The sequence below is a fragment of the Desmodus rotundus genome, chromosome 8, assembly GCF_022682495.2.
Source record: "Desmodus rotundus isolate HL8 chromosome 8, HLdesRot8A.1, whole genome shotgun sequence".
Classification (NCBI taxonomy): Eukaryota; Metazoa; Chordata; class Mammalia; order Chiroptera; family Phyllostomidae; genus Desmodus; species Desmodus rotundus.
In genome coordinates, this window is record NC_071394.1 from 31614080 (window position 1) to 31758258 (window position 144179).

General features: G+C 42.1%; 1 protein-coding gene and 1 pseudogene across 3 annotated transcripts; one reads left to right on the forward strand and one right to left on the reverse strand.

Annotated features, from left to right (window-relative positions):
• The first annotated feature begins 13698 nt into the window (after window positions 1-13698).
• Window positions 13699-86920, forward strand: CDH17 (cadherin 17). Of its 3 annotated transcripts, none has more exons than XM_024572313.4 (18): window positions 13699-13739; window positions 40601-40672; window positions 47847-47945; window positions 52226-52360; window positions 53219-53357; window positions 55533-55691; window positions 55797-55996; window positions 58282-58413; window positions 58731-58881; window positions 61279-61494; window positions 64964-65040; window positions 66919-67110; window positions 76189-76433; window positions 78902-79032; window positions 81203-81442; window positions 83240-83356; window positions 83476-83589; window positions 86002-86920. In XM_024572313.4, exons 2-18 carry the CDS (start codon window positions 40625-40627, stop codon window positions 86100-86102), a joined length of 2496 nt encoding a protein of 831 aa, XP_024428081.2. In that variant the 5' UTR covers window positions 13699-13739; window positions 40601-40624; the 3' UTR covers window positions 86103-86920. The 3 variants fall into 3 exon arrangements, with proteins under 3 accessions (XP_024428081.2, XP_045037668.2, XP_045037667.2); XM_045181733.2 differs by lacking the exon at window positions 13699-13739 and adding an exon at window positions 13997-14015; XM_045181732.2 differs by lacking the exon at window positions 13699-13739 and adding an exon at window positions 18669-18824.
• A 34638-nt stretch (window positions 86921-121558) lies between these two features.
• Window positions 121559-122537, reverse strand: LOC112315748 (5'-AMP-activated protein kinase subunit gamma-1 pseudogene; annotated as a pseudogene).
• Between the last annotated feature and the right edge of the window lie 21642 nt (window positions 122538-144179).

The following is a 144179-nucleotide window of genomic DNA, read 5'->3' on the forward strand; positions in this document are numbered from 1 at the left end:
TTACAGCACGGACCAGACAACAACCTAGAACTGAGTGCTAGGAGTTACCCTTCTAATGTTTCTCAGTTACTCCATAGGCCACCTCACTAATCTGCATCAGTTAGCTATTGCTACATAACAAATCATCCCAAATTTAGTGGTCACAATTCTGTTCATTAACAATTAAGGATCAACTATGAAGTTCTTCCGGTTTCAGCTGGACTCTCACATGGATCTCCAGTTAGCTGTGGGTCAGTTTGCTGATCTTGGCTGAACTCTCACACGTCTGGGGGCTTGCTGGGAAGCATAAGCTCTATTTCGTGTGTTCTTTCATCTCACAGCAGATTAGCCCAGGCTTGTTCACATGGCAAGTGAGTGGAAGTATGCAGAGCCTCTGAGACCTAGGCTCAGAACTGGCACTCTGTCACTTCTACTATGTTCTATTGGCAAAGCAAGTCACAGGGTTAGCCCAAGTTCAAGAGGAGGGGAAAAGGGTCCTCCTGTGGAAGAGAGGAACTGCAAAGTCATTTGGCAAAGGGTGTGCATACAGAAGGGAGGGGAGTACTGTGTTCGTGTTTTGTAATCTGCCATAACCATCTTTTCCCCTCAGGGTCTTGCCTGGTGTCCTACTGTTGGATCTTCGGTCTCTTCTCCTGGACTCTCTATAGCTCTTTCCAGATATTTTCTCCCTATTCTAGCTGACCCCGCCCACCCCAGCTCTTCTTCCTATTTGAAGAAGTTTCCAAATTATGCCAGCTTTATTATGCAGAATGTTTATTTTTCTTTTTTGATATTTTTTTCCTTTCAAATCATGTTCACACCAAGAATGGTACTAACTGTGTTGATCAAAGTAAACCAGTGGTTCTTAGCCTGCTGGTCATCAGAGTCACCTGCAAAGCTTACTGATGTCTCAGACATAACCCCAGGTCTGGGGTAGGTTTTGGATATTAATATTTAAAAAAAAACCCTCCTTAGGTGGTTTTAATATGTAGCTAGAGTTGAAAAGCCACCAAAATAAATAAAAGTACCATGTCTCTCTAGATGAATTTCACCCCTTCCTTAAAATATAGCTATCTTAGAAACTAGTTTTTTAACTTCATGAGCAAATTCCTTCTTCATATTACATTTGTAATATGTCCAGTGCATTGTAGGTACATGTAACTGTCATCCTATTGCTGTCATGGGCCAGAGAGCAATAAGGAACGTGGTGAGGAATGTGGACTCCAAAGTAAGACCAACTCATCTCTCTCTGTCTTAATTTTCTCATCTGTAACATGAAGATAAATAAAATTTTTATATCATCAGTATCTGCCTATGTCATAGGATTATTGTGAAGATTAAATGTCTTAATTGTACTTAGACACAAAGTAACTGCAATCAATGGTGAGTAGTATGTAATTACCATTTTATTCATTCAGCACCTCCTAGTGTACTAAGCTCACCCTCAGTTTGCTTCAGAAAATGTGATGACAATGGAGAGGGAAAGGTGGGAGTGCAGTTACACAGGAGCACACTAAGGCAGGAAGAATGCCGAAGAGACATTCCCAGCGTTCGGGAGAGGCCGCAGCTCTGCCAACTCTAGACTATTGAAAGCATTAAGAAAATTCTCTGGCAAACTTGGGTATCTGTTTTCTTTTCCAAGTTGAGTTTTCTTCAGCCCAAACATCATTTTAATGGAGGCAGCCTCAGACTTGTGCAATTACTTGAGTAGTGCATAACTGGCACAGAGCTCCGTTCAGATGTCCTGGAGATAACAGATGTGAGAAGGATGCAAGAATCTGGCAAGTCCCGAGTTGGGTCCAAGTGCCAGCCTGGGGTGGGGGCAGACAGCACACTGAGTCGGGGTGGACGGGAGAGAGGACATCTTGGAATCATAGAGTCAAAGTCAAGAGGACCCTTTGATATCTAGACTCACATACGAGGAGACATAATCCTCGAGAATTAAACATCTCCAAAGTGATATAACTGGTGACTGGTAGGGCTCAGATTAGGGGGAACCCTGGGGATTTTAGCTGTTATTGGGCGCTTCCTTGTCCTGGGCTTGTGGTAGGTCTTTATCTTTACTGCCTTAGTTGTATGTCCCAACTCCAAGAGGCAGGAATTATTGGCTCCATTTTGCTGTTGAGAGACCTGGATCCTTTAAGAGGTTATGATGTCACACAGTGAAGTGAAGAGTTAGGCCACAGCACAGCCACGACACCACAAGGACTGTTGAAGGCATTGGAATGACATTTTTAAAAACTCTATAACATTTCTATTCCCCTTGAAACACATTGCTCACCTCTCAGCAGATGCTTAGTGAAATTATCTCCATGGTATATGAGTTTAGGAAGACCCTGAGTGAAAAAATAGATATCCTTTACAAAAAGTAAAAAACAGAAAGTCCAAATTTGACATGTGAAAATAAACTAGAGCTCAATTTAAGGTTTTAATTTCTGAAAAAACTAGAATCATTTTTGAAAGAAGTGAAAACTTAATGTGGCCTGAAAGAAGAAACAACATAGTATAGATGGGAATGAGCAATGTGATCTCATATTTTAAATAGCCAATTTGGGTTAAAACTCGGCCATCTCAGCACAAGTCATGTATATGGAGAATGCTGGAGCTAAGACATGGACCAGATCTTATTTGGTAAATACAGTATTGAAATGATAAAATACAGCAGTTCCCCTTTGTCCACAGTTTTGCTTTCCATAGTTTTGGTTACTCATGGCCAACCGCAGTCTGAAAATATCAGATGGAAAATTCCAGAAATAAACAATTCATAAATTTCAAATTGTGCACTCTTCTGAGTAGTGTGATGAAATCCCGTGGCATCCCACTCCATTCTGCCTGGGGTGTGAATCATCCCTCGGGCCAGTGTATCCATGCCCTGTGGGGCTCCCTGCATGTTAGTCACATAGTAGCCCTCGCAGTTGTCGACGGACTGTGGCAGTAGTGCGTGCGTGTGCTCAGGGGATCCGTGTTTTACTTACTGATGATTCCAAAGCGTGAAAGCAGTGATGCTGGCAATTTGGACATGCCAAAGAGAAGCTACAAAGGGCTTCCTTTAAGTGAAAAGGTGAGTATAGTACAGTAAGATATTTTGAGAGGGAACATTTACATAACTTTTACTACAGTATATTATCATTGTTCTATTTTATTATTAGTTACTGTTAATCTCCTAATGTGTCTATAATTTATAAATTACACTTTATTTTAGGAATGTATGTATAGAAAAAGAACATGGAATCTATAGGGTTCAGTACTACCTGCGGTTTTAGGCATCCGCTGGAGGTCTTGGAACCCCCCTATGGCTAAAGGGGAAGACTACTTTTTTAGAAAATACACAATTTTACTATTGTCTCTAGTATAAACCAATGTATGTGATATTATGCAAAATATGATGGGAGAATGAAAAATGACAAATTTCAACAGCCCAGATAAGTCTCATAAGCATTAAGACATTATAAAGTTAGAATGCAGTCTAGTAGAGTGGCTAAGTTTTTAGACTTGGGAGTCAATCTTCCTAGTTTCAAGTCCTGACAGAACCACTTCACTAGTTGTGTTGCTTTGTGCAAGTTTACTTATTTCCTTATCTAGAAAGCAGCAATAATGGTATTATGTATATATCTCATAGTGTCATTTTAAGATCTGAATGAGTCAATGCACTGGGTTGGCCAAAAAGTTCATTTGGTTTTTTCTATAAGATGGCTCTACTAGTGCTTAGTTGTCTTTAACTTCATTCAAAACAATTTTGTTAGATTGTATTGTGACAGCTGTCCTATCAGCGTGAATTTAAAAAAACATCAAAATTGGTGAATTTTCCTATAGCCATTTTAATACTGAAGATGGAAGATATACATGACATTTTTGGCACATTATGCTTTATTATTTCAAGAAAGGTAAAAATGTAACTGAAACACACACACAAAAATTGTGCAGTGTATGGAGAAGGTGCTGTGACTGATCGAATGTGTCAAAGTGGTTTGCAAAGTTTCATGCAGGAGATTTCTCTCTGGACGATGCTCCACGTAAACTAGTCCGGTAAACTAGTTGAAGTTAACAGTGATCAAATTGAGACATTGATTAGGAACAATCAATGTTCTACCATGAGGGAGATAGCCAACATACTCAAAATATCCAAATCAATAAAGTAATTGGTAAAAATGAAAAAATGTGTCTTTTATTTTATGGAAAAAACTAAATGGCCTTTTTGGCCACCCCAGTAGTATTATCTTCTTTCCAGTGCAGGACTATCTTATTAGGAATCCTCTTCTGGTCACTGCCTATTGCTGGCAGTGTGCTTTTTGAGTGGAGGCGACCACTTTTCTGGTGTCTGGTCATTACCTTTGCATTGGACTACCTAGACTACCTCTTGTCAGCAATAATTTACCACCAGCACACAGCTGCCTTGGCTTAGCACTGACTGCCTTTGCATTGTTTTTCAGATTAGCCTTGATTTTCAGAGGTTTGGCAAATGTGCAAACAGTGGGCCACTGTTTGCAGCAAGAGGCACTGCAGAGGGGAAGACAGATCCTCCTGTGGGAAGACAGAAGACGGCCGTGTCAGATCTGGCTTGCTCTGGATGTGCCTCTTGGGCTGTATCCCATGGGCTGGTTTGTGATTTTCATGTCTGCATCTGGCACGCCTGTGGCTCTGCCAAGCACGCAGCCTCTTCGTCCCACTTGGAGATTAGAAACTGGACAAAAGCAGGTCTAAGGCTGTCTGGGGGCACAGGGAGAAGAAAGAGATAGGCTGCTATTGCAGCCCAAATACCAATGCAAACTTGAAAAGTGAACAGCACAAGTGATTCTATTATAATCCCTGTCTTATGTTTTTCCAATTCAGTGTTTCCTCCCCAGGACACTGAGCTGTAAATAAGGGTGGTTCTGAGCATGAGCCAAAGACATGGTTTCCCAAGGGGAGTGCTGGTGTGGGTCCCAGGGTGCTAGAAGGGGCCAGTTACAGGTCAAAAAGCAGCCTGGCTGTTGGCTCCTTGCCTCTTAGTGGCTCTTTGGAACAGCTCTGCCACAAGCTACAAGCAACCGTTAGTCACAGTTGGGGCTGGCAGAGATAAGAGACCAGGTCATCTGCCTGGGTGAGAGCCCTTCCAGGGCCTCAGTAAAAATCCCTGACAGTGAGATTGTTAAGAGGGTGTGACAGATTGGGAAATATGTCAAAGTACTGCTGAATCTCTTTAGAAGAAGAGGTATGGTTTGCAGTCCACAGACTTGGGTATATATTTGCATGAGTACTCTTCCCCATGATTCCCCTAACTGGAGATTATATCATGCAACACCATGTAATACTACACACTTACTATCACAGGTTTCTTCTGGTATAGGCATTTTCCTGATCTTTTTCCCCTTACCTCCGGGGCAGCATGAAGAGAAATCACAAGTGATATGGACTTGGAGGAATCGTGATCAAATTTAGATTCTTCTATCTACTAGCTGATGGATGCTAGGGCAAGTCACTTAACTGAAAAGAGTTTCTTCATCTGTGAAGTAGGGATATGGCAATATATACCTCAGAGGTTTTTAATATGGCATCTTAGATAAATAATGACTGTTTCCTGAATCAATGAATTGTTTTCCTCATTGAAGAAGAAGAAATATAATCATACCTTGGAATTGATTCAGTGATACTCTCATCAGGCATGTGGCCCCTTTGGAGGGTTGCACAATAACACTCGTGTTTGGCATTACCTAGAGGCTTTTCCCCCTCATTTTGTGATGAATGTTGCTCCAGTGTGTGTGTGTGTGTGTGTGTGTGTGTGTGTGTGTAAGACAGAAAGAAAGAGAGAGAGAGAGAGAGACAGAGAGAGAGAGAGGGAGAGAGAGGGAGAGGGAGAAAGATTGTGATTGTTAATTTTATCTGTCAACTTGGCAGGGCCATGGAGCTCAGATATGTGCTCAAACATTGTTCTGGGTATTTCTATAAGGCTGTTTTTGGACACACTTAACATTTAAATTTCATAAAGCAGATTGCCCTCCCTAATGTGTGTGGGCCTCATCCAATCACCTGAAGGCCTGAATAGAACAAAAGGTTGACCTCCCCCGAGGAAGAATAAATTCTGTCAGCACATGGCCTTTGGACTTGAACTGCAACCTTGTCTCTTCCTGGTTCTTCAGTCTGCTGGCCCGCCCTGCAGATTTTGGACTTGCAAGCCTCCATGGTTGCATGAGCCAACTCCTTAAAAGACATTTCTTTTCATATAGATACACATTCTATTGGGAACCCCAACTGACCCAGGGATGGAGAGACAGGGAGGACATTTGTATTCTCCGCTTCCTTCTATCAGCTGAATGATTTCACTAGACAACAGGGGTCACCCACTTTTCTATTTCAGGAATAGTCTTTTTTCTTGTGTCGGCTTTTCATTTATTTGCTTACTTAGGATGAACTAAAAGGATAAAACAGGGAATAGATGGTGATTATTAGATAGCACTATGGTCACGTGACTTTTAAACTAAGACCAAAGCCACACACCCACTCATAAAGACAAAACAGAAGACAACTCAAGCCAGTTTCCACTAACGTGGTTCCATTATAATGACCTACAAGGTAAGGATCATACCAAAGCCACACACCCACTCGTAAAGACAAAACAGAAGACAACTCAAGCCAGTTTCCACTAACGTGGTTCCATTATAATGACCTACAAGGTAAGGATCATGCTGTTGTAATTTTAATAGGATAATAGTAACAATAGCTGTCACTTAGGGGTTTTAAACAATTATTGGGCATATACAGGGCTTTACCTATGTTATTTCCTTTAAAATGACAATAGGTTTAGGAGGCCTTCCCAATGTCTTGGGTAATCACTGCAGGCTCCCAAGCTGTAGTGTTAAATTTCCCCCTAGAAATGACCTACTTGGAAAGGGCTGTCTCCAGATCATTTTCAACCACATTCTTTTTGGTTCAGTTTTAAGCTTGTCTTCTCCAAAAGCTCCATGTGATGGAATAAATATGTATGTATGGCAGAGGTCATATTTATCAAGATTCAATGGCAGAAAAGCCAGTGTGGTCAGAGAATGTGTTATTCTGGTTAATCAAATATTCTGTTTATATAGATTTCTTATAACCATATGCAGCTGAGCAGTTGCCAGATAAATTTAATTCAATAAGACGTATTTAACACTCTGCCTCTCTGGAATATAATTGCATTTTGATGAGTCATAAGCCTCTTTAGGATATCTCAGTGCCTTTGGGTCATCTTTACAGTCATCAATTCTCATTGGATTGGATCACTACTTTCTAATCAATAGGATGCTAAATAAATGAGCTTTTATTACATTACTTGCCACAGGGGAAAAGGGGCTACATTTGTCTATAAAAATATTCGCAATGTATTTCAAAGTGATGTGAGACTGATAGCTCTGAGCATGGGGGAAGGTTGGGAGGGGGAGGAATCGAGCAATAAAGAAAAAGAACTCATGGACACAGACAACAGTGTGGTGATTGCTGGGGGGAGGGTGGTGGGTGGAGGTGGAAGAGGGTATAATGGGGGCTAAATGGTAATGGAAAAAATACAATAAAAAAAGAACTGTTAAAATAATAAAAGTGATGTAAAGTGATGGGAAAAAAGGATCTGGGTAATACACTCCCTCCTTACGCATTGCCCACCCGCACCTGCTGGGCTTTCTGAACGCTTTTGCCCTGGATTTGCTGCCACATAACTGACTGAAGCGTGAATCGTCTTCTGAACTCACTTGCCTTCCGTAATAAGGTTTTCATCCTTTCCTGGATAGTGCTGTTGTCTTTATTTCAAGGGTTAGGATTTTCACTCAGGAAATGCTTTGTGTATGACCCCTGCAATAACATCAGCTATTGGTGTCCAAAGTTCTGCCCAATGGCCTGCCAAGCCCAGATGGTGGAGAAAGGGTTTTGCAGGCGGGCTTCCCTAGTTAGAGGGCAAACTAAGTCATTTACCAGCTATGTGGCCCTGAGAAAATTTCTCGACCTCTCTGAACTTCCTTTTTCTTTTCTGTAAAATTGCAGTGTTAATGCTTCTCTCATGGGGGAAGGGAAGGGTTGTGAAGATTCCACGAGGTAATTAATATAAAATGCTTACTACATGGTCTGGAATGAGAATTCATAAATGGCAATTAGTATAATTGCTTATACTTCCCATCCATCATCAGCTCAGATTTCCCTGGTCATTAGAAATATATAGAACCTCAAATCAAGCTGTGAAAGGCCAAAGACGTCCCCACAGTACCTGCAAATTCCCGAGGCTTTGGCTCAAGCGGACAATAGGATCCTTTCCCTCCACAGCCCCCCTTTCTCCCGGGTCACGGGCTCTTGTGTCTGCACGTGGGTTTTGTTTCACTCTGTGTCCACCTGGCCACGCATCCCAGCTCAGGCGTTACATTATTTACACGCTGGCAAAGAAGAGTTCTTATATTTCACTACTTGTATTTGAGTACCTTGACCTCCAAATTTACCTTCTATTCAGGAGACTTCATTTAAATTTTCTGAAAGGCCAAATCCAGAAGGTGAAATAAGAGGATTAGCACATAATGTTCTAGTTGAATAGTCTCATCTCAGGCCACTTTCTAAATCAAATATGCTCATTAATGTTTTAAAGAAGTAAATGCTTTGATTTTTTTTAAACCAGTGATTTTCAACTGATGTGCCTCAGCACACTGACTGTGGAAGAATTTTTAGTACATGCAGTACCTGACTATTTAGTTAGAGGCCCTGACCTCTTTTCCCTCAGACTGTCAAATAAAAAATGACAACAGCCAACACGACAACAGCCACCTGGTATGAATGAATCAGAATTACATCTTTTATTTTTTCAGATCGGCAAACAATGAAGTATATTTTTTGGTTCGCTGATGAATTTTAGTAATTGGTTTATATGTGCCATGAGATGAAAAAGGGTGAAAATCGCTGGTTTAAACAAAGATTCACACTCAGCCATCACTGACCCAGATCATCTGCTCAAAAACAGAGGCAGGAAGGTAGGGAAAGTGGGGATGTGCCTGTGAGTGTGTGTGTGTGTGTGTGTATGATGTGAATTTTCTCATTTTAACATTTTGTAATAGAAAATTTCAAACACATAAAAGTGAAGAGAATAAGGTAATGACCCCCATGTACTCTCACAGAGCTTTGGCCATGACGTTTGATTGATTCAGGTACTTTTTTTTTTTTATCAAGAATTCTTTGTAAGTGGTATTGCACAGAATGAATAGCTGTTTATTTGTTGTAGTTCATCACCCTGGTGTAGATCCATTGTTTCAGTAGGGGTTTCAAAATGGTAACATTCTAACGCTATCATTCCTTCATTTATAAGCTGGGAGATTTCTATAAAGAGAAAGTTTTCCTTAAAAACTGTGTGGGCCCTGGCTGGTACAGCTCAGTGGATTGAGTGCAGGCCGCAAACCAAAGGGTCACTGGTTCAATTCCCAGTCAGGGCACATGCTTGGGTTGCGGGCCAGGTCCCCAGTAGAGGCCATGTGAGAGGCAACCACACATTGATGTTTCTCTCTCTTTCTCACTCCCTTCCCCTCTCTAAAAATAAATAAATAAAATCTTAAAAAAAAACTATTTGGTTACCCTGAGATAGAGTTTGTACAGCAAGGGCAGGTTAAATCCTGGATTCTTGCCTTGTCTTTACATGTTTTCAGAATAATGAATCTATCCCCTAGTATCCTCCAAAGATGATCAATAAATTTTTGTTGTTGAGTATAATTATGACCTCATGGGTATTTAATTCATTGCAGTTAGTATTCTTACTGGTTCTCAAAATTTTCCATCTTTTCCTAGTGAGAGCATCTTCCTCTTGGCTTCTGAATCCTTTGATAGAACCCTGGTGGTGTGACTTCCTTGCTGCCTGGTATGATAAATGTTCTAGGCACATTTTATCCATTTCTTGTGCCAGACCTCGAATCAGCAATTTCTCCAACTAGGCTTACTTCTTTTTGTGAAAAATGATATTTAAAGATCACAAGCTGGCTTTTGGGCTGCCTATTGCTTAAGAGATGGTCATTGTTTCTGGGCTGTTTCAGGGGACAGACTGATAAATATTTAGGAGAAAATACATCATGAGTTTCTGCTAACATTTTGAATTTGAATTTAGTATTGCAGGTTTTTAAAATCTAACTTCTTTGAGTTTGTATTTGTATATCTTCTTGGTTCCAGACAATCATTTCTTGCTGTACTATCTCTTGGTTGTTGAAATGTTCTATCATTCTAATCATCAATCCTCTGTTTGTTTCCTTTTTTTTAACACTAGCTAGTGCTACAATAAATAATCTTATATACACATTTTTGGATAATTTTTCCAGCATACCTATGGTATATATTCTTAGAGGTCAGATTCCTAAGACAAAGGGTAAATGTAATTTTGCCAATATTGCCACATTCCCATCCATGGGATTGTATCACTTTTCATTCCCAGTAGCAATGTGTGAGAATAACTGTTTCCTCCCAGCCTCTTCAACAGGACATGTAGTTTGGGTTTTTGTGAATCTGGTAGGTAAGAAATAATTTTTAATTTATATTTTTCTTATTTATAGTGAGATAAAGTTTTTATTTTAATATGTTTCAGGGCCATTTGCATTTCTTTTCTATGAACTGTTCATATTTCTTGTCCATTTGTGTACTTTAAGGAATTACTTGCTCTTTCTGTTTCTATTTTAAGAAGCTTATATACATTAAGTATATCAACCTTGTCTCTGTTGTATGTTGCTTTTATTTTTTCTACTCTATCAATTGTTTTCACTGTGCTCTTAGCGAAGTTGGCCGGAGAGCTGCTTCTGGACAAGACCACCATATTTTCCTCCCTAAGAAGCCAACGCAGATGCTCTGAGGGAAGGGGGTCGTGTGTGCAGGTGGAACACAGATGAAACAAGATTGGACATGAGCTGATAATTGCGGAAGTTGGGTGATGGTACATGAGGGTCATCACATGATTCTTTCTACTTCTGTTTATGTTTGAAAATTTTTCTATTACAAAATGTTGAAATGAGAGAATTCAAGTGTCATACACAGCCTGAAGCATTTGATATCTGACTATAGATAGTCTTCTGTGCCTTCTACATCTATCCTTGAATCAAATTAATTCCAGCAGAAAGCTATAGACCGACCACATTAACTTAAACCCCTGTAGAAAAGTCTTGACTAAGTGAGCTTTTATCAATGATGGATGTAAAAAATGTCCTATAGGGAATGTTCCAGCATCTTCTATAAAATCATTGCAGAGAGACTGTCTCTTACATTGTATGATCCACCCTCTTAGGATCAGAGGTTGGACCCGATTCAGGTGCAGTTCTTTTCTACAAAAACCCCGTAGAAGTAGTGCTGCATGATTTTATCAGGGGGTATATTGTGACCAATGTCTATCTGTGATGTGGCATTCATTGATGATCTTTGCCTAGACTCATTTTAGTGAGGGCTTGCAAAATGGTAATATTTGCTTTCTTTTAATTTAATCTTCATTGTATTTCCCCCCACTACCATTTAGTCCCCTTATACCCCACACTGTTGTCCACATCCATGAATTCTTTTTCCTTTTTGCTCAATTTCTCTACCCCCTCACCTCTCCCCAACTGGTACTATTTGAATTCTATCATTCTCACTTTATTTACTTACTGAAAAACAACTTTCAGAGAAACTTCCTTGTGACCCTAGAGCTCCTCTCCACACAGCACCACTGACATAATTTAAAATTAGAAAATGCTAAGGGAAGCAACCACCCGGTGTCTTCCTCTAGCTCAGGAGAGCCCGCGGAGCCCAGGAAGCTTCTGAAGCGGAGAGCGCTGCGTTTGGACAGAGACGTCCGAGTGAACTTATATGCCCCCTCCAAGACATAGTTATATGCACAGTTAGGAGCACATGAAAGTAGAGTTGGCTTAACATTGCCTACCTGAACATTAGAGACCTCACCCAAACCAACAATTTTAGTTTTGGCATAAATTCTCTATAGCTTTCTGAAAACTGTCCTAAAACAGAGTTGGTTGTATATTAAGGCCTCTTTTGGTTGGTGGCAGTAAAGCCACTCAAGGCCAAATGATCAGAGAAAGGGTGTTGCCACGGTGTCCAGGGAAGGAGCTGTGACTAGGACATCCCTATTAACCAGGAGCGGTGTACACAGTGGCGAAGACCTTGAGTCAGCATATCTGAGTTCCAGTGCCGGCTCTGTAATCTGCCAACTTTGTGACCTTGAGCTAGATCTTTGACTTCTCTGGGCCTTAGTTCCTCAATTTTAAATGGGGGTTGGCGATTGTACCTACCTTTCAGACTTGTGCACATTAGAGCTAATGTAAGTCAAGTACTTTCCCCAGGGCCTGGCACAAAATACACATTTACTAAATAGAGATCATCAGGGTGACTGTTGAATTATCAGAGAAAATAGTTAGGCAAGAATGGGGGCCCATCCCTAAATCTAGTAGATGAACACTTCAGGTGGCAAAATAACTTTTGGAGAAATTCGATAGGCTTCATTAGAAAATTGTGCAAGTTTCTGCTCAGGAGAGTTGTAGGCCCCACAAAGTACGAAGACATAGCTACAGGGCTACAGAGTCAGGGCAACTGTCTCGTCAGCTACTAATAGAAATCACACTGCCAGAAGTTGTTTGGTGAGAAACGATGTGTTCAAATCATGTTCACGATGATGTCTGATGACTTATCTCAAGCTTTCTCGCTGATGTTTCCTGTATTTTAGCTTTTTAAATAGAAACTTATACAAAGACTCAAGCTTAAGTTTCTGTGGCTTCCTTTGTCTTCGGTTTGGTGTGTAAATGATGCCAGGTTTTAATTTTAGTTTTCTAGTAACCTTGTGAATAACATGAGATAGGGTGACCAGCTTCCTTGTCACTTAGGCTTGTGACATATGAGGCCAATTGCCGTTTGTTTTTGGTCTGAATGTGGCTGGGAGACACATGGGAAACTGCTCTTAAGGCAGATAGAGTGGAGTTGAAAGGCTTTTTAGAAAAAGTAATTAATGGGAAATGTTGTGATCTCCAGTTTCCACCTTCAATTTAATATCTTGGTACCATTTTTTTTGACGGAGTTCAGAGCTCCCTAACAAAGATTCCTATGCTATCTGTGTTTGACACGTTGATTAGGCTATTGCAATTATGAACACAGAGTAAGGGGTGTAATACTGAAGGTCTAGTCAAAGATTTCCAAATCTATGCTGGTGAGACATATAGAAGTCAAAGAAAAGCACTGTCCCTATTTTCCAGTCTCCAAAGTCTGTGGCTTTGAACACTCTGCCTTAATAGTCAGTGACTTACTAGGGATCTGGATGAAGATGGGAGACGTGACTGGGCTCCCTGGTAATTCTCCCTACATCCCTTTGCTTTGTGAACAAAAAAGAAAAGAACCAAAGAGCTCTGTATTTCAAAGACAGAAGAAAATTAATGTTCTAGGTTCAAGGTCCCTGTAGACCAATGAATGTTAAATTCCAGAGGAAATGTCAACAGCTCAGCATCGATGTATTGGGAACCACACTATACCCCAGCAATAGACAGAATGCTCCATCCAGGGGGTGGTACATTTGAGAGAGCCCACCGAGTCAGGAATAATTCTGGTACTGCTGGGGGTGAGGGGCACTTGGTGTCATTTGCAACACTTTGAATAGGATTGGTCGCTAGACCCAGCTTGTCTGAGCTGAGCTGCAGTACAGCTAACCACTTCCTCGTTAGCTCTCAGTTGAACTACAGTGCAGCTAACCACTTCCTCATTCGCTCCTCCAGACCAGCTGAAAGAGAGTGACTGGATCTTTGTCAGCCAAGCGATACTACTGCTTGATAACAAAGGAGGTCAGGAGGGAATCTAAGGGGGGATCAGCTGGAGGGGACATTTGTCCCTGGGACCAAGTGGTTGGTGTTATTTGTTCGTGGAAATGATCCCTGGGCAGGTTTATCAGTTGGGACAGGATTCCCAGTGATGGAACTGTCAGAAAAAGTAGAAAGGGAGGGATGGCTGGTGGGAATGTTATTGAGGTGGACGTATTGATATTGTGGCTGTGGATCTGGGAGCTGATCAATCTGCTTAGGGGACTTGAGCCCGCCCTGTCTGATCGCTGATCCTTGTGGGTGAGTAGAGGGGTGCATGAGACGTGATCGGAACACTCCTACTGGAACTCAGATGAGGGGAGCTGTTAAGTGCTTTGCTGTTCTAAAAAAAATTCAGGCCTAGATTCAAACCTTGAAGAATCTACTTTTATCTTCTTTGTTCCTCAATTTCCTTATATGTAAGATAATACTAATAATACCTACATCACAGGGTTGTTGTGAAGATTAAATGAGATAATATGGGGAGTGCCTGGCAAAGGCTCGACATTGACCTGGAGGATCTCAACCTCAGCTGTTTGCTGCGAGGAGAACTTTAAAAATGTTACTGTCAGGTTTCATCAAAGACCAATCAAATCTTAATCCCTTTGATTTGTGCAGACAGGGTTGAGAGCTCTGATACTACAAATTTAGTATTTGTATTCAGAAAACTCTTTCAGGGGATTGAAAAGAGCAGTGGATTTCAGTTAACTTACAGACAAGTCCTGTGTTGTTACCTGCTACAGGTTTTCTTTTATGTAGTGCTAATCCGGAGAAGGTAAATCCACCTGTCATGTAAATTCATTGGTGTATAAGCCTGGTTCTAGGCAATGCCCCTTGTTTACTCCGTCCCTGGGCTCGTGACCGGGGAACTGGAAGCCCTCCCTGCCACCCAGAGGACCGTGCGATTTCCCGAGGACCACACTTCCCAGCCGGTCTCCCACCACCGCAGAGGCAGAGTGCCCAGGGATGAACTGGGGACCTGGGGCCGTCCGGGGGGCCAACCACGGTTCTGTGCTGTGTGGAGTGGGCCCCGGACGGGCGGGACCCACGCCCACGGATGGGTTCTCCCGTTGGGAGTCTGGCCTGTGTCCCCCCTGGGCGTCCAGGAGCCTTTCTTTTTTTTTTTTTTTTTTTTGCTATTTGTATAAATATTTTATTTTATTTATTATTTTTAAAATTTTTATTGTTATTCAATTACAGTTGTATGCTTTTTCTCCCCATCCCTCCACCCCACCCCAGCTGAACCCACCTCCCTCCCCCACCTCCACCCTCCCCCTTGATTTTGTCCATGTGTCCTTTATAGTAGTTCCTGTAATCCCCTCTTCCCACTGTCCCCACCCCACTCCCCCCTGGCTATTGTTAGATTGTTCTTAATTTCAATGTCTCTGGAACATAAGCAATAGAAGAAAAAAGAGCCTTTCTTTGGCTGAAACTCCCCCACCCTGCCCTGAGGCAGGAAACTGTGACCTAAAGTTTGTGCTAAACCACCCAAGAAGGGAGTGTGACCGCTTCCACCTCGGTCCCCCAGAGCTCGAGTCCCCTTCTCCGAGAGGGAATCGGTGGCCTCCTGTCCTTGGTGTCCATTAACTCATGCTCAGGGAGCAGAATTGGAGATATCAGGAAGTAACCCCTTTCCCCCAAACAAAAAACCCCTGAAAGAATCCCTCTGGGATCTGCCTTTCTGAGATACTGGTCAGTCAAATCAGGTTGAAACCAAGCGCACGTGGGGTAAAAGGAACCCCATTAATTTAACTAAGGTTGCTCTACTGGGCCTCCTCCAGGCCTGCTACAGGGAGGCTGAAAGGGTATAAGCGTTCACTAGGAAGCCGGGCCTTCCCTCGCCCTCCGCAGCACCATGGGCTCTCCTGAGGTCAGGTGCAGCCAGTGGAATTGAGTGGATCACTGATGTGAAATTTCGGTTTCTGCGTTTTCTCATGTAACAGGGGGGAAATTCAGGCTTCAGATAATAGGGCTTTTCCCGAAATTCTCCTAGATTGTTACTGGGGCTAGGCTTAACATTATCCTGAGTGGAAAGCCCTAAGGAAGTAAAATCTGGCCCCCGTCTCTCAGGTTACTAGGCGTCGTCATGTAGAAAAATAGTCTTCCTTTTGGAGCGGTCGGTGAGGTGAAAGAGTTTATCTGGTGTTGAACTTCCTGAGCTGAAAGACCAGGTGAGACTGAAGGGCTCTGTGGTCACATTATTGTCTCCCTCCTTCTCTGCTCAGGGCAGGGATAATCTTCACGTCCTGAAATGTTTTAATTCACATTTTAAAAAGTAAAACATAAAAGAGAGAACAAATAATAAGTAAAAATGAATGTGTTCAAATGAAATCAAATGATTAAAAATCTTTGAAACATCCGTGTTATTAGAACAAAAGTGATGTGTTCTGAAGTGACTGGATTGGAGCGACTGAAAGTGTTTAGCTTCTGTCTTGTGTATTCATATCAGGGTGGGATCGGTTGTAGGAAATAGATCTTCCTTTTTTGTTGGTTACAGCTTTATTGAGATGAAATTCACATACCAGAACATTTATGCTTTTAAAGTGAATTCGTTTGTTAGTATAATCACAGAGTTGTGCAACAATCACTGCAAACAATTTTAGAACATTTTTTTTTCATCGCCCCAAAAAGAAACCCCATGTTCTTCAGCTACCACCCACAAACCACATTCCCTGACCCCAGGCAGCCATTAATCTACTTCCTGTCTCTATGAACTTGCCTATGCTAGACATTTCATGTGAGTGGAATCATATAGTATTTGGTCTTCTCCGCGTGGCTTTTACCTTGCTTCATGTTTTCGGTGTTCATTGGTGGAATAGGTAAATCGGGCTTTGAATCAGACGGCCCAGGGGCAGAGGCCTGATTCTGTAGTCACAGACTGCATGACTCGGGCAGAACGAGGCACACGCCTTCGTGCCCCTGTTTTCTATCTGTAATATGGACTCTACTTCATGAACATGTTGTAAAGTTTAAACGAAAAAACATATTTTTAAACCAATTTTCCAATATGCCATAAACATAGTTGTGTAATATTGCTGAAAAACAATGTCTAAAAGTGATACATGTACACACTTAAAAACTTTATTGATTTAAAAGCACTTTTTACATATACATTTAAAAGTTTCCAAACAAGAAGCAAACTCATTTTAGAGCAGGGATGTCAAACTCATTTTCACCGGGGGCCACATCAGCCTCGTGGTTGCCTTCAAAGGGCCGAATGTCATTTTAGGACTGTGTAAATGTAAAGATTCCTTAACAGTTAGGCGAGAGCTCGGTGCTGCTGCCCGGTAGAAACAAGGTGCCGGGCTGGATAAACCAAGGTGGAGGGCTGGGTTTGGCCGCGGGCCTTGCGTTTGCCGCCTGTGCTTTAGAGCAATGCCATGAGATGCTTGTCAATGATTCCAGAATGTGAAACACATAGGTGGAAGCTATTTGATTTTATAGAACAAGGTCATTTTATTCAGCGAATGGGAAGGCAGATGTGTTAAGAATTTGAGAACTGCTTAGCCTTACTGACTTCATGGAGTCTTCTCAGGGGCCGGGGAAGGAGGGAGCCTGTCCAGACAGTGGGCTGTGCTCTTGTGCTTTCATGGTGCTCAGCGCATACCTACAGACAAATGGAAAACATACAACGCTCAGGAGAAACCCGGAAGTGAATATCAGAAGGTCAACGGAAACACTGATAAAGAGTAACACATTCGATACAAAAATAACATTGATTCTCATCTTCAGTGTAGATTCCCAAAGTGACTGTGGGGTGCGAATCAGAAATCAGTCTAAAAGAGGCCTTGACTTAAGAAACCTGGAGCTATTGGCTTTTATTGCTTAATTGGAAATATTGTTTTGAGTGGGGAAAAAGTAACTTGCTCTTAGGTAAATCCATTCTCAGAATTGTGAGAAGAAGGCAATTAGTACATGCAGAGCCAGGGAAAAGTCCTGAGACTGAAGGTCTGTCCCTGGGAGCAGCAGGCTGGGAAAGACTGAAGAAAGAGGCTGTCCATTCTGGTAATTCACAGAGTTTATAAAGGGAAACTTACGTAGAAGGCATGTCTTGGGTGGTTGCAAGATGAAATGGATCCCTGCACAGCTTGGCAGGTGCCAAAGAGTTATGTGAGGTAAAGTGGGGGATAGTCCTGGGTGCTAGCACATCGACGTTACCGGGAACGGGAGATTACTTCACGTGATGGACCAGGGCAGGACAACAACCTATGTCACGAACCAGCCCATAGCAGGAGGCAAGAGACGAGAGCCGATTTGTGTCAGAATGAGCATCGATTGTAATCAGATGGTGTCTAAGTTGGGGGTGGGGGTTGCTGAGAGCAACTTCTGTTCTGGCCCAAGCCCAGCTTGCAGGAAAGACCGTGGTCATGTCACGCACCAGTTTCTCCTCCAGAAAGGACTTGGTTTGAGTTTTAGGTGAAGGCTACTTCTGCTTCTTGCAGACTTTGAAGGGCACTCTAGGGTCTCAGTGGCAGCTGCAGAGTGTGTCTTTGACGGTGCCTTCTGAGTCATTTCCTATGTCTCCTGTGGCTGGTTATCAATGAAGGGTCATTGCTCAGACATGGCATCCTGTTCTGTGTATTCGAAAGAGAATCTACTCAAATATTAGTCAGTTGAGTTTTCTGTGCCAACACCGCTAAGTGCTGGGGTGGTGCTGCAGAATGTGGAGAACTGCTCCCTGAGATCATGGAACTCATACTCTAAAGATAGTTCAATAAACAGAAAGTTTTTATGCTTTAACTTCTCCTTGTCTTCTAATTTTATCTACACTCAAAAATTCAGAAACCTGTTTTGAGATGTATTAGTTGTGAATTAACTTCTTTTGGTACAAATCCATTTCTTTCCTGGAGTGAATGTAATAAAACCTTTTATGACATCCGATGGTTCCTGAAAATCAATAAAACCAGTCAATGATTAATGTTTGACTGAAGGTGAAGGGAGAGGCTTCTGGAGCAGAGCAGTGCAGACAGAGTGTCCTCTGGGGAGATACTCAAGTCCCAGCAAGAGTCTCAACAGCTGAATGGAAGAAAATAACTTTTAACAAACAGTTTGTTATTTATGTACAGAAAGGTAAGTGTTGATATGTCTTTACTATGTTGATAACATATTTCTTCAAGAATGAAAAAGAAAAAAGATTGTGGAAGGGGGTACTTGAGAAGTCTCTGGACAGCCCTGTCTGGTGCAGCTCAGATGGTTGGACTGTTGTCCCGTGTGCCAAAAGTTTGCATGTTTGATCCCCGGTAAAGGCACAGACCTAGGTTGCGGGTTCTGCCGTCATTTGGGCAGGTATGGGAGACAACTGATTGATGTTTTCCTTTCACATCAATGTTTCTTTCTTTCACTCTCTTCCTTACTCTCTCTCTAGAATCAATAAATATATCCTTGGTTGAGGATTAAAAAAAATCTCTGGACAAATTTATTTCTTGAGGGATGCTATGTAGTATTGCTGGGAAGCAAAGTTTATTCCTGGTGTGACAAGTTTTGCTTGTGGAGCATAATTTACATATATTATATATGTAAATATATATATTTATATATATTAAAAATATATTTTTAATTGTTGTTCAAATACAGTTGTCTCCATGTCTCCCCACCATTCTCCCCTCCCCACCACTGACCTTTTTGTTCATCTGTCTGTCATAAATTCATTTGATGAAGCGGCTTCGGTTGAATCAAACTTGATGGTGGAATTAAGGAAAGGTTGAGCTTTTGGATGTTTAAATGAGTATTACTCCCATACTTTGTGATTAAAATATGAAAATACCTGGCCTTAAGGTTCTGGCTCTTTTATCCTACAAATTGGGGATGGAATCTCATTCTGACAGTGCCTTCTCTCAGACGTGGTCTTCAAACACTGAACATTCCGAGTATTCCTCAGAGAATGAGACTCAATTTACAATTCTTACAACGGTCTGGGATACAGTGGGGGAGGAGAAATGCACGAGAGAAAAGAAGCCTTTCGTAAAAGTAGTAGAATGAGAATTTAAAAACAGCGAGAAGCCTGCTTTCACAGGGACAGCAAGCCTTGATGTGAGCATATGTCAGCTTATGGTACTTCGTTCAGCCCCACAGGTGGATGTACTATCTGCTAATCGGTGGCTATTTTGAGACTTCAAGTCCCATACAGCATATCGGTGCCTTCAAAAGTCCAGTGCCTATGCCGTTTCAGTTTCTTCTTTATTACAATAGGTTGACTTGCTAGGGACAAATGCCCTCTGTGACGGGGGATATGAAGTGAGAGATTGGAAGGACAATGCATTCTCTGATATTTGCTTATCTGTACTTTTCTTCAAAAACTTGGATGCAAGTGAGAAACAGTTTGAAAGAAGAAAGTACATGTTTAGATGACAAGGAAAATGGATGAATTCAGCTCCCATCAGGAAACAAAGTGAGTCCTTTACTGAGTAAGGGTTTATCATGGTTTACAAGTTATAGTTTATGAGTTGTCAGGGTTGGGCAGTGGGTTAGGCCAGTTTTATCATTTGCCAGCCAGCAGGCACTGAGCAGATTGCTAGAACTCTCTGAACCTTAATTTTCTCATCTATAAAATGGAGATACTTGCCAAACCACATAGTTCTGAGAGTAAATTAGATAAGCATGTAAAGAACTCAGGGTTGTTAGCTCTCCTTTCCATGAGAAAGTTCAAGTAGGTGACTCAAAGTGAGAAGTTGCTATTTTATTCTCTAGGGGGGAAAACCCTATAAAGCTACAATAATTATATTTTTCATTGTGCAAGACAGCAACTAATTCTATGCTAAGGAAGTGGGCCCAACAATATAAGAGAATGATAAAACAATGGGGGTTTACTTTTTTTATGAGGCATTTAAAAGCCCCTCTGATGTTTTACATTAAGTCTTTTGGTGAGGTTGCATGTGGCATCCTTGGAAACTTGCCGAGATGACCCCTGGGAAAAGTCATTGTTGTTCAAGGTAAAGGTTGCATTTCCAGTACCTCCTCCCTTTTTTTTCTTCTTTCCAAAGGGCAAAATATATTCTGGCAGCAACTGAACTTCCTGTTCCACTGTCAGAGAAACTCTCTGGGAGAGAGAGTGCACCCACACTTTTCTATCATGTCGAGAGATGACTCTGAGAAAGAAGGCTGAGCATCACCATGCTCCTTTCTCCAAAGGCCCACAAATAAGTGCTGTTATGGGTGGTAGTCTACATGGGTAGAAACATATAGATTTATTCATTGGCATAAAGTTTCATTTGTTTGGAAGTCCCTGGTGTCAAAGTTAGAATGGGGTTAGTTGTTCTGTAGCCTATTCGTTGAACAAACAAGGACAGAGGTATTGAAGTTTGTTAGGGGGATATCTACCTATGTTAATTGTGAGAACAAACAGGAATGTTTACGTAGATACAAGAAATATTAATGAAAGAAGTTAGTCACTCAGTGGTTAAGGTATTAATTACACCAAAGTTGATTTTTCACTTAAGGATGTATATGACACAGAGAAAGCTTAATTTCTGTTAAAATATTCTATAAAACTGACATAGTGAATTTTCTTATTCATGATATTCTGAGCCAATAATTTCTTTCTGTATTTTAATTATTTTAAAACATTAGGGCCTGTACTTATTGTTTAGAAAGTGATGCAGACTCTGGCCCATGGGGTCTGTGTGTTGTAGATGCGATGAACAAATTCACCCAGACTGCAGAAGTCCTGTGGAGAAACAGGGATGGCACGGCCACTCTCTGAGAGAGAATGCCTTGACCCTTGCCTGGACAGGCTTTTATTGCTTTCCAGTAGCGTTACATCAAAGAAGGTTCTCATTCATTATACTTAGGTTTACTTTAAGTGATTACTTCTTACAGATAACAAGGAAAAAATGTTGCAAATGCAAGGGAATGATAAAAGTGATTGATTTGGTTACATTCCGTCCTTGGGACAGCTTAGCACAGACTTTAGGGAGTTGCTTCAGAGATATACATTAAACATCTGCAGTTTCAACTCAGGGTGGGGGAGTTTTAGCAAACGCAAGCCTTAAAGCAGCCTAGGTACAATGCCAGCCTGGTTCCTCATGGGAAAGCTGACCTGCATGCCTGGGTCCTGCGTGCCGCCTTGCACCCTATCGGTTTCCGATTCAGCGCTGGGAGACATTCACCATTGCCATGCTGATCGGTTCCCTATAAGCAAACAAAGAGAAATAAAAATGGTAGATCTGTGCTCTTAAAGAATGTTTAAACTAGCCCTGACCGGTGTAGTTCAGTTTGTTGGGCATCGTACCAAAAAGTGAAATGTCGCTGGTTCAGTTCCTGGTCAGGGCACAGGCCTGGGTTGTTGGCCTGGTCCCTGTCAGGATGCACATGCAAGGGGCAACCTATCTATGTCTCTCTCACATGTTGATGTTTCCCTCCCTTCCTTCCCATTTCTCTAAGAATAAATAAATAAAATCTTTTTTGAAAAAGAATGTTTAAACTAAAGATGAACACGTCTTACTCACATAGAGGGTTCTGTGTTTGGTCTTGGCAGTCAGATCTTCTTTCCTCACCCAGCTTGCTTTCCTGCCCTGTGGGCTGACAACGGGACCTACTTTATAGAATTTTTGCAGTATTTAAATGAAATAAGTTGTCCAAAGTCCTTAACGTAGTAAGTGCTCACAAAATACTAGCTAGTTTTTGAAGTTTTAATTATGAAAAGTTAACTCATGAGTGAGATTTTGTATGGTATGGCATCTCTTATTAAACTAGAATTAAGTTTATTTTTCTTGTATTCTCTTGTTCATCCAAGTTGTCAGTTATGGTTTAATTGCAGAAATCAGAAAGTTAACCTGCCATACTTGAGTGTGATTGCACATTTTTGTCATTAGAATCTTGCCCCAGGGTTACCTGATAAAGGAACTAGTACTACAGAAAGAGGTTTTTTTTTTAATTGTTTGTAATTTTATTTATTTATTTTATTATTATTTTAAATTATATTTCATTGATTATACTATTAATTTGGCTCAATTTTTCCCCCTTTCCCCTCTCCACCCAGCACCCCCTTACTCCCTCAGGCAATCCCCACACCATCGTTCTGTTCACAGGTCATGGGTATATGTTCTTTGGCTACTCCATTTCATTTACTGTACTTTACATCCCCATGGCTATTCTGTGACTACCTATTTGTACTTCTTAATCCCCTCACCTCTTCATCCATTCTGCCACACCCATGTCCCATCTGGCAACCATCAAACACTCTCCATATCCATGATTCTGTCCCTGTTTTTCTTGTTTGGTTTTTAGATTCAATTGCTGATAGATATATATTTATTGAGATTTTATTGTTCATCATTTTGATCTTATTCTTTTTCATAAGTCCCTTCAACATTTCATATAATAATGGTTTGGTGAGGATGAACTCCTTTAGTTTTTTTTTTGTCTGGGAAGCTCTTTATCTGCCCTTTGATTCTAAATGATAGCTTTGCTGAGTAGAGCAATCTTGGCTGTAGGTCTCTGCTTTTCATGACTTTGATTTCTTGCCAATTCCTTCTAGCCTGCAGGTTCTTTTGGGAAATCAGCTGACAATCTTATGGGAACTCCCCTGTAGGTAACTAACTTCTTTTCTCTTGCTGCTTTTAAAATTCTCTCTTCATCTTTAACCTTCAGCATTTTAATTATGATGTGTCTTGGAGTGGACCTCTTGGCCTCCATCTTGTTTGGTATTCTCTGAGCTTCCTGAACTTGCATGTCCTTCACCCAATTAGGGAAGTTTTCTTTCATTATTTTTTCAAATGTATTTCCAATTTCTTGCACTTTCTCTTCTCCTTCTGGCACCCCTATGTTGGAACGCTTGAGGTTGTCCCTGAGGCTCCTTACAATATCCTCATTCTTTAAATTCTTTTTCCCTTCTTGTTGTTCTGATTGGTTGTCTTTTGCTTCCTTATGTTCCAAATCATTAATTTGATTCTCGGCTTCATCAACTCTACTGTTGTTTTCCTGTGAATTGTTCTTTGTTTTACTTAGTGTATCCTTTGTTTCTGACTGGATCTTTTTTTATGCTGTTGAGGTCCCCACTAAGTTCCTTGAGCACCCTTATAACCAGTGTTTTGAATTCTGCATCTGATAGATCGCTTATCTCCATTTTATTTCATTCTTTTTCTGGAGTTTAATCTGTTCTTTTATTTGGACCATGTTTCTTTGGCTCCTCGCTTTGGCATCCTCTCTGTATTTGTTTCTAGGTAGAACTGCTATCACTCCCTGTCTTGGTAGCATGGTCTAATGTAGTAGGTGCCCTGTAGGGTCCAGTGGCACAGCCTTTCTATCACCTAAGCTGGGTACATGAGATGTGCCTTTCGTGTGGGCTGAGTACACCCTCCTCTTGTAGTTGAGACTTGATTGCTGTTGGCCGGTCGATGGGAGGGATTTACCCTGACCAGTTAGCTTCAAGGATGGGCTGTGACCACTGACCACCAACCTTTGCCATCCGTGGAGGATCAGCTGTGCAGGGGAAGGGTGATGGTGCTCTGATATGGCCTGTAGCTGTCCACTGCATGTGCAGGCTCTGGGATTTCCTGGGTGGTACAGGTCAAGATCAGTCCCCACCTGTGTTCTGCGCAGGGCCACTCTGCCTGAGCTATAAAGCAATCTGAGATGGCTGCTACTTGTGCTGGGCTTGGAGATTCCCAGGTGAAGCCAAGCTGTGAATCTAGGCTGGCTGCTGCTAGTGCTGAGCCTGGGGCCACTTAGCAAGAGGTACAGGGGCTGGGAGCTCACTGAGGCTGGCTGTTGCTTGTTTGAGAGGATTTAGGAAGTTGTGAAACATGAGCCAAGACCAGCCATTCTTATGGAAAAGTCACAGTTAACAGCTTGGGTGGGCCCATAAGTTGGGTGGGACGAGTCTCAGGAGATCTCTGGGGTAGGGCAATAGTGTTAGCCAGGTTGATGGAGTCTCAGATATGGCACCTATCTTTCAGTTCTGTATCTCTGTGGGGAGAGGGGTCAGAAAAGCAACAATGGCCTCTGTCTACCTTTCTGTTTGTAGAAAGCTGTCCCCCAGCTCTCACCTTGATGCCAGACACTTCGGTTTCTCCCTGTAAGCCACTGGTGCCTTTCAAGCTGCTACCTCAGTGCTGGAGCTCAGAGGGAATGAGTCTGAGTACATCCATGTACAGTTCTTTTAGAGGAACTGCTTGGGATTCCAGCAGTTTCTTCCACCAACTCAATCCCCACTTTTTGCAGCCAGAAGTTATGGGGACTTATCTTCCTGGCACTGGAAACTTGGGCTGGAGGGCCTGGTATTGGCCTTGGACTTCTTGCTCCTGAGATGTCCCTTCTGAATTTTTATCCACCACATGTGGATGTGGAATCAGCCTGTTCCACATCTCTGCCTCTCAGTCTGGTTGGATGTGGTTTCTTTTTTAAGATTTTATTTATTTATTTTTACAGAGAGGGGAAAGGAGAGGGAACGAGAGGGAGAGAAATGTCAATGTGTGGTTGCCTTTTGTGTGTCCCCTACTGGGGACCTGGCCCACAACCCAGGCATGTGCCCTGACTGGGAATTGAACCAGTGACCCTTAGATTCTCAGGGTGGCACTCAATCCACTGAGTCACACCAGCCAGGGCTAGATGTGGTTTCTTTAATTCCATAGTTGTCAGACTTCCCTTCAACTTGATTTCTGATAGTTCTGAGTGATGGTTGTTCTATAGTTTAGTCATAATTTTGATGTGGTTGTGCATGGAGGTGAGCTTTGTGTACCTATGAGGCCATTTCGACTAGAAGTCTCTTGTTTATTTATTTTAATTACATTTATTGAGTGACATTGGTTTATAGGGTTATATACATTTCAGGTGTACATCTATAATACATCATCTATGTATTGCTTTGTGTGCCCACCACCCAAAGTCAAATCTTCTTCCATCACCATATGTTTTGTTGGCCCCCTTTACACTTTACTAACTCCCCACCCCCTTCCCTCTGGTAACCACCATGCTGTTGTCTGTGTCTATGAGTTTCAGGTTTATATCCTACATATGAGTGAAATCATATGGTTCCAGCTTTTACTGACTGACTGATTTTGCTTAGCATGAGATTCTCAAGATCCATCCACATTGTCGCAAATGGCAGTATTTCATCTTTTCTTATGGCTGAGTAGTATTCCATTGTATATATGTAGCACGTTTTTTCTTTATATTTTAGTGTCTAAACTCAATGGGATGGTATCTAATTTGGACTTACCTCATACTGAATTTCTGAAGCCAGAATATGTGACTTTATTATCTTGACAAAATGCTCATCTGTACACTTTATAATACACGAAGAATGTTGTTTAATACATGCAGAAACCCTTTGTCAAAAATAATTAAGCCACCTTTTATGAGAAACAATCATTCCTACCCTCCTCTTTAGTCCAGGGAAGTTTGATAGAAAAGAAAGTCCTTTGCCAGCCTCCCTCCTAGGGTTTCTGAGGAATAAGCCTGCACACCGTAGGGAATTCAATGCTGACATCCTTACTGCCAATGTGCTGAAGCTGTTAGGGAAGCACCAGGACAGAATAGCCATCTGTTGTACCTACGTGGGTGATTTCCTTCCCTTTGACCTAGTCAGGGCGACCCTTCCATTCAGGGCTTGGGTATGCGCGTGAGTTTGAGGATCGGGCCTCTCACTCCAACTGCACCTTCCCTTGCTTCTTCTGGGGGAGTGCTGGGTGGAACAAAAACTATCCAGGAATAAATATTCCTTATAACTCATTATTCTTTTATTTGATAATAATAATATGCCAGTGATTTATATTTATTTATTTTTTAATTCTCACCCAAGGATACGATTATTGATTTGAAAGAGAGAAAGGGAGAGGAGAGATAGATAGGTAGATAGAGAGAGAGAGAGAGAGAGAGAGAGCGAGAGAGACATCGACGTAAGAGAGAAATATCAATTAGTTGCCTCCCATAGGTGCCGCAACTGGGGATCAAAACCGCAACCCAGGTACGTGCCCAACTGGAGTTCGAACCTGTAACCTTTTGGTGTATGGGACGATGCTCTAACCAACTGAGCAACCTGACCAGGGCTAGTGATTTGTATTTAAATTGATCATATAAATTTAAAACATTTTAAGTCCTGTAAGGGAACCAACTATATCCTCCCAGGAGCCCATTTACCCAACCATGAATCTATCGATAAAATTATTTCATCAAATAATCACCCCCACTTTTACATATTTGTAAATCCAGATTTTCATATGCTGAAAGATTGGCATATCTATATTGTAAAGTTTAGTGAGAGAAAAAAGTGCCCACATTCATGTGTGTGTGTGCGCATGTGCAGGGTGGGGGACTATCTACCCCTCCTTTTCTTCATTCCTTCCTCCCTCCTAATCAGCCTGAAGTGCAAGGCAGCAGCCCTGCTCTTATGCCTGCCTGTTTCTAGCTTATTAGTGGCCACTTTAATTTGGTCCCTAACTTGTTAAGAGTGCCAGTTGGTCTGATCCTTTTTGATTTTTCCAACCCTTCAATGATATCATCGGTGTCAGAGATTTGTGAGTGAGATCAAAACAAGCGTGGTGGTCTGAACATTACTTGATGAGCAAGGGTGTGAGTGAGCTTTTAGTCTGATCTTTATTCATATCTGGTCTTGCTTTATAATTTATGCTGCTCTTAGCAATATACAATGCAAAGGTGAAATACACAATGGCACACAGGATATTTGGGGGTGTTTGGTCCTGGTGGTGTGATGAATTCCAGTCACATTCTTTCCTGCCCACATCACTCATGGTATTTGAAAACAAATTTGGCAGTCCTCTCCTTCTCCACCTTGTTTGTTCTTTGGAAATGCATGGTTCAACTTTAGGACAGGATGAGTTAATTTAATTCCAAGCCCTTAATGGATTTTTTTAAACAAAAAAGATGAGAGAGAACTAACTTTATTTAAAGGTTGCCTATAACTTAACTTTTTGTCAGTGAGGAAAAAAAAAATGCTTGTGCATTGAGTTACTTGTAAGTTTTGAGACCCGGGACATATTCCCTGCCCTTACTCAGACAAGTGGGGAAATGATAGGACTGTCTAAAAATGCCTCTTGGGAGCCTTGGAGCCTAGCAGCAGGACCAATCAACCTTTGAGTGGACCCCCTGGGATGCTGGTGGTGCTGCATGTATAAAGCTCCATTGAGACTACCTCTATTCTGGAATGGCAGCTCCTTTCTCAGTAAAAACTAGAGTTTCTTGATGTATTAGTTTGCTAGGGCTGCTGTAACAAAACAACACAGGTGAAGTGGCTTAAACAACAGAAATGTATTGTCTCACTGATCTGGGGGCTGGAAGTCAAAACTCAAGATGTGACGTTGTCTTCACTCTATGCCTGTTTCTGTATCTTAATTTTCCTTTCTTATGAGGACACCAGTCATACTGCATTAGGGCTCACCCTAATGACCGAATTTTAACTTTATCACCACTGCAAAGACCTATCTCTAGATATGATCATATTCTGAGGTACTTGGGAGTTAGAATGTCAACTTATGGGTTTTGTGAGGGGTGAGGAGAAAGGACAGTATTCAACCCAAACACTTGGCTTGATTTAAAAAAAAATGGGGGACTGCTGAGATGAAGCTCAGGAGGGAAATGAGGAGAGATGGTATAACACAGAAATACATGTGCTAAAGGAACTAAGCCTCCTGGGTGTCTCTGAGAAGGGAGAGTCATGTCAGCATCTGCACAAGAAGAGCAGCCATTGAAAGAAAAACGATAACTTTTTTGAATTTTTGGAATGATATGTAACAAATGAAGTCATAGCAGATGGCAACATAAGGATGTTTGTGCCGTCGGAAGGAGAATAATGTATAGATAAAAGCATAGGTGTGGAATTAACCAGGCAAGTCTAAATTCTTTTGACCTCACCTTTTGATTTTCTATCTTTAAGAGGTAAATTTAATAGCGCTTACTTCATAGTGTTCTTATGAGAAATCGATAAGATAATTCATATAGAAGTCTGAGGTATGTGGCAAACTGCTTTCAGTGAAAGTTGGCTGCCTTTGTGTTGTTATCCTGCCTGGACACAGATTTAGAATACGGAGGACTCTCAGTGTTCTGTGGGCTATGGTGAATTAAGCAAAAGCATCAGCCTTAAGCAGCAAGACCAGCAGCCTTGATCCCATGTTTGTTAGTGGTCCATGGCTAAAATAAGTGGTGGTGGCTCTTCAAAACTCCTTTTCTCCTTCCCCCCGCCCCCCCAAACTGTTGACCTGTGTTGCTAAGGCTGTGCTTGGCCTCTCAGATAGTTGCCATAGAAACTGTCTGAATTTAGTCTTTCAATCTGAGGGAAACCCTGACAAATAGCAAAAAACTCCAAGCAAGTGATTGGATCAACTATTTCAGGTAGTTGAGATAAAAAGTCACGGAATTATCTTAAAAGCTCCTCCAGTCCTTTTCCAAGTAGTGTTCCTGAGGAAATCCATCAAGTGTGTATGGTGTGGTGTGCGTGTCCAGCATCCTTACGATCCAGGATGTGAAGTTGATTAGTGGAATTATGTCCATGCAAGAGGGAATATAGGCAAGACTTGTCTGAGAGGCCAATAAGTCCTCTTCTGGTATAACTCTAACATTAATGGTGGGGATGTTGCTGTGAAGGTTGCTTTTGAGTATTCTCATTATTGGGGCCATGGAAGGCTGGGGATTAAAGAGGGAGATACCTGTAGACAATGTTTAAGGCTGTAACTAAGCAAACTTGGGTGGCAGAATGAATTTTATTTGACAAGCATTGTTAGAGAAATATTAATTCACTTTGTCCATGTGTCCTTTATAGTAGTTCCTGTAATCCCCTCTCCTCACTGTCCCCTCCCCACTCCCCCAAGGGGGAGGGTGGAGGTGGGGGAGGGAGGGGGGTTCGGCTGGGGTGGGGTGGAGGGATGGCGAGAAAAGGCACACAACTGTAATTGAATAACAATAAAAAATTTAAAAAAGACCCTACAATAAAGTTACAGTAATCAAGACAAAAATATTAATTCACTGAATCCCCAAACACTCAAAGGTAAATAATAATACTATTATTATTTTTTAAATCCTTACCTGAGAATAGGCTCATCAGTTTTCGAGAGAGGGAAAGGGGGGAGAGAGAGAGGGAGAGAAACATTGGTGTGTGAGAGGGACATCGCTTGGTTGCCTCTGATACATGCCTGGACCAGGGACCCAAACTGCAACCCAGGCATGTGCCCTGACTGGGATTGAACCCACGATGCTTGGGTTTATGGGACAATGCTCCAACTACCTGAGCCACACCGGTCAGGGCTAGATTCTGTTATTGTCCCTGCTTTACAGATTAATAGGCATGAGTCAGTGGAGAAGCCAGGAACCCAACCAGCCAGTCTAAAGCCAGGGGTTTGAGTTCCTAACAATCACATCATTGTGTGGGAGATTTGTCTGCAAATGAGTCATGGCACCCTAGGCACCAGGGTGGAGAGAAATGACTTCTCTTTGTCACTGGAAACCTTTCTGTGAGGGATCAGACAATGTAAATGACAAAATAAAGGGTACAGGCATTGCTACTGTTACTGCATAGATTCCATCAAAACACCCCAACCAGTGGCCTGTCTAAACATCTGACTAAAATAAGGAATTTATTTTATTTTTATTTGCTTTTCTATTGTTCAGTTTATATGTATTTTGAAGATGAAAAGTGCTGAAAAGAAAATCGGTTCAAGGTGAAGTGATATATGTTAACCAGTTCTTAACCTGTTTGCCAAGAAGATATTTGTTAATGTATTTAAAAATAAAACAGCCCTTTTGTCAACAATTAAACATTCATTTCTTTGCATCAAAATAAGGCTTTAAATATCAAATTAGTTTTCTTTAACAGTTTATGTTTATTCTGAAATCTATGCTCATATAAGCTGGACAAATTAATAGGATATCAATGTTAGGCAATCACAAATGTTTCAGAATTTAATAAACATCTGGTGAGGGCTTAAAATATGCAAGGCATACAGTGAAGAGCCGTAAGAGGTTAAGAAATAACAATTAAAAAAATCAAGCCTTTGCCTTGAAGGATTTTATTTTCCAGTAGAGACACTAACACAGACATGTAAACAAACAATGAAAAATAATATTCAGGCAGGAGGGGCTCTGAAAAGAAGATACTTCTGGCTGCATATCAGGGATGAGTTCATGAAGGATTTCAGCCCCAGCTCTATGGAGGCAGACACTGTCCTCATTTTGTGAGTTCTTAGTGCAGGATCTAGAACATTATAGAAGTTTTCTACAACAATGCAGTGCTTTTAAAGTAAATGTATACTTTGGACCTAGATGCTGAGATATGAGAAGTAGAAGTAGAGGTGAAGCCAGATACTCTCAACCCAACTTCATGAAGCAAATATCAATTGTCCACTGACTCTAGGCGGGGCCGTGTGCCAGGTGGGGAGAACAACACAGAGGCAGGGAAGCTCGGGGTGCAAAGTCCACCTGGGTATATGGCCTCTTGGGTGTGGGAAGGGAGTGGGAGATAAGGCTGGAAGAGTTAGTTGGGGCCAGCATTGAAAAAATCTTATACTGAGGAGTTTGAAGAGAAAGATCTCCAAATGTGTTGTTATTGTCTGTTTTTTTACTTTCTTAAGCAAATATCGGCGATTGCTGATCATGTTCCTTTTGCTAATATAAAAAATAGTTAGACTTAAGAATAGCAGCTTATTTTGTCACATGTGTTTTAAATTGCAATATGCTAGAACCGGGGACTGTTATTTGTTCCTATGTTTTTCCAAACCACATAAGCAGTCTGAAGCAGTAGAAATGTGTCTCTTTTGTGTTCAACTTAACAAGCCAATTCTACCATGATGTTTGGACACATCAACCAAATTAATTCTGAGGCAAGAGCTAATTTTTAAACATTCAGGGAATTTTTCCAGAAGGGTTTTAGTCCAGGCTCCTCCTTAAAATAACTGTAGAATGTGGGGTAAACTACTGAATTTATATAGCATGTATAAACAATAGGTACATTTTATATATCTCTGCCTCTCTATGCCTATATGTACTTCTCTGCAGCTATCACACTACAGAGGGGGTAGTAGAAGGAGTCAAAAGGGCTCCTGAACTTTGGACTCTGAAGGATCTGATTGGAAGCATGCACTGTCACTTCCTAGCTATGTGTCATCAGGTGAATTGCTTAACTTAGAAACTCAATTTCCTCGTATATAAAATTAGAATAACAATTCCCAACTCATGTTGCCTGTGAGAAACTCATGAAAGCATGCATTTATTGTTGAGTAATTGCTGTGTATTTTCCATTGGAGGAAACTCAGGCACAGAGGTATTAAGTAGTACACCCACCGCCACACAGCTAAGAGAAGGCAGAGCTCTCTGACTCCGAGTCCATCTTCTGCGCCACTGTTGCTATGTTTGTGAAGTCCCTTCCCTAAACCTTCTCCATGGGTGGTGCTCAACAAATGCTCATTTCGCTTTAACTCCCAGAGCATTTGGGAGGCAAAATGGGATAGTACTCTTTTTAAAAGTTTGAATATAAGCTATCCAAATCTAAGGCATTTACAAATTTCAGGATCTAAAATTTTAGAGTGGTTAGACTTTTTTTTTCAGTTTGGTAATATTTTATTAAATATTTTGTTAAATGTTTTATTGAGGGGGAGGGAGGGGGGTTTGGCTGGGGTGGGGTGGAGGGATGGGGAGAAAAGGCACACAACTGTAATTGAATAACAATAAGAAATTAAAATTAAAAAAATGTTTTATTGATTATGTCATTATAGTTGTCCTATTTCCCCCCCTTTATTCCCCTCTGCCCCGAGCACCCCCTCCCACCTGCATTCCCCCCTTTAGTTCATGTCCATGGGTCATATATATAAGTTCTTTGGTTTCTACATTTCCTATACTATTCTTAACCTCCCCCTGTCTATTTTCTAAATATGAGCAGTAAAATGACAACAAATTTACACTTATTAACAACTGAACCTAAAACAAAAACAAAAACAAAAACAAAAGCAAATTAAGCAAACAACTAGAACAGGAACAGAACCACAGAAATGGAGATCACGTGGAAGGTTATCAGCAATAGAATGGGTGGGGAGGGAAGGGGGAAAGGTACAGAAAATAGGTAGCATAAATGGTAGAGTGGTTAGACTTTTAATAACCATTTTTCTATGCTGAGCATATTAGTGATATGTTCAATGTAGAAAAACATAAAAAAATAAAGACAAGATAAAGTGACCCAAGGTCATCCAAAATCCCTAAAGATAATAATGTGATTAAAATGTTAATAAAACATTTTTTTAAAAATTGAGATAAATTGGCATGTAACATTATATTAGTTTCAGGTATATAACATAATAATTCTATATTTTTATACAGTACATAGTGATCACCACAGTAAGTCTAGTTAGCCTCTGTCACCCCACAATTATCCCCCTTCACTCATTTTGCCTACCTCCACGCCCGCTTCCCATCCTAAAACCACCAGCCTGGTCTCTGTATCTATGCATTTTGTTTGATTTTATTTTGTTTCTTTCTTTTGCTTATTAGTTTCCACGTATAAGTGAAATCATATAATATTTCTCTTTCTCTGACTTATTCACTTTGAATAATACCCCAAGATCCATTCATATTTTCACAAATGGCAAAGTTTCCTTCTTTTTTATGGCTGAGTACTAGTCCATTCCCTGTGTGTGTATATCTGTGTGTGTTACAGTTTCTCTGTCTAATCATCCATCAGTGGACACTTCGGTTATTTTCATATCTTGGCTATTTTGAACAATGCTTCAATAAACATAGGCATGTATACATGTTTTCAAATTAGTTTTTTTAAAAATAAATACCCAGAAGTGGAAAAGCTGGATGGTATGGTGGTTCTATCTTTATTTTTTGAGGATTATCCATGCTGTTTTCCATAGTGGCTGCACCTGTTTACATTCCCACCAACATTATCTGTGTTCCCTTTCTCTACCTCCTCAACAACATTTGTTATTTTGAGTATTTTTTGACAATAGCCAAGCTAGCAGGTGTTGTGACTATCTCATTGTGCTTTTGATTTGTATTTTCTGACAATTAGTGATGTTGAGTATCTTTTCATGTGTCTGTTGCCATCTGTATATCTTCTTTGAAAAAAATGTCTCTTCTGGTCCTCTGCCTATTGTTAATTTGACTGTTTTTTTTTTCTTTTCTCTCTCTCTCTCTCTTTCTTTCTTTTCTTTTTCTTTTTTTGCTATTGAGTTGTTTGAATTCTTTGATATTTTGAGTATTAACCCATTATCAGACATAAGACTGCAAATATTTTTTCCTGTTCTGTAGGTTTGCTTTTCATTTTGATGAAGCAGAAGTTAAGTTGATGCAGTCCCCCTAGTTTATTTTTGCTTTTGTTGCCCTTGCTTTTAGAGTCAGATCCATACATTCAACACCAACATTGATGTCAAGGAGCTTACTGTCTATGTTTTCTTCTGGTTTTATCATTTCAGGTCTTACATTCAAGTTTTTAATACATTTTGAGTTAATTTTTGTGCATGGTGTCAGATAATGGTCTAGTTTCATTCTTTTGCAAAGTTTTCCCAACAGCATTTATTGAAGAGACTGTCCCTTGCCCTTTGTATATTCTTGGCTCCATTGTCATAAATTAATTGACCATATATTTGTAGATTTATTTCTGGGCTCTCTATTCTATTCCATTCATCTATGTGTCTGTGTTCATGTCAATACCATATTTTTTGGATTACTATAGCTTTGTAGTATAGTTTGAAATCTGGGAGTGTGATACTGCCAGCTATGTTCTCCTTTCTCAAGAATGCTTTGGCTAGTCAGGGTCTTTTGTAGTTCCATATAAATTTTAGAATTATTTGTTCTAGTTCTGTGAATAATGCCATTGGAATTTTAATAGGGATTGCACTGAATTTTTAGATTGCTTTGGGTAGCATAGAAACTTAACAATTTTAATTCTTCCTGACCGGAACTACAGGATACCTTTCTATTTATTTGCCTTCTTCAACTTCTTTTGTCAATGTCTTATACTTTTCAGTGTACAGGTCTTTTATCACCTTGGTTAAATTTATTTATAGGTATTTTATTTTTTGATGCAATTGTAAATGGGATTGCTTTTTAAATTTATTTTTGATAGTTTGTTATTAGTGTGTGTGAACAGAACAGATTTCTGTATATCAATTTTGTGTCCTGCAACTTTACTGAATTTATTTGTTAGTTCTAACAGGTTTGTGGCGGGGGGGGGTGGCGTTTGGTGGAGTCAAGGATTTTCTACACATAGTGTCTTGTCATCTGCAAATGGTGATGGTTTTACTCCTTCCTTTCCATTAGGATGCCTTTTATTTTTTCTTCTTGCCTAATTCTGTGACTAGGACTTCTAATACCCTGTTGAATCAAAGTGGTTAGAATGTATAGCCTTGTCTTGTTCCTGATCTTAGAGGAAAAGCTTTAAGCTTTTCTCCATTGAGTATGATGTTAGCTATGGGTTTGTCATATATGGCCTTTATTATGTTGCGGCATGTGCCCTTTATAACAACATTGTGGGGACTTTTATTATAAATGGATATTGAATTTTGTCAAGTGCTTTTTCTGCATCTATTGAGAAAATCATATAATTTTTATCTTTCATTTCATTAATGTGGTGTGTCATGTTGAGTGATTTTGAAAATGTTGAACCACTCTTGAATCCCTGCAATATAATCCCACTCAATCATGGTGTATAATCCTTTTAATACATTGTTGAATTTGGTTTGCTAATATTTTGTTGAGGATTTTTGCATCTATGTTCATTTTTTGTGATGTCTTTGTCTGGATTTTGTATCAGGGTATTGCTGACCTTATATAATGAATTTGTAAGCATTGCTTCCTCTTCAATTTTTGGAAGAGTTTGGAAAGGATAGGTATTAAATTTTCTGTGAATATTTGGTAGAATTCATCAGCAAAGACTTGACTTCTGGTCCTGGACTTTTGTATGTTGAGAGGCTTTTGATTACTGATTCAGCATCCTTATTAGTAATTGGTCTACTTAGATTTTCTACTTCTTCCTGATTCAGTCTTGGAAAATGGTATATTTCTTGGAATTTTCCATTTTTTCTAAGTTGTTCAATTTACTGGCATATAATAATTCATATTTTCTCTTATGATCTTTACAGGCCAGTATCCTCAACAAAAAACTCTCTCATTTCTGATTTTATTTATATATTGAGTCTCTTGTTTTCTTGGTGAGTCTAGCTAAAAGTTTTGTCAATTTCATTTATCTTTTTGAAGAATGAGCTGGTAGTCGCATTGATCCTTTCTATTGTTTTTAGTTTCTATTTTATATTTTCTCTGATCCTTCCTTCCTTCTACCAACTTTCAGCTTCATTGGTTCTCCTTTGTCTAATTGATTTGGAAGGAAAGTCAGATCACTTATTTGAGGTTTTTTCTTGTTTCTTGAGGTAGGCCTGTATCACTATAAACTTTCCTTCTTTAGAACTGCTTTTGCTGCATCCCATTAATTTTGGAATGTTGTATTTCTGTCTTCATTTTTTTCAAGGTATATTTTGATTTCTCCTTTGATTTATTTATTGACCCTTTGGTTCTTCAGTATCATGTTTAATCGCTACACATCTGTGAATTTTTCAGTTTTCTTCCTATAATTGATTTCTAGTTTTATATCGTTGTGGTCAGAAAAGCTGCTTGATATTATTTCAATCTTCTTAAATTTATTGAGACTTGTTTTGTGGCCCAACATGTGATTTATTTGGGAGACTGTTCCATATGCAGTTGAGGAGAGTGTGTATTCTGCTGCTTTTAGATGGGATGTTTTGTGTATTTCTATTAAGTTCATGTGGTTTAATGTGTCATTTTAGGTTACTGTTTCCTTGATTTTCAGTCTGAATGATTTATCCATTGATGTAAGTCTCCTACTATCTCATTGATGTCAACTTCTCCCTTCAAGTCTGTTAATATTTGCTTTACGTATTAAGGTACTTTTATGTTGGGTGCATAAATATTTACAAATGTTATATCCTCATCAAATTGACTCATCATTATGTAATGGTCTTCTTTGTATTTTATTACAGTCTTTGTTTTAGAGTTTATTTTTTCTGAGATAACTATAGCTACCCCAGCTTTCTTTCATTACCATTTGTATGGAATATCTTTTTCCATCCCTTCACTTACAGTCTGTGTGTGTTCTTAGGTCTGAAATGAGTCTCTTGTAGGCAGCATATGGATGAGTCTCGTTATTTTTATTTATTCATCCACTCTACATCTTTTGGTTGCAGAGTTTAGTTCACTTACATTTACTTATTGACAGTTATGTGCTATTGCCATTTTGTTGTTTTTTTCTGGCTTTTTTTTTGCAGCTTCTTTTTCTTTTCTTGCTCTCCTCCTGTGGTTCAATGAATATCTGTAGTGCTATGTTAATATTTATCTTTCACAATCTTTTGTGTATCTACTTAGGTTTTTGCTTTTTGGTTACCATGAGGTTCACATACAGTAGTATACATAACAGTCTATTTTAAGTTGATAGCAACTTAGGTTTGAATGCATTTTTTTTTTTTTTGTTATTCAATTACAGTTGTATGCCTTTTCTCCCCATCCCTCCACCCCACCCCAGCTGAACCCACCTCCCTCCCCCCTCTCCACCCTCCCCCTTGGTTTTGAATGCATTTTTCAAACTCTGCATTTATCAGCCCCCCATGTTTTGTTTTTAATGACATATTTTACATCTTTTATTTTGTGTGTACATCGTAACTCATTATTGTAGTTACAGTTAATTTTATACTTTTGTCTTTAACTTTCATACTAGCTTTATAGAATGTTAATCTACTACCTTTAATATATATTTGTTTTTACTGATGAGATTTTAACTTTCATATGCATTTACTTGATAGTGCCTTTTATTTTCCATTTAAAGAAGTCCCTTTAACATTTCTTGTAAGGCCAGTTTAGAGGTAATGAACTCCTTTAGCTTTTACTTGTCTGGAAAACTTTGTCCTTCCATATGAATAATAGCCTTGCCAGGTAGAGAATTCTGGTTGGGAAGCTTTTTTCCTTTAAGCACTTTGAGTATATCATGCCACTCTCTTCTGACCTACACCATTTCTGCTAAGAAATCAGCTCATAGTCCCATGGGGGTTCCCTTGTTCACAACAACTTGTTTTCTCTTGCTGCTTTTAAGATTTTCTCTTTATCTTTAACTTCTGACATTTTAACTACAGTGTGTTTGGTGTGGGCCTTTGGGTCCATCTTTGAACCTCTCAGTGCTTTCTGGACCTGGATATCTGTTTTCCCCCCAAGTTAGGGAAGTTTTCTGCATTATTTCTTCATTTTTTTTCTGCCCCTTGCTCTCTCTCTTCTCCCTCTGATATCCCTATAATGTCATTCCACTTGATGTTGTCCCATAGGTCCCTTATGTTACCTCCATTAAAAAATTTTTTTTCTCTGTTCGAGTGAGTGTTACTACTTTGTCTTTCACATTGCTGATCTGTTCTACTTCATCCAGTTGCCACTGAACCTCTCTAGTGTATTTTTCAGTTCATTTATTGTATTCTTCAGCTCTGTGACTTCTGTTTTGTACTTTCTTATATTACTATCTCTTTGCTGAAATTCTCATCCATTCTTTTCCTGAGTTCAGTGAGCATCTTTATGACCATTACTTTGAACTCCAATAGGTAAATACTGATATGTATTCCATTAAAGTTTTTGTCTTATTCTTTCATTTGGAACATATTCTCCGTTTCCTAATTTTGCCTGCCTCTCTTGTTTGTTTCTGTGTACCGTGAAGAAGAGCTTTCTCTCCCAGTCTTGAAAGAGTAGCCCTGTGTAGGAGGTGAAAGTTAATGTTTAACCTTACTTATTTTCTTGGTTGTCTCTCCAACCTGTGTGATCGTGTAAGAAGACTGAGTTAGTTTTAATAGGTCCCAGTTTTTGAGGATGTGCCAAGACCTAGGAGTGTTCCAGAGGGAGGGATCTCAGTCAGTGCTTAGTTTCAGGCTGAATGGAAACTAACCTGAAGGCAACAGCCTTTAAGGCATTCAGCAAGTTTACACAATACCGTGGGATCACAGTTTTGAACCCTGCTGGCTTTGGGACCAGGTAATCTAGAGGTTTCCCCTTGGTGATTGCTACACAAATTGGGACTCCAGACAAATCCCTTTCTGGGAGGTACTGGTGAGCTACAGAGAAGTAAGGGAGAGAACAAAGATGATGTCCTCCAGCCTACATACCCTGAGAGCACTTCTGTGACCTCTAGATGTGTGGTATACTTGAAGCCTACCCCTTAGGCTGACGTTCCAGGACAAGCAAATGGGTCTTTTTTTCATAGCAATACAGATAATGTGTTTCAGTGTGCTGTTTTTGTAGTGCCCTGGGGGTGGTAACCTGCCGATAGCTGTCTTTCTAAGTGTTTCATATGTGTGGGGCTCAGAAATACAATCCTGTCACCAGAGCCAGGCACTCAAGAGGCATCCCCTGTGTGGATTGCATGCACCTGCTGGCCTTGGCAGGGCCATGGGAACGATTGGTGGGGCCGCGGGTGTGACACAGGGCAGGGTGTATCCCTGGCGCTAGCAGGTTAGAGGGAAAGTGTACAAACTGTGCTCACCAGTGCCAGTGATAGCAAGGTAGAGAGAGAAGGCAAAACCAGTGCCAGTGGTAGCAAGGTAGAGAGAGAAGGCAAAAGTGATCCTCGCCAGTACCCCTGTTCCTAGAGAGGGTTCCAACAGGTTCCTGCCTTTCTGGTAAATGCTTTAAGATTAGTAAATTAATTTCTTCACACATGGTCTAGGTGCTTTTTAACTGACTGCTTTTGCACTAGGTCCCTGGGTGAGTGGGTCTGCTTCAAGCCCTTTAAAAGTGAAATCTCCATTACCTCCAGCCCTATGATTCTCCTGGACATAAACCCCAGTGGTTTTCAAAGCCAGATTGTTTGGGGGCTGTATCTCTAGTATAGGTCTCAAGGGTTGGGATGCCTCATGTGGGGAACAAGCCCCTCACTCCTCAGCGAGGAGCTGTGTATTTGTGAGATCTCTTGGTCATGGGTTGCCGTGCCAGGAATGGGGTTTTTGTAAGACCACCTCTCTCTTATCATCTCAATGTGGCCCTTTTATCCTTTGTTGTTGGGGAGCTTTTCAGCTAGTCTTCAGGTTCTTCCCAGAGGGAATTTATTCACATGTAGCTGTAGACTTTTGTTCACGGGAAGAGGTAAGGTCAGGATCTTCTTCCTATGCTGCCATCTTGAGCTGCCTCTGAATTATTTATTTATTTATTTATTTATTTAGTACAGTGTGATAAGCAACAATGCTGCTTTTCAGGCCATGTGGAAAAATTTTCTCAGGTCTTCAAATCTGTTAGTTGCCACAAGTCTCAGGGTGAAAAGTGTAATTTTTGTGAAATGTGAAGAGATGGGAGCAAAGGAAAAATAATACGGAACAGCATAGAGTAAGGGCAGAATTTTGGATTCTTATTGAATTGGTTTTGGAGTAATGAGAAGTACATGTTTTCCTTAAGTATATTGCATAGTTAACAGCAATGTTTAAAAGACAAAAGAGGTATTTGAATGGAGAGTTGTGAACATTCTTGGGCTCCTTCTGTTTGAGGAATCTCATATACTTGTAGCTTTGAATCAGAACCACTGACATTTTAGTATCTAGTTATACTGGCATTTGCAGAAGCATAGCTTTCCCAACCATATGATGAGTGAGAATTAAATGATTGCCTATCATTTAAGACCCTTAAATGAACATTATAAGAAAGTGGAGTGGTGAAAGAAATGGAAGAAGCATGAGCTTGCTTGGGGATGTTGACTTGTGCATTACTATGAATGAAGTATTGTGAAGCTTCTGGAAGACTGGGTTGTTCCATATAAAGGCAGGACTGTTAGGGATCCCATTCTACTACTGGATATCATCCAATGATCTTTTCTGGTTGGAAAGACATGATTTTAACAGACTCGTAACTAATCACTTTTATCTCTGGTTTATTCACAGGAGATTGAATACAAGAAAACCGTGATGGCACAAGCCCATCTGCACTGCTTATGTCTCCTCACACTGTATTTGGTAAGAGAAGAGGATGTTCTTATTTACAAAAATATTTTCTGCCACCCTTCTACTGCATACCAAGAGATCAATGGTTATAATTTTTTTTAAAAGTCTATCAACATTAAATCATATACAAAGGACACATAGTTTGCCCCAATGTGATGTTTTTGATGAAAATTACTACAAGTCATGTGTCTGTACTTTCTCCTCAGCTCTTAAAAGCCAATAGCGCTTGGTCAAGGCTTAAAACAAATCTATCTACTCAGGTTTAGACCTCCATGTATAACTCAGGGAATCTGGAAATAAACACATACCAATACATGCATTAGTGTAAGTCCTTCTATTGTGACTTTTTTTTTTTTACTATGGCCATGAAAAATTACCACTGAAACACACACACAAAAGCATTTTCTCTATTTTTAACCTTGCTCTGCTCTGTGTATATGTATGTATATTTATTTATTTTGGAGTTTCTAGTTAAATTTGTCTTTAGCCATTTGTTGAACTAATCCTAGTGACTGACAAGCTTCTAGAAGGTGGAGCCGGATGAACCCTGGAGAAATATAACCTTTGACCTTGGATAGACAGTGAGGTGCCATCCTGCTCTTACTCATGAGATGCAAACATGTCATATACTTGCCAATTTGTTCTATTATGAAGCAAGATTATGGGGAAGCCTTTGCTTTCTCTTTAGAAAAACACTTCAAGATGCTCATACCTCAAATCATGTATTCTTTCCTTCTGTGACACACACACAAAAATGTCAAATTTTAAGTCCCAGAGAGTTTCCTAGAGCCCACACAGCTCAAAATTTTTACAGAGTGAAATAGAACCAAACTTGTGAAACTATCAAGAGCCCTCCTCCCATGGTTGGAGGTGGAGGAGTGGATAATCTCCTGTTCAATCTTTATGAGCAATCTGCATCCTCAAAGACCAGGGGCTCAACTCTTGTTTCTAGGAGTGCCTAAAGTCTGGGTCAAACATCCCCACTTGACTTCTGTCCTCTTCCGACCCTCTTAAATGTCCTTTGCTCTCTCTAGTATTATAAGGTTGTGGTGATGTCATATCTAGGTTCAAACTTGGCACTGTATCTTGCCAGTGATAGGAACTTGGGTGAGTTACTTAAGAATTGAACCTCAGTTTTTTGCCCTGTGAAATGAGGCTGATAGGAGTACTTGATCATAGAATGTTGTGGCAATTCAAGGAGATAATGCATTTTTAAAGTCCTCATATTTGTGACTTGTACAGTCTAAGTACTTAATAAACATTAGCTATTATCATTATTAGAGCATTTACATGTATATTTTATTGATTATTCTATTACAGTTGTCCCAATTTTCCCCCTTTGCCTCCCCCACCCAGTACCCCCCTTCCCTCCAGCAGTCTCCCTCTTAGATCATGTCCATGGGTCATGCATATAAGTTCTTTGGCTTCTCCATTTTCCATACTATTCTTAACCTCCCCCTGTCTATTTTGTACCTATCAATTATGCTTCTTAATCCCTGTACCATTTCCTCCATTCTCCCCCTTCCCCCTCCCCACTGATAACCCTCCAAATGATCTCCATTTTTGTGATTCTGTTCCGGTCTGGTTGTTTTCCTAGATTGTTTTCATTTTTGTTTGTTTGTTTTTGTTTTTTAGATTCAGTTGATTCAGTTATGAGTTTGTTGTCATTTTATTGTGCATAGTTTTGATCTCCTTAAATAAATCCCTTTACATTTCATATAATAAGGTCTTGGTGATGATGAACTCCTATAGCTTTACCTTGTCTGGGAAGCACTTTATCTGCCCTTCAATTCTAAATAATATCTTTGCTGGATAGAGTAATCTTGGTTATAGGTCCTTGCTTTTCATCATTTTGAATACTTCTTGCCAGTCCCTTCTTGTCTACAAAGTTTCTTTTGAGAAATCTGCTGATAGTTTTATGGGAACTCCTTTGAAGGTAACTCTCTGCTTTTAAGATTCTCTCTTTATCTTTAACCTTTGGCATTCTAATTGTGTGTCTTGGTGTGGTCCTCTTTGAGCCCAACTTGTTTGGGACTCTCTGTGCTTCCTGGACTTGTATATCTATTTCCTTCACAAAATTAGGGAAGTTTTCTTTCATTATTTTTTCAAATAAGTTTTCCAGTTCTTGCTCTCCCTCTTCTCCTTCTGGCATCCCTATGATTCAGATGTTGGCACATTTGGAGATATCCTAGAGTCTTCTTGTTCTTTCCTTGTTTTTTCAAATTCTTGTTTCTTCATTCTGTTCTAGTTGATTGTTTATTTCTTCCTTATATTCCGAATTGTAGATTTGAACCCTGGCTTCCTTCCCTTCACTGTTGGTTCCCTGTAGATTTTTCTTTATTTCACTTAGTGTAGCCTTCATTTTTTTCTTTATGCTTTTGCAACACACTGTGAGTTCTCTGAGCATCCTTATTACCAGTGGTTTGAACTCTACATCTGATAGGTTGGCTATCTCTGTTTTGCTTATTTCTTTTTCTGGGGTTTTGCTCTATTCTTTCCTTTGGGCCATATTTCTTTGTTTCCTTGATTTGGTAGCCTCCTTGTGTTTGTTTCTGTGTACTAGTTAGAGTTACTTTGACTCTCTGTCTTATTGAACCTGTTAAGTTGTATGGGGTAGAGCCTTAGCTGTTTGCCAGGCTGTAGCAAGACTATTACTACTGTATGTGGGGAAGGAGCCAGAGAGGGGACAATGCTGCTGCCTGGCTGCTAGAGGCATGCTTGGCACTCACCCCATTTCCAGTCACTTCAGCCCCTTACTGTATGCTACTGGCACCCTTCTTGCTGCTGCCCCTATGGTGGTTCCCAGGGTGCGTAGGTTTGCGTATGTTCTAGGACTGTGCAGGCCCTTTAAATGACTCTCTTGAGAGACTTGCAGTTTCTTCCACTGCTCCAACACTCACTGGATTTTACAGCCAGAAATTGTGAGGTTTTGTTTTCCTGGCACTTGAGCCCTGGACTGCGCAGTCAGGCCTGGGGCTGGGATTGCTTGCTCCCAAGGTATCCCTCCCATTTTTTATTCATCACACATGAACGTGAGACCACCCATTCTGTTGGCCATTGCTACCACTGCCTCACCACCACTGCCACACTGCGTCCTCTCTGGCCCCACTCCCCATTTCTGCACCTTCTCCGCCCTGGTCGAATATGGCTTCTTTAAATCCTTGGTTATCAGACTTCCATGCAATTTGATTTTCTGGCAGTTCTGGGTGTTTTTTTGTTTTAGGTTAGTTGTGATCTTTTTTATGGTTGGGCAAGGAGGTGGAGCATGTCTATCTATGCCTCCATCTTGACCAGAAGTCCTACAGTGTTTTGAATATTCAGTGTCTACAATCATATGGACCCTGACCTCCACGAGGAAGGGACTGTGTTTTAGTCATCTTTGTAGCCTCAGCACATAGCACAGTGCCAGGAATAAGGTAAATTAAATATGTAATTATGGGCTTATATTAGGAAACAACAATGAAATCTAAGAGAGAGAGAGAGATGATTCTATCACAATGATTTGATTTTAGTGGGCTCATCCCCTTTTTATATAAGAAAAGGACATATATTTTTATTCCTGGATAAAAGTTGAAGATAAGTTTTTCTCTCTCTATTCTCAGTCCAGTAGGATTTCTGCCCACAGTAAGAAATACTGCCTAAATACTGATGCCCAGAAGACAGCCACAAGCACAGCTGTCTGTGGTTGAAGGAAGAAACTGCTACCTGTGTGGTGGGCTTTCAGGGCCGTTGAAATTCCTGCCTCCACTCACCTCTACTCCTAGAACCTTTCCTATGAGGAATGGAAGTTTAGTTGAAGCTTCTTGCCTTTAGCATAAGGCTTTCTTCAGCAGAGATAGTAATTTAAAATGTTTCCCAATCACATACTCTTTACTGCAAAGGGCTCTCTTATTATTTTCTGAGAGCTGGTTTTTCATAAGTAGGTTAGAAATACCGCATGAATATTGCAAGGGCACTGAAGAGAGAACAAGTAAGTAATTCAGGGTTTGAGAAGGGCACTGAATAGGGAGGGAGGCAGGGAAATCAGGGAGAAGCCACTTATTTTAGAGTTTTGCCTGGGCCTATGCTTCTTCCAGAGGAATAATAATTTGGCATTAATACTACATAATCAATACAGAGAACTCTTGCTGGAAAGTGCAATGAGGGTGGCTACCAGGCAGGCAGATGTCCTTTGATGGCCTGGAAGGCAGTGTAGCTACATTGTTCAGAGATGGGGTTTGTGGTCCAACAGGGCTGGCTCTACCCCACTGTAGCTATATCAGTGTCCCTTCTGTGGGACTTCTCTGGAGATAATTTCCTGATAATGTTGAGGACTAGAAGAAATGATGTGTGTGGAGGGTCTAGTCCCATAGCTGCCACACAGAAACACTCAAAAATGGCAGTTTCATTCTCATCCTTTTGTTTCATCTTTTTGTACAAGACGGTGGATGTTATTTTCTCCAAGTCCTTCATAAACCCTGTGGTCCTTCCACATATTTCCACCACACTGTTCTTTTCAGTTCTGGCAGTATGGCCTGATGACTCATGGTGTGTACATGGATTTTGAAATCTTTATAGCCCAAATAGCTATGTTAATGGGCAGGAAGAAGGATGGGTTGCCCGGCTATAAGAACCCAACCTTGAACCTTGCACTGAGATGTAACCTCCTTTACTGATAGGTGAGCCAGCTTATCCATAGGAAAAATGCAGGCTGGTTTGTGAGGTTCGTCTGACTAATGCAGTTTTCCTCTGGATACTGTCACTGGTGTGATCAGCTGAAAAGCTGACCACTTGCTGATGTGACTGGAAAGTTGATGAAGGCAGTTTTCTGTTAAGCAGAAGCCCCACAGGAATCACTGCCTTGGTCTTGGAACAGCAATGGTGGCACCTGGCTATTTGCACCCAGTTTCTGTGCCCCACCTTCCAGAGGAGCTGCTGGAGCTAAAGAAGATGTAGGAAAGGAGTGGAAAGTGAGGAAGAGACCCCTGAGGATGATACACTTAAAAAGGAAGGGATGAGCTGGAAGTCTATAGAATTATTGTGTTGGTACAGAATACTTTTAGCTATAAGTAACAGGAAGTTTGGCTTTAGAGGTCTTCAATAAATGGGGGTTTACTTTCCTCAGATAACAAGAAGCCTAAAGTGGCAATCAAGGGCAGGTGTAGCACTTCTGTGATATTATTAGAGACTTGGGCTTCTTTATCTTTGTTCCACCATTCTCTGAGCTGGTTCGTCCCCTCATGCTTTCATGATGGCGATCACAGCTACAGACACAGGTCCACTGTCTGAGCAACAACAGGGAGGCGTACACGGCAACTCCGGCTGTGTCTGTCCTGTTTTTCATCAGGAAAACAATAGCTTGGCCAGAATTTCCCAGCAGACTTTCCCTTTTGTTTCATGAACCAGAAATAGTTCACTTGACCACCCTCCTAGCTGCAAGGAAGTCTGGGAAAGAGAACACTCAACTTCCCAAGGGAGAGAGGTTGATGATGTTGGGAGACAGTTAATCCAAGAGTCTGCTACAATGCTGAAGGAGAGGACACCAAATTCCAAATCCCTCTGCATTCTCCTATGTTATTTTTCCTTTATCAGACAAGCAGTATCAACTTAAGATTCAACAAACCAAGAGATTTCGTGTAAGATCATTTTTCCCATCACTCCGTTGCTAATTTTTGGGGGGTTATTCCCAGAATTTCCATGGCAAGAATATACTTGCTTTCCCCAAATACTGGAAGACAAATTCTCTCCCATTTTCACCTACTTCTTACATTTTTGGTTTTACCTGTCTAGCTCAAAAACCATTGACTTGCCATATGCTTCTGATCCTAACATATTCCACCTCTGGTTCCCAGCACAAGTAGGTCTGAAGAACCACTCAGGAAGGAGGGGAAACCAGCATCAGGTATGGAGGCTAAATCCCTCCTCCCAGAGGATGCCCCTCCACGGGTGGGTTTTTGGCTGGCTGTCACTTCCTGCATGCCACTTGCTCCATTCTGCCTCGTGTTTCCTTTCAAAGGTGCAGTCATCCTAGGAGCAAAGGGATGGCAGGGGCATGTGCCGAATGCTCCCCATTCTCCCTAGTTGAAAGTCATATTCTTCCACATACCGTGGATGCAGCTGGCTTTCTGCCAGGTTGTCTCTGCTGCTTTTGCTCCCTGTGGTGCATAGTGGGCTTATAGTGGCTGAGAGGGCCAGTTTAAGAGTCACAGGTTTTAATTCTGCGTCCTGCCGCTACCTGGCAAATTACTTAACCTCTCTGTGTCTGAGTCTCATCACCTATAAAATGGAGCTAACAATCAATTTACCTCCCTATGGTTGCTGTCAGGATTAACTGTGTTTAGGACAGAGCTCAACACATACTAACTTGCCCGCTGTTCCAGCCACCACTTACTGCTATCCCAGCCTGGATTTGGGCATCTGCATGGAGCTGCTTGTCTTTCAAGTTCAAGGTCTTTGGATTTTAGAACTGTTGTGGGGCTACTGCTTGAAGTGCATTTAGTATGGGTACTGCATTTGTGCTTTTATTGTTTTCTAAATGAGTACAGATTGTGAATCAAATGTTAAAACAGTAAGCTTTTCTCAAACTTACAGTTCAAATTCAGATCAAATTTGACTAAAATTTACCGTGTTACTATGTGCCAAACAAGCATTGAACTAAACACATCTGTGTGTTCATTTTTCCCCCTGATAAATTCTGTTTTACCTGGGGAGACTGTGAACTCCAGAGTGCTATGAATCTTCCATGAATTTCCTTATAAACTAATAGAAGTGAAGGGAGATGTTTTAAGAAGCTGGTGTAAAAACATCTGGAATTTAAAAGGCGGAGTGGGACTGTGAGAAGATCATGAACCTTTGTTCGGTTAGATCTGTGTACAGCTGTTGTGTCAACCACTTACGAATTTTCCTTTGAGCAGGTAGCTTAACCTCTCTGAACCTCATATGTACCATGGAGTTAATATTCTCCCTATGGGCCACTGCTTGAATGGTATGATTCAACGAGAAAAGCAATGCAAGGCTCCTTGCAAGCCGTTTTGACATAGTAAAGCCTCAACAAATATTAGATCTCTTTCTGCCTGTTTTAACTAGATTTTACATTGTTTTCTTCCAGATTAAAGTTTTATGTTTCGTTTTTCAGTCCTGGAAGCCATAATAAAATTAGCAAGTGATAATAGATGGTGATGCTAATTTTCTTTTTCTTTTTTAACAGACAAGTGGATATGGCCAAGAGGGGAGGTTTAGTGGACCCCTGAAGCCCATGACATTTTCTATTTTCGAAGGCCAAGAACCCAGTCAAATCATATTCCAGGTAATGATTAAATTGATCACTGTCATGCTCTCTCAGTAGACTTTTACTCTTATCACTCTGCAGCAGGAAGTAAAACAGAGGTTTGACAGAGCTCATTATCAAGAACAATTTCAGAAGCTAAGTTACTCAGAGAGATGGATGTCCTCAGTATTATAAAGTGTTGTACCTGACATCCTTGTTTGGATTTTCTCAACTGTGTCTGGGCCAAGTACCCCCATCCTGGGAGAAGGGATCTTGGTGCCTGCAGGCTCTGTCTCCCCTTCAAGGATGGGAAGAGAACCAGTTTGGGGAGTGGGATGGCCATCTCAATATCAGTGGTCACGGCTGAAAGTTTCGTGTGTGTGTGTGTGTGTGTGTGTGTGTGTTGGGGTAGAGGAGTAGGAGATGAGGATTTCCTTCCTAGGATCACAGAATCTTTGTGCTAGAAAAGACCTCAGACATTTTTGATACCAAATGGTTGCTTTACATATAGGAAAACTGAAGCTTACAAAAGTTAATGGCAGAGCTGAGACTAGAAAACAGTTGACTTCTAGTCAAGCATACGTACTCTCTCTGTCTTTGTATTGTGGCAATAATGCAGCAAACCCTGCTTTGGTAAGATGTTCCTTTGAACTCTTTATTACTGTGTTGGGGAAGAGTTGTAGATTCCTTCATTCAGCATCACTTGAAATATTGGGCTGGTCAAAAAGTTTGTTATGTTTTTTCCATAAGATAAAAGGTTCATTTTTTTGTTTTCATCAATAACTTCATTGATTTGGATATTTTGAGTATGTCAGCTATCTCCTGCTATTGGCTTCTAGTGGGTAGAGGCCAGGGGTGCTGCTAAACATCTTCCAATGCGAAGACAGCTCCACAGTGAAGAATTATTTGGCCAAAATGTCAATAATACCAAGAAACTTCACAAACCACTTTTGACACAATCAGTCACAGCACCTTCTCCATACACTGCACAAATCTCTTTTTATTGCATTTCAGTTGCATTTTTACCTTTCTTGAAATAATAAAGCATAATATGCTAAAAATGTTGCATTTTCTTCCATCTTCAATATTAAAATTGCTGCATAAAAATTTACCGGTTTTGAATATTTTTTAAAGATTTTTTAAAATTTATTTTTAGAGAGACGGGAAGGGAGGGAGAAAGAGGAAGAGAAACATCAATGTGTGGTTGCCTCTCACGCACCCACTACTGGGGACCTGGCCCACAATCCAGGCATGTGCCCTGACTGGTAATCAAACCAGTGACCCTTTGGTTCACAGGCCAGTGCTCAATCCACTGAGCTACACTGGCCAGGGCCCAATTGTGAATTTTTTTAAATACGTGCTGATACAACAGCTGTCACAATACAACCTAGCAAAATTGTTTTGAATCAAGTTAAAGACAACTAAGCACTACTAGAGCCATTGTACAGAAAAAAACGTAATAGACTTTTTTGTCATCCCAATATTTTTGCCTGGAGTTAGGGTGGCACAAAGCAAGCTCAGTACTCCATGAGGCTGATCCTTGGGTTATTAACATATCCTCCAAAAAAAAAAAAAAAAGAAAGAAAGAAAGAAAGAAAGAAAGAAAGAAAGAAAGAAAGAAAGAAAGAAAGAAAGAATCAAATAGCTACAAACTTTTTTCACTAAAGATTTTCAACTAGCCCCAGCTTAGTACTGTCAGGGGCTTCCAGATCATAAGACAGTATGATGCAAATCTGAGATAGGTCATTTTTTTCTTTTTGCTTTGCATTGAGATATAGCTCATATACCATAAAATCCATCCTTTTCGAATGTACTACTAAAAGAGAAAGAGAGGGAGAGACACAACAATGTGTTTGCCTCTTGCACACCTCCTACTGAAGACGTGGCCTGCAACCCAGGCATGAGTCCTGACTGAGAATGGAACCAGCAACCCTTTGGTTCAGAGACCTGTTCTCAATCCACTGAGCTACACCAGCCAGGGCTGAACTCAATCATTTCTGTGAGCATCCTGATTACCAGTGTTTTGAACCCTGCATCTGATAGGCTGTCTATCTCTTCATCACTTAGTTCTTTTCCTGGGGTTTTGATCTGTTCTTTCATTTGGGCCATATTTCTTTGTTTCACAACTGTTACATTGTAAAGAGCAGAGCCTTAGGTATTGGCCAGGGCGGGGCAACCCTCTTCACTCACTGCGTTGTGGTGTTGCCTGTTGGGGATGGTTCAGAGAGGGAACAGTGCCACTTGCTCAGCTCTCACTCCACTTTCCGTCACGTCCCCTGCTTCCCACAAGTGGATTGTGCCCTTTCAGGTGCTTATTCAGATGGGTGAGTGTGTACATTTTAGGACACTGTGGGCTTCTCCTAGGGACTCTCCTGTGAGACTGGGAGTTTCTCCCATCACCACAACCCCCACAGATTTTTCCAGCCAGAGGTTTTGCATCTTTAGTTTCTTGTGCTGAAACCCTGTGTTTTGTGGTCTGTCTTGCTCCCCAGTTGTTCCTCCTGGCTTATCCGCACATGAACATGGGACCACCTGGTTCGTCAGCTGCCGCCTCGCATGGGTGGTCCACCACATTGCCCCACATCCTCTCCATTGGCTGCCCCCCTCTGCCCCTCTTACCAGTCTGGATGAATGTTTCTTTAAGTCCTTGGTTGTTGGACTTCCTTTGTCCCCTCCGGGTATTACGGTTGTAAGGCTGTTAGTTTTCAAGGCTACTACATATCTTGAGAAAGGGCAACGAAATTAGGACAACTCAAAATAACCACAAAGCTTAGTTCTTACTAGTAGTAATTTTCTTAAGCACGTTTTTGGATTTTACAAACATTTAGTTCTGATATTTACATTTCTTGCCAGTTTTTTACTGCTTTTTTGAAGGAAGAGTTTTTTTGCAGATCCTTACTTCACGTTTCCCACTGATGTACAGGTCTTTAACTTAAAATGCAAAATAATAACATTTATATTTATTATATAAACAACATAAGATCAATAAGAAAATAATTGCACAAAAAATCTTCTTCTCTCACAGTCCTACCCACTTATCACATCAACTGTTTTTTAAAGTTCCATTTCTTGCCCACTGACATGTATACTTTTGATACTGTTATAATCATAGTCTAGATTTATTCTTATATTCTCCTTTTATTACTTTACATCATAGCATTATTTCTTATGGTCCTTCATAATTTGTAGAATAAATAATTTAATGATTAAAATTCTATCAAATTTATGTACTATAATAATTTTATCATCTTTCTTTTTCACCATTTATGCATTGCCCACTTTACTGGTATTATAAATAAGTGTACTTATACTACAACTGTGTAGCTGACTGTTTAAAAATATTTCCTTAGTATAATGTTGTTTAGTTCTTTTTGCTATCAAGGGCTACAAACACTTTATTTTATGCCTCAAGTTATTTCCAAAAGGATTGTGCTAATTTACATTTCCATCAATAATATATGTTTCTTTACATCTTTTATAATATCCCAAAACATATGCTATTATTGATTTTTCAATTTGTTAATAAAAATATATGAAATGTAGTAACAATTATTATTGAGGTTGAACAACTTTTATACCTGTTTTATTTTCTGGAAACTTTCTATTCTTGTAGTCTTAAAAGTGCTATAGTTTTTCCATAATATTGTGATAACTATGTATGGTGCCAGGTGGGTACTGGAAATATTAGGGGAGACACTGTGTAAAGTCTATGGTTGTCTGACCACTAGGCTGTACACCTGAAACCAATACAAAATAGTATTGAAAGTAATTGAACAATAAAAATTTAAAAAACTCTAAAATTTAAAATAGTACTATAGCTTTGTCTATAGTTGATATTTTCTGTACTTCTGAAAAGTAATTAAGAGATTGTCATATAGAATCTTGTGAAGTTACAATCACTTTTAAATTGTTTCCCTTAATATTAAAATATATCTTAATCATTGTCACAATGCTTAGAAATAATAAATGATGTCTTTTTAATCATAGCCATAAAGCTACCCTTTTAAATATTTCTTAGAAGTTAGTAATGTTATAGCTTTCAGATATCCCCAGAAAAATCTCATCTAGCTCCAGTTACAATTTAAACTATTCACTTTTGTCAACATATTAAAGTATGTCATACATTGTTTCTAGAAGGAAAAGTATTTTGAATGTTAGTTAATGTTCAAGCAATCTTTTAGAATGTATCACTTTAAAAGCTCGTAACTTCTTAATTAGTGATTGTACAAATGAAAATGTTACCTGAAGTTGGTGACTGTCTACAAATTCTACAACATTGTTTTTTCTTACAACCTCATCTAACTTTTGCTTTTCCCCAGTTTAAGGCCCATCCCCCTGCTGTGACTTTCAAACTAACTGGGGAGACAGACGGAATCTTTCAGATAGAGCCAGACGGTCTTCTGTATCACACCAAAGCTCTGGACAGGGAAACAAGAGCTGTTCACAAGCTTCAGGTGAGTCGAGACCAGAAAAAGTCATCTACCAACCTTTCTGATCATCCTTTGTCCTGGAAGTACCACTGGCACCTTCACCCCGTGCACAGAGAAGCCTGTTAGGTCCCTTCTGACATTAAAGGCATGCTTGCAAACCTGTCCATTTTTTATCAAGTACACAGGGGTATGGCAAAAGTCTCCTCTTCCTTAGGCTTTTTGATCATAGCAACCCAAATTACATTGTCAAGGCCCTCAGATAGCATTACTTACTCAAGTATGGTATGCTCAGGCACCTGGATCAAAACCAAGCCAACACTTCTCTGCTATCTGCCTGTGTCTGTTGTGTGGGCTCTGGATCCACAAAGAAGGCAGCGGCAGTGCTGGGACAGAGCTTCTTTGGCCCTTGCAGGAAGCAGAAATAACAAATGGTCAGTTTTCGTGTTTGGTATTTGAATATGCAGGTGTGATAGACAGCTAATTGTGGGAGGGGGAGGGGGAAGAACAAGCCAAAACCTTTCTGTCTGATAACTTCTATTGTTGGATCTGCAGGTCAACCCTTAAAATGCTTCTGTAAGAGGACATGGAACTTCTATAGCCTCAGGTTCAAAGTGTTCTTATTTCGCTGACTCTAGCTATTTAGAAAAGAATCGTGTCCAGTGTCCATCATAACCCACCACTGGAAAAACAGTCATGATAATTCAGGTTTAATGAAGAAGGCCCTTATTTTAGCAGCTCCCAATCTGGGCTTTTATGGGTATGTTTCTCCCCTACAGCTATCAGGTATTGGTTCTTTGAACTCTAGTTTCCCTCAGATGACTTTTGTTGTGTAATATGAAGTCCAAATTCACCAAGGTAGTTTCCTTTCCCTTTCTGCATCAGGTCTCAGCCCTGGATGCTAATGGAGCTACAGTGGAAGGCCCAGTTCCCATCACAATAGATGTGAAGGATATCAACGACAATCAACCCACATTTCTCGAGTCAAAATATGAAGGCTCAGTAAGACAGAATTCTCGCCCAGGTAACAGGCAGGAGCCTGGAAGCATTTATGGAGAGACCGAAGGGTATGAGGCAGAAGGGGCAGAGTTGTGTGGCTAACAGCTGCAGCTATCACTCATTAAGCACCCTATCTCATCCCTATTGCTCTAGAGTGTGGCTTCTCAACCTTGACTCCACTGAGATCTTGGGCTCCATAATCTTTTTTTTTTTTTTTCAGTCAGGCGCTGTTATATGCATTATAGGATGTTTAGCAGCATCCCTGACATCTGCTCGCCAGATGTCAGTAGCAACACCTACTTCTAAGTTGTAACAACAAAGATGTCTTCAGACATTGCCAAATGTTCCCAGGGCGGGGTGGAGGGAGATCACCCCTGGTTGAGAACCACTATACTAGGGTGACCTTTAGAACGCTATAGAGCTCTATCCATTTTAAAATACTTTGGAAAGGTGAGCTCACTTTCCCACATCCTCCCAGGAATCTCACATTCACATGGTCACTATTGGCCCCCATCTCTTTTCCTTCTCTTACTTCCAATCCTAGCTATGACTGATCCATTTGCTATGCTCCTACCCTTTACTTCCACAAAAGCCTCTCACCAAGGCACTGGTGTATGCCACAGGCTTTGCTAAAGATTTGAGCAGGTGAAGGAGCATTACATTATAACAGTGCACAAAATAAACATGAATACTAGACTTAAGACTCTTGGCCATTTCCATCAACTCACTGTTGAGTTTCCCTCTATGCTACTGAATCTTCTCTCTCATTCTTTAACACCCACTTCCAATAACGCAGGAAAAGTATTCCTTACACTTCATTATGTAGAGCAATTTCACTGTCTCTGTCCCTGAAATGTCATACCAAAGACTCTCTAACAAGCTCTGCTAACCAAGAATCTTCCATGTCTTCTCCTTCCTCTCTTCATCAGTGGAATCTTCTAGAGTAGTTGTTCTCCAACTTTTTGGTCTCAGGGCTCTTGTCTTTCCCTAACAAACAAAATAGGGACAGATTCATAGAGAGCAGGTAGACAGCTATGGGGGGAGGTAGGGGTTAGGGGGTAGAGGGATTGAGCAAAAAGGAAAAAGGACTCGCAGACATGGACAACAGTGTGGTGATTGCAGGGTGGGGAGGGAGGTGTAAGGGGGATAAATGTAATGGGAAAAAATACAATAAAAATAATTAAAAAATAAAATACAGCCAGGGGCTAAATTAAGAAAAAATTATTAAGGACTCCAAAGAACTTTTGGATATATCCGGTGGTGTTATGTGGGTTACATCCAAAGGGATGCTGGTAATGTATAACAGCTGTCTCTCTGGGGGGAAAAGCCCTGCTTGTAGTGTTTACTAATTTCTGTGGTAAAAATATTCCTACCATGGCCTGTTTCAAGTTACCAGTGGTGTTAACCATTGGCTCACCAGAATTCTGGAAAGTCAACAACTAGCTCTCACAAATTGGCTCCAGTACAGCACTAGTTATATCTACCAGTACTTACCATATTAGAAAGGAAAGCTGAGAGACTTCGAATATTTATTAATTTAGAATAATAAGCATTTTAATAAAATCTATACTTTTAAAGACAAAAAGAATTATTAAGAATAATGGCATTGTTTTAATCTTTGAAAATCTCTTCACTGTCTGAATGAATGGAAAACCTTTGGATTCTCGTGTCTGTTTCTGCACTTGTTTTGTTGCTATATGCTGTTTTGGTTGAAGCATTTGAAGAAAAACTTGCCTCACACAGATACGTGGTTGGAAAAGGGAGGAATATTGCTATTGCATTTTCAGATAACTATGGCTCTTCTTTTATACTACACCTAGACTGCAGCAAGTGGTGGTTTCTTAAAGGCTGGTTACAGTCTGGAATCTGGAACCACATCAATGCCCTCCACCCCGCCTTTTTTGGTACTCCTTTTCACTGAAATCCACTGAACTAATGCTTTGAGTGGATTATTTTTTACATGTGCATGAGTTTAGACCCATTGACCCTAAAAAGTCTCAGAGATCCCTAGAAGTCCCTGGTCCATACTTTGAGAAACCCCATCCTAGCGGAAGGAAGCAGAAGAAAGATTTATTTCCCCACCGATATGAATTATGGCATCTTCCCCATTCTATCTCTGGCTCTTAGAAGGCCAAAGTGGCCGTGGTTCATTTTGGTTTCAATTCACATCTTTTTTTTCTGGGTATGTTTTGTTCAATAGGAAAGCCTTTTATGTATGTCAATGCTACAGACCTGGATGATCCAGCCACTCCCAACGGCCAACTTACTTACCAGATTGTCATGCAGCTTCCCAAGGTCAATGATGTCATGTACTTTCAGATAAACAACAAAACAGGGGCAATATCACTTACCTGGGCAGGTAAGTCAGGTGATGCCCTTAGAGGGCCGACTGAGTCAAAAAAGGGACCTAGATCTGTGTCAGCTTCAGAGACATTTCCTTTTCTGTTATTTCTACTTTCCATAGGATCTCAGGAATTGGATCCCGTTAAGAATCCTTCCTATAATCTGGTGGTCTCAGTGAAGGACATGGGAGACCAGCCTGGGAATTCTTTCAGTGACAGTGTACCTGTGGTTATTACGGTGAAGGAGAATATTTGGAAAGCACCAGAACCTGTCGAGATCGTAGAAAACTCGACGGATCCTCACCCCATCAAAATCACTCAGGTAGTGCCTAAGGAATACCTACAGCCCACTAGATAAATGGCCTCACTTTGTAGGAGCTCACCCTCATGGTCTTCACAGATACATTTATTGTGTACATTTTTACATAGCATAATTATAAAGCAAACTAAATCGACAAAGTCTCTGGCTCCAAGTCTCTGGAGTTTACTATCATGGGTAAATTCTGGGCTTCACCAAATTGTGTGTGTGTGTGTATATCTTTAAAAAAGAGAGCTTAGTCCAAGGTTCAAGATTCCCTAGATACAATTGATGCTTCTTGTTCCCTGTCAGTAGTCTGGAATATGGCTGCACTAGAGTGGGTTGCACATGGTGTACACATCATATGCACGTATTCTTATTCTTGTGGGAAGAATTCCTTTCCAGAAGACATCTCATCATAGGCTGAGGGACATAGACAGAACTGGCCAAGAGTTAAGAGTTGAGTAGATAACCTTCACCTTTGGAGACAACCCTCCCCCAACTCCATCTCCTCTGTGTGCCTCTGCTCTCCATTCACAAGCTCCCCCCTCCCACCTCTGTGGCCGGTGCTCTCACCTCCTCCCTTAGCTCCTGTAAATACCCTCTGAGCTCCACCCAGATCCGATCTTTTCTGGAAGATCAGAAGGTTCCTTGACATGAAAGCGGTGTGCTAGTGAGAGAGCACTGGATTTGGAAGCAGAAGACCAAAACCATGTCCTTGCTCCATTACTTGAATGATTGGTCATAGAATGAGTCATTTAACTATTCTGCACCCCAACCTCTCAACAATGAAATGGAGATTATAACACCTCTAAGGATTGCTGTGGAGATTAACCAAAGGCCGTGTCTGTGAAAGTGGGTAACAGGTATTAACGTTATGAGTAGGTCCCAGTCTGTGGTTCTTCTCAGCTTGTTTGTAAATAACACCATCGGTATTAAGGGACCCTGGAATGGTCCGCCCCATGTCTATTGTATAACCTAAAAGAATTTTTATCTATTGAATGTTGAATTAATGAACTTCACCATTTGGGGGAAAAAGAACGAAAGCAACAGTTATTCTGCTTTGCCAGCTGAGAAGTTGCGTCAGGACTCACCTCCATGGCGAGTGCAGATGGGGCCTTTACTACAGCCTTCCTGTTTGTTATTCAGGTCATCCCCGTAAGGATTTGTAAATGCTGAAAAGAAAGAGTATGCTTGCTTGCTCTCGGGCCTGTCAAGGAAAGGAGATTCCGGGGTGCTGCATCCAATACCCAGGCCTGGGGAAGTGGTGTGGGTGTCTGGAAACACGGAAAGAAGAGTGCAGGTGAACAGCTCAAGAAAGGAGAACTCAAGACTGAGTTTTTAGGGCAGAAGGAGCACTCACTTAGGCCCAGGAACGTGGTTTTTGGCTTGGACAGAGGGCAGTGTTTAAATAACTGGTAGGGGACAATGGTGCTCCCTTGATACCCTTCCCAGGCTGCTCTGAGAGAACAATTTAGTGTGGCAATTTCAAATGGCTGTAGGACCTTAAGCAATTTGGGCAAATCACTTAAACTTTTTGTGCCCTGGTTTCCTCATTTGTAGAATGGGGATAATGATAGTATCTACATCATAGGGCTTTTGAGCATTTAATGAGATAATAGATAAAAGTGTTTAGAATTGGGTGTGGCATGTGCTAACCCTTTGGTTTAGAGACCAAACTCTGTAGAAAGTAGAGTGGACTTGGTATTGACTTTATTTATTTTGCCACATTGTTTACAGAACACCACAAGGAGTTGGCAATTATTCTTAATCCCCGAAGTCTTTAGGACTAAATATTTAGGGAAGGAATGTGCTTTATTTATGTATCATTCATCTTACTGAAATACTAGCATGGAGAAGAGTTTAAAGTGTCTTCTTTGCTCTTATCTTCATTGGTGAGTTTTCGAAGCTCATCATATATCATGGCTTAGTCCTCAGATAATGGCAGCTACAAAGCAGATTTTGTTTCTTAGGTTGGTATTTTACGGACATGAAGTTTCCACAGTCAGACTTCCAAAATAGTGACCACCCAAACTCTTTAGAGGGTTCACATACACAAAAAATTGCTTTAGAGAAGAAAAATATCTCATACGTGCTTTTTTTGGAGCAACATAATTTAGTAAGATAGGGAAAAAAAGGCTCATTTTAGGTTGAAAGTGAAAAAATGTAATTCAGTAGTTATAAGAACCCACAGACATATAAACAAGGTTGTCGGAAGCTTCACATGGAGAACCAGAAAATTGTTCATTCCCTCTCCAGTTCTCTGGGTGCAGATGTCTCTCTCCTTACGACTTGCTTTGGCCCTGCAGGTGCAGTGGAATGAGCCAGGTGCACAGTACTCCTTAGTTGAAAAAGAGAAGCTGCCAAGATTCCCATTTTCAATTGATCAGGAAGGAAACATTTATGTGACTCAGCCCTTGGACAGAGAAGAAAAGGATTCGGTGAGTAAAACTGGGAGGAGTTTCACAGGCGACAAGACGAAGTCCTGTACTCATGGAGAGCTGAGAGCAGAAAAGATCTTACTTAAAAACAGTAACAAAAATCCCCAAACTGGGTTCTGACCCCAGTATGCTAGCTCTTGCTCTCAAAGATATGATAATATCCCCACAAATTTGACCCATTTTATTTTTTTCTCATTTCCCAGTCCTAAGTAAATGGAAAATAAGGGGGTACATGAAATAAAATGAAAACAATCATTTTCTCTGCCTTTGCAAGGCAACGATGGAGTCGTGTCTTAACTCTGATCTTCCTGTCGTAGTATGTTTTCTATGCAGTTGCAAAGGATGAGCTTGGAAAACCTCTTGCAATGCCACTGGACATTTTTGTGAAAGTTAAAGACATTAATGATAATCCACCTACGTGTCCACCCACAGCGACTGTATTTGAGGTCCAGGAGAATGAAGGAGTAGGTAAGAAATGAGAGCTATTCAAAGCTGTGTAACCATCTTTCTTATAACTTGGTAATCCATTTCTCCTCCCTGGCTTGTAAAAAGAGGACAGTAAATCTGATCAGTGATCAGTTGTCCATGTCTAGCACAGTACAGAGGTTCAGTGCACCTTGAGACTTGCACAGCCACAGTATTCTGGCTCGATTACTACCTGGGTAGTGTCCTTAAATTGGAGCTTTTATGACCACCATCACCACTGCTACCACACTTCCTGCCCCTGCTTGTTCCTGGCCTTTGTCACTCAGAGACATGGCACTCCTCTCACTTCTGACTCATCCACAAAACACTGTAGTCACACTGAGTGGCACCTTCTACTGGAATTCCCCCAGTCACTCCGTCAACAGCCTCATAGTTCCCTGACAGGAAGGACACACTGTGTGGTGCGAGAAGCACAGTGTCCTCTTTGTTATGCTCACTCATTTTGGCGAAAAGTCCAGAGCATGGCAGCTCCAACACCAAAGGATCACAGAATTTAGTGAGACACTTTCATTCCAGCACACAGATACTTTTTTTTTTTTGACAAGGCAGATCTCTGTCACAAAAGTGACTTCGTTGTGATGGAGTCAGAAATAGCAGCTGCTACTGTACCAAATACATATTTCCTCTGCTCTATGACCCAGGGTGCCCCCTTCCTAGACCCATCAGCCATATCTACAGGGGCCCAGCTCCATTATAGACAAACAAGGAGTTCCCTACCCTCTCAATGAAAATCCTCCAAGTTTCCATATAAGTCAGTCGATGCCAATTGATATATGAGAGGGGGTAAAGCCTAGCTCCACGAAAGGGATATATTCAAGTTTGAGTCCTGTGGTGGGATTGAGGCTGCATATAGAGAAACCCACAATTCCCATTTCACAAAGCAAGATGATCCAGAACCTATCAGACCTCACCCAGAGGTGGGTGAGGTACTGAGTCATAGCCTCCGACTTTGGGAACTCCCTCCCGCTGAAACACCCCCAAGAATAAATACGGAGAGCCATAAACTGCAGCAGGGCAGAGAGGATGCATGCCTGCCCTTTGCCCCGTGTTATCTCTGCGGTGGAGTCAGTCTCTGCGATTGTTCCATAAAGTTGCTGAGAAGTGACCCACAGTGGGCCTTTCTTTAGTTACACCATTTGCCTTGTACATTAGCATCCAAGGGTGGTTGTAACAAACAAAGTACCACAAAGTTGGTAGCTTAAAACAACAGAAATTTGTTCTCTCACAGTTCTGGAGGCCAAAGTCTGAAATCAGAGTTCCTGCTAGGGGAGCGTTCTTTCATGCCTCTTCTGGCTTTGGTGGCTCTCGCCATTCCTGGGCTGCTTGTGGCAGCATAAGTCTAGTCTCTGTCTCCTTCACACAGCCTCCTCCTCTGTGTGTGTGCATCTTTGGGTCTTCTTATAAAAACACTAATGGTATAGACTTAAGGCCCACTCTAAATCCATGATAATTTTATCTCAAGATCCTTAACTATTTACATCTGCAAAGATCCTATTTCCAAATATGGTCACACCCGTGTTTTGAGTGAGCCTGAATTTTTGTGGGATGCTATTTTTATTGGCTGAATTGTGATCCCCTCCCCCAGATTCATATTATAAAATCCTAATGCCCAGTAACTCAAAAGCTTACTATTATTTAGAGATAGGGTTTTTAAAGAAATAAAGTTAAAATGTCATTAGTGTGGGTCTTAATCTAATATGAATTAATGTTGGTATTCCTAAGTCTTGGGACATAAGTCCCACAGATTCTGGTTAATATAAGACATCAAAGAGGAGAAAAAAATAAATTTATTTTAGTATTTATATATATATGTATATATATATATATATATATATGAAATTTAGTATTTTACTGAGCTAGACCATAAGCCTCCCAAAAGGCAGGCTGTTTTGTACCTCTTTTACACTACATATATAGAATAGACGTTCCATAGAATACAACACTCTGAATTCATCACTAATGTGGTGTTCTTCCAAGAAGAGAAAATCTGGACACAGACATGTAGAGGAAGAGCCATGTGAAGGCACATGGATCTGACAGCTATGTACAAACCAAGGAGAAAGGTCTCAGAAGAAACCAACCTTGTTGACACTTTGATCTCAGACATCTAGCTTCCAGAAACTGTGAGAAAATAAATTTCTGTTGTTAAAGCTGCCCAGTCTGTGGTACTTTGCAATGGTGACCTTATCAAGCTAATACACTATTCAACACACTATACCATGGAGAGGGTTAGAAGAACCAAAATAATTCTAAGAACTTTGGTCAGCTGTTCAAAGTTATTTACAGAGCTTTCTAGGAACCTGCTTATCCAGCGGAACCAGTTTTAATAAATTAAATAGAGCCTGCAATGGATAAACTTCCTTCTTTCCTTCTGCACAGTTAGCGATATTGGGACTCTTACCGCCCATGACATGGATGAAGCAAACACTGTCAACAGTGTTTTACAGTACAGAATCGTGGATCAAATCCCTCCGTACCCCAAAGAAGGACTCTTCCTGGTCCAGACCTACACGGGGGTGTTCCAGTTAGCCAAGCAGTCCTTGAAGAAGCAAGACTCCCCTCAGTACAACCTGACAGTAGAGGTGTCCAACAATGGTCAGTATCACATTGGCTGTCAAGAGTGGAAATCCGTGTTTTCCTTGCAGGTGTGATGTGTTAGGATGTCCTAACGCCTGGGTGTATTGCAGAAGGGTGCTTCCTATGTGAACCACACATGCACCACAGAGGCAGCTGGTCCAAAGTGGCAGCTCGGGCAGCATTAGTGATAGGTAAAGGGGATTAAGAGTATAAGGATTTTATTAGGGGAAATGCCTATACGAAAAAAATGGAGAGAGATAGAGAGAAAGCTGGGAGAACCATCAGACTATAATACGAGGCTGACCCCGAGAGAAGTAGACAGGGAAGGAAGGCTGGTGGGAGTGTCATAGACTATTGAGCAGTCCAAGAAAAGTTTGGCAAGGTCATTGAGGAGTCCAAAATTGGATGCTGAAGGAGTCCATGATACTCAAGAATGGAACTACCTTAGCATGCCTGCCTTCTGCAGTCACTGGCTGGGGGCAGCCATGGGAAGCAGGGCAAATGTGCAAATGTGGTGATGGATTTCAGAGTGCAGCAGCGTGGTCATCATCACTGAATGTCCCTGCTGTTGGAGGTTGGCAAGGTACGTTGTCATGGCCACCATAATCATAAACAAAAAAATTAATGGCATTTCCCAATTCTTCCTTTCAGACACAAAGGATTCTACCACATGAAGGTGGAGGAAAAATGCATCTTTTGGGAAGTTCTGTCTTCTTCTATTAACACCTAGTTAGCCATTTGACAATATCAGAGGACATTCTTCCCTATTCCTCACACAATGTCAAAGCCAGTGGTTATTTTTATTGAGTCACAGGACCCTTTGAGACTCTGATGAAATCTATGCATTCTCAAACAAAAGTGCACAGACACAGAAAATAGACGTGTCCAGAGATAGACTTATTTTAGGGGCATGCATACTCCCAGGTTAAGAACTGTTCTTTCAGTTAGAACTGAATCTTAGATTGACAAGTAGTTCAGTCAGTGTTATGCTAGGAGTGCTAGGAGGCACAGACAATATAGGTATGTGGATGAAGTGGCATCATTTCACACTGTGCTTCACATTTTTTTCTTTTATATGGATGTTGATATACTAAAGAAAACTGGGGTTTAATAGGCCTCCAATGCAGAATGTTTGAAAGTAATTTGGAAAATATTGGGGGGTCTAATATTTGTGTAGCATTATGTTAAGAGGTACAGCAAAAGTGATAATGGATATAATAAATCTGGATAAATTAACAATCTCACACCAATAGCCACCCATTCTTACAGCAAATAGTTACTGAGCATTCACTTTGTTTGAGACACCTTTAAGGTATCGGATACATCTGTGAATAAGACCCATTGCCTGTCCTCAAGGAGCTCTCATGGTAGAGGAGATGGACATGTGAATGAATAAATTGCAAGACCCATGTACAAGGTTGTGTGCAAAGGAAATGAGTCCCTCAGTGGAGGGAGAGAAAGGACAGGCTTTCGGGAAGAGGTGGAAGAAATCCCATGTACAAATGCAAGGGGACTTGAAGCAATGTAAGGCTGTAAGGGCATAAAGTGGAAATCAGATAACATATTGTCTATGTACATGAATACATCTACGGAAAATTTGGGCCAGATAATAAAATATATTCATACATAAATATAAGTGTTTGTGGGTTGAAAGAATTAAACATTCAAGTATACACTACAGAAAATTAGAGACTAGGCTGTAATAGTTTTCCATAAAATCAGGGAGGGCTTATTACCCTGGAGGCCCCCTGCTAGTCCAAATGAGGTTTGTGCAGAGCAGGCAGCCAGTGCGTGCAGGACCTGGGACCCCACAATCTTTGGCCATTCTCATTGTCTGAAAATATTCTGGGGACTAGCCCCAGCTTTAATCAACATTCATTTATTTTCACCTGAATTATAATAAGCTTACGTACCTGGAGCAGGAGCTCTGAAGTAAGACTGCCCGAGTATATTCCTTAGGATCCCAGCAGGAAATAGACACCCCCTCAAAAGGAGTAACCACAAGAGTTTAAAGGAGGAATTATTTGTAAGGGTTGTGGGCAACCAACAGGCAGTGACAATCTTAAGGCATGAAGGGTTGAGGGAGGGGAGCATTCCAGGAAGAGGCAAGCCCTGTGCCTGAGACTATACACAAGGCCGAGGGCATGGGGAACCCCACCAGACCTTTCACCCCCCTGCCCTTCCTCCCACTTCCTGCCAGTGCACCTATTGGCAGAACTACCTGTTACCCAAAGGGCCAGAATGCCCATTGGTGCAGTCCGTAAGGTGGGCCTCCCAGACACAGAGCAGGGAGATGGCTGGGAAGCACATGTAGAGGACAAAAGGGGCACGTGGGTTTAAATTCTGGCCCCATCACTAGTTAGTTGTGTGACCTTAGTCAGGTTACCTAACTTCTCTATCCCTTGGCCTCCTCATTTGTGAATTAAATGAGAATGATAACACTACCCACATCACGAAGTTAATATGAAGATAAAATGAGTGATGAAGGGAAAGCACTTAATATAGTGCCTGGTGCCTAGGGAGTGCTAACAATTTGTATGATGTCAAGACCCTCAGTTTTTTGTTATGCAAAGTTTATGCCTAAACTGACTGAGGGCTGCAAAAACCTTGAGTGACACAATCAAGCACATCCGATAAGTGGCAGAGGCAGAATTTGAACAGTGGGACTCCAGAGCCCAGATCCTTAATGTTTATATGATACAGTAAGTCATGGTTGTTACAGCAGCATGACGGTGCTCCCAACAAAGAACCCGTGATGTTGTTTCTTACTCTCAGTGTTTCCCTGGGCACCCCATTCCCACCCACTCTCCATGCTCACCTTGGACCCAGGCTGAAACTGCTGTGTCTGACTAGGTTTTTGAATTAGCAAACCTGTCCTTCAAAGCCAGTGTCATTTCCCCAGGGTTCCATGAGCCCCCTCTGCCCCTCTCTTACCTCCACAAGCGTGGCAGTCAGGCCTTTTGAAGGGGACTGATTGTACCACTTACTCCCATACTTGGAGGAAAGGGAGCAGGCACCGTAACCCTCCCCACCACGGGAGCAGAGGAGATGAGGGACAGTAAGTGCTGGGATATTCAGAGAAGGAAAGAGCTGGCTGGGGTGCTCAGGGCAGGCTTTCTGAAAGAATAGTTTTGCTCTGGGCTTTAAAGACTGCATAACTTTCACTAGTTACAAAAAAAGAGTCTGCTTCACGGAAAATGAACAGTCTTGCTCAGGAACAAACGTTACCCTGGAGGGGGCAGGTAGAGGGAAGGGAAGTGGAAAGCCCAAGGAAACTTCTTTCAGGACTTTCTTCAGCCTCCGTGTGGTGGCCAGCTTGTGGGCGCAGGTGGGGAGCAGAGAGTCCCATTTCCACACGAACTGCGTGTCAACAGCAAAACTGTGACTATGGCTGTCACTTCTCTTGCCAATGTTTTCCTCCCAGGTTTCTGATTTTAAGGCGTGATTTTTCAGTGAAAAATGTTTGTGGTATGACTTTGATTTTCAGATTTCAAGACCCTCTGTCATGTGCAAATCAACGTCATCGATATCAATGATGAGATCCCCATCTTTGAAAAGTCAGACGTGAGTAGTTGTCACCTGTTGTCTTTTTCTTTGTTCACATTCCTTGATCCTGACTTCTGGAATAAAGACACAGGAAGACGGTAGTTAGGTGAAATGCCAGATTTCACAGGGAGCCTTAGTTAATACATTGGAAACACACCCAGCCACCTTCTTAAGTGAAATTCTCGTGGGAATATAACAACATTCACTGTTATGGTATCTGGGAAAGTCTGTGTATGAACTTCTTCCAACGGCTCATTTATCCCAAGGGCTGCTTAAAAGCTGCCACCACAAACTTTATTGAATTGAAAAGAGTGGAATTGCTACTTGCCGTTTATCATTATATATTTTGTGTGTAGTAGCACAATCGATGGATTAAAGCTAGGTTTCAAACAGCATTTCTAGTAAAAAGTTTAATATTTGCAATATTTGAGTAAGAGAAAAGAAGAAGGAAAAAACCTGATCTCTGGCTTAAGCCAAAGAAATATGTGCTCAGGACATTTGCAAGAGTTAGGAAATGGGTGGAAAAAGCAGGAGAAGCAGGACCAGTTGAGGACGTCAAGGAAACTGTGTACTTATTGTCAAAGTGGACTTCCAACTTGGGGGTGGTTTTATCGTTGCTCCCCTTAAAAGGAGGTGTCCGTTTATTTATTCTGGAGCAGGGAGAAGCCTGTTCGACTAGTTAGTTTGAAGCCACTTATGAGGCAGCCCAGAGCCCTGTGATGAAGTTCATAAATCAAAATAGGGACAAGGCTGTGGTGAAGAAGGGGAATTAGTTTATACGAGGGTTCAGGGCAGCGAGAGGTGAGGCTGGACGTGACTTGTGTGTATAACAGGCAGTGAGGCAAAGCAAGCAGGAGATAGAACCTTAGCTTTTCAGCCTCTGTGTTCCCTTCCTTGTATTGGGAGTTTCGTGTATTACCTGGAGACAGTGGTTTTAAATTGGAGGTGAGAAACCAGCTTTGGGAGTTTCAGAGCTTGGGATGGCAAACTGGGCTCAGGAGAATGAGTCAGCTGCTTCACTGCTGTGGTCTCCTCTGGACCCTGGCTATTTCTGTCTTTAAAATTGTGATGCCCAGAGAAACAATCTGAGGGATTTTCAGTGGGGACGGGGAGGCAATCTAGGCCAATGACTGAGAGCACAGGCTTTGGAGTTAGACAAACATGGGTATGAAACCCAATTTGGTGTGGTGTTGGGTGAGTTTTACCTCTCCACTCCTTTGCTCCTCTGTCAAATGAGATGATGATATAGCCACTTAGTAGGGCTTGTTGCTTATCTTTATCGAGTACTTACTATGTGCCAGGCAACAGGGGCTTTACGTGCGTTATCTCTCAATCCTCAGAGCAAACATGAAGTAGTTCTATTATTATTACCTCCATTAGACAGAAGATGAAACTGAGACTTAAAGATGTTTGGTAACTTACTTCAAGTCACCCTGCTAATAAGTGGCAAGCATAGGATTCATACCAAGGCTGTTTGACTCCAGAGTTCAGGCTCTTAACCACTAGTCCTCGGTTGATCAGGCACTAATTAAAATAATGTATGTAAAGTACCTGTCACCTTAGAATTAGTCTACATATAGTATTTATTGATATTATCACTAATATAGTAATTACAGTTACTAAATATATTGAATGTTGGAGGGAGAATCTGTTTTAGAATCATACCAGCAGCTCTTTGAGATGTTATGTTTCTTGGTATAATGGCTATTAGTCTATGAATATGACTGATGTCAAAATCAACTGCAACATATTTATCAATAGGAAAAATGTGCTCGGTGAGTATTGGTGCAAACTATGACTTGTGTCTGTTCTGAAGCTAAACAGACAAGTTAGCCATTTGGCAATTCTTTGTGACAATGCACTTCTCACTGCCTCCTGCCCTGGTTTCCTTCTTAGTATGGAAAACTAACTCTTCCTGAAGACACAGCCATTGGGTCCACCATCCTAACCATCCAGGCCAGGGATGCTGATGAGCCTTTTACTGGGAGTTCTAAAATCCTGTATCGAATTACACAAGGAGACGATGAGAGGCGCCTGGGGGTAGACACAGATCCCCAGACCAACGCTGGATATGTCATAATTAAAAAGGTAAATGGCCTTTTAATGGAATTTTTGTGGATTTCAATGTCTTTTTTGTGGATTTGAAGGACGTGTAAGCAGAGGGATGTATTAGCAGTGACCTCTCTGGCATGGCAATGGACTCCTGGAGTACTCAGTTATTCCTATCCTCCTGAAAGACAACAGGCCAGGAATCTAGTTCTGTGTCTGTCCTTTACCATACAAAATACATAAAACAGAGGGTAAATAATTTTCAGTATATGTATTTATGTCCCATGTAATATATGGGACATACTTATGTAACCAAACACAGGTCCAGCCACCTGAAGCTTCAAAAGCCAATACGTGGGAGGCAGGTGCTGATGTAAAGGAAAGAGGTTTATTCAGATGCCAAGCACCTGGAAGATGGGGGCCTCATGTCTCAAAGCCCGTCTTCCTGGGAATATGGGGGACTCTTGTCTCAACATCCATTTCACATCTCAGTGCAGGCAGAGGTTTTTATAAGGAGGGAGAGGGAAAGAAGAGCAAAGACATCAAGGGGAGGGGCTTGAAAAGTTCTTTACGTGCAGACAAGCACAGTCCATTCCAATAAGGCAAGTGATGGCCCAGTGCACGTCATCCTGGCTTCACATCATCCTGACTCCACGCTTAAAAATCAGCAAGTCTGTCAGAGCTGGGATGCCTGAAGGGCAGAGTCTGTATCTTTTGAAGTTAGTTCCTAGGATTCTTAGACAAGCGTGCTGTTTATCCATAAGCCACATGTTAGTCAGAGCCAGCATTTACAGAAACAACGTCAAAAGAATGGTGGGTTACAACTCCCCACTGTTACACTTACACTAAAAAATTATTCATTGTTTATCTGAAATGCAAATTTAATGAGGTGTTCTATATCTTTATTTGCTAAATCTGGATGGGTGGGTGTGCTTAGGGCTTTCCTTCTCCCTTTGCAAATGTGGGGTGTTAGACTGGATGCACCCTAGGAGCCATTTAGGCTGTAGACCTTTTATTCTAAAGTGCCAGCCATAGATTCCTCTTTCAAAATGACTAGAAATCGGTAGATACCCTTTCCAGGTTTAAAAGACAAGTTTATCATGTTGTCCTTTCTTCTCTGCCCACCCTTACTTTCATCTTTTATGGTATTGCTAAGCCCACTGGCTCTTACGTTGTCTCTCTCTCTGTAAGGAGTAGGCAGACTGGAGCCAAAGCCTTGCTTGCATATCATAGTATCTCCTTCCTTGTACAGGATCTGCCCATTCCTCTCCTGATCTACTTCCACCCCTGCACTGTGTACATCTGACTCTTGACCCTTTTCTCTGTGGCTGCCTCACCTATGCTTTACACAGGGGTGTCCAACCTTTTGGCATCTCTGGGCCCCATTGGAAGAATAAGAGTTGTCTTGGGCCATGCATTAAATACATTGTGACACGTAATCACACACAAAAAAAATCTCATAATGTTTTAAGTAACTTTATGATTTTGGGTCGGGCCGCATTCATTGCCATCCTGGGCTGCGTGCGGCTCATGGGCTGCCCCCTGCTTTAGAGCATTAAATGGTTTTCCAGATGACTCGATAGGAAGCAGCACTCAGTGTCATCCAACATATTTAGAATTAAAAGGGGTCAGAGTTACAGCAAGAGACCTTGCGGCAGACCTGAATGCTGAAGGTTTACAGTGTAGTGGACTGGAGGCTGCAAAGAAAAAGGCTCTTGAGGAAAGCTTTTGTTTTGTTTTATCCTCCCCCAAGGACATTTTTTTTTCTTTTAGAGAGAGAGGAAGAGAGGGAGGGAGGGAGAGAGAGACAGAGGCAGAGACGGAGGGAAAGAAACATTGGTGGAGAGAGAAACATCCATTGGTCGCCTTCTCATATGCACCCTGACCAGGGATCAAACCTGTGACCTTCTGATTTGCGGGACGACAGTCTAACTAACGGAGCCGAACTGGCCAGGGCTTGAGAAACGTTTTCAACCAGAGTAAAAGAAAGCCGAAGTAAAGACAAAACAGAGTAATTTCACAGAAATGGATAGAAGCAATCCCCGGGGCCATGGCAGAATTCCGATCCCATTATTACCTCTGACCATGGGCCTCAGTGGGTCTCAGCAGGGGGTTTGTGTGTGGACCAACTCAAGCCGTTAGCATCCTGTCAGTGTGACACTCGGAAAAGGTGCCGTCACAACTTACCCTGTGGTTCGCGCTCTCTACACAGAGGAAAAGAACCAAAGAGGAAAGGATGAAGAAAAGGGCATTCTTTAGAGTTTGCAGCGGATGCTCCAGTTAGCATATCTCCCATCCTGCCCTGGACCAGAGCTCTCTGGGATCTACAAGAAGATGGAGGCCTGGCCAACTCCATATGGATGATTCCCAATTTTATCACGGCAGCTTGTTGTGAATCGACTTAAGTTAACTTGACCATTTGTGGCTGATGGGAATCTTTAGAGGCATGAGGGTAACTCCAGTGATTGCAAGTCAGTGATTACAAGTGATTACAAGTGACTACAAGTATCCACCCCCACAACCTTGAGGGGGTACATTACAATAGAGCAGGCCTCGGACCAAAATCTTCATCACACCCTTATTTTGTTTGTGGTTGTATTCCAAGTGTCTGGCGTGTGGTGGAGGGTTAATAAATATTGACTGACTATATCACTGAATTCTTTCAATTATTACAATTGTTAACAAGCATCACGATCATCCAGCTTGTACTTTAGGCTAGTGAAGGCCTGCTCTCTGTCCCTGGGGCACTGTGATAACAGCATTCTGGAGAAAGGTGAGCCCAGACAGAACAGGCCTCCTGGGACTCTGCAGGGAGTGAGCTGCTGGACTGGCCAGAGGCTTACACTCACGTTCATGTGAGGACTGCGAGCTATACTCCGTGCACCAAACTGCATGTCTTGAAAACCACTAAAATCACAAAATCTCTCTGGAAGACCACTTTACTGATCAACAAACTCACCAGCGCTGCTTGTGACAGAGCTAACTCAAGACCTGTAGTGTGCATCTCTGATTAGGACCTTTCACATGCAAAGCAACAACCACCCTGAGGTGTGGATTAGGATACACAGACTGTCCCTAGGATATATGTACTTACTATGGGAGACATATGTGTTTATATTGGGGTTTTGTTGGGTTTTTTTTGGTGTTTTAAATAAATTCCCTATTCATTTAGCTATCAGGGGACTACCATTGAGTCTGAACCAGCATGTTAATTATTTTAAGTTTTTAAACTACACTTTTTAAAATTGTGTAAAAAACATGAACTCCACCCGCCTAAAGTTTAGAGTGCACAGTACAATGTTGTTAAGTCTCTGCACCTTGGTGTACCGGATCTCTGGAACTCTCTTGTCTTGCATAAATAAAACTCTGTCCCTTCAAACAAGCACCTCCCCTTTTCCCTCTGTCTATAGCTCTTGGCAGCTACCATTCTGCTTCCTTTTCTGTACCTTTGGCTGTTCTGGGCACCTCATATAAAGGAACCATACAACATTTGTCCTTCTCTGACTGGCTTATTTCTTTTTTTTTAAGTTTTTATTTATTTAATCTTTATGTATGTTTTCCATTTAGTCCCCTTATACTCCCTCCACCCATCCATCACCACACTGTTGTCCATGACTGACTGGCTTATTTTACTTAATATAATGTCTTCAAGGTTTTTCCATATATGACAGGATTTTCTTTTTTCTTTTTTTAAGGCTGCACGATTTCCCATTGTGTGTGTATAGCACATTTTGTTTGTCCATGCCTCTGTCATTGGACTTTTTGCCTGTTGTAAATTATGCTGCAACCAACATGAGAGTACAGCGACCCCGTTTTCATTTCTCTAGGGTGCACATATCCAGTGGGATTGCTGGATCACGGAGGAGTTCCAGTTTTAATTCTGGGGGCGACCTCGTGCTGTTTTCCATAGCTGTTGTAGTGTTTCACACTCCCACTGACAGTGTGTAAGGGTTCCAGTTTATTCATATTCTCACCGGCACTTGTTTGTTTTTTTTCTTAAAAAATTTTTTTTTGTAATGGCCATCCTAACAGGTGGTTTTAACTTGCATTTCCCTGATGATTAGCACTGTTGAACATTTTTTAATGTACCTGTTGGCTAGTTGTATGTCTTCTTTGGAAAAATGTCTACTGGAGTCCTTTGCCCATTTTAAAAATCAGGTTATTTGTTATTGCTATTAAATTGTAGGAGTTTCTTATGGATTTTGCATATTCATCCCTTATCAGATATATGGTTTGCAAATATTTTCCCCATTCTGTAGGTTGTCTTTTCACACTACTGATTCTTTCCTTTCTTTTGCTTTTTAGTTTGGTATGGTCTCACTGTTGTGATTTTTGCTTTTGTTGCGTTTGCTTTTGGTATCATATCCAGAAACTACATGTCTAATCACAAATCTATCAGCAACCATTCATCTAAATTACAAATGTGCTAATTGGAGGTAAAACTTACTGGAAAACCACATACCTCAACTGTAACTCATTTGGCTTTATGAAGCACTTCTGCATATGCTCTCCTTTGCTTTTCACACTGATTATAAGAGAAGCAGAAATAAATGTCAGGGGCAGATGAGATTCAGGCCCACAGCAAGATACAGTCAGGCCCCCCAGTGATGGCACAGCTGAGATCTTGACCCCAAACTTCTGTCTTGTCTTAGGAAATGATTTCTGTTGAGGCCAGGTGTTGTCCTTACTTGCTCTGTGACCATGACAAAATGACAGTTTTCTGATCTGTAAAAATGGGTAAAATAGTAACACCTAATTCATAAGGAGGTTGGAGGATTAGATGCAAAAATACATGTATTGCTCTTAACATAGCACCCAGTACATAATAAACTTAAATGCTCATCATTATCTTAATTCTAATTAATTAGAACTAGGGCAGAAGCTAGGAATCTACCTGTGGAGAGGTGTGCTTTCCCCTCTTGCCAAGGGGACCAAACTTGCCTACTCCAGAAGTCAAATGGTACCCACTGGGGACTGCTCAGCCTCTCCCAGGAAGGGCCTGGAAATCAGCGATTTTAACAAGACTCCTGCGAAAGGGAAGAGAAACACTTTTGGTTTTCTCCTTTACTCTCATACTACGCCCACACTACACTTCACTTCTGACACATGTGGGGTGGGCTTTCCACACATCAAGCAATTCTCTAACACCAGCCTGATGCGCTGCGATTCAGCTCAGTTCTGACACTCGATGTGCACATAGCACGGACCCCGGAGGTTAAGGGCTCAGTTCACAAGACTGCCCCTACTTTAGAAGCCAGTTGCAAATCCCAGGTTGTCATCTTTACTTCTGATGGGCTGGTTATACATCGGAGGTTCCTATGACTCCCTCCTCAAGTTCCATCATTTGCTAGAACAGCTCATAGAACTCAGAAACACTAACGTTGACCAGTTTCTTCTATGTTAAAGGTTATGATAAAGGATACAGGTGAACAGCCAGATAAGCAGATACAAAGGACGAGGTCTGCAATGGCCCTGAGAGCAGGAGCTTCTGTCCCCACAGAGTTGGGGTGTACCGCTCTCCCAGCACGTGGATGTGTTCACCAACCCAGAGGCTCTTTGAACCCCATACTTGGGGGATTTTGATGGAGGCTTCATCATGTAGACAGGATTGATTATTAACTCAATCTATAGCTTCTCTTCCCTTCCCTGGAGGGGATGGTGGGATGCGGCTGCAAGTTCAAAGCTTCTAATCCTGGCTTGGTCTTTCCGCTGACCAGCCCCATCTAGGAGCTCATCAAGAGTTGCCTCATTAGAACAAAAGACATTCCTACTACTCAGGAAATTCCAAGGGATTTAGGAGCTCAGTCTCAGGAACTGGGGTCAAAGACCAAATATTAGAACCAAAGATGCTCTTAGTGTTCTTGTCACTGAGGAAATTACAGAAGGTGTCGGAGCTTCTGTGCCAGGGACTAGGGACAGAGACCACTATATGTATTTTCTATTATTTCATGTGCCTCAAGAGATGCTTAGGATTAAACAAGGCTTAGCAATGCTGTCCTACTCGATACTGACTGCCGCCCACAGCTCTGGCCTGGCATGTGGTAAATCATGATACTGTTGAGGCTAAGTGGGTGTCAGGGGCAGGGAGACTTTCTTTGAGGCTTGCCAGCTCATCAACAACTCTGCTGGGACTCCCTTTCTTAAAATTTGGGGTTTTGTTTTAGCTTTAGTTTTCTTAAATGAAAATTTTGCCAGTTCTCCATTATAAATGGTTGTTTTGAATTTTCAGTACATGACGTATTTTTTAACTAGCGCAGTGTCATCTGGAAAAGTAATGCATACACTTCGTTCTCATCACCAATCATTGGTAAAAATGTTAGATATCCCCCACTGCAGCTTTTACCTCTGCCTTCAGGCTGAATGTAAATCACCAGGTTTGACCTTTCAAGAAATTGTGTGCAGAAGAGGAACTGCGGCATGAGCATATTTTTTTAGCTTGTTTGATGACTGTGTCTCCCAGACAGGACCTGAGGCCACCCCAAGAGGCATGATGGGTCTTTTGACTTGGCTCTGAAGGCACATCCCTGTGTTATGAAAGAGGATACACATGGTTTGACAAATCTTTTCCTTGATTAAGCTCTGCTGCTTATCATGAGCTAATTTAGTATCCTTCACTTCTAGTTTTTTCTCTGGAAGACTTGGCTTGGGTTCTTTTCCTGGTGTGAAAGCTAAGCAGACTGATCAATGGCAGGCTGCTCCTTTTTTCATTCATTCTTCCCTTCAATAAGTGTTTAAGGGGAGCTGACGCCTTTCCTAACCGATCTCCCTGTCTGGGTCTGGGTCACCTCAAAGCCATCCCTCACGTGGCTGCTCCCAGAGTTATCTTTCTAAAACACTAATCTGACCTTGTCAGTCTGGTGCTTAACACCTCTCTCTGCTCCTCAAGTATGAAGTCACAGCTCTTTAGCCTGATGTACGTGATCTTTTCTACCGCCTCTTTCTACTCTCAGCCCCACACGTTCTGTTCTGGTAACACTGGCTGCTTCTCAGTTGTAGACATACTGTCTCATTTCTTTATCCCTGACCTCTGGGGGCCAAAGTGATGGGATGGGAAAGCCACAGGGAGGAGACTTGGGACCTGTCTGGTGGCAAGGAGGAGATGGGCCTCCTCTGCCTGAGCACACAGGTAACCATGCTGCCTGCCTGAGCCTGGGCGTGGCTGGACCAGCAAGGAACAGAGCACTTGGCCTTTGTCCTCATCGTGGGCTTCTTCTAGGGGCTGCTGCCTTTCCGTTCCATATGCCAGGTTTCTCAATGTGATGCCTCTGCCTTCATCCCCTGAGATGAGGACTGGGTCTCTGGGAGTGGAAGCTCTAGGTCCCCAGCCCCCCACCCCCTCCCCTTCCCCTAGGTGAGGAGCCTTATCAGACCACGTGGTAGTGATCAAGAGGTCATTGTGGGGTCATGCCCTGCAGACACTGGGCGCTTATCTCTGTGAACAAGCTCTCTTTTTATATCTCAACTGGCTTACAACATTATATATGCTTTATATTTATATTCTGTCAATTGCTTTGTACTTTCTATCTCAAATGACTCTGTATCTTCATACATGGTTCTTTCTCTTCCGTATGAGCAATCTTTCTGTTGAACTAGAAATTGGGTTGTGACGTTGTGTGTGTGTGTGTGTGTGTGTGTGCATAGGGGAGAGGGGTCTCTGGAAAGCAGAGATCTTCTCTGGAATCTTTTCCTCTGGAGCCCTCAAGGGCTCAGGAAGGACTAACACCTTCTCATACGTATGTTTCCTGACTGACATGGATACTGCATGTCAAGGAAGAGATGAAAAGTAGTGATGAATATAACACAATTCCTCCCTTCAGAGAGCTTATGGTCAGTAAGAATCTAAAACAGATCATGAAACAACTAGAATCCTGGGACAGGTACTATGAGATAGCAGAGGGGGTGGAGCCGGTCCATTTGGGGATGGGGTGTGGGGATCAGGGAAGCTGATCTTAAGAGAAAACATTGAGCCAACCTCTGACTCGAGGAGAACTTTTTTCAGATGTTAAAGAAGGGCAGGCTAAACGAATGCCATCATGTGTTGAGCACTCCATGAGTTTTTCTCTTCACAAATGGGTATTACCATTTCTGTTTAACCAATGCTGTAAATAGATACAAACTAAAGTTAAAGGACTGACAGCTCTCCAAGAGGTCCCGGGTCCTCCAGGCATGGAAGAGTGAATAAAATAGTGCAGGTTCTGTAATCTATAATGTACATTTTGGGCTTTGCTTTCATTCCTTCATCTTTTTCAGGTCCTGGATACCACTGAGACTGACAAATCTATGTATCCTTTCCCTAGAAAAAAGTTCACATATGCACATAATATTTAGATTTTGGTTTCTAGGGGTTTTCCTCAAAGAATCATGGACTCTGTGCCTTGAGGGAATCCTTAAAAGTCCCATAGAGACAATTGCTTAAATGATATTTAAGTCCTTTCCATGCTAGCCTGTCACACGTTGTTTAAGCCCATTCCTGAAACACTTCCAGAGTTGAGAACCTATTGTTTTGGAAGCAACTCTTTCTTTCCTGGGTAGTCCTCACTCTTACATTCTTCCTCACACTAAACCAAAATTAGTTTCTTGATTTTTCATTTCTGGCCCTGTCTGGAATGGCTTGGAACAAGAGAAGGTCAACTATGTTTTTGATCGTCTCTTCTGACCCCTCTCACCCTCCCTGAGTTTAAGGACTTTTATTCTTGGGTGTGGATCCTGAGGTTCCTGGATAATCATTCTCCACATAATATGGAAATCTCTATCTAAACGGTTCCCACACTGTCTTCTGGGAATTCACTTGAGCGAATCAGTAAGTTTCTGCTGAATGAATGAATGAACGAACTGTCCCAGGGTAAAATACATTTTAGGATGCACATTGATTGGCTCTTCTGGGAGAGCCTTAATGCGTATCAGCACATTAAAACGCTGGTAAATCCTGAAGCAGGGACTTTCTCATGGCTCTGTTATCATTGGGAGCAGTAGGTGTTTGCTGGCACTGACTTGAGGCTGCTGGTCTGCAAGAGTTTTTAAAGGAGAACGGGGCATGGGTATTTTAAGGGAGCTAGTCATCTTTAAATTAATTTTCTCTCTCTCTCTCTCTTTTTTTTTTTTTTTTGCCCTACACAGCCTCTTGATTTTGAAACAGCAGCCATTCACAACATTGTGTTCCAAGCGGAGAATCCTGAGCCCTTGGTGTCTGGTGTGCAGTACAACACCAGCTCTTTTGCTGCATTCACTCTTTTTGTGACAGACGTGAATGAAGCACCTCAATTTTCCCAACATGTATTCCAAGCAAAAGTCAGTGAAGATGTGGCTAAAGGCACTAAAGTGGGCAACGTGACTGCCAAGGATCCTGAAGGTCTGGCCATAAGGTAGACAGCAGGGCTGGGCAATCCAACCTGTCCACCAAGGACAGTGGGAGAGAAGGAGGGCCGGGAGGGGCAGAGGATCTGTCCTGACTCCAAGGCTCTCCCCTAAGGGAGCAGCCAGTGATCTGAAGCCATGTCCAGTGCACGTGGTGAACTTGACCTGGCTTCCTGAAGGGGTCAGTTCCCCAGGAGAAGAGGGAGGGAAATACAGTCTCAGGCAAGTGGGAAGCATGTCAGGCTTCATCTGGCCACTCACTGTAGTCCCACTGAGAGCTGGTAAGTTCAGGAATTGGAGATCTAAGACAGGGCGGCCCAAACCCAGGTCCTATGTCTGAACTGGCCCCAGAGGCTCGGGTTTGGGGAAGGGCTCCAGCCCAGCCCCTAAAGCAGACTGGAGGTCTAGATAGAGAGAATGAAGCAAAAGCCCAACTGGAAAAACTCAGCCACCTGACAAGTTTAAGGGAATCTTCTGGATGTAGAGTGTATAGGTTCCTTAGCTCTCTGGAGAGCAGATATGGGGCAACAAGACTCATTCTAAGAGCACACCCCCGGGGAGGCTAATGCTCAGGCTGAGGGGGTTAAAGAAATGTATACATCTTTCCATCTTAGCAATTCTTAATCATGTTTTCAGTGTAATAGGATTCACACAGATTTGCCTTAAAAATGTACAGTGATAATTAATTTGCTCAAGAAATATATGTGTGTATATATCTACATCTGCATCTATAACCTCTTTAGCCTCTTTAACCTCCGTACGGTAGCATAGTTAATGAGCACATAGACAGGACTTGAACCCAGATCTTTTGCTTCTATTACATAATAGCCCTACTGTCTAAGATATGACAAATATTTCAGCATGACCTAAACCAATGCGTGTGGTTATGATGGCAATTCCTAAGTTTCTTTAAACATTTGTGGGGGATCTTGCCTCCCAATGAACTGCCATTTAGGCACCTGGAATCAATTCTAAGGCCTTTTTCTGACTGTCAAAAGGTAAAGTTATCACCTATGGTTTTACTCTTCCAGTTTACCCCTTCTCCAGTTTTATAAAGAGGGAAAGACCAGTGAGGGGCTATACTGTTTGGTTTAGTAGAGATATACTCCATACATAAGACTCACAAATTCTGATGGGGGGAATGTGTTTATAATTTTACAACCATTTATTGGTTAACATATGCTTCTGCCTCCTTCATGAGAATGCTATAAAAATTACTAGTCTTGCCCTGGCCAGGAAGCTCAGTTAGTTAGAGCATCATCCTATATGCCAAGGTTGTGGGTTTGATCCCAGGTCAGGCACGTACAAGAATCCACCAATGAGTACATCAATAAGTATAAATGAGTGGAACAACAAATCAATGTTTTTCTCTCTTTCTCTCCTTTCCTCTGTCTCTCTAAAAATCTATTTAAAAATTTTCTTAGAAAAATCAGTACTCGTGGGCACTGACAACAGTGTGGTGATTGCCGGGATGGGGGGAGTGGAGGGAGATAGAGGAGGGGATGGGGGAATAAATGGTGATGGATGGACACTTGACTTGGGGCGGTGGACACACAACACAGTGTACAGATGATGTGTTGCAGAAGTGTGCACCTGAAACCTGTATGATTTTGTTGACCAGTGTGACTCCAATAAATTCAATAAAAAGGAAAAAATGTTAAAACTCATTAGTCAAAAACAAGTTAATAAAAGTTTGAGTTTATGAGTGGGGAAACAAAGTCACTTAAGAAAATTTCTCAGATAGATCAAGGAAAAGATATGAGCTACACCTTGGCCTTTCTTTGTGAGCTTGTGCAATCTCTTTTGCTTAAAGCCACCACCTCCTTTTTCTTACCTTAGTTGACATCTACTTCCTCAGAAAGACTGCTCTGAGTCCCATGAACTTCTCTGGGATTCCATTGGGCCCCTTCTATTGTCTTTACCACATTTTATTGGAATTATCTATCTCTATGCCAGTCTCCTCTATGGGCCTAAGAACCCCTTTTTGTAATCTCCTGTCTTGGTCCACTGCCTGGTATTTGCTAAGCACTCAACAGATGTTTATTGAACAAGAGCGTTAACCAGGCCACCAGCAGCCTCTGTGTACCCACCTGTCCACACAATGCCTCCACCACGGGGAGTTCAAGTTTTCTTAGACGGATGGCTTGCTAATCAGTTTTATTAGGTACTTCCAGATTGTTTTCATTGGAAGTCTTTGATTGCCAGAAACTTTAACATTTCCCCCCCACGGTTTGTGACTATACCTTTTCTAATAAAACAAGTACAGCTACCACTTTGTAAAGATGAGCAAATCCTTGTTTTGAAGATAGATAGTATTTAAATAAAGCATTAAGAATGTTAAATAATGATCTTTTAAATATGCCACAAATATTATGCCAGGGATAGTGTTGACATAATAGCACAGTTATGTATAAACTACCTTCATGTTTTCTCATAAAGTAATGTGGGCTTTCTTTGCTCTTCTCACCTTATGAAGTTATTCACTGAGAGGCGACAGGAGAGGTTGGCTTAAAATTGACCCTGTCACCGGCGAGATCTTTAGTGCGGCTCCACTGGACAGAGAAGCTGAAAGCCTGTATCGGGTAAAAGTGGTGGCAACTGAAGTAGGTGAGCAAACAAAAAAGTAACAAGTTATTAGGGGTTCCATCAATAGAAATGGGAGGGAGGGAAAGTGGGTGGGGGCGTTCACTGGGTCAGATTGTCAGAATATCTTATAGGGGAATGACGAGAAAGGTACGGAAGCGGAGGGAACTACTTCCTGGTTTTGTTCAATAGGAGAATTACCTGGGCCTTGAGCACCTTCCCGGTTGTCCCTGAAGTCTGGCAAGGGTTCGTGTGTGCTGCTCACTCTGGTTTCCTGAGGGGCCTACAGCTCTAGGGGGGGTCCCCTTGTGCCTGCTGAACTACCTAGCTTCTCCAAAGTGGTTGGGGGTTTCTCCTGGAAGTGGGGTCAAACCACTGCCTGGCTGACCTATACCGTTACTTCCTCCTTTAGCCTTAAATTGCAACAGCTCAGGACTAGTCCTTTTTGAAACAAAAGGCTTTACGTGATGTTCTCACTTTGATATATGCCAGAATCACCTGAGGAGCTTGTTCAGTACGTGTTCTGGGAGTTCACCTACTGATTTTGATTCAGTCGGTTTGGGTGGCCCAGGGTTTCTGTGTTTTGATGAAGTAGGGTGAACTTTGGAAACACTTATTATTTAAATAAGACAAGGATGTTCGAGTTATGTTTATGTAACCTTTGCATCCCATTTAATTCAATTGCGGTGATACATATCGCCCACTGGTTCTAAATGTGGAGTTCTAGAGAATTTAAAAAATTAAAATTAAAATAAACTCACAGAAGTAGTATGCTTACCAGCAATAAGACTGGTAATTAAAATATTGAGTTTCTTTGCATTTAAATGGAATTTTTCAACTTTGAGTAGGAATTCTGTTGATACCAAAAAGTGAGAATTGAACAAATTATGACTAAATACATACAGTGTTAGACCAAAACATAAACTTTCAAAACGTGTGGCCGAGGGTCGGGAGCTGGAATGGGAGCATTTCAGTAGGGAGGAATCACAGAAATGTTACCCACGCGTGAAAGATTAATGAAAACAAAAGTACTGCAGTCAAATGAAACCAACGAGGGTGGGAACGCAGAAGCGTGTGCCGGGTTTTGCAGGGACGTGTGCGAGTGGATGGGCCACGCCAAGGCGGGTCAGTTACTCGGTCTCTCTGGCTGGCATGTTCCATTTCACACTGTACACATTTAACTCTTGATTTAACAGCTCCTGATTAATCAGGAGGAAGTTCCTGGCTGGGCCTTCATGCTGTGCATTCCACTCCAACACACTGTGGGGGTGAAACTTCACTTTGCATGCTTCCTAAAGACCTCGCACACTTAGCAGATTTATGAACCAAAACCAGGGTTCAAACCCTGCTCCATTTTGCAGTCGTCCACCCTGCAGTGATACAAATAGGTGAAATGACCTAGGTGACTGACCTGAAATAGAAGACAGTCAAAAAGAAAAGCCAGAAAACAGAGTTCACGGGAATTGAAGCGGGTTGGAGCCAGAAACTGTAGGAACAGTATCTGTGATTGAAGTCAGGGAGAATGCGAACAGTGGTTTTGCGTTGCGCTGACAGCCCCGTTTAAGCACTCAGTATAATGACTTACTCCTCACACAATGCTATGGGGTAGGTACTCTTATTGACCATATTTTACAGATGAGGAAACCAAGACACTGAGCAGTTAAGTAACTTGCTCATGTTCACATAGATACCAACCATTCAGGCTACTGAGTCCAAATTTCTCACCACTCTTGTGTAGCCCTTCACTATTTTCTAAGAGCACTGCGTGTGGGATCCTCACAAAACCACGTATGTTACAGCTGAAGACATGAGGCTTAGAGAACCTAACGAACATGCCTAAGTCAGTTTGAGGAGCAATTGAAGGTATGGGCTCTAACGTCAGAGCTTCTGGGTTGGAAGCTTCTCTTGGTATGACCTCAGCTTCTCTGAGCCTCAGTCTTCTCATCTGTAAATGTAAATTAGGGTCATTTTGAAGTAATGTATATAAAATACCAGCACATAAATCTTAGGTATTGTTATCATTAAGACTATTTAACCAGGAAATGAAAACAGGTCTGTTTCTAAAAGTTTGTTACTTTTCTACTGCCTCAATATACTCAACTACTTGAATTGCAATTAAAAAAAAAGAAAATATTCTTTTTATTAAAAGGAAATGAGAGAGCTGATACCCTGTTTCAATCACTCAATCCCTTAGGTGGGTCCTCCTTGAACAGCATGGTGGATTTCCACCTGGCCCTCACGGATGTGAACGACAATGCCCCCCGGCTGGCAAAGGAGTACATGGGCTTGTTCTTCTGCTATCCCCTCAGAGAACCCAGAAGTCTCGTTTTTGAGGCTACTGATGATGATCAGCAGTCATTTCGGGGTCCACAGTTTACATTTTCCCTTGGCAGTGAAAGCATGCGAAAAGACTGGGAGGTTTCCAAAATCAATGGTGAGTTGTCCAAAGTACATTGAGTAAAACACTGTGGGATGATGAAATTAGTTTCTATTTGCCTTGATATGCTTGCAGCACTCAGCGCAGAATCTTTCTCCCATGCTCCCGGAAGGAGCTTCATGCTTTGGGAACTTGCACAGGGCTGTTCTTGTATCCTATAACATTGCTGACCTCATCATCAGTTCTCTCCCTTTTTTAGATTCCATAAATTTTCAATTCTTTGGATCTTAAACCAGTCTGCTGTTCCTGGGATACGGTCTACTTGGTTGTGAAATATTAGCATTTTTTAATGTTGTTGGATTTGATTTGATAAAATTTTAAGAATTTTTACACCTATATTCATGAAGCATGTTAGTCCATGTTTTCCTCTTTTTTGTAGTGTCCTTGTGTGGTTTTGATGTCAGAGTACTGCTAACCTCATAGAACGAGTGAAAGTGTTCTACCTCTTCAGTTATCTGGAAGAGTTTGTGTAAAATTGTTTTTTATTTCTTCCTTGAAGTTTGAAGCCATGTGGGCCTGGAGATTCCTTTGTAGGAAGTTTCATCAACAAATACAACTTCTTAATAGATATAAGGCTATTCAAATTATATATTTCTTCTTGGTTGAGCTGGTCATTTATATCTTTCATATAATTTGTCTATTTGATTTGATTTGTCTAATTTATTGGCACACATTATTTATAATATTATTTTATTATCCTCTTAATATCTGCAGAATATGTAGTGATATCACCTCATTCTGATATTGGAAAATAATGTCTCTTCTTTTTTTTCTTGATCAGTCTGGCTAGAGATTATTAATTTTATTGATACTCTCAAAGAACCAGCTTTAGATTTAATTGATTTTTTTCCTTTATTTTGTATTTCATTGCTCATATATATATTATTTCCTTTATTTTTCTTATGCTATATTTAATTTGTTTATGTTCTATTTTCATTTTTGTGGAAGCTGAGGTAATTAACTTGAGAACTTTTTTTCTGTTAACATAGGCATTTGGTGTTATAAATTTATCTTTTATTATCTCTTTAACTGCAGTCCACAAAGTTAAATGTATTGTTTTCATTTTCTTTCAGTTCAAAATACTTCATAATTTTTCTTTAGATTTCTTCTGTGACTTATGAGGTATTTTGGAGTGTGTTCCTTAGTTTCCAAAGATCTGTATATTTTTAACTTAATTCCATAGTGACCAGAGAACATTTGACTGGAATGCTATTCAACTTATTGATGCTTTTTTCTTTCAGTACTTTAAAGATATTTCTCCACTGTGTTCTGGATTGCATTTTTCTTTTTTGTTCTTTTAAATGTAAAGTGTCTTTTTTTTTTTCCTGGATGCTTTTAAGATTTTTCTCTAAATTACTAGCTTTAAGCAATTTGATTGTTATATGCTTTGTCATAGTTCTGATTTTCTTTTCCCTGAGATTTTCTGGTCTTCTTGGATTGAGGATTTAGTTTCTATTAAATTTGGGGAAAAATTAGCAATTATTTCTTCAAATATATTTTCCTAAATCAGTGTTTATAGCAACTTTATAAAACATCACTACTTGGAATAATGATAGCTGACAGTATTTAGTATTTGTTTCTACAGAGAAATCATTAATTGAGGACTTGAAAAACCCTCTAGCCCTTTTTGACATTATGGCAGATACAGGTGGAGTGATGATACTTCATAGTTTAACTCCTATCTAACCATTTCCCAGTCACCCTTAGCATGTGATACAAAGATGAACTTTATTGCTGCTGATCTAGGGTCTGAAGTCATGTTCCTTGTCATTTATTTTACCCCTATTGTGACAGGAACTCATGCCAGACTCTCCACCAAGCACACAAGCTTCGAGGAGAGAGTGTATAACATCCCAATTCGCATCAACGATGGTGGCCGGCCACCCTTGGAAGGGACTGTCTCTTTACCAGGTAGGTATTTTGCTGCAGGCAATTTGGGATATTATCATGGGTAGTTTGAAAGAATTCTTATCTTTGATTCCTCAGTTCACTTAAAAATTTAAACTACCAAATATCGTTCTGCTTTTCAGTTTCTTTCTGCACGTGCACGGAAGGAAGTTGTTTCAAGCCCGCGGGTCACCATCCCGGGATGCCCACTGTGGGCATGGCAGTTGGCATACTCCTGACCACGTTTTTGGTCATTGGTGAGTGGAATATCTCAGATTCCAGGATTTCTGTCCTGGTCCTCAGAAACATTAGCTCCCCTAAGGGTCTGTCTTAATGGGCTGCTGTGGTGGCTTCTCAAATGGCAACCTAGACAATAGCCAAGAACATAGATCACCAGTAAACCATATCAAACCTTGCTGGTTGGGAGATACTGTTTTAGTACCACCATCCACCTATCATTGATTGCCTTGTGGGTTACTTCGGGAAATATTATGACATAAGAGGCTTTAAAACATAAACGGTTATATTCTATGCCTACTTGCTAAGCATTCATGATGCAGGAGAGATGCAGTAGCTGTGCCCCTGCTATGTGCCAGGCACTGTGTTTGGTCTGCAGAGTACGGTGGTGGGCAAGACATAACAGAACCTAATCTCACAGGGCTTGTGACGTAGTCTGCCATGTTGGAACCGGGAGAAGTTAGCCTTCCAGGGGAGATGCTGACGTACCTGAAATGTGGCAGAACTTCCCTTTGTATCTGTCCATGACTGTGGACCATAAATCTTTATTAAACCACAATCATCCCACTGCATTATAGGCTTTATTTGGCCTTGGCCCCTGGTCGGGCTAAGCAGCACAGTCCCTGTGCTAGCTGTCTGCTTTTTTGTGAACATCTCAGTGCCTACTATAGTAACTACTCTCTTACAATTGTGCTCACCACAAGTTTTATAAATAAATACTTCATCAATTCATGTGTACCTGACTGTAGGGGTTTATACAGTTTCACATCCTTTCTTTTTTAAAGGAAGGGCTGATATTATTTCAAGTATTCTTAATCTTTCTCTCAGCATCTGATCTTTTCTGCCGTGACCCCATCTGTCCCACTGGACTCTGACTCACAGCACTAAAGGAGATCTCATTTCCTTATACCCTTCCATTCAAACCCTTCATTATTATGACATGGAAGGGCCTTCATGACATGACCATTACCCGTCTTAACATGTACATGGTGACCATCATTCCTCCCTGAGGACATCTGGTGCACACCTGTCATACTAACTGAACTAGCTTTTTGAGGTCCCACTCAGTTACCAAGATCCCCTCCACCTCTATGCCTTTTCTTATTCTAATTGACCTCCCATTTTGAAAGGGTTTTTGAGGTTATGCACCAAATAGCTGTTTACTAATATGACCATTTAATCTCATAATTTTGCTACAAGTTAAACATTGGGTGAGTTTGGTGATATATAGAGGTAGAAGTAACAGAATCTTATTATTTCATATTCTTTTGTCAAAATAGGGTTGGGATTATTGCAAGATTCTTTTTTAAAAAATAACCATAGAATAAAGGTTTATTAAAGCATAGTTGTCATACAATACTGTGTGAGTTTAAGGTGTACAATTTGGTTATTCAATAATTATACACCTTACAAAGTGATCACTGTAATAAATCTTGTAACCATCTGTAATCATGCAAAGTTGTTATAATACTAATGACTATATTCCCTGTGCTATACATTACATCCCTGTGATTTATTTATTTTATAACTGGAAAGTCGTAGCTTTTACTCTTCTTTACCTTTTTTTGCCCATCTACCCATGCTCCTATCCTCTGTCAACCAACAGGTGTTCTCTATATCTATATCTCTATACCTATGCTAGCTGTCTATGAACGACGCTGCTTTGGAGAGACTCCAGGGTCACCAGACGTGACCTGCCAGAGTCCTTACTTTTAAGTATCTTAATGGGTCTCTGAGCATCCAGTCTTTTCTGTCACAATCCTCATGTGAACCTACTGCCAAGTTAATTTTTTTTTTAAATAACTCCCTTTTCCATTTTGGTCCCTGATTTATAGTGCACATTTAGTGCCAAAACGCACAGTGTAGTTTTGTAGGAGTTCAGAGATGGGAGAAATCTGAAAGGTTAGGTAGTCTACTCAAACTGGAACCATGAGGAAGGTGCCAAGAAAATGTGATATTTGATGTGGACACAGTAAAAATAGGCTTAAGTAGGTGAACAGGTCTGAGAACGGCTTTCTGGTTGTTCTGATTAGACTATTTCTTTTATGGAAAGGGAAAAAGGTCTGGAATCAGTATTTATTGAGTATGTGCAAAATTCGGGAATTCTGTCAGATAATCACACACTTAGTTTTCAGAGTAATACAGTCATTAAGTTCTGTTTTCCTTGATAGAGACCAAGAAATAGCCACCAGCTTAGAAATCATTTGAGACTTGGTGCATACTTACTAGCAATAAGATAAGTGATAAGCTTACTTATCCAAGAAGGCCAAGGCCTTGAATCCCTTATTCACCAGGACAACGAAACTTTGTTGAACCACAAAGAAAAATGAAATTGTGTGAGTCATTTTTTCCTACCACGGTACTACTTTCTAAATGAATGTGACAGTACATTTTAAGATTCTTGCTGTTTAACCCTGAGTTTTCTGTTTCAGGTATAATTTTAGCAGTTGTGTTTATCCGAATGAAGAAGAATAATGGCAAAGACAATGTTGAAAGTGCTCAGACATCTGAAGTCAGACCTCTGAGAACGTGAATTTGAAAAGGAATGTTGGCGTTTATGTACCAAGTGCTATTTCAGTAACACAACCATTTAATCCCATAATTTTGCTTTTCATCCAACATGTGCACCATAATTTTTTACAGATATACCTTCTTGCCCTTTAATATTTTATTACTTTTAGTTATTTTGTGTGCGATAGACATTAGAGATAGTTTCCATTTTCCCATGATACTTTTCTCCTCTGCAAAAGCCTTAACTATTTATGCCAAAACAAAATGTATATGTTCTTCCCCTTTAGGGAGAGATGTGATGATGAAATAATCTGTGTATTTTTTCTTCTTCAAGGAGGTTTATCAGTCACCCACCTCAGAACTTCCTGGATTCCACTTATACTTTTTATCCATCCTGTCTCCTTTAGTATTTCACAAATTTAAAAATATTTGTTGGAGAAAAGACAAAGTAAAGTATTGTTAAAAATTTAAAAAAGGAGCCTTGTCCCTCAGTTTGAACAGAAACTCTTTGGTGTCATTAGCCTTTCTTAGTGCAGTGTGTGACTTACATCGCTCTTCATCTGAGGTTTGGCCACTTGGGAATGTCACAAGCCCACCACAGGCCACACGGAGCCCTCCACAGAGACCAATCACTGACGGGGTTTACGCAATGCCTACTACACTTACATACTTACATGCTGCGCATGTTTCTTTATGTGTTTATTAATGAAGTTTTGGTCATTGTATATTTAATATCATTGTATATTTGGTCATTGTGTTGTGGAAAATGAGGAAGCATGAAAGAAATAGTGACAAGAATCGAGAATAAATGTTGGCCGTGGTTGTTTTTGTTTTCCTGAATCTCTTTTGTTCTACTTCCTTGTTCTTTGCATTTGTTGAGTAAAGGGCTGGATGACAATGGTTACCTATTATTTATCAAAATTGTTTTCCATGTAGAATTAGCCCAAGAGGAGGGGTCTACAATGAAATAAAACCCCACTGATCTCATTACCATGGATTGAAGGGCTTAGAGCATATATACTAGGTATTTTTAAAAATTTAAATGAGAACCTTTGAGATTTGGAAGCATTTCTAGGCCCAGAGCTGTTGTACAATTCCCAATCTGAGCTTCGAAAGCATTCAACATTACTCAACCTCTCAGAATTTTCAAGAATTTTCTGAGCAGCACTCATATCTGAAAAGTTGCTCTTATGATGATGGCTGAAAGCAGGCCACAGAGGTGTATTTTTCATAAATAAAGCTCTTTGTGGGCTTTTATTATTTTTTTAAGTCAAAAAAGTGAAACAAAAGAAAAATATTCAAATTGTTTTTAAGACTTCGGTATTGCTTTCTTTGATCCTGTGTTTCAAACACTCTTTTACGTTTTGTTTTTTTTTTCCACATGAGGCCATTGGAAGTCTTACAATGGGTAAGATTCTCTCCTGTATCACCACACATCGAAAGACAAAACAAAAGAAAACAAAATCCAAGAGAACCAAAAGAAAACTTCCTTCACACATTTACCCCAACCTAAGGTACAGTCTAACATCCTCAGAAGCTTCTATAGGTATTTTGCTTGTGTGTTATTGACAAGGAGTGACTGTGAGCTGACATTTAGGTCACTTATAGTTGCATTATTGCTTGCCGTGCTTATTTTCAAGGAGTCATATTACCATTACTTAAAGACCAAGGCCGTCTCCAGGCAAGTCTGCTGAGGTGGGCTCAGGAGGTCTCTCCTATCTCAATTTAATGCTGTCCTCTCTGGACCAACTTATATCACCTAATAATAGGCTGATTACATAGAACGTTTTCATCTAAAGTCACTGATTAATATTCATACTTCCTGTGCTATTTCTCCCTCTCAACCTTCTTTTCCTTCCATGACCACATCCTACCCATTCTTATGGTCATAAAGACCAGTTTAAATACTGGTGCCTCTAGGAAGCCTTCTCCAGTTTCCTACAGGAGACCAGCCCACTGCCTCATCTAAGCTCTCACACTGCAGTGAAGAAAATAGTTTTTCAGGCCAGGATTCATTCTCTCTTCTGGTAGGAACATGTCTATCTGCCCCTGGGTGACATCTCTCTCACCCTCTGACTAGTCCGTATAGTTTGGGTAGAGCCAACCCGCTCTTTTTCTCCGTCCCTCAGCTCTCAAGATGGGACCTTTATCTCAGTGAGACTCACTTCTAGAACTTCTGTTACAACTTTAGGAAGAGAGCTCTCTTTACATTGCATTTGCTAAACAAGTAGGAAGTAAGATTAGATCGATCTAGTCACCTCGATAACGAAGAGGTGAGCCTGTCCCAGAGCGAGGACCACGAAGAGTCAAGGTATCAGAGGAGAGATTTTTAAGATGTGAATATCTGGATTCAACTGTGTCTAGACTTTTCCATCCTGTGAGTAATCACATTCTTTTTTTTATTTAAAGCTCAATGGATTTCTGCCCCTTGAAACCAAAAGAGTAGATATTGTACCTTGCTTATAGCCCTTCTCATGTTCTACAGTTAGTGCCCATTTGATCTCCCCAGCTGGTCTGGGACTTCCCAGTATCTTCTCAATGTTAGTTATGGTTAGAGTTAGAGTTATGATTAAGGTTGAGTTTATAAGGTTTGGGGTTAGAGCTAGCTTAGAGAGTAGGCTTTAGAGTTAAATTAGGGTAATGTTAGGTTAAGGGTAAGGGATAGGATTAGGTCTAGGGTTAGTGTTAGGTTTTAAGTTATGTTTAGGGTTACGGTTTGAATTAGAGTTAAATCTAGTGTTAGAGTTAGGGCTGAGATTATGATCAGAGTTACAGTTAATGGTAGAGTTAGAGGTATCCTTGAGGTTTGGGTTTAAATTAGGGTTAGTGTAAGGGATAGGTTAAAGGACAGGGTTAGGATTGGTTTTACATTTTGAGTTCAGATTATTTTTAGAACTAGGGTTGGAGTTAGTTTAAAGTTAGGGTTAGGGTTAGGGCTAGGGTTAGGCTTGGGGACAAAAATGCGTCCTCTCAATGCCACTATTGTTACAGAGCAAGAGGCGGGGGTGGTTTCTTCACGATAAATTATTACAGAAAGGATTCCCCCTTTCTGTCTCTGGAGGTTCCTTCCCCCACGCCCACCTGCTAGGTTCGCAATGCCCGCCGCCAGAGGAAAGACGTCTCTCAATGCCAGAGACTGGTGAAAAGGAAAGGAATTGTTTATTTAAAAGTTACACAAACTTAGAATAATGACCTAATGTCTTCAATAAGATACTAAAGTCCTCTAGAATACCCACAGATGCACAGTCCTTCCCTTTCCCTGTGCCCAGTCCGGGGTACCGTGTCTCAGGAAAGGAAGTAAAGTCCGTGATTCAGGCTCCCAGCACCATCAGCTGTGTGGCTGCTGCAATCTCCAGTTAATCCAAAGCCGTGTGGCACCTTCTCATGGCCCAGCAACAAGAGTCCTTTCTCCCCTTTCTTCCTGGCAAGGTCTCTCCTGCTGCCTAAGCCGCGTGGCAAGAAGAAGCACTCCAAAACCACGTGGTCCTCTCTACTCTCCTTCAGAACCGTGTGGTCCTTTTCCCCACTTCAGAACCACATGGACCTCTATCTATCTACTTGCTTCAGAGCCTCGTGGTTCACTCCTTCCTTCAGGGCCGCATGGTCTCCTCCCCATTGACTTTGGAGCCGCGTGGTCTCTCCTTTACTTCAGAGCCGCATGGTCTCTTCTTCCCTTCAGAGCCGCATGGTCTCTCCTCCCCTTCAGAGCCGCATGGTCTCTTCTTACCTATGGCTGCCAGGCCTAGGTTTAAATCCCAGTTCCCATCTTCCTTTGCAGCCCATTTCCGACTCCTCCTACAGTCAGCTACACCTGCCAGCATCCCCGTATTCTTCCAGCTTTACTGGGCTGCCATAGTAAGTCTGGGCAGGTGTGGCCCCATGGCATGGAGCCAATCATCTCCAAGCTCTCATGCAGGCCCTGTAACCAGGGGGAGTTGCTTCCCAGTCCCATCTTGGGTGGAAGCCACTCCCATCTCCCTGGCTCAAAGCAGGGCCACAGCTATTTAACATATCCATGAAACCAGTTAAAGGTTATAGATATGTTAAATGACTGCCAGGGGTTAGCTACAAAGCTGTTGCTACCCAAAACAGCTCCGAATGGCCCTGTTCCATGTGTCCCATCCCCCCTGGCTCAGGCCTGTAGGGGTGAGGACATCCTATATACATTTTTCTAATGTTTCCTGGACACCCCGAGTCCTGGACCCCATTACAAATCCCTTCTTGGGGCCCTCCCCTTAGCTGCACCCTGCTTCACTATGACAAGTTTTGGCTCATAATGGCTCCCCCATAAGTTTTGGAAGAATGAATAAAAGAAAAAGCTCACTTATTTTGGCCAATTTAGCTGTTGTCATTTAAGTGCCACCCATTTGATGAAATTGGTGCTAACTCATTCTTTATGTTCATTTATAGTACACTCCAAGATTTCTCAAACTCCCACTTCACCGCCTTCCTTTCCCTACATTTCCCTACATACAAACCCTGGTGCCTCACTCAAACCTCCTCCTAGCTGTCTGAAGTGGCACATGAGGCCTGTGAATGACAAAGCCCCCTGAATTTCTGGATGGTTCAAAAACAGCTGTAGGACTGAGAGGGTGGCAGGGGTCGGGTTGACAGGAGTAGGTGGGAACTCCTTTGAGGAGCTATGTGAAAAGTCTCAGTAAATCAAGAGTGGAGAGCTCAGGGTGTTGGTCCTGGCATGGATAGATAACCCACGGGCAGGAAGCTGAGGCTACTTCTGAGATATCTAATGCAAGAGGGGAATAATTTGTTTCAATGCTATCTGCATCATAGAAACTTGTTAAACTTGGAACCTGAAGAGTTACCCCCAAAGATAAAATATCTTACAATTCAACTTGGAAAAATCATTTAAATTATTTTTAAGTGCATAGTTCAGTGGCACTAAGTGCATTCACATTGTTGTGCAGCCATCACCACCATCCATTTCCAGAACTTTCCCGATTTCCCAAATGAAACTCTACCCAGTAAACGGTAACTTCCCATCCCTTTCCTCCCCCAGCCCCTGGTAACCACGGTTTTAACTGTCTGTATGAATTTGACTATTCTAAACACCTTATGTATATGGAATCTTACAGTATTTGTCCATTCTATCAGTGTTTTAAAATTGGTTTTAAAATAGTGTCCGAGAGAGAAAAAGAGTAGCAATCCAGCCTAGAAGTTACCTCAAGTGGAGACTATCTCAAGGCCAATGCTGCTTTTCATTTTGTCTGCATTCATGCGTGTCGCACACATTGTGTGCACTTAAATGTCCATTTTACACACGTGAAGATATCTACACAATGTACACACAGTGCACGTGTGTTCCCCAAACAACACACACTGGCGTCGCTCCCACATTTCTCCTCAGATGGTGAATGACTGGCTGTCCTCAGCGGATGCATGTTAGAATCACCTGGGGGGTGGTGGTTAAAAATACTCATTCTAGGGTCCCATCCACAACTGAATTAGTGTCTCTAGGTCAACTCCCCCAGCTTTAGAATTTTAAGAAATCCCTGCAAGTGATCCTAATGTACAACACAGCTAAGGACTCTTGTTCTGGACAATCCTGCAGAGCCAAGTGAGTACCAGGCTGCTGTGGAATGCGATTCATTTTAGGATGTGAATCAGCGTGCTCCTTCAGAGCAACCTCAGCCCCCCCAGTCCTCCCAAGTACCTGAGCATCCTTCACCCTGAGCAGTCCTGCCCAGACCCTGCCCAGACGCACACATGGACCATGGCCCAGAGCTCGGAAAACAGGCAAGGGCCTGCTGTCAGCAGCCACTCTGCTGCTCACACACATCCTTCAACTAAGCGCAGCCTCGTGGGTCCAGACCCGGATCACTCTGCCACCACGTTGGAACCTGTGAATGCCAACCATGAAGTGGAGAAGAAAGGAACTGGTTTCTCCTGCAGGGCAGCACCCCCCCTTGTAAGCCAGAGCTGAGCAATGAGCAGCAATCCTTCGGTTTTCACCAGTAATGCATCTCTCAAAATTACTCTAAAAATACATGTTTGTGTAAAACACAATTGCTGACTCATGCTTGCACTTGGAGAGTTGGCTATTTAAAGGAATGTTATTGATAATGTAAAAAACAAAAAATATTTTTACAATACAGTTACTTCACATTTTATTGTTTTTTCTGTTATATACTAGCATATGCACGTTCCATGTGACATTTCAAAATAATGTTCTTAGTATGAGCTATATGTTAGTCGTTTGTAAGCCCCCGGCCCTTAAGACGTGGAGGATGGCCTCCCGAGATGCTAGGTAACTCTAAAGGCTATGGGGCAGCCCTGGAGTCCAGGTCTAATAATGTCGATACTCAAGCACCAGACATGCTTCAGGCCTCCCTGAGTTATTTGTCTCTGACAGTCATTGGTTTCTTTGGAAAGCAGCTAAAGCCTACCCTTTTTTTCATGTGACCCTTGTCTTGGGAGAGCCAGCTGGGTGGGCAGGGAGGCAGGCAGGGCAGGTGAAGAAAGGGCAGGCTATAGAAACAGTGGTCATGTGACAGAGTGAGCATTCTGATTTTGTCCTTTGCAAGAGCTGAGCTGATGTGCAAGTCCCAGATTTGGAAGGCTACATTTGGAAGAAGAAGAGGGTGTATACATGGGAGGTGGGAATAAAAATAGCACTGTGTTTACCCAGCATCTTTTTTTTCATTAACTCTCTCGAATTAAGCACAGGACTGGCAGGAAACAATGTATTTTTGGTAACAGAAGATACAACGGGGCCCCTTTGGCTTCTGACCAAGGAAAGATCCAAAGGCAGAGTGTTCTGTGGCTGTGCTCAGGCACAACTGAAGTCAGGCCTGGCCTTGGTTGGGAGTGGGCACAAAGGGCCAGGGAAAGCTTCCCCAAGTGGCCAGGTCCACTGTGGGGCAGGAAGGGAGAGGCCCTGCCTGAGGTTCCCCACTGAGTTTGCCTTTCTGCAGTGGGATCTCAGACAGTCTTCCTGTGGCCTGTACGAGAAAGGGATTTCCTTGAATTAGCAAGTGCAACCCGGTGCCTGGCTCCCTGGAATTCTGGCACAGTGTGTGGCAAACTGGGCACTGAGGTAAGGCTTCCACCAGGGTGAAATTCTTCCCAGGCTGTCCCATATCCTCTCAGCTCAGCCGCTTCTTTTCTTGCAGCTCATGCTTGTCCGAGCAGGAAACAGGGAAGGAAGTGTTGTCTGGGTCCACGTGAGCACTGGTGTGTTTTCTAGGGTCTCCCAAGCAGTGGAGGCAAAGACAGAATTAGACAAGGAAGAGGTTTACAGGAGGAAAGGCCTGTGAGGGATCCAGGTGAGCCCTGGGCCATGATGGAAATTTGATAGCTGCTAAGCAGAGAAAGAAGGAAGGAGGATTGATAGGAAGAGTCTCAGGCATCACCCAGCTCTGAGCAAGTCTGGGCTGGGCAGATGCCAGGCCCCAAAGCAGAGATTGTCTGTTGGAGGAGCCTGTGTTGGGCAGGAACCTCCCAGGTGTAGAACCCCAGCTGCGCTCCATCTCTGGTTGGTGTGCGGCCCAGGAGGAGAGGGTGATTGGCTAGTTCCATTGGCAGAGTCTCAAGAAGTCAGATCTGGGCCATGGCTGTCAAAGTTTGCTCTTTGATGTACTTGTCAGATGTTTATTGAGCCCCACCTTGGCCAGATTTCGAGTTGGCCACTGGGAACACAGATGACAGTAGCTAATGATTCTACGAGGTTTCCAATGTGTCAGGCAGTCTTCTAAACGCCTTACAATGTATTGTCCTTGAATCCTTGCAACAACTGTATGAAGGAGTTACAATTATTCGTATGGCTATCGCTCAGATCAGAAACTGCATAAAGTGTGAGTGTGTGGCTTGCTGAAGGCCACATACAGAATAAGTGACCCCGGCAGTGTTACTGTACAGCCCATGCCCAAAGCTACAGTATTTTACCTCATCTCAGGTGCCGTCTCCTGTAAGATGCATCATTGTTTTATGTGACAACTGAGGGGAAACAAAAGCACTGTTAACTAACCTCACCGTGCCATTATTAGTAGGACGCACCCTCAGCTTCGGAGATGTTAAAATGTTCTCATGGGCTTCACATTCTCAGAGGGGAGACAGATCTGAACTGTCGTCGCACACGTAGCATCAAGTATCAACCAGGGGCACCTGCGCACTGCTGCCTGGCGGGGGAGGGTGGCACCCAGCTGCGCCTTGGGGTTTCTCCAACTAGAGAAGGGAAGGGTGGAATTGGGACACTCCGAGTATTTTCAGGGCCATGGTTGGTAATGCTAATAGTAATAGGCCAACAGATCATCATTTATGAAGTGCTCACCGCACGCCAGGAACTGTGTTATGGTCTTTTCATGCGTCATTCCATTTACTACTCACGGAAACCCTGTGAGAAAGCATTCTGTCCAGGCTTGTTTTACGGGGAAGGAGCCCGACGCTCAGGAGGTGAACTGACTCACCCCGCAGTGAACAGCCAGTGGATAATGAGCCAGGATAAGAGTCTCCGCAGCCTGGCTCCCAGCTTCCAGATTTGGCCCGCACTGCTAGACCACCGCTCCGAAGTGAATTGGTTTGATAACACTGAGTTATATAATTAAAATTTGCTAAGCAAGTAGAACTTATACGTTCTCACACACACACAAAAAGGTAAATTGTGAGATGACGGATGTGTTCATTAACTCGATGGGGGAATCCATCCACAGTGAATATGTGTATCAAATCATCACGTTGTACACATTAAATAGTTTGCCATTGTATTTGAAAAACGCCGTTCTCCTCCACTGAGCTCTCCAATTCCTGGGAGAAGTGTGAATGAGGGTTGGACACTGTCAAACAGAAAAACTGAGGGGAGACCTTTGGGAGTCTCAACTCTGATCCTGGATGACTCCTGGGTGAGAGGTCCTGGAAGTGTCGGTGCAAGACGGGGACCTCTCAGTCGTTTCAATTCTGGTATTCGCTGAAAGTTTACTCTGAACAAAGGTGTGTGCTGGGCCTCCGGGGGACTCCTGAACGAAGCCCTGGCCTGAGCCCCAGATGTTGACTGAGTGAAAAATAACATTGGGTCCCTTCGCAGGCCTACCTGATCAGGCCCCTATTTTCTCTGACCTCCTCTCCTGCCTCCTCTTCCTTGCTCACCATGCTTCAGCCACTCTGACCATCTGCCGCTTCCTCCAGGAGGCTGAACTCCTTCCACTTCCGTTCCTTTACACACGCATTTACTCGTGCATCCTCCCGCCCCAGCCCCTTCTGTGTGACTGGCTTTTCCTCTTACTTTCCTCTCAGTGTTAAGGCTGCCTCCTCCAAGATGTTCTGCCTGTTATTTTCCCTCATGGCACCTGTTAATTTCCTTCCTAGCACTTTTCATAGTCTATAGTTACGTTCTCTATTAGTTTGCATCTCTAGCGGCAGAGCCCTTGTTCACTGCTGGGTCCCCGCACTGTGTATGGTGCCCGGAATGTAGTAGACACTCCACGTTCAAACGGACAAATGGCTTAGCTTAGAATCTAATTAGGGAGCCAAGATGTACATCTATGACACCAAAAATAGCTGAATTACTCAAAGAATGAAGAGACTGATGTGTGTGAAAACTGCCAAGGAGACATAGGGTTGAACAGGATGGGCAGAATTCAGGGACTTAGGGGTGATCGAGGAGGAAAAAGCAGCTGAGAGAGAAAAATCCAGTCAGTGGGCGGACAAAACACAGTTTTCTCTTCCCTGCAGGTCTGAAGCACCTTTGTTTTCAGCGTCTGGAGTCACCACCGTGTTCTTCACCTCCTGGGCTCTGCTTATTAGGACATCAACACAGGCCAAGACGACCAGGTGTTCAGCCTTGTCTCCCCAGAGTACTTAGGTGGGCTTCTTTGGGGGACCAAACACAATACTAGACTGAACTCTCATATGGCTCTTCAGCCTAGGAATTAGGAGTTTTGGAGAAAACATTATGGATGCTGAACTCACTTTTACTGTACATAACAAAGCAACTCCCCGTGTTCAGAAAGCACTGCAGATGGCCATGTTTTAGAATCCCTTCAAGGATTTTAGAAGTAGAGGTAGATCTCACCAAGTACAGTCTCTTTAGTCAGCTGTTCCTGTTTCTCCCCCCACACAGCACTATAATAGAGTACATCATTCGATGCACTTACTTTTTTTTTGTTTTTTTTTTTCAATTTTTATTGTTATTCAATTACAGTTGTATGTCTCCCCTTCCCTTTTTTTTTTTTTTTAAATCCTCACCTGAGGACATTTTTTTCATTGCTTTAGAGAAAGAGGAAGGGAGACAGAAACATTGACTGATTGCCTCCTATATGGGCCCAGACTGGGGATTGCACACGCCTGGACTGTGGATCGAACCCACAACCCAGGCCCGTATGCTGACCAGGAATCAAACCCACAACCTTTCAGTCACTGGACAACACTCCAAACCGCCATGCACGCCTCCCAGGGCCTGATTCACTTACTGTTTTATGTACTCGCACGACTTTGAATTTCATGGATTTCCTTACCATACACTTTGATGGCCAAGTCTTGTTACCATTTTATGCATGTTCTGACAGCTCCTGTTCAATGGCCATTTGTTTGTCTTACTCGTCTGGAGGGGCGTTTATTATCCTTGTTTCTTTATAGACTGTCAAGTTTTGTTTTCACTATTTATTCATGTATTTGCTTCCTCCCATTTGACCCCATCAAGCATGAACTCTGACCTTCTTGAGGGCAAGAGGCCAAGTCTTATTATCATTGTAACTCTGCCGCCAAAGAATCTTCAAAAAAATAGCTTCTTGGTAAATGTTGAATTAAATTGAAGAGTTCCAAGATCTTCTAGAAGTTCAGTTCTTTGCTCTTTTTAGCACAGCAGGTTGCCTCAATTCAATTGAGCACAACCATATAACCATATAAACCAAAATCAGCATCCTCCTTGTCAGACTATTAAAGAGCAGATATCTCAATTTAGCCTTAATTGATCTGTGACTTAATTTGGAAAGCTGCTCCTTACCCAAGATTAGACATGATTTAACTAGAAGACTGAAGAGTGAACTAAAAATAACTTTCTGTTATAATGGAACAACAATTATTTAAAAAATCTAAGCAAAACTCCTTGCCACAAATCTCAACCCTTTAGGAAGCTTCTAGCTATTTCAGAATTTGAAAGGAATATTAATCGCCATATTTCTGGCCAGGGACAACACCATGCAGTGAAGCTAGGAATGAAGTCATTTGGGTCTGTGTTTTCTGGAATTCTGCCCTGAATCGTTTTCTTCCTGACATTATGTCCAGCTCTTTAATACAGCTGAACATTTGCAATGTGCATAGCCCTTTTATAAAATCATGCTGAGAATATAAAGGAAGCATGGAAAAATCCTGAGAATGAGGGGAAGGAGAGGAAATGAGGAAGGAAGCATTTGTGGAGGGTGAGCAAGCCTTCTCCCTGATGGTGCACAGGGAAGCCTGCTTGCTAATGAGGACCTTAGCCACACAGTCACCTCAGTGTTTGACAGGATGTTTGTTCCCCAAGTTAGGACGCTCCAAACTTACCAAGGATCCGCTTTTCTGGATAAATGCATTATGCACTTAATCCACAAATTACTATTAATTACATTTTTTATTCCTGATAAGCAAGCAGGAAGTACTGGTAACAACCACGGCAGCCTTTATTCATGTAGGTTTCTTTCTGTTAACCTTGCTCAACAGAATCCTGTCGGGTCCTCAGAAAGTATTTTAGATGTTCCCAGACTCCAGGTTCAAAAACTCTTCCACCAAATGATTAAGTAATTGTTTACATTAATATTGACCCTCCTTGGACTGTTCCTGTCTCTGGTGTTTTACTGCAGTTGAGCCTGATTATAAGATAACCTGGAAAACATTTTAAGGAAGTGAAAGGTATGCAAACCACATTGTAAGGCCAGAGCATCTGAGCTACAGGGAGACTTGGGAAGACTCAGCCAGAGAGAGATGAAGAATTTATAAACCATGTTCAGAGTTTTGACGCCCTGGAAAAAGCTCTGAAATGTTCCAATCATTAAACTACTCAACTGAAATTACTTTCAGATGTGCGGATTTAGGACAGACATTGCCGTCTTTTTAAACTACATCATATGTTCCAAAAGCAAAATGAAAAACAACAAAACAGAATGGTCGGCTCTTATCCCACCTGCTCTTGCCAGTCGTTCAGATGTAATACAAGGAACATGGAGTCAAAAGAAATCTCCAGGATGTCTGCTCTCACAGCCAATAATGTAAATAAAGTATTGATTCAGAGGAGTTTAATCTTTAAGTGGTTATGACAATTGGAGGGGTTAATGTGTTTAAAATACTCAAATTATCAAAACTTGGGAATAAATAGGTGATTCGTATGAAGTCAACCTAGTACTGATCCATTGAATGCTATTGGAAATTATTGATTTGGATCAAGTTTTATCTAAATATATCAGTGGATCAAAATCAGAACAGATGTGAGCAGGATTAGACCGTCCAAATAAAGCCAAACAACGTATTGAACAATAATATATATAATGGCAGTTGATGGCTACATCACCAAACAAATTTCCAAATAGTGTTTTTATTGACTTGACTAAACAAATTGAGTCAATTCTTTAGGAGTTTTATAAACATATTCTTCAAGATTCAGATGTAAAATCACTGTGGATTGGCTTACCCAACATCCATTTCCAATCACCTTCTTTCTCGCTTATTTTCTAAGCCTTCCTTGCAGCTAGGTAAGGCTGTCCGCATGTCACCATTCTGACAAATGTCATGAGCAGATGCCTTCTAAGTCAGTAGGAGGTGGGGGACACCTTAATAAAAGGACAGCCATCTTACAAATAAGAAGATTTCAGGGAGAGTAGTTCTAACATCAGTGAGCTGTTGAATCAATAATAGCAATGATCAATAATAGCAATGATGGCCTCCTTCTGTTTTTCTTGTTGTTACGTGAAAATATCCCTATTTATTTACACACTTGGAGTTCAGTTTTTATTTACTTGCCACCATATATAATCTTAATAGAAGACTAAAAGACCTTTATATACCTCCATAACCAAGGAAGCAACTAAGGCAAAGGGGGAGGCATCGATTCAGCTCTTCTCCGACTGTCTATAAAATCTTAGAACCATTCCTCAGCACCAATGAGCCTGTTTGACATGAACAGGTTAATAATACTAACAACAATAATATCTATCTAGTGAAAATAGTACGGAGAGAGAACTAATAAAGTTCAGAATCCCTTTTGGCTACTGAAAAGAAGACAATATTCCAATACAGGTATTTTTACACATCAGGATGGTTAAATCTAGGCTCTGATTCTCCATGTGACAGGATAAAACTTTATCAAGCATCAGTTTAGCATGAATATTGTTGAAGAAAAGGAGCCGCGTATTAACCTGACAAGGTTATACAACCTCACAGACCTAATGCAACCCCACAGGCTGGTCTGAAATTAAAACTTTTAAACTAAAAGCAGTTCATGTGGTAGTCATGTCATATGGCAGTATTTTCCCTAACAAAGGTCAATCTTCGCCTCAGCTAAGCCTGTCTGTTGTCCTTTTGCATCAAGGATAACATACCTGATAAACCCACCTTTGCAATAACAAAAGCTCAGTGTCACTCCAGAACAGAGACCACAAATCCCCTCATTGTTATTATTATCATGTTAATTGTTGATTGTTAACTATCCTGTACCCACCTGTGTGAAAGTATGTGTCTATCATTTTACTCCAGGTCCAATCCCAGAGATTCCTCCCACCCTCCACCCTCACCCCCACCCTTCACTTTCTCCTGCCTCCCTAATCTACCACCAATGGATTTCATGGAACCCCCTTAGGCCTCCTCTCTTTATTGTAATTTATAAAATAAGGTGTAAAACTGGCATTTTCCGGAGCATTTCTCAATCCACTGAGATTTTACTCCACGGCAATTGTCAGTTTGCCTCAAGTAAACTCACAAAAATTCTCTACAGGTTTGAATGTTTCTTACATTGACAATATGAAGAGTCGTGAAATATTTTATAGTCACATACACTGAGGAGTCAACTCCTCAGAGGACCAGGGATAGTAAATTAGGCACATTTAATGTTTCTCCAACAGAAGCCTGTGACAATATTTCACATGAAGGAATTTTTGGCTCTGTGATTCACTTTGTAAATCCCAGGACTGTGTGGAGAGCTCACAGAATTTCACAAGAGAGCTAATTCCCAGCTAAAACCAGGCAAGCCATCCAGGCATGTAAGCAAATGGAGCAAGACACAGTCACGCGCCACTTCCAGCTGGAAAGGAAAGGCAGTGAGGCTGAAACCTCCACAACTGGGGTGCCTTTCTTTCTTCAAACATAGAGCTCTGTTAGCTCATTATTTTAACTAGCATTTTGTTTTGCTTTGTTTGGGGTTTTCTTGCATAAAATGATGGCTCTGACATCACTCAGTTCCACCACTTACCAGCTGGCAGTGTTGAGACTGGGAAAATAACTTACACAAGCTATGCATACCTCAATTTCCTATTTATAAAGTGAAGATAATAATAGCCCCTCAATAATTAATAATAATAATAATAATAATAATAAACTATTGAGAATTTACTGAATACAAAACACTATTTTAAACACATTGAATGTGTTAAATTTATTCAATCTTCACAACTCTATGACATAGACTCTATTATAATAATTATTGCATTTTAAGATAAAGAAAAAGATGAAGAAATTAGGGAAAGTTTAAGAACCTTTTCTGAGGTTACACAGCTGGTATCAGAGATTACATTGAAGGTTACCGTCAGGATTAAACATGATAATACATGTATGTAAAACCCTGCCTGGCGCATAGTAGGTATGTGCCATACTAAATGCTATTTGCTATTTCTACTCCACTTTCTGCCCATGATGTCACTTTCAAAACAACTGTGGAAATCTCTTAGAGGTCAGGAGTGGGGAAAGTAGTACAAATAAGAGCATTAAATCCTTCCATTGAAAACCAAGTTACTGGGATAGCAACTTGCACGAGTAAGGCAGTTACAGGGTTGTCTAGAGGAAGCCATTGAGGAGAGGCAGCCAGCACTAGCCAGACACATAGGTTGTGTTAATGGGGAATTAACCTCAAGCTCAGGGGAGGAACAAATGCGGAATTCTCACAATGGCAGGGGAGTTATTGGAGAATGTAGAGGGGACAACCCTGCAACAGGCACTTTCCCACTCCTTTTAAAAATAATCTACAGGGGTCTAATGCTTCTATTTTTCTGTTTCACAACCAGAGAGTCATTGGCTATCTTTTTGCCCTGTAGATAACCCCACTCCATTAATATGAACTCCGAACATTGTTTCCATTCCCCAAGTTATACGTAATGCTAATCCCACTCTTGACTTCATCTTTTGCCAAGATGAATTTTATTCATCTCTACTTGTATTGCCTCCAAACATATTTAAAACTTTTCACAGGGTTTCTAGTTTCTCAAAATGTTACCTGCAATCAAAAAGATTTATTCTTTAACTTAAATCTCATGGAAGTAGTTTTCTTTTCTTTTCTTTTTACAACTCTCCAGAGGAGCTTTCTGCTCTGATGTTTTTAAGAAGTGGGACTTTTGGGAACTGCTTTGTGGTTTGCGAGGTCCTCAGAGAAATGATTCCTTTCTTTCATAGAGACTTTCCTCCTCTGGCCAACTTAACCCCCTACCCACACCCACGGCTCCATCCTCTCCTCACTTTCCCTGAGAGTGCCCTTTCTCTCCTTTTCCATCATCATCCATCTCTCCCATTCCTGCGTCCCCCTTCCCCACGATCTCACTGACTTCCTGTCTCTCCTCTTCTTGCTAATACCTTTAGCTGGCATCCTTTATCCTTCCTGCAGCGCTCAATTATTTCCAACAAGTGGTATCACTGGTAGCATCAGCTTTGCCACTCCCTTGGTCCTATTACTGTCTAAACTCCCTTATCTTGGCAACCTATGATCTCCTGGTTGTCAAAGTCAATAACCTTTCCCTGGTTTTGTCCTCCTTATTCTCTGGGTGGTGTATGGTGCTGCTGACCCACTTTATTCTTCCTGAAATTTTTCTTCTTCTTGTTCCTCTTCTGGAAAGAGGGGCTTCCTCTAAGCAGCTCTCACTGATTTCCCCACATAAGATACGACTACCTTCTCTTTGCAATGCTTGTGCCTTTGTCGTATCTGTCCTCATAGATTTTAAATTCCTTGAGGGCAGTGACCTTACTTTTGTAACTCTCCCCACACATATACTACCTGGAGCTAATTCAGTGCTTTGCTCAAAGCAGGTATTAACAAACATTGAGTACAGATAGAAACACGGTCTCAAAATGTCAGGATGCAGGCTGAGTGGCCAAAAGATGGATTAAATTGGCCTATTTAGTGATTTAAAAAGATTTGAGTTAAATATTAGCATTTAAAAATTGGGATATTTCACATAAAAAATTCAGATGTCTTGATCATTTTCTTTGACAAATCTGATTTAATCTAATCTAGGTCCCTATTCTTACATGGCCACAGCAGAATCAAAACACCCACTGTCCCCCTGAGTAGGGCATGTGTCCCAGTTTTCCACTTCACTCACTGACATTTCCTTTGGGGTCCCTCCAGGCGCCTTTGTTTTGTGAACTCTTGATAAATGAACCAAAGCAATTGGATTAAGGAAGAATGGACTCTTCGGTTTGTCCAACAGCTTTCCTGTAAGCTTTGTCGTCTGGCTACCTGTTAAGAACTTGAAGGGAATGGAAAATTGGAAGTCTCTCTGTACTTCCTGTAACTGGCCTGGACCTAGGGATGATGTTTCCTCCATGAAGCCTTCTATGAGTGCTTCTGCTGATACATCACCCCCAAGCTCAATACACACACACACACACCAGTCAGCTTTGTCTATGTGTATATGCATGGTTTAACTTCGGCTGCCTACTGTCAGTGTTTTCCCCTACAAACATACTCATTGCACCTTAGGGTCTATTCCCCTTTACTCATATGCCAATGAGCTTTTGGCTGGTAGGTGGTAGAGGAGGGGAGCCTTGGCGGGGACAGGGAGAATAGGAGGAAGAGGAGGTTGGAAGGGATGATTTGATATCTGTTCCCCTAATTGTAGCCCTATGACATGAGTGTGCCCTATGGTGAAGAGGGAGAGCCCAAAGCTGACAGCGGTTTCTGGAGGGGCTCTGAGCAGAGATGCCCAGATGCCTCAGGGGACACAGAATGACCAGACCTGCAAGAGAGTCCCTTCTGGCCTTTGCCAAGAATTTCTGCACCTCTCTTTACTCAGAAGCTTGGAAGGTTCGGAAGTGGGAGAAATCATACTCTTGGCTGGGGTGGTGGCCTTCTCGTGATGGGCTTGTCGCACTCAAGGCAACATGGATAACAGGGAGCAGAAGAAGAGGGACAGAGCAAGAGTGCACATTAACACACTGGTTGTAGGTCACTTGTGAGGCACTTTCTGGGAGCTCACAGGAGTAAATGGGGAATGCCTTGCTTGGGTCCTACCATTACACAGATGGGAACTACCCCAAAATGAACCAGGCTCCACCCTGCAGTGGAAATGCACTTAGTTTTCTCAGGCTTGCATTGGGGAAGCACAAAACTGTGATTCAATTAGAAGAAAGGGTTAACTAGATTATTGGTTTATTGTAAAAGGATATCACTCAGGAACAGCCTGGTGGAAGACGTGCAAAGGGTAAGGCATGGGGGAAGGAGTGTGGAGCCTCCGTTTCCTTTAAGGACTCACCACCCTCCCAGCACCTCCATCTGTTAGGTAACCTGGAAACTCTTGGGGATTTTTATGGAGGTCATTTGTATAGTCTTGGTTGATGAATTCATTGGCCAGTAGTGATTAAACTCAACCTCCAGCCCCCTGCCCTATCAGAAAGGAGGGGGTGGGGATGAAATTTCCATCCTCCAATTGCATGGTTTATTCGCCTACCAACCAATCTCCCATTCTTAAGGGCTTTCCAGAAGTTACCTCACAGTAACATAAGCTCAGGTATACTTGAAAGAAGCTTGTTATGAGTAACAAAAGATGCCCCTTTAGCTTTTATCATTCTTATTACACAGGAAATTACCAGGGTTGGGGAGCTACAATAGTCCCCCTGTTATCTGAGGTTTCACTTTCCACAGTTTCAGTCACCCACGGTCAACTTCATTCCAAAACCATTAAATGGGAATTTCCAGAAGTAAACAGTTCATAAGTTTTAGATTGTGTAGCGTGATGAAGTCTCAGGCTAACCAGCTCTGTCCTGCCTGGGACTCGAATCATCTCTTTGTCCAGTGTGTCCGTGCTACAGATGCTTCCGCCCATTAGTCCCTTAGTAACTCCCTCAATTAACAGGCTGATTTTTGTGGTATCACAGAGCTTGTCTAACAGAGTGAAATGCTCCACCTCTCTGACTCTATCTTGTTCGAGCCCGCTTTGTTCCCACGGCCTTCAGGCTAACAGCTTTTGCCAAGTCCTGCATAGAGACATGCTAATCATCGAGAAATTCTGCTCATGGCTTGAAGAGATAAGGGAAATATGATGCATTCCTTATCAAAGATTTGCAGGAACCTCGTGACTGGACTCACAGCAACTAGTGTGTGTGTGTGTGTGATCTTCTTGAGACCCCTGCCGGCCTCCGGATGTCTGTGATGTCAATCACCTCTTGCTCCTCCAATTTCCCATTCCCTTGACACGAAAGAAGCCTGAATTCTGTACTTGCTTAAGATAGATATGAGGTACCACTGGGGCTTCAGTTGGCACCGTCTCAATCAATAAATATTCCCTTACTCCAAACTCTGACATTTGAGTTTTGGTCTTTCAAAGCATTGGTCACACAGACTTTGGACTGGTAACAGTTGTGCCCCAGTAACCCTTATTGTACTTAGCAATGGCTCCAAAGTACAAAAGTTGTGATGCTGGCAATTTGGATATGGCAAAGAGAAGCCCTAAAGTGCTTCCCTGAAGTGGAAAGGTATGTATGTATGTGTGGTATATTTAGGGTTCGGTACTACCTGTGAGTTCAGGCATCCACTGGGGTCTTGGAACGTATTTCCTCTGGATAAGGAGGGACTACTGTGTATGCCAAGAATAGGACGAAGCCCAAATATGTAGTTCTTATTATATATATCACAGTATCACAGGTAGTGAGTACGTGATAAATGACGTCCATTAGCATTATTGTTCTCTCTTTTCCTTCGCACATCAAACTCTTTATCCTGGATCTAGCTGCCTCGAGACCCAGATGCGTGATCATAGAGACATTCCAAAAATGTGGTAGTTTCTGGTGTCAAACAGAACCATTAGGACAAGACTTTTCAGCACAGGGGACAAAAAAATATCCTTTAATCACAACAGAATTCTTGTTAGGAACAACACTGGCCACAGGTGTTCTTGAAACAGCCCTGTGGGCCTGTTGCTGTGGTTGCTGTGTTTGGGCAGCAGAGAGCCTGGCACAGGTCCGCCGGAGCTGTTCTATAGCTGTAATAGCTCAGCCCAGCAACTGCAAGCTCTCTGCCTTCATCAGCACCCCCAGGGCCCTCTCTTTGTTTGTAACTTTCTCCAGCAAATAAGCCCCTTTTGGCAGAGTTATCCTGAGCAAGGCTGCAAGTGCAATAGGGATAATATTTTGAAAATATTAATCTGATACAGTTTTCATTCGCTTATAGTGTTTGAGTCATAAGTCTGAAAATTAGGCTTGTTACTCAGAGAAACAGGGCGGTTGCTTCTAAAAATAGCAATGATGTCATTTTTCATAGCCCATGCTTGGTTGTGGGTTTCCACGTTAGAACATTCCAAAGTATAGATTGGGTTATTTTTTACAAGGCCATCTGGCTCAAGTGTGCACTCTTAAGAAGATGCATTCCTCATGTTTCCCAGTTGGGGGTAAAGGAAAACAGCATCACATAATAACTCCCTGATGAGAGTCCTCTTCTTCACCCACACTAGATTCCTTCACCCTTTTCTCTGGTCTCATTGCTTTTGCTTTACTATTCTCCCCGCCTGTCCTTGCTTTCTCTTTGACTACCACTTGCACCTTTCCTTTAAAAATGCAGCTCAAAATTTATATTTAGAGAAATGTGTGCCCCCCATTTCCCCTCTCTGAGCTCCAGCCAAGGGTGTAGAATAAATTGAGGAGAGCGCTCAAGGCAGGGAATACTTGCGTTTAAGGGGCTCTAAGAAGAGCCCACCTGCAGGGGCGTGCACTGAATAGTTCGGGGAGCAGCCACGTCAACTTGGAGGCACACAGCCCTATTTTGCAATTCTGTGTGGCATAGCCAGGACCCAGGAGAATCTGAGAAACGGGTACCATAGCAGGGTCAAGATTGCTCAGAATTACTCCCTTGAGCAAATGCCCAAGGAACGTTCTAATTGGGGATCACAGCCAGGCCTCAGAGAGGTCTTTAATTGCTACAAGATGTGATGGGGGACCAACCTTGCTAGCACGTGCTACTGGATCTTAGCAAGTTGCGAGAGGCCAGGTTGTGACCAGGTGAGTTCTTCAGCCACAGGCTTCCACTGCAAGGGCCAGAAGGGCAGGTTGTAACTAACTAGTCAAGGAACACCACCTAGGGGACCAGAGGAAGTAGAGAAGGCTAGTCCTGGGCCTCTGTTAGCATATGTGGTGCCTTCATGAACATTAGGAGAAGGTGCACCTATGGGCAGATGGACGGCAAAAAGCAGCCCTCTAGGATGATCAGTTGAAAAGAGCTGCCACTTCCCCAGGCTAATGCAGTTCTAGCCAAGCTGGGGTGCGGCAAGCAAGGCATGGGCTGGAATGAAAGCCACACTCCAACCACACGGTGGTGCCTTGTTCCAGACACAGGCAGACTAACCGCAGCAGCTAGACCTGGCCTCTTCTCTGTCACATCCCTCCCCCGACACCATCTTACTATTAGTAAGAGTAGAGGCTAACCACAAGCATTCCGATTCAAGAGAGACTCAATTTATGCAAATGAACTATTTAAATGACCAGAATGCACTAAAGTTTAAGTTGAGATAGCCATATGGTTAACATTTTTATTCTATTTAAGGAATAGGGACTTGGGAGAAAGACCAGGTTGACAATAAACTAAAAGTTTTGGTAGATTGTTTGCAAAGATGGCTGCAAGGATTTCTCCTATCATTTTATGCATGCTACTCTGCAACGTGATTTCGCTGGTCCTCCCAGCCAAAAAAGGAGTCTCTTTCTGCACCCATTGACTCTGAGATTGGCCATCTGACTTTGTTTGACCAATAAGATGATAATAAACATGCAGCAAGTAGTGGCTTACAATGTGCTTGTGCACCGGGCCTTTCCTTTTCTTTCATCTGGAAACCATGAGAACAAACCCAGGTGAGCCTGTTGGAGGATAAGATACCGTGTGCAGAGAGGCCTGAGAACTGCAAAAACTCTTGGCACGGCCCACCCCTTCCAAACCCTGGCAGTAGGAGACTTGACCAAGCTCTAGCACGGTTTCTAGCAGCCCCCAGGTCCCTGCTGAGTTCCTGTCTAGGAAAAAAAAGGCTGCCGAAAAATATATATATACTCCTTGCTCCATTAGATATCCAAAGATAGGTCTCAGACCTTCCTTTCTTGGAGCATTTGTTTTAAATAACTGACAATTGTGAATCCTTCCTCTGTCCTTTTCATCCACGTGGAAGGTCTTTGGAAACAGTTCTTTGGGACGCAGGTTGCGTAGGTCCATTCCAAAGGTTTGTTTTTAACATTCCAAGGGTTAAGTTATAAGACATGCAAGACAGTTTTTCTGGCCTGACAGCACCGGCTCCATTTTGAAGGATCTTTCTCAAGGCCCTGAAAGTCATTCCTTTAAAATATCATCAGAAAATAAATAAATAAAATCTTTAAAAAAAAAAAAAAAAAGGCCTGGCTAGCGTGGCTCAATGGATTGAGTGCTGGCCTGCAAACCAAAGGGTTGCAGGTTCTATTCCCAGTCAGGGCACATGCCTGGGTTACAGGCCAGGTTCCCAGTAGGGGGCACACAAGATGCAACCACACATTGATGTTTCTCTCCCTTTCTTCCCCTCTCTCTAAAACTAACTAAATAAAATCTTTAAAAATATATATCATCAGGAAGGACAGGACCTTTGCCTTGACCCCAGGGAGGTAGAAGCCTAGCTTTGATAACTGCCTGGAAGCAGACACAGATGGTCTCATTGAATCTACGTGGATCAACCTTCTCACCCACTTTGGTAATTTTTTACTTCCCTGACTCTCCTTGGGCCCCCACCTGCTCCCCGACCTGACTCCGTCTTTCTGCCTTTAAAATGCCAGCAACCTCTGTGCAAACCAGATTTGAAAGCTCAGCTCTTTCCTCTCCTGTACTAATTATTGAATAAAATCTGTTTTTACTGCTTTTAACTAATGTCTGGCTTTGTTCTTCTTGACAGGCCCCAACTGTCCCAGCGATCCTGGCCGTCCCGGCTGAGATCCCAGCCCCCTGAGTAAAGCTGCTTAGACTGTCCAACTGCAAGGAGCCAGCTCAGAGGAGAAGAGCTGCTCAAGCAAATACTTGAGAAATAACAAATATTGGTTGTAGGAATGCACTAAATTTGGGGGCGGTCTGTTACATAACAAGAGCTAACAAATACTACTTGAAAATTATGGGGGGGGGGTTGTATGTGTGCAAACTCACGTTATAGAGCAAGTTAAATTCATGACTCCATTCCACTGGTTGTAATATTTTGTATGATGATCCTAAGAATCTGTTAACTTAAAATAAAAAGACCTTTCAAAGTGAGAGGCAAACAAGTGTTTGAGATCAGTAAGAATAACTATTCGGAATGCACTGATTCAGGCAGAAACCCGAATGGTGCTCCGATTAGGACACAAAGACAAGGAGTGTTTATGAGAAAAGGCAGGGGAACAGTTACATCAGTAGAAGGAAGGCATTTCTATCAGTGCACGTAACATAGTAATGTTAGTTGTACACGATGTTTTAAATTTTCAGTGGAGTAGCCATCAGTCCAGTAGTCATAATAACTGAGTTTTGTTATTCTGGCAAACAGTTCTTTGGGACACGATGGTATTAGGTCATCTCGCCCTGTTTTAACATCCAAGGTTTGAGACATGAGACGTGCAAGCAGCTCCTCTGGCAGGACAGCTCCGGCTCCATTTTAAAGGGACTCCGTTTGTATTATTGTTTACATACCCAATTAAAAGTGTGCAGACGAAATCTACTTGTGTGGTTGAATTGCATAACAAAATACAAGGTGAATGGTTTCTTGAAATCATTACTTTAAACGACACTCTGCGTTAAGAGAGAAAAACAAGTTCTCTAGGGGAAATAAATATCCGCCCTGTAGGTGAAATGGACTGGCAGCAAGATGAGCATCCCAGGTGCCTAGCTAGGCTATTCAATTATCTCAACACTTTGAAGACCCTTACAGAGTCATGATACATTGCTGTGTTGCAGGACAAATAGTGATTGATTACTATAAGCTTGTTACTAGTATATGATTTTACTGCCAAAGGCTAACTTAAAAATTACAGCTGTCTCCAGTTCTCCCAACAGAGTGGCTGTTCTAACTCACTTGTGCCTGGAAGTGCTTCCAGGAGTTTGCGAGAAGTCTAGAGCTGCAGAGAATGCAGCAGGAATTGCGTGCTGCTGCGCAAGAGCCATTTGTTTCATGTCACCTGGAAGAAAAAATTTGGAACTTTGTCCAGTCTAACTGCCCTTTCCCAGTCGATGGATGGGCCCTCCAACAATGAGGCGAGAAGCTTTGCCTCGCTGCTCCCGAGCGTGTCTGTCATTTTCTGCTAGGTTGGGTGCCAGTCTTATTTTTTCAAAATGTCCACTTTTACTGTAGGTGGAGGACTTTAACTGTGTTCCTTTTTAGCAGAATATAAAATGCAATAAAGTAAGTTAATTGTATCTTGAGTTCTATGCAGAGTCTTGATGTGTTTTCTCATGAAATTGGTTCAGCTAAAAATACATCCGGGGACTTGCCTAGGTGGCAAGGAGAGAAGGTGATGGTGATGGGTAGTAATGACTTACCGGCCTTGAGGTGCTTAGTAGGCTCCTGTGAGGGACACACCTTCACTTATGACCTGGAAAATCAGTGCTCTGACATAATTTATGAAGTTAACTAAATTTGAAAAGTGCACGTGACATAGGTAAAATGATTCAAATGATATTGAAGACAGAAGAATTCTGTGCAAAAATCAAAAATTATTTTCTGCTTCAGAAAAAGATATGGACCAATATCTGGAAGGCACTTTGATCTGAAATGCTGACTCTGTGGATGAGAAAACCCCCAGAAATTGGCAATTACAGGAGACTATTAATAAACCTATGCAGTGGCATAAAATGTTTAATTTGTACACCACTTGCTTTCTGTTTATAAAGACTCTGTATTGCATTGCTGGGATGCTTAGTACTGAAAGTTGTATTTGTCTAGAGTCATTTTCTATGATTATGCTACTTTTATGTATTACACAAGCTATTAACTTAGTTTACATTTATTAAGCACCTAGTATTTTTCAGCTACTGTGCTGGGTGAGAAAGTAATTGTCATGTAATGTAAGAAAGAGAAGTAAAAATTCCCATGGGAGGAAAAAATGGTTTTGTATTCATTCTATCTTAATTTTTCCCAAACGTGATCCTGGCAAGCCATTATTATTATTACATTTTATAATTAAGAAAATAAAGGGGGAAAAAAGCTGATTTAACATCATTGTCATTATTCCCATTGTCATCTTTGTAATTCTTACTGAGCACTTTCTAAATGCTTAGAATTGACATTTATTTGCTCACTTAATGTTCACAGTAACTCTGAGGTCTACAGAGGTTCATTCATTCAACATCGAGTTCCTGTTGTTTCCTAGGCACTGGGAACTCGAGGACAGTGAGACGCAGTCCCTGCCTTCAGAGAGGTCACTCACATGAGACATTGGAAGTCAAGGCAGAGCTGGCATTTATTAAAACTCTCTGGCTCCAGTACGTGTGTTCATCTCACTGTGCCCAACACACCTTACCAGGTGACACAGGGAGGAATTCACTGGGGGTGAAACAGCTGGGACTTGACCTCAGATCTCCCACACCAATCCAATATTCTTCCTCCTGCAGCCCTGGTCGCCCCAACTTGGGCAAACCCTTGGGAAAGACTGGGGTTGGGGTGTGTGCTCTCACCTAGTTCAGAGGCACCACCCCAAAAGGGGCCACCCTTTCCAGGCCTGACTGAGGGCCCCCTGCCCACATCCGCTCCCTGCTGCTGGCAAAGGGCCTTGACTTCATCCCTCATTCTTTGCTTCTCCTTCCCGGGCTGCTGGCAAGATGGCAGGGACTTAGTGCAGGCTTTTATTTCTTCGTGTCTCCTTGAGGCTTTGCTTCTCTGTTCTAGTTTCCAAAGTGCTGAGTGATATATCGTCTTGTTTTTTTCTGGTCAGCTCGCTGCAGAGCTACTCACAGAATAACGTATTTTAAGAAGAAATTGCTACAGCCGTAGCCTGCTTTTTAAGGTTGTCCTTGTTTGCTCTTAGAGCCATTAGCCTTGACCTCTGGGATTTGTCTCACCTAATGAAGGTTGCAGCAAATATAATTTTTGTCTAAATTTTTTACAGTTTTAGAAGGAAGTTTAGGACTGTTTAAAAACAGATTAAATCTATTTAGTTGAGCAAGCATTTTAAGGTCCACTGAAGTGTAACGATCGATAATGCAATCTCCCAGGACGGAGGCTGAGGGACTGGCAGGGATGAATGAGGCAGTCTCTGCCCTCTGGGAGACTTTGATTTAATTGGAAAGGGAGGTTGTTTAGTGTCGTGCTTGAGAGCAGGGGTTGGCAAACTTTTTCTGGAAGGATTCAGATATTTTAGGCTTTGTGGGCCATAGAGTCTCTGTCACAACTACTCGGCTCTGCCTTTGCAGCCTGACAACAGCCATAGACAGTAGTAAACAAATGGGCATGGCTAAGTTCCAATAAAACTTTATTTACAAAAACAAGCAGTGGGCCAGACACAGCCCACTAGCCATAGTTGGCTAGCTCCTGGTTTAGAGCAAAGTCCCATCAGACTGTCCATTTTACAGCCTTGAACTGTGGGACTTGGGCCAATCAGCTGACCCCTCCAATGCTGAGATTTCTTATCTATGTGTCAGGCTGGGAATAAAAGCTGCCTCATGGGATTGCTCTAAGATTGAATGAGAGGGGTCTTAGGGCAGTGGCTGGCTCCTGGTAAGACCTCAATAAATGTTCATTATTACCACTAAGCCAGGAGCTCACTCAGAAGCCTTTTTCTGGTGAGGACACATAGCAGTGATGACGGCCATAGAAGTAGAGAAAGGGGACCCTAAACCATAATGTATTGTAAACAAATTCTTTCTGAAGTGAGAGGCTTATACAAGGCCCTCTTCAGAAAGGGAGTAAGGATCAGAGAGCCTTCTGGGGTTTTCTCTGACCTCCCCATGCAAACGTGGCCAGCTTTTGCTCTGCTCTCGTGTCTTGTTGAAACCTCTCTTAGGGTGCTCGGAGATCCCCCTGGGGAACTGATGTTCAGTGTCTGTCCTCCCTCCACTGGGAGGCCCTCCTCTGGGATCCCAGGGCCCCGAATGGGCTGGGCTCGCGTTAGGTGATTAGTAAGTGGTGTTGTATATGTTGTTCAGTGTTCAGAATTCTCTAAAGGTAAAGAAATAGCTCTGCTGGAAGAGCCCTGAGCTCTACAAAGCTAGTCCAGTTTTGAGGACGTTTTGGAAGAACCCTCTAAAAATGCACCAACATTTGCCCCCTTTCACTGTAGTTCCTAAGCTGGATCTTCTCCAGGCTCTGAATGTGTGTGTCCTTTCTTTCTAAGGTTCAAGCACTGAAGTGCAATTCTTACAGGTTGTTTTAAATGACCAATAGCCCCCTGATTACTAAGTGAATAATCTTACTTATATAATAGTCGGAAAAACAAGTTAAAATGTCGAAGTCAGACAATCCGAGCACGGCAATTCCATGGTGGATGGAGGCCGTGCCACTGTGCAGAGACCCAGATACACAAATCGAGTGCAAGCTGTCAGCCGGTTTCCATCCCACACTCAGCAGGCTTTCTCCAGTGCCTTCCTGGCACAGTCAGGAAGGGAAGTGCCAAATGGGGACATGGCTGACGTCCACCTCAATTCTAACAGATGCAGATCAATGGACCCTGGCATCTGGTCCATCTCTTATTTGAATTGCTTTTGAAAGCCCAGGGTAGGGAAAGCCAACAGACTCTGCAACACAATGTGCTATATTGGCTTTGGCCAAATGCACTTCAGCTGTGCGCCTCTCCGTGGTGGTGAGTCATTCTGTGTGGGGGAGGAGGGTCTGGGGGAAGGAGGCCTCTTTACAAAGAGTGCCGAGAAACCAGCACCGCATGCCCCATCCCAGTTCTTTGTGCAAACTGGGCATTGTTGCTCACTCCTGTCTAAGCCACAGAAACAGGCGTGTAGCACAAGGAAAGAACAGGGAGCTGGGAGATGAAGAACAAAACTAACAGATATCAGTGCATGGGCAAGCATGATGTGAGATGCTGATACACGCGATCAGTTTAAATTCCCGCAAAAAGCATAAGAGGCCTTCATGCCAGGGCACTTCTTCTGGAAACCTAAGTGTGAAGGCAATTACCACATCTTTTTTTTTTAGATTTTATTTATTTATTTTTAGAGAGAGAGGAAGGGAGGGAGAGAGAGAGGGAGAGAAACATCAATGTGAGAGACAAACATCGATCAGCTGCCCCTCACACATGCCCCAACCAGAGACTGACCCTGCAACCCAGGCACGTGCTCTGACAAGGAATCCAACCAGCAGCCTTTCACTTCGCCAAACAACGCCCAACCAACTGAGCCACACCAGTCAGGGCCCTAATCTCTGAGTCAGTCTCCACAAACCTCCCAGAGGTGTTGACACTGCCTCATGCTGTCCCAAAGACCAGGCAGCATTTACTGTTGACTTTTCTCAAACTTGGCATTCTCTCTGTTTCCCCCCCCCCCACAGTACCTTTGCACATGCTGTTTCCTTTATTGGGAACTCTCTTCTTCTGACTCCCCTCCTTCTAGCCTTTCATCAGGTTAACTCAATATTTCGGTGTCAGCTCGTTTCCCTTCATCAGGAAAGCCCTACCTAGCCTGCCGTGTATGTCCAGTGTCTTAGCTACAAGTTGGATTTCTTCTCTCCAAACCTCTTACCTCAGTTTGTAATCACTTGCTTATTAGCGGTTAACTTAATGCACTGTTTTATCTCTATCACTAGCACAGTTCCTGGCTCTGAAGCTGAACTTCTAGAATATAAATCCCATCTCCAACACCTACCAGCTGTATGATACAGACAAATACTACATTTAAGTCTCAGTTTCTGCATCTATAACATGAGGCTTCTAATGGCGTCATCATCACAGGGTTGGTGGGACAATTCAGCCAGTACATCCTTTCTGAGGGGCTCAGGCTGCTGCTTGTCCTTGCTGCTGACACTTGTTCAGATTTCTCCTCTCACACGTGTAGCCGGGACCTTAGCTCTAACTACTGCTGACTTCTCGTTTTGACCAACTGGCTTTGCTGTCAGACTGTTTGATTTTTACCTGGTATGTTCATGATTTTTCTCTTTGTTCCCTGACCTTAAAACCAACGTGGACTTCACTAACCTGGGCTCTAGTCCAGACTGTGACCACTGCTCCAGAGGGAAAGGACGGAGAGGGGACAGCATGTGGAATCAGACAGACCCAGCTCTGGTCTGAAGACAGCACCACCTACAGGCTGGAAGTCAGTGAGGGGCAGGGAGCTGACCGGCAGATCAACACTGGAGCATTTCATCCTGCTCTTCCACAGCCCTCCCTGCCCTGAGCTGTTTCTCCTGAAACAGCACTGAGGAGAATTATGGCAGTGGAGTGTCTGCCATTCTAATCATTCTTCTCATATCACATCATGATTACATCTTTACATGATTAGATTTTAACTTTATTTTAAATTAGTTTTCAACTATAAAAGCAATACAAATACCTGGTTTAAACATTCAAAGTGATCAGAAGTGTAGAAAAGTTGTTACAAAGCTCTCCTCTAACTTACATGTACCAGCATACCCCAGCCCCTTCGGGGGCATCCACACTATTGTGTGTCCTTCTAGAAAAGTGTTTGCCAGATATGAAGTGTGTATAAAAATATGTAGTGTACATTCCTTTCTAACATTCCAAATGACATATTACACATATTGTTTGCATAAAGCCACTTCTTTTAATGAAGCTGTGACTTTTTTTTTAAAAGATGAACAGTAACAGAAGGAGAACAAAGATTCAAAATACCACTTGTCAACCTGTGCTGATTCTTCAAACATTCCTGATGTATGACTCATTCTTCCCAGGGTAACAAAATTCTGCTCAGAAAATTCAGAAAGTTCATCATTTTAAAATCAAAGGAAAACTGTGGTCTTAAATAGATACTTAATAGTTCTCGTGCAGAACAGGCATTTACCAAATATTAGATATTATTATTGACACTGTCATCACTATCAGTATAGAAGGGAAGCCTGCTGAAGAGGAGCTGATTACTCCTCTGTGCCGTGACTAGTCCTTGTACATAGGGGGTAGCCACAGGTATGGTTCTTGCTTCATAATTGTGTGTTTATATGTATTTCCTTTTGAGTGTTCTCTTTCTGGCCCCAAGGGTTCAGTAGTGCCTGGGATAGAACATGTGATCAGTGTTTTTATTGTCAATGTTTTTTTAAAAACAAAGAGCTTCTACACTTAAATATAAACAGGCAGCCAAGACTCACCAGACTTGCAAAAAGCTGTCATAGAATCCAAGAAATAGGAAATCCCAAAAAACAAAGAGAACAACCAGGATGATGGTGTAAAGTAAGTTCCAAGACTTTCCCACAGGCCTAGAAAGAAACCAGAGGAGACGGAGCAAAGAGCGGAGGATGTCTCCGAGGAGCAAGTGCAGTTCATAGGTTTCCTGATGTGTTTGACCGTGTTGAGGGAACTTTACAGCATTGTGTGTGAATCTGGATATAAATTAATGATAAGTACATAAAAATAAAGGAATAAAAAATAGCACAATCCTTAATTCCAGGAAAAACAAGTTCTACAGGAAAGCAAATTAAACAAACAATGCCTGCATAGTCATAAAATATGAACAACAGTAGTAATTCAACCAAAACTTGGGAGTAAGGAAAGGGAGTATACTTGTAGTAAAAAAAATTAAGGTGGGAGAGAAGTATAATAAAGTTTATCTTCCAGAGCATAAAGCCAGTAAATAATGTCTATAAAATTAAAAGAAAAGAAAAACAAGGATCTGTAAAAGCATATTACTTAGACAGTAAGGAAAAAATTGCAAATAAAATTACCATATGATCCAGGAAGCTACTTCTGGACATAAACGCAAAGAATTGCAGGCAGGATCTCTAAGAGATATTTGTACACCCAAGTTTATTGCAACATTATTCCCAATAGCCAAGAGGTGGCAGCAATCCACATGTTCATCGACAAATGAATGGATAAAGAAAATGTGACATTTATATACAATGGAATATTACGTAGCCTTTAAGAAGGAAATCCTGCCATTTGCATCCACATAGATGGAGAAGTACTATATGATTCCATGTATATAAAGTATGTAGTCAAACTCATAGAAACAGAAAGTAGGGGTGCGTGCAAGATGACGGTGGTATGGGAGGATGCTGAACTCGCCTCTCCCACAAAGTGCAATACACACCTGCATATAAAGCAATTACCCCTGAGAGACAACTGAGGGCTGCACTACTTCTAAACAACAAGTGATAGAGACTGAAGAGAGATGGCTGGGAAATGGCAGAAGTTCTCCAGGACTGTGGGAACTACCTGGGATTGTAGGTGCCAGTGAGTGCCATTGTTTATGTCCTCCTCCACCTCTGTGGGGTCGGCAGGAGCTCTGTTCAGATTCTCTGGCCTAACCAGAAGATTGCCACAGCACAATCCCAGCAACACTGCTTGGAGTCCATTTCGGCTTTGAACAAAGAGAACAAGCAGATCAACAAGGTGTCACCACAGGCACTTGGCCTCCCTGCGCAGGGCTGCTCCAGCCTGGCAAGCCAGTGCCCCAGGTGTTGTAAGCCCTGCCTGGCTCCAACCAGCCTACAAAACTACCTAGCACACAGAGCTTACACACAGGTTACCTTTATACAAGACCACGTTCGGTGCAGCAAACGAGAGAAAGACCACATAAAGGAGGCTGGGGAGCCCTGGCGTGGCTTGGTTGCTGGGAGCATAATCCCGTAACTGAAATGTCATGGGTTTGATTCTGGTCAGGGAATATACCTAGGTTGTGGGTTCAATCCCCGGTTCAGGCACATATAAGAAGAAAACCAATCAATGCATTTCTTTCGCATCAATGATTCTATCTCTTCCTCTCTTTTCTTTCTCTGCCTCTTTAAAAGGAATGAAAAAATGTCTTCGGGTGAGAATTTGAAAAAAAAGAAGAGGAAGGCTAGAGCTCTCCCAGAACTGTGAAAATTTTCTGGGGACAGAGGTGCCAGGGAGCACCATTATATATGTCCCCCTCCACTTTGATAGGACGGGAAGGAGCTTTATCTAGGTGCTTTTGGCCTACCTGCAAGGTCACCTCAGCATGTTCCTGAAAATACAGGGCCATTTTGACAAAGGGAGCAAGGAGGATCAACAGGGCATTGTTACATTCATCTGCCTTCCAACCTGGAGTCTCTACAGCTCGGTAGGCCATTACCCTGGACACTAAGCACCCGCTCAGTTCCAACTGGCTTGCCAAAACCACCTGGCACACCTAGCCTACACAGAGATTGCTTCTCTATAAGGCCACTTTTTCAAGACTGGAAGAGATGGCTATTTTTTTTAAAGATTTTGTTTATTTATATTTAAAGAGAGAGAAAGGGAGTGAGAAAGAGAGAGAGAGAAACATCTATTGGTTGCCTCCCACACATGCCCCAACTGGGGACTGAAACTGCAACTCAGGCACGTGCCCTGACAGGGAATCAAACTGGCTACCTTTCGTTTTGGAGTACAGCACCCAACCTACTGAGCCACACCAGTCAGAGCAAGATGGCTATTTTGCCTAACTCAGATGAACAGATATAGAAAATCAAACAAAGTGAAAAGAGAAAAATAAATCTCAAATGAAGGAACAATAAAAATCCCCAGGGGATAAAAAAGCTAATGGAGTGGAAATAAGTAATTTTCCTGATAAGGAATGCAAAGAAATGGTCATAAGGATGCTCACCAAACTTGAGAGTGGAATAGAGGAACTTAATGGAGAATTTCCAAAAAAAGAAAGCACAATAAAGAACCAAGTGGAGATGAAGAACGCAAATAAGGGAAATGTCTGGGTCTAAGACCTGAGAAGCATCATGGAAAGGAAGTAAATTCAAATACAAACCCTGTGAGTATCTTCTCCCATTCAGTAGGTTGTCTTTTAGTTGTGTTGATGGTTTCCTTTCCTGAGCAAAACTTTATAGTTTAATGTGGTCCCATTTGTTTGTTGTTGTTGTGGTTGTTTCCCTTGCCAGAGGACATACATCAGAAAAAAATATTGCTAATGGAAATGTCAGAGATTTTTCACCAATGTTTTCTATTTGGAGTTTTATGGTTTCAAGTTTTACATTTAAGTCTTTAATCCATTTGGATTTTATCCTTATATATATTAGGCTAGTTTCATTTTTTGCATGTATCTGTCTAATTATCCCAACACCACTTATTGAATAGACTGTCATTACCCCATTGTATGTTCTTGCTTCCTTTGTCATATATTATTGACTATATTTATTATCACGTTCTCTATTCTGTTCTATTGATCTATGTGTCTGTTTTTATGCCAGTACCATGCTGTTTTGATTACTATAGCCTTGTTGTATAGTTTGATATCAGGTAGAGTGATACTTCCAACTTTGTCTGGTGGTTCTATATAAATTTTAGGGTTATTTATTCTAGTTCTGTGAAAACTGCCATTGGTATTTTGATAGGAATTCCGTTGAACCAAGGAATTATTTTTCTATGTAAGGCTTTTGGGATCTAATGTACTAGCCGGGAAAATGAATGTAATAGCACTTTTTGTGTTTTGTTTTCTTTACTCAGGTGCTTTTCAAAAACGTTTTGGGAAGAAATCCCAGATCCTCTAGGTGACATATCATTATATTCTGTCCCTATAGGCAAGACATTTGTCGAGTGAGCATAGAATCACACGAGGAAAGCACGTTGGAGCACTTCCTAGCTGAGGCAGGCTGCAGTACTGTATCTTTACTCACTACAGGCATGACGTGGACAGGAAACCCTAATGCTCAGGTCAGTTTGACTGAGACAGGGCTTGGAGGCCAGTGCTGGCCTTGCCTCTGTGGCTGCCTCGTTTCAGGCTATGATGGCTAGTTAAGCTCTTCAGATCATAGAATCCCTCTCCAGACAGGATTCAGAATGATTGGTTGACAAAACTGATTGAGCTTCTTTCTATTAAATTACACCACCATATGCCTTCTTGAGATTCTTCCCATGTGACCTGGATCAGAATTTGGTTCATTTTTTCATCATGTTTATAGACCAGCTCTTGGCTTACCCCCACAAAAAGCTAAGTCGAGGCCTGTATTAGTGACTTCAAGCAAGCCAGGTCATGCTGCACTCACAAACATCTAAAACCACATCAGTGGCTTACAACAACAAAGGTATTTTTAAAAGAGAGAAAGAAACAGAAAGCAGAATTGGGGTTTCCAAGAACAGTGGGGTAGAGGGGAAATGCAGAGTTGTTCAAGGGGTGAACAGTTTGTTTTGCAAAATGAAAAGTTCTAGAGATCTGTTGCACAGCAATGTAAATACAGTTAACACCACCAAACTGTACATTTAAAAATGCTTAAGGGGGTGAATTTTATGTTATTTTTTTTTAGTGAATTAAAAAAAAAAACTCTTGAACTATATGGCTGGATGCACAATCAATCAGAAAGGGTAAAGAAAGCATACTACTTAGAGAGAATATTAGAAGAAACAACAATTTTAAAAAACCTTTTAAAGAACCAGTCAAAAGTGAAGAATACATAAGTGAAATGAAGAATATATCACAGGGAATCAACAGTAAAGTAGATGAAGCAGAGGATCAAGTTGACACTCTGGCAGATAAGATAGCAGGAAATACCCAATCAGAACAGCAAAAAGAAAGAAGAATCCAAAAATGAGCATAGTATAAGGAGTCTCTGGGACAACTTCAAGTGTGCCAACATTTGCATCATGGGGGTGCCAGAAGGAGAAGAGAGAGGGCAAGAAAATGAAAACCTATCTGAAAAAAATAATGACAGAAAACTTCCCTAACCAGGTGAAGAAAATGGATGTACAAATTCAGAAAGAACAGAGAATGTCAAACAAAATGAACCCATAATGGCCCACACCAAAACAGTTATAATTAAAATGACAAAAGTTAAAAACAAACAGACAATCTTAAAAGCAGCGAGAAAAAGGCAGTTAGTTATCTACAAGGGAGCTCCATAAAACTGTCAGCTGACTTCTCAGCAGACACTTTGCAGGCCAGAAGAAATTGGCGTGAAATATTCAAAGTGAAGAAAAACTTGAACCTACAACCAAGATTATTCTATCCAGCAAAGCTATCACTTAGAATAGAACAGATAAAGAGCTTCCCAGATAAGAAAAAGGTAAAGGAGTTAATTCCCACCAAAGCAGTATTACAAGAAATATTAAAGGGTCTTATTTAGGAAGAAAAAGAAAAAAAGATAAAAATATAAATAATAAAGTGGCAATAAATACATTTATTTATCAACAATTACTTTAAATGCAAATGGATTAAATGCTCTGATCAAAAGACATATGGAGACTGAGTGGATAACAAAACAAGACTCTTACATATGCTGTCTCCAAGAGACTCACTTCAGATTGAAAGGCACACACAGACTGAAAATAAAGAGATGGAAAATATGTTTCATCAAAATGGAAATGAAAAAAGCTAGGGTAGCAATATTTATATCAGACAAAAAATACTTTATTTTGTGGGTTTTTTTTTTTTTTTTTTTTTTACCATGAAGAGGTTTCTGCCATTTTAATTAGGCTTGCCATGAAAAGCAACAATCCCAGCTAACCACTCGGCTGTCCTTCTCCACCTAACTCCACCTCCCTTCACATGAATATAGCACAGGAACCCAAAGCCCTTCCTCCTCATGGTCCTCCTCACTCTCATTATGGGAAGAAACATCAATAAATGGACTCAGCCTCCTCCATACAGCATGAAACAGGATGGATAAAACTATTTTTATAAAGAGTTGTGCTATTATCTCAGGGTAGAGCGAGTCAGGGGCAGAAATAGAAGCAAAGGCCAGGTCGGGTCTGGGATTTCTTAGTGATCAGAATTTGCCCAAGGGGCACAGAGCCCATAGTTCACCAAGAATGGGCGTATGTCTAAGAGGACCGGGGCTAGGCTGGGCTAGGCTGAAAGTTTTCTTGAAGTGCATATGTGAGAATAGCACAGCTAAAAATCCATTATCCTTCCTTCTGCCACACCTTCCCCAGCTTCCAGGTAGAAGGGTAGGGGCTCTTGGGCAGGGAACAGAGTCACAGCTCTCTCAAGGTTTCTGTGATTCCCAGAGCTTTATGCAGGCAGTGGGCAGGCATAACCCCTGGTGCTGCCTGACCCCTTCCCCTAGCTCAGGGCTTTTCTCTGCCTCGGAGCACCAGGGCCTGCAGGATGTCTGACAGTGATACAGTTCCCTTGACCACACTATTCCCATCCACCACTACAAGTCGATGAACCTCAGCTGCCACCAGCCTGTAGCATAGGGTCTTCAGCGTTTCCCATGGGCAGCACTTGAGGACGCCCTCAAAGTGATGTGATCAGCGTTGCAGAGCTTTGGTCACAGACACATATAGGTTGTTGTAGGGCTTTTCCTCTGCCAGACTGGTCACATCACACTGGGAGGAGATGTCCGCCACACTCCCTTTTTCATACATCGCAGGCACGGCTGAGACTCGGTACTGTACCAAGATGCCCAGAGCCACACAGACGGGGGTAGTGGTGCAGACCAGTGTTGGCACAGGTGCCAATCTGTAGCTCTTCCAGAGACTTAGACATGGACTCTGGCTTGGGGAACTCAGTGATAAACAATTTGAGGAACTTGATGATGAACTTGTGAGTGAAGATGTACAAGGTGTTGTACGATTCTGGGTCCATAACCAGCAGCCTGTGATTCTTGTTTCAAATTAATGAAGAGACAGCATCAAACAGGCAGACATTAGGAGAAATGCAGGCAAGTGGTTTAAAGGAATCCTGTAGGTACACCTAGCTCCAACTTGTGTTCTTCCAGCTGACAGATCTGTACCAAGCCTAATTTATAATAGTGGTGCAGGATATTGATGAAATTGTTGATGGTAGGCATGCCTACAAAACTCTGCTTCCCACTTTCCCACAGAGGGGAAGCTCATACACCATTAGTCAACAAAGCAAAGAAAACTTTTTTCACCTGCAGGGAAGTATCAAATACAACCAATTTGGAGCTTGTGGGATCAGGTCACAGCAGCTATGGGACTTCATGAGGGAGGTATGCACATTATTATTGGATTCTGGGGTCTCTTGAGGACGCTCATTTTCCAGAGCTGGGGACCTGTCTGAAGAAGTCACTGTCTCCATGGCAGGAGGTGCCTGCTGGCTGCCCCAGGCAAAAAATACTTTAAAACAAAGACTATAATAAGAAATAAGGAAGGACCCAGCAGTTCCACTTCTGGGTATTTATCTGAAGAAACCCAAGACACTAAATTGAAAAGACATACACATCTATATGTTTATTGTAGCATTACTTACAATAGCCAAAATATGGAAGCAGCCTAGGTGTTCGTCAATAGATGAATAGATAAAGATTACATACATACAATACAATATGGCTCAGTCATAAAAAAGAATGAAATCTTGCCATCTGCAACAACATCAATGGACCTAGAGGGTATGGTGCTGTGTGAAATAAATCAGGTAAGAAAGACAAATGCCAGTGACTTCATTTATATGTGGAGTCTAAAAACCAAAATAAATCAACAAGCAGAACAGAAACAGACTCATAGATACAAAAAACATTTTGACAGTTGCTAGATGGGAGGGGGTTGGCAGCTGGGTAAAAAAGGTGAAGGGATTAAGAAGTACAAATGAGTAGTTACAGAATAGTCACGGGGATGAGAAGTACAGCATAGGAATATAGTCAATAATATTGTAATAGCTACGTACAGCGTCAGATGGGTACTAGGTTTATTGCAGTGATCACTTTATAAGTTATATTGACATAAATGTCTAATCACTGGGTTGTACACCTGAAACTGATATAATATTGTATGTCAATGGTAAATGAAAAATAAAAAAATATTCAACATAATAAACACACCTTTTTTTAGTTTTAGTTTTTATTTTTTAAATATATTTTATTGATTATGCTATTACAGTTGTCCCATTTTTTTCTCCCCTTTATTCCCCTCCACCCTGTACACCCCCCACCATCATTCCCCCACCTTAGTTCATGTCCATGGGTCATACATATAAGTTCTTTGGCTTCTCCATTTCCTATACTGTTCTTAACCTCCCCCTGTCTATTTTGTACCTACCAATTATGCTTCTTATTTTCTGTACCTTCCCGCCATTCTCTCCCCTCCCCCTCTGCACTGATAACCCTCCATGTGATTTCCATTTCTTAGATTCTATTCTTTTTCTAGTTGTTTGCTCAGTTTGTTTTTGTTTTGTTTTTTCAGGTTCGGTTGTTCATAGTTGTGAGTTTGTTGTCATTTTACTGTTCATAGTTTTGATCATCTTCTGTTTCTTAGATAAGTCCCTTTAAATACATCTTTTTAAACAAGGTCACCTCTGGTGATGGTGAGGGGTGAGGCAAAGACTGAGAGTTCATATTATAATTAAATGTTAAATTATGTTTAGCATATAAACACAAAATTTTCAATGGAAAAAATGGTTCAAGGTAATGATTCAATAAAACAAGACAGAGATAATGAAAAATTTAAAAAGTGTTCAAACTTATTAGTAACCAAAGAAATTCAGTGATAAACTATTTTTCCTATCAAAATAACAAATATTAACAAAAATTCATGTCATTCAATAATGGCTTGGATGGAATGAATAAACTGTTCCATACATTGTTGGTGCACCCATCTAAGAGGGCAATTTGAGATTGTGTGCTCAGGTACTAAAAGATATTCACATCTTTTAATCAAATGGCTCTACTTTAGGAATTCATCATAAACACAAAATTAGATGATTAGGTCAGAGAAATGGACAAAAATATTATATACAAATGTGTTCATCACCTCAGTATTATTTCCAATGTTTTATTATGAAAAATTTCACAAAGCAAATGTGAAAGAAAAGTAGTGTATTCCCATACTCTGACCACCTGGACCCAACTACTGATGATGTTCCGCCGTACTTGAAAGTAGGCCGCCGGCATCCTGCCGCTTCATCCTCAGCACCTCACGCTAGTGCTCTTTACAAGAGCAAAGGTTTAGAAGGAACCGAGCGCACGGGGCAAAGGCAGGCTCTACAGGTTATAGGGTGTTATATAGACATGAAAGTGTTGTTCGCGATGCATTTTTAATTACCTTGAAAATACTCGTTCTGTATCACTGAATGAATAAAGCCAAATTGTATGACTTCAAGTATAACACACCAATAGTTAACATTTGTTACGTCTGAATATTAGGATTGTGTGTAATTTTTACCTTATAAGTTTTTAGCTTAAAAACGCTCATTCCCCATTAACATTTAACAAAAAATGAAATTCCAGAGAAGTGATTTGTTCACGCAACAAATATTCCACAATGGTTCTTTCCTATATGTAATGCCATATTGCACCCCCAGTATTAACGCCACTTCTGAAATAAAAATACGAGTCTGAAGAAGCTTTAGGAAAAGTCTGTGGTTCCTCTAGCTTTTCGCCTTTGAGAGAAGTTCATAAGCTGCATATCACGTATCAGAAACTACTAGTGAATTCCTATCTGGGTCAATCCAAGATTGTGTCTGTTACTATTTTTCCTATTTCTGATGACCCTGGAAATTGTCCTCTATTCCAACTGGTTGCCTCTCTTAACTGGTCTGGAGAGCCTCTGATCACATGCCTCAGTAGGGGCAACTTTCAGAGGGAAAACCATTTGGGAAGGACACACGTCACCTGGATGCCTACTGCAGGAGGAATGGCAGCAGGGGAGGAGTCTAAAATAAAGCTGAATTCACTCTGCCGGCAGATTCCCTTCCTCTCTGGGCTTGTTTCATTGTTTGTGAGATGCTGAGTCTTGACTGGATGACTTCTCAGTTCAATGTGAGTCGGAGGCAGCAACCCTCAATCTGAGCCCTGGGGTCCTGACTGACAGGGTACCATCGGCCCAAATACCTACGGAACTCCAAAGAAAATCAAGAAAGAGGACATTTGGAGTATGTGCCCACCCTGGTCAGGCCTCCGCTCCATGTTGGGGGAAGAACTCCCCTCCTGGAATGTGTGAGACCCGGTCAGACTCAGCCTCCCATGGTCTGTGGCACGTCCTTGGCAGGGGGTTCATGAGCTCAACTCGCAGACCTAGTTTGAACTCCAGTTGCACGGATGGTGCAGCTTTCTGTGGGCACGTCCTGCAGAGCCGGACACAAAGTTCTGCGCCCAAACTGCCTAACTTCACACACAGGGCTTCTGTTTGCTGTGAGCTCTTGCTCTCTGGTCTTTGTCCCAGGGCTGGCCTAGCCCGCCAGGCGGCTCCGTCACTGGGAAAGGATTGCTTCACTCCAGTAGCAGGCCGGTTTGGAAATTGGTGCTTTTGAATCATTTTCAGGAACAAAGTGCCTATCAATTTGAAACCCCCTCACACTCTCTGTGTCTTATCCCCCTTCACAGACTTGTCACAAATGAGCAGATATAAAATCAGGCAGGAATAGGGGGTACCACTTAGAAGGGAGCAGATTTACGCAAAGGTCCCTCATGATGTATCTGTTCGGAAACTCCAAGGCTGCTACAGAGTGGAGAGGCTATGTTCTGGAATGAGCACGTCCTGCGACACAGTAGGAGAAATGATACCCTGAGCGCCTAGCCGACAGCCCCATGGAAACCAGTGACCTGCCACATATGGTCTGTGACTAACGCGAACTGAACTTTAAAAGGCATAATTTTGCAAAGAAAAGCAGAACAATAATAAAATTCATAAACCCTTTACTATAACTTTTATGGCTTTTCTCCTGATACACTGAAAATACTTTTCTTTGCTGAAATCCAAGGCACAGAGACTTAGGATACCAACTATTCAGAATTAGTAGTTGAAAATTTATTAATTTGTAGAGAAAAAAAGAAAAGAAGGAAGGAAGGAAGGCAGGAAGGAAGGGAGGGAGGGAAAAAACAGAGCTGGGCAAAAAGTCGAACTTCGAGCTTCATACTACAATAAAGAATAAAACAAAAAAACCCCCATAATACAGTGTTCTTACTAGTGCCTTTTATTAGAAAGCTGCTTGCCTGAATGCTCACAGACACACACTGGCCGACACCATCTGGTGGAAGCCTGGGTGAGTGCCCAGCCCTGACCTGTGGGATCCATTTGGAGCCCTGGCTGGTGCCTGCGAACTGCCTTTCACACCGCCTTCCTTTGACCTCTGGAGTAATTGGAAAACAGATGAAGTTTTGTTGTGGAAAGTTCTGCTCCTGGAAATATGCCCAAGCTTTTGATATGGGAAAATTTTATATCTATTGCTTCATAATTCCCAACACATATTGTAAACCCCCACAATTTAGGGCACTTTAGTTCACTGTACCAAAAATAAATAAATTAATTTAAAACAACAGAAGGAATTTATTTCCCACAGTAATGGAGAGGGGGAGAACCCAGCAGAGCTGCGGTTCCCTGGGGCAGAACGAAAGTTGTTACTCCTCTTTCCTTTCCGCTCCCTCTCTTCCTTCGTCACTCCCTGGGAGTTGCTAATCTGGTTGTTCTGATTCTGGGACACTGACTGGGTCGTGCTCTCCTGGAACAAGGGTGGTAGGAGTTTCTGTGTGTTACTGAAGCATTAACCTGATTCAGGGCAGACCTGCCCATTTTCCTTTCTCAAGGGAGTGAGAGCTGAGGTCTTAGCCAGTTGAGGAGGAGGCCTAGCCATCTCTCTCCCTTTCTCTCCTATAGGGGCCATGTTGGGGGGTTTCTCTCTTTTGCTGCCAACTAGAGGATAATGCAAGCCCACGATTTGGATCGAGACTCAGGAGCAAACAAACTGAGGACTCCCCTTTCTGCCCAAGGTCTCAATCCTTCTCACTGTGGTGTAGCACAGAGCGGTGGTTCTCCAGCATTAACGAGCGTCAGAATCCCCACAAGGGCTTGTCAAAATGCAGGTGCTGGGCCCTAACCAGAGGGTCTGATTCAGCAGTTCTGGGGTGGGACCTAAGAATCTGCATTCCTACCACATTCCCAGGTGCTGCCCATGCTGCTGGTCCGGGGAGCACATTGTGAGGTTCAACTGGCCCAGAGTGTCAGACACAGCCCAGCTTAGGAGAAAGTCGTATTTTGCTTTTTTTTTTTTTTTAATTTCCAAACGGGGTATTCCTTAGATGAATACCATCAGAAGAACCTCACTCTAATAAAAAGAATAATAAAATTATTAAATTATCCCAGAAATCAATGATGGGAACTCAAAGGTTTTTAACCTGGAGAGGAAGAGGTCAAATCTCTAGGAGGAAGCTGACCGACCACATGTCCGCCATACATGGTTAACAAAGCTCAAGAGGCAGTGAGAGAGGGCTTGGCAGACACGGGGGAAGATTGCCAAGCGGCCACTACATTAAGCAAGCACACTAAGGGGGGCTGGGGGATGCTACCCCCAGAGGTCTCTAAAATCAGGACCAATGACCACCTCACTTGTGTGGCTTGAATCTGGAAAGAGAATACACATTGTGGAAGAATTGCAATTAATTTGACTCTCATTCTCTTCCAGAAACTATGCTAACTACTGTACTTTATCCTTATAACAATTCTATAAAGTCGGTGTTGATATTACCAACATTTTACGATTGAGGAGGCTGAGGTCACCAAGGCCTCTTGCTCATCCACCTGGGAAGTAGCAGAACTCAAATTCAAACCCATGTTCGTGTGATCTCCCACCCCAATTTAGATAATATATGAAGCTATAATCAGCTATTGGCACTTTGTATTTTCAGCTTAAAGAGTCATTCCTGTCCCAGGAAGTTGGGAGGAAGAAAGGTCCCTGTAACTAAATGAAACACACATGATAGGTAGGTTTGGACACGCAGTGGGTGAGGGAGCTGGGGCAAGAGGTGCTGGAAGCATGAAGGCTCTGGCTAAACAGTGGGGCGCTGGGGGCGAATGCGAAGATCGTGCACACCTGTGGAGCAGGTCACCCTGAAGAGGGCAGAGAGAAAGAAAAAGAAAAGCAGCTCACAATTTGTCTATTTTGCAACTTTGCTTAAGCCAGATCTGCTGTTATTCTGGGTGTAGCCAATATAAGAGAAACCCAAATTCAACAAAATGGCTTAATCAGAATGGAAGTTTATTTCTCTTTTACGTGAAAATCCAAGCTAGGAGGGCAATTTTCCTTTGTGAAGATGTGAGGCACTCAGACTCCTTCTGTCTCGTTCCGCCATCCCCAATATGTGACTTGCTCTTGTGCTGCCCACGGCTGCTCCAGGTCCACTGCCTCGTTCCAGCTATGGGGACCAGACCCACAAGCTCACGTTACTTTCCTTATACACCTTTAGCTGGAACCTAGTCTTATAGCCACATCTAGCTTTGGGGAAAGCTAAGAAATGTAGCGTGGTGCTTTTTCTGGGTAGTCATGTACCCAGCTGAAAAGAACAGGTTCTATTATTTGGAGAGAAAGAGGAAAGGAATACTGAGAGAAATGCAGCAGCCGCTGTCTCGGCAGGACCTCGCAAAGTAGTTTAGGAAGCATTCCCCGCGGTAAAATACCGTTCTTACAAAATACATTCCCAAACCCGATCCTTCTCTTTCAGACTCCGCCAACAACAAAGGCCACCACTAGCTGCCCTGTCACCCAGCTAGAAAACCTTGAGTCACCTTGGCCACCTTCTTCTTGCTCACTGTCCAGTGGAAAGTGAGTCCCATGAAGGTAAAGGCTGTGTTGCATTGCTGCATTCCCGGTGCCCAGCAAGGCGCCGAGGGTGTCACTCTCTGCTTCAACCCAGTCAGGTCTTCACGGCTCTCAGAATGAGGTTAGTGCTCCTTTGGCAGTACACAGGTCCTTCGTGGTCTTTCCCGTCCTCCCTCTCTTCTCTCTACAGCCTTCTGTTTCACCCACTGAAGCCATTTCTTGCTGCTCCCTGTGCCCCAGGTGTGGCATGGAGCGCTGTTACGGTGGCCTGGAATGCTCGGGACCACCTGACACAAACCCATTCCTCAACCAGCTATCACTTAGGCTTCAAGATTCAGCTTAGACGTCACTGCCTAAAGGAAGTTCCTCGGATCTGTTAACCTAAAAATAGGAAGCCCAAGTGAGAGGCACCAAGAGTTTATCTGAGGTCACAGAATTGCAATTCAGGGGCACAGATTCAGGCAGAAACCCAAACTATGTCCCAATTACAGGGTAAAGACAAGGGGTGTTTACGAGAAAAGAAAGGGAAATTAATACATCACCAGAAGAGAGAAATTTCTATTGGTGCTAAAAGCTGAGTTATTTTTTTTAGATACCCATGGCTTATTACTGATCTGTCTTCAGAAAAAGTGTCCATAATCAATAGTCTCAGTGGTCAGAATGTCTGCTTTCCTGTTAGTTTTATAAACAGTGGTTTGTAAGACAATGTTGTTTTGGCCCGGTCCAGGTCACTTTGCCGAGTTCAAACATTCCAAAGGTTCAAGGACCAAGATATGCGAGAAGTCCCTCTGGAATGTCTGCTTCACCTCTCCTTTAAAATGGCTCCACATATGTTAACTTTTCACAGATCCTAGTCTAGTTCTCACGCTCTCGGACCCCTTCTGTGTTCCTGTATCTGCCCGAGCAATCCTCTTTCCTCGCACTCATCACTTTTCCTGTTTTCCTGAGGCCAGAGACTGTGCCGATTTGGTCCCTTGCTCAGATCATACACAGCACCTGATGTCGCTTACTATGTTAAGTCCACTCGAAACTTCAAGAATCAAATTGCCCACAACGCTTCTGTTCAGTGCACCTCACAAATGAGGCCTGGATGGAGTATAGTCAGGACAAGGACAAATTCATTCCACAAACATTTGATGAGCACCTGCTTTGTGACTGGGAAAAAGAGTTAAGTAGGGCACGACCCTCTTCCAACAGGGAGCTCCTAGTCTCATGAGGAGAACAAGCCACACTCCCAGCTAAGAATTCTCACCAGACAGATAAGCCCTGACCACCTTCTCCCCTCCTGTAGGGAAGTCTTCCCCCTCCCAGGGCCTGGAAATGGAGCTTGTGCTGATGTAATACCTGCATGTCCCCCCATTTCCCTCCTAGGTCCCAGGAAACTGGCCCCAGGGAACCCTCAGGTCTCTGCACCTTTCACACTATTTCAGATTTTCAGCCTGGTCTCCTGAGATGAGCTTTTGTGTCCCGTTTCCTGGCTCAGTGCCTTTAAGGTGTCCCCAGGGCCTTTTATTCAGTCCCTTAATGATAGCCATTGAAGGCAAGCAAAGCAAAGCTCCATCCAGCCATCCCGTAAGAAAAGAAAATAGCCAAATTCAGTTTATACTTTTCAGGCACAGAATGAAAAGGTATCTCGGATCTGGCAGGAGATCCAAATCTATGTCCCACCACATCTGGAGTCAAAGAAATGGTCACATTATTGGTTTTCCAGTATTTGCATAATCCAAGGACTAGGCATTCAGCAACCTGGCGGCCTGTCCTGGCGGCCTGAGATGGGGAAGAGCTCTGGAGAGAGGAACACCCTCAGAAAGCGGCCGAGGCTGGGACAGGGCCCGCTGGTAGGTGCAGTAGTCACTGAGCATTTCCGTCCAGCTGGTCCTGTGAAGTTCTGTGTTAGGAACTTCGGGGGCAAAGATCTATCGTGTCTTGCTTTCATGAGACACGTGTGTAAGGGTGACACGTGTGTAAGGAGGTATACTGCAGCACGGTTACTGTAACAAAATACTGTCCACTGCTAACAGGCTACTTACATGAATTATGGTCTCCCCATACCATGGATTGTCAGGCAGCTATTAAAACAAAAGCTGCTAATATGAAGGGATCTCTAAGATATGCTGTTATGAGAAGAAAAGGTAGAGAACATTGTCCATAACTTTGATTGGCATAAAAGAGAGAATCCATCTGTTTATCTAGCTGTCTGCAGACACGAATATATGAACATACGGGGTCTTACATGCTTAATAGCTTACTGTTGATGGCCTGGAAATTAAGGTGATAGAAAGACTTCACTTTTATTATAATGTCTGAGTTTTAAAAACAATCCTTAAAGTAATGTTTGTTGGCTCTGGCTGGGTAGCTATGTTGGTTAGAGTATCATCCCGATGCCTCACAGTTGCAAGTTCAATCCCTGGTCAGGGAACGTACAAGAATCAGCCAAGGAATGCATAAATAAGTGGAACAACAAATCAATGTTTCTCTTTATCTCTTTCTTTCTCTCCTGTTCTTCTCTCTCTAAAATCAATTTAAAAAATGTTCCTTTTTGAGTTAAAAAATGTAACAGATAGGGTTGGAATTCACTATTGTTGAACACCCTGCTGGGCACTTGATGTTCATTATTTCATCGACTCCTCACAGCAACCCATAAGGAAGGCATTGTTACCTCAGAATCACAGGTGAAGAGACACACTCGCAGGTATTGTGAGCCGACAAGGACCGCCGGTGCCAGCCCACCATGGAGGGGAATAAATGCCAGAACCAGAGTCCCTGATGGTGATGAAGAGGATGATGGTACCTGTTGATTCTCCAATTTTATACCCCCTCTGGCATGGCCTGGGGAGCCACCACCAAGATGCTCATAAATCAGGTCATCTTCTATCTGGGGCCAGTTCTGCAGAACTCACCTGAAGCAGTGCTTGTCAAACAGAGGCCTTCAAACCAGTGGAATCAGCATGGCATCAGCTGGAAACTTTTTAAACATGGACGCTCAAGTTCTACTCTAGGCCTCCTGAATCAGAGTCTCTGAGGCAGGGGCCCAGGAACCTGCATTTTAATGTCATCACAACAAAATGCTTTTATTTGAAGTTCAACCTCCCTTCTTTTCTTGGTTCTTTCTAACTTCCAACCAAGGACATTACTGTATCTTACCATTTTCCCCCACAAATTCATCTCAGACATGTCTATGTGCGTGTGTGTGTATAGGGTGTTCTTGTGAAGGTTTGGGATAGCCACAGAGGGGCAAGGGTGTTTAGCAGAAATCCTCCCCGAGCCCACAGTGTCTGTCATACTCACATGACCAGCCAGGGTATGGGTGACATCTCTCCACTCCCCATCACCATGAATTCATTCGAAATGGCTCTGCAGAAGTCTAGGCTAAAAGTTCCTCTTTGGAGAAGGTGGATTCTGAGGAATTAGTTTGTTTCCCTAGCCACAATTCTGTTTTTTACTTAAAACTCCATTAAATCTTAGAAGTCTCTGGGCAAGTTGTTAAGGCTTTGCTAGTAACATAAAGATGAGAGAGAGTCACCCGGCTTCTAAAAATCTGAGCACGAGGTAGAAAGGGAAAGCTGGCCTCTCAGTCACGCAGGGAAAGTATAGCTTCCAACCGTAAGCACTTTGAAGCTATTGAAGGTATTAAATGACCTACTGCCATGGACCAGACAGAATTTAACAAGTTTTTCACCCTCATAAACATGTATTTAAGAGATATATCTTTGAGAATTATTGGAAATATTTTTTGAGAAAATTAAAGCTATTTTTGAAAAGCATATGAAACAAAGTAATGTAGACCTCTTTGTTTTTATTTATTTATGTATTTATTTTTTTAACGTGGAGCCCTTTGGATAAAGGAATGACAAGAGTGTCCTTGAGAACTGAGAAAGGTAGAGTCACACCTCACACCACCCACTTCTAGCGTCCCCACTGACGCGGTGCGTTCTTCTGTAGAAGGTTATGTTGGGACGGTCAAGCGTGAATGCTATGGGAGCTAAACCAGCGGCTGGCGACCAAGGGCTGTACTTCCTGTCCGTCTCTGCTGTTCACCTCCTGTAGAACTCCGTGCATTATCCATAGGGAGATAAAACTAAAGTTTTAACTGAGCTAGTTACAAAGTGGTTTTAAATAACAAAATACTTATAACTGAGAGAGAGTACTCATCTATATCTGTAGATATGGTAAGATTTTTAACATGTTATCTTGGTGCTAAGACAGACTTTAGCTCAATCCTCTTGCTTAACAGATGAAGAAACTGAGGCACAGGAAGGGCAAGTGACTTGCCCAAGGTCACGCAGGAAGTAGAACAGCATTGGGGACGCTGTTCCAGGGTGCTTTACCTCCTAGTACATGGATTGCAATGTGCACGGCACAACTAAGTCAACGGTAGAGTCTGAAAATGGACAACAAATGGATATGGTGGAAGAATAACTATTGTAAATTCTTCTAATGAAAAGTAGGGACAGATTATTTTTTCCTTTCCTTGAGAAATGTAGAATGGCAAGGAAATTAGTACAGATTTTAAAGGTTAAGTGATAGTAAAAATAACAATAGACAGTAAATAGTATATGAGAGGGGGGCCTCCCCCAAAACCGGAATTACCTTCTGGAGGGTGGGCCCCTTGTAGTGCAGACTTCTCCCGCCAAACCGCATGACCCCCCTGTGTCCCACCTTCCCTATCCACCCGATCTCACCCTGAGTGACTTTTTTTGTTTTCCTGGATGAAATAAGTCCTCAAAGGGAAACATTTTGCCCATGTGGAAGAGGTGAAACAAAAAACTGCCGAACCACTGAAGGGCAATCGACAAAAGTTCAAAAACTTTTGAGCAGTGGAAGAAGAGTCTCAATAGGTGTATTGCATTAAATGGAGAGTACGTTGAAGGTGACTGAAGTTTAAAGATGTAAGAATAAATACACAATTTTTTATAAATAAATTCCAGGGATTTTTGGCCCCCTTCATATTTATTTATTAGTAGGCACTGGGCTTATTACCTCACTTTATCCTCTTGACAGCGCTGTGAGATTGAGACCCTTCTTATCACCATTTCAGCAGAGAAAACTACGTTTTATAAAAATTTTCCAGTGAAATGACCTATATTGTGGATGGTTGGCTGAACCCAGTCTTGTAGCCTCACTTTCATGGGCACTAGCAGACGGGAGCCTGTTACAAGAACAGAAGCCAGAGGATTTAAAGCCTGTTGTGGCCGAGGGAATGGAAGGACCCTGTCTGAATGCCCCTTGCTAAGTTAACTTCACATATAAACTCATTCATTCCTCTTGGCAATCAGAAGACCTAGTTACTAAGTTTCACTGGGTCCATTTTAAAGATGCAGAAACTAACCGAAGAGAGATAATTCACTTGATGGAGAGGAGCCAAGAGTCAGTGCTAGTGCTGTTTACTTCTGAAGCCACACTGCTGATCACCATGCTCTCTTTCCTCAGTTCTTCCACCTGTGAAGTGGGGGTTATAACACCAGTTGTAACGTTTGGGAGAAGATTACAGCGTGATGCCAGGGAAACGAAGGTGATCTGCCAACTCTTAGCTACTTTTTTGTGGAGATGAGATGGGAAGGGAAGCTTTGTTCGGAACTACAGAATTGAAAGCTTGAAGTTTTCCTTGGATCGTTTGCTCATTTTTTTTTTTTTCTAAGTCTGAATACCAACATACTAGATGCCTCCTTGCAGTTTTCCTTCTGCATACATTACTAAATTATGCATGAAATCTCAAGATGCAAATTCAGCTTTCTTATGAAAACTACCACCAGCTAAAACACTTTATTTGACTGATGAAGGGGAGAGTTAAAAATCAAAATAGCAAGCTGGCTCCCTAAGGGTTTTTCCTGTTGACCTTGGGATTCTGAAAGAAAATAATTAAAGCGGGGCCTGTGCAAGGTTCTCATCAAGATTTATGGACAGAAACTTAAATACCTCAGTGATTCACCCTCTGTTTAATTGCTCCATTGTCAGTGACCTCCACAGTGGAAAATCTGAGTCAGAGGGAGAGTGGGGGGCAGGGAGCTTTGAGGGTTCACAGCAGCTGGGACACCACACTTGCAGAGGTGCTTGGGCCCTTTTGCACACGCCAGAAGGAACAGTTCTTGAATAAAAGGTCAAGGCGTGAGGGAAGGACTCCCGACTGCCCACAGATGTTTTTAATGCATTGTATGTCCCTATGCTCACGTCTTTGGTTTAGTAGTTCTCGTCTCAGTCTTGACCACAGATTCTTCTCCCACTAACATACATGTGCAGGCACATGCTTAACTTTTCCAAAATAGCACCGTTTGCCAAAAGAGAACTCTGGGACATTTGCTGTTTAAAACAGCATCCGTTTCTTAGAATTAGTTCTAACCGAAGCCAAGGATGACTTAATGTCTTAACACTACCACAGTGAGATGGTTCCAAATTTAGTACGCGGGGCATTCACACGGTGGAAAACAGAAAACCTTCTACCGCAACCCACATCATCACAGTACCAGTAGTATGTTTTATTCAGAGACTTGACCCGAAGCGTGGGTAGTATCAAATCCTTTCTGTTTTTCCCTCTGTTTTCCTGTTTTCCAAAATTTATTCTAGATAATGCCTACATGGCAACCATATATATAACAAGTCACCCAGCTGGAAGACTTCCAACAAGAGAGCACACACAAAAAGGGTACAGGGACACCGCTGGCCAGCCCTTTTGAAATGGTTGCAGAGATGCCCCTGAATCCAGTGTCTGTGCTCATACTTATGTACATACAGGGGCTCGCCCACAGCCAAGTTCATCCAGCCCATCTGAATGAGTTCGCCATATGGCTGAAATTCTTATTGTGAAGAATGGGAGGCAAGGGAACCACTCAGTCCAGCTTCCCTGTGCTTCCCAGAAGCCAACTTCTTTTGCTTTGGCCAAGTGGAAGGTATTTAGGTGATTGTTTCAGATCCTTTCACAGATCTTTAATTTAAAGTGGTTATTGATTTCCTCTGGAAGCCAGTTGGCCGATAGAGACGCTGGGGCTCCAACAGGAGCGTTGGTGAAAGGACCGCGCCCGACAGCGATGGACAGCAACGCTGCCCCTAGGAACACACCCAAAGAATTGAACGCAGGAGCTCAAACACATGCTTGTGCACGAGTGGTCACAGCAGCACTCTTCACAGTAGCCAAAAGGTGGAAACAACCCAAGGGCCCAAATGTTTTACATATATGTAATTAACCACATATTGATATAGTAGGCAGTTAGGGCAGATATGAGCAGAGCAGAAACAATAGGCCACATACAGAAGGTAACCAAGCAACAGGCAAAACTGGAAGGATCTTTCCTCCCCCAGCATGTTGCTGGTCACGCAGTTTCGAACTCCTGACCTTTCATATTGCTGTTCATGCTGTTTGGACCCTCCCTTGACTGTTCCTCCCTTGGCATGTCACTGGAGGAGGAACAAGGGGGCCAGAGAATAGCCTCATAGGGCTCCCATATTAGCCCTTGCACACCCACTCCCTTAAGCATTAAGCCCTTGGGACAATGAGGTTCTGCATCAAATAATCTCAAAACAGGTTGACCAGAGACAGAGTTTTGGACAAACTAGAGATAACATCTAGGCCTCAGTTGTGTTTCAGCTCCAGGCCCAGAAAAGCAGCAAAACCAGACAAAGTGAAGCCATGGCTGACATTAGGACCACTGTGATGACTAATGACCCCCTGCCCTGCCGCCAACCAATCAGTAAAAACAACGATCCTGAAAGGACACACCTGGAAAGCTGGTGAATATTCTGTTGAGATCCTCCCCCAAGACCTCCAAATAAAAACCCTCAAGGTGGAAGACCCAGCGCATGCTCTCTGTCTGGAGTATGCCGGTGCCTTCCCCCCATCCTTCCCTGGGTGCATTCTCATTCTCTTTGTCTTTCTTTCTTCTAAGCTCGAAGGGCCCTTTATTTGCCTCTGTAATTTGTATCCTGAGTCCACCACGCAGTCCAGCTGGCTCACTTCTCCTATGGCTCACTTCCTCCACCTCTGTGACTTTCTAAACTTTCACTTGTGTTTGAGTCTTGGCTCTGAATTCTTTCTTAGCCAACTCAGGACAGATGTCTAACTTCTGGTGCCACCCCCAGACATGCACTCTCCCTTAACATCTGTTGACGGCTTCTGCCCTCAGCTGGGCTTCTCAGGGAGGCTTAGCCATTGCCCATTGGCTGGTAGTTGGTAAGGCCCCTGGGATGCTGCCTTTATATGAGGGCTACATGCTCATCCAATTTGCCACAGCAACTTCCAAGAGACCAGAGAGTCATAGGGTGTGGGAAGATTTTAATGGGTTCTTCTTGTTGCCAGAATCTTGTGGCCTATAAACAGGCAGTTTTCAAAGGACAAGAAAGCACTTCTACGTTCAAGGTAATGAAAATTAGATTATTGTCTTAGGTTCGGTTGCCTGGGAGACAGAGCCTGAGACCAGCGTATATACATCCAGGTAGTTTATTTGAAAACTGAACTGATCCCAGGGAAGAGTGAGGAATGGTGAAGTAGAACTAGGAACCAGGGAAGAGGGAATCCAACATAAGGGTGCATTATCAAGTTGGCTCCTGCTACAGGTGACAGCTGCTTGATTTTGCCTGAACTTTCTGAGGAGCCTCCCGCAATTCATCATCTCAGGGCTGCCACGCTGATGACCAAAGGGAAGAAGAACTTGTCCACTGACTCCCAACCCCCTGTGATCGAAGGTGGTCCTGTAGTGCTCACGTTTCTGAATTGCACCCTCGTGAAAGCCCAGCGCTTTCCTGTGGCATCTCACACACTGGCATCAGAGAAGCCACAGGTAGGAAAGGAGAAGTGCACTTGCAGCAGCAGCGGGAGCAGGAAGTGAGGCTAAGGGGACCTGTATTTTACCAGGTGTACCCTCAGCTGGGCTTCTCAGGGAGGCTTAGCCATCACCACAAGGGTATTAGGAGGGCATCAGACTTAAGGAAACAAACATCTGAAATGCTTATCACAGCTTCTGTGAGCGGCTGAAATATTCTGGCATGTGTTTCTGCAGTTCCTCTTCATACTCACCAACCAGTACACCGTCACCAAACATACTCTGCCTCAAACCTCCATTCACCCCCCGATTATTGATGGAGCATCTTCTTGTGAGCAGCCGTATTCTAAGAGCTGGAGCATGTAGCAGGGAGTAAAGACCACAGTCCTTGCTTTTAAGAAGCTTATATTCTAGTGGACAGAGACAGATGCTATACAATACAGAGTCCAGGAAACTGAAATAGGGTAACGTGCTGGGGATTGACGGGCAGCACCTATCTTGTTACCTTGAAAGGTTAAGCAGGTGGGTGGTTTGTCTTCTGGTTCCTGTCTTCAGCGGCTCTGTGTCTCAGTCACATTTTGTTTAAAGTCCATTTCAATTGCTTACTCAGACACAGTTACACAATTTTAAGGTCTAACATTTAAAAAAACAATTTCATGATTCATGAGATCCTATGACACATACTAATATCAATGGAGTTTTCTTAGGCAAAATGAGTCATTCTCAATTCATTGTTCTTCCTTGTGTATCACACACACGTCACATGTCATCTCTACTTCCTGCCATTTCTCAAATCCACTCAAGTCCTTTCAGGACCCTACAAGTCCTCTCCATCCAGATAGCATGTGTGGCCCCGGTCTTCACCACCTTCTGTCCAGGCTCTGTCCTTAGCCTCCTGATAACCACCCAACACTTGCTTTTCTCTGCAACTTCATCTCCTGGTGTCTAGAAAAATCCTCCTCTTTGTAATTTTTACCCACTGGTCCTGGTATGCCCTCTAAATTCAGTAATTATTAAATGTAGGCATTCTACCACACAATTGCCCCTCCCCCTGGTGATTGAACAGGACACTGTGCCCTCCTTGTCTTCTCTCCAGCCTGCATCTCCCCTGTACCCTACTTTTCTCATCAGGCTTCTAGACCCTTCTTCATTCTGGTAACCCTGATCCAAGCATAGTTTGATTTATTGTTTTCCAGATGTAGTCAAAACTGAACACCATATTTCCAATGTGGTCTGAAAGCACAGTCATTCTATTTCTTCTTTTGAACTAACTCTGTTTTTAAAAATAGACCTTAAAAGTGCAGTTCTGAGTTTTGACAAATGCATATAGCTGTGTAGCCACTGTCCGACCAGGAGGGAGAACATTTCCATCACTGCAGAAGGTTTCTGCATGCCCTTTCTCACTCCAGACCTGCTAACAGTAAGCCACCACAGATTACTTTTGCCTCTACCGGAATTTTATACAAGTAGAATCCTATAGAATGTCCTCTTTGCTGACCGGCTTCTTTCAGTCAACATTATGCTTTTGAGACTCATCCGTGTTGTTGCACGTGTCGTAGCTTATTCTTTTCTGTCACTGAACAGCACTCCACTGAATGGATGTGCCACAATTTATCCCCTCACCCACTGGGGGCCATTTGATTTGTGCTAAGTTTGGGGCTATAGTGAATAAAGCTTCTATAAACAAGTAGTTTTATTGACTTTTGTTTTTATTTATCTTGGATAAATAGTCAGGAGTGCAATTTCTGGATCATAATGCAGGTAAATATTTAAATTTATAAGAAATGGACAAATAATTTTCCAAAATGGCTGTGCCGGCAGTGTGTGAGTTCCAGTTCCTTGCCCCACATTCATGCCAACATTTAGTATTAGCAGTTTTTCTTTTCATTTCAGCCATTCTCGTGGATGTGAAGTGGTCATTGTGGTTTTAATTTGAATTCATTCAATGAACTTGATCTTCTTTCCTGTGTTTATTAGCCTTCCACATATCTTTTTTTTTATGAAGTTTCTGGTCAAGAATTTTGCCTGTTTTTATGGGGTTGTTTGTCTTCTTATTACTGAATTATATGGATTTTTATATTATCTGACTACAAATCCTTTATCAGATATATGTATTGTGAATATTTCCCTCAGCGTGCAATTTATTTTTTCTTTTTCTTAGTAGTATCTTTTGATGAGCAGAAATGGCTAATTTTTATAAACTCCAATATAACTTTTTTTTATATTTAGTGCTTTTTTTTTTACTTCAGAAATTTTTGCCTAACACTAAGTCGCAAAGATATTCTCTCAGGTTTCCTCCAGAAGCTTTGTATTTTAAGCTTTTATATTCAGGGCTATCTATGATCCATGTGGAATGAACTTTTGCGAATGGTATAAGGTAAGGGTTAAGGTTTGGTTTTTTCCATACATTTATCCAGTTATTCTAGTACGACTTACCTTAAGGCTTTCCTTCCCCCATTGAATTACTTTACTGGTTAATGATTTCCTCTTCCATGCTGGATAGGAAGTTTTTCCAAACTCATGTCTTTTTCTATCACCATTTAAAAGAAGGTTTGTACAATTTGATTCACTTTATATAGCCTTTAGCCTTCAGCCTTTCCTGAATGGACACTGTGTTGGCCATGACACTGGAGCTGGGCACAGAGACTCTTGTCCTGGAGAATTTTCTATGTCTTAGTGGAAACGAATATAGACGAAAATAATTTCCACTTCACATGAATAGAGAGAAATGTCAAAAGGGTTGTGGGAGAATTAGAGGAAGGCACATAATAGGGAGACAGCCTATCATAGTGATTGGAGACCATTACCTTTGAGTTTAAGCAGATCTCATTTAAAATGCAGGCTCTAGCACATTTTAGTTGTTAAGGCAGACCAGACGGGAGACTCTCAACCTTTCTGAGGCTCCGCCTCCTCGGCGATGTTGAAGTGTTGCAGGATGACACACAGTACAGAATGCACATGGCATTTGCCAGGTCCTCAGTAAATGGTTGCTGTTTCTATCCCATGGGACTCAGGATAGGCATCCTGGAGAAGGTAATTCCTCTGCTGAGCCTTGAAAAAGTGTTGACAGTTGGCCAAATTAAGAAATAAAGGAAAGCACGTGAGGCTGAAGGTTTGGGAAGAACAGACACAGAGGCAGAAATCATCAATAAAATGAGAAGTGGGCAGCCAAAGAGATTAGGAGGGGCCAGGTCACAGAGAGCTTTGCAGGCCATGTTAAGGAGGCTGGGCAGTATTTTGCAGCCAATGAATGAACACTGTGAAAGACCAGGGGAAGTGCCAGCTTCCCCCAAACTTTGTCAGCTCTGGAAAGCGGCATTCAGCTATACCCCAGCCTGCAGGCTTAAACCTGAAACTCACCCTGGGAGCTGGGGATGCCTAATAGAGCCTCCAACAGGCCCACCTGGCATGACGCAGTGCATTGTAAAGTCTTGGGCACCTTGTCATGTAGGATGAGAGGCACAGGTCTCCCAGAATTCCCAGATGAAACCTGGCATCTGCTTTTCAGTTCTGTCCGACAGCATGGCCACCTTCAGGGCAGAGCCTGGCCCAGCACTCCAGAGCTACAGTTGGATTTCTTGGCTCTTACCAGTATCTGTCTCAAGTAGAGAGCCTGTCCCCTTTCTCATCTGTCCTCTATGGACAGGGATTCTACCAAATACGGGCAAATTTCCTTGGACTAGTTGCCTTCCAGCTACTTGTTTACTCTGAGCCTTCAATTTTAAGCATTTGCTACATATCAAGTCTATTGCTTGCTGGGTTTCAACTCCATTACTTTAAGCTTCCCAGAAACTCCACAAATAGGCTGTATTCTTTCAATTCACATATGAAGAAACTAGGGCATAAAACCACTAAATAACTTGTCCATACACAAATAGTAAATGGCAGGTCCAAAAGGTAAGCCCTCGTTTCAACACCTGTGCATTATTGACTCCTGCTTCCTAAGCAGCCACTGAGAAAGGGGCCTCCTCGTTCCCTGAACCCCACCCCCAACCCCAGCCCGATGGGACATCTCAGCCCTAGCACCTCTGTGCTCCTCACAGATACGTTAGATTGCCCTTCTGGGGCTTGCCTTCCGAGGTGAGTCAGGGGGTGATGGGTTTGAGCAGCCCCACCTTGCTCCTTGCTGACATGGTGGCAGTGTGCTGTCCTAGCTGATCTTTGGCCTAAATCGAATATTTTATTAGCCCCATTTCACAAATCAGAAAACTTAGATGTAGAGAGGACAAAAACATGTAACAGTTAATCACAGCATTAAGACTCAAGCCTAGATCTTCTGGCTTCGAAGCCAGCAACATATCACAGGCTGCGTTGCCTTTCCCAATAGTCAGTCCCCTGCCCAGGAGGCATTCCATCAGAGGTGAGAGGACAGCCCGAGAGAAAAGTTGTAAACGCCCCTCAAAACTTCCGGTTTATAATTCCGCCTAATGACTGGGAATATAAGATCAACCAGCAAAAAAGAAGAGAGAGAAAACAATGTAGACAGGCCTGTATTACTAACAACATAACTAATAACCTGTCTACTTTTGAGTGTCTTCTTATCAAGAACAAATAGAACAGTGGAGGGATAAAGTGGCTGAGGCATGGATTCAGCATTTAATAATCCAAAACAAAGATAAATGTAAGGAAAACATAGAGGCCTGATTCATATTCTTATAGGCAGAAATTGTACTGCCAAATCATTATGAGAGCCTGTCTCCAAGGTGACATTGTCTTGGAAGAGAAATAAAGTCAGGTGAAGCAGAGCAGAACCGCAAAACCCCAGCCTGCCGAGAGTGCACCGGATAGAACCTGATTTTTGCTGCTTTGCCCAATTTGCTGACTTTAGAAAGCAAAAATCAAAAGCAAGCCTTTCTTCCATGTCTAGTCATCTATTTCGGTGAGTCTGTCTGCATGATCCAAACCTCTGGGTGGCAGAGTTCCGGGCTGTCATTCTGCTCTTTTGACAGCTTTTCCACCGTGCCCCACGTACTGGAAAGCTGGAGAGCTGCGTGCAATGGCTCAGTCTTAGAATGTAAACATTTTCAAAGCGGTGAGGTATTTGCAAGCTGAAAGTGCAGCTATGGTCCAGAGCTTCCAGGAATGACATGTGTAATACCCAGGGGCTCTTAATAAGGTATGGTGTGGATTTCTGCTCCTCCTGACTTTGGCGGGGATCACATGAGTTTTTATGTGTTTACCTGTGAGTGATGAGCATGAGACTGACTGTTAAACAGCAAAGTTGGGATTTTCATCCAGATGGATAAATTCTAGAAAAAGCTCTCCACTATAGTCTCAGAAGATGGTTTTGTAGAAGGCCTTCCCAGATATTTTGTAAAAGTCTTTAGCACTGACGTGGTAGAATAAACATACCCTTAGTACTTCCTGTGTTACACATATTTGTATAATAGCAAATAGATGGAAATAACTAGCGAATAGAAATACAGCTGGATCAAGTAAAAAGCTGCTCCAATTATTCCCCAATAATTTTTTAATCTTCATTCAAGGACATGTTTATTGCTTTAGAGAGAGAGGAAGGGAGAGAGACAGAGAGACAGACATTGATCAGCTGGCTCTCAGACACGCCCCAACCAGGGACTGAGCCTGCAACCTAGGTATGTGCCCTGACCTGGAATTGAACCTGCAACATTTTGGTGTACGCGGTGACGCTCCAACCAACTGAGCCACCCAGCCAGCCTCCCCAATCATTTCCTGATCACCTTCAGCTGTTACGTGCCAGGATCTCTTTCTTCCTAAAAAGGTAGAAATGATAAACACCCTTCTTTCAAGGGACTCACATTTAATGGGAGAAAAACCATATGTGCAAATAATTACTATTCAGTCCCAATGGTGCAGAAGGTGCTTTGGTAGCACTGAGGAAGCATGGAGTAGCTGGGAGGCTCAGGGCGGGCATCACATTTGAACTGGGTCTGGAAAGTCACGTAAGAGTTTGTCAGACAGGAAAGTTAAGGTGGGATGTCAGACAGAGGAATTCCACACACAAAGGCAAGGACTGCAGAGGGGAATGGTAAGTTTGGAAATTGAATGTACTTATTGAATGTACTCTAGTATCTAAATTTTGAGCAATTGTAGTGGGAAGAAGTAAAATTCTTCTGCAAGTCACATACACTTTGATTATAAAATTACCAATCTGAAGTAGATTTAAGTGGAGCAGCATGGATCATGGAAATAGGGTCAGAGATAGACTAAGACCAAAAAACAAAAAAAAGATGATCTGACTTCAAATATTATGGCACGTGATTCCAGGGACTATGGACTATGAGTTTAGTCCACCACAAAATCCACTGCAAAATCAGTGGACGTTAATGTTAGAATCACAATATGCAATATTTGTAAATAAGTATGCTATTATGATTCACATATTAATTCCAAAATGCAAATTCAGTTATTCACAGCAAATTCTTTTGATATACTTGTGATGACATCAGGTAAACATAGCCTTCAA

What these genes read in the sequence shown, in the direction of transcription:
- CDH17 (XM_045181732.2), top strand. An exon ending in CCATCTTTGAAAAGTCAGAC is followed by an intron (nt 65,041 to 66,918) that starts GTGAGTAGTTGT and finishes TTTCCTTCTTAG; the next exon opens with TATGGAAAACTAACTCTTCC. An exon ending in AGGGACTGTCTCTTTACCAG is followed by an intron (nt 83,357 to 83,475) that starts GTAGGTATTTTG and finishes TCTGCTTTTCAG; the next exon opens with TTTCTTTCTGCACGTGCACG.